This window comes from Pelobates fuscus, chromosome 2 (genome assembly GCF_036172605.1).
Source record: "Pelobates fuscus isolate aPelFus1 chromosome 2, aPelFus1.pri, whole genome shotgun sequence".
NCBI classification, from domain to species: Eukaryota; Metazoa; Chordata; class Amphibia; order Anura; family Pelobatidae; genus Pelobates; species Pelobates fuscus.
Window position 1 is genome coordinate 109,619,087 of NC_086318.1, and position 144,179 is coordinate 109,763,265.

The window sequence follows — 144,179 nt, forward strand, 5'->3', positions numbered from 1 at the left end:
CAGTAAGTCAGTTTGTCTAATAAAGATTTTTAAATTAATCTATTGGGTGTCAGCGATGTAATGCTTCTGATATGGGATGAATAAATAAAGCTGTTGTTTCTAGATTATACTATCATTTAGCAGGCAAGCACTAATAAGACATTTAAAATGTCCTTCCTTTTTTTCTTTTTAACATTCTAATTTTACACTCAAGATTAACAGTTGACAATAGAACATTATAATTATGTTGTTATTTTGTTCACAAAAAGAAGAATTTACTAAGTGCTCTTGGCTTAAAATCTTACGTGTTGTGCATATCAAGAGAAATTGGTAGGGCTTTATGTGACTTCCCTCTTTTCAAACATATACTTATTAGAAGAAAATAGCCACATGTATTGTTTTAGATATATTGAAGGATTTGAATTATTTGCAAAAAAAGAAAAATGCCCAAAGATTAAAAAACGGAATGGCAATATTTTAAGGCTATTAGCTTAAAGGAACACATTAAACTCCATAACTACTATAGTGCACTGGTACCCCCTCCAATGTAAGTAATCAATCTGTTTCCTAACTGTTTGACTACTTAACTGGGGTCTGCTGAGGGTCCTGCTCCTGTATAGCTGAAAGCTCTCTTCACCGAGGTATGCCTAGTGGATCAGGGCCTGATTGTGTGAATGTGTGTTTCTGGCTGAGTGTGATTGTATATGGGGTATGGCTGTGTATTAGTGCAGAGTGATGGTCCTACTTGCAGGGCCAGATTAAGAGCCCAGTGGGCCTGGTGCTGACAGTTATGATGGGGCCTAATTACAGAATCTTATCGACCAAAATCTCTAAAACAGTCATACATCCCAAGCGTCATGTATCGATGGAGATGGTGCTGGAGGGAAACTCAAAGGATGCAGCTATAAGAAAACACATACACTATGCTAATCTCTCTCTAATTTATGCTTTCATCTTTCAAGTAAATCCATACCCCCTAACAGCAGTGTCCAGTGAAGCAGGAAGTCAATGGGCGGGGTAAAAGGGTGAACCACTGACGCGAATCATGTGACCAGAACTGCCAAAAGGGGCGAACATGCCCAAAAAGGGGGCATGTCTGTCCAAAGAATTAGAAGGCCAGCCTGGCATCAGTGTCCCTATGTATCACAGTGTCCGTGTCCCCATGTCGCCCAGTCCTCTAGTCTCCCAGTGTCTGTGTCCCCATTTCTCCCAGTGTCCCCATGTCTCAGTGTGTCCAGTGACACTCAGACATGGGGACACAGTGAGACATGGGGACACTGAGAGACCCAGGGACACTGAGACACTTGGCGACACTGGGAGACATGGGGGCCTTGATACACTTGGGGACACTGGGAGAAATGGGGTCACAGACACTAGGGACACAGAGACATGGAAACACAGACACTGGGAGACATGGGGACACAGACATTTTTGGAAACTAAGACACTAGGGACACTGAGAGACATGGGAACACAGACACTAGGAGACTAGGGGACACTGGGAGACATGGGGGCATAGACACCAGGGATACTGTCTGGGAGGCATGGGGACACAGACACTTGGGGACACTGGGAGACATGGGGGCACTTATGGACATAGACTTGGGGACACTGGGAGATATGGGGACACTAGGGACACTGAGACACTAGGGATACTGGCTGGGAGACATAGGGACACTGAGAGACATGGGAAACACTGAGACACTGGCTGGGAGACATGTGGACACTTGGAGACATGGGGACACAGACATTTGGGGACACTTGGAGACATGGGGACACTGAGAGACATGGAGACACAGACACTGGGAGACTAGGTGACACAGGGAGCCAGGGGGAAACACTGAAACACTAGGGACACTGGCTGGGAGACATGGGGACACTGGGAGACATCGGGACACTGTGTCCCTAGTGTCTCCGTGTCCCAATGTGTCTCCCTATGTTTTCCAGCATCCCCATGTGTCTCAGCGTCCCCATGTCTCACAGTGTCCCCTAGTATCTCAGTGTCCCCACGTGTCCCCTAGTGTCTCAGTGTCCCCATGTGTCCCCTAATGTCTCAGTGTCCCAACGTCTTCCTGCTGCCTTTCCCCCATGCCTCACATACCTGAGCTGTAGTCTGTCTCTGCAGGCTGGGAGCTGCTGTCTGGACTTTCTGTGCTGTGTAGCTGCTCCCTCGTGGATCAGTGAGTAGAGAGAGGCAGGGAGGGATATGCTGTAACTTCCTATCCCTGCCTCTCACCATACACAGTGACCCCTACTGGTCGGTGCTGGTATTGCAGAGTAATCTCTGTTTATACTGAGAAAAATATTTGCATTTGTATTGCTGGTATTACTGCAATACCGTCATGGCCAGGCAGCCTCAAATACCGGCTGTGCCTTAAAATACCAGTAAGGTGGCAAACCTAAGAGTAGTGTGTAAAAAAAAAACAAAAAAACAATGGGCCTATTTCATGGGCCTGGAGCTGCAGCTCCATCAGCCCCTATGTTAATCCGGCCCTGCCTACTTGGGGTCACTTCCCTAAGCATGGAAATCCCCTGTCCTAGTGCTAACATGGAAAACAGAGACTTCAATCACACTCGCGACCTCAGAGACCCTTGTAATTCTGCCACTAGTAGAGAGCACAGTGAGGACAGCTCAAAACAAACTCTTACGGGCAGGGCCTAAGTTGTGCAAAGTTTAAAAAAATGACTTAATCAATGAGATGCAAAAGACAAGCTGGGCTGAGGTTTTCAAAAGACCATAAAGATTGGACTATAGAAATTCTCTAATGAGTCCTATTTGCAGCTTTGTCCAACACCTGGTCGTGTAATAGTTAGACAGTGTGACGGAGCTCCCTGTACCCCGGCTGGCTACTTCCGCCAAGGGTCCACTTCCTAGCTGTGGCTGAATAGGAGAATTAGCTCTCAGTCCTTACAAAGACTTTCCCCGTTGCATCCTCCACGAGCTGTGACAAGCTGGCGCAGGGATTAACCCTTCCCCCCCCCCCCCCCCAGTAACTGGACAAGACCGAGTTCAGCTTTTATGCACAGACCACCGCAAGGGATTTCCACTCTTTCAATACACTTTCCTTTGTCCCAGGCAGGAGAGGGGGATGGGTTACAGATAACCATCTCCCGCTCTGGGAGATACCAACAGGACACAGTTACATACATTAAAACATATTACACACGGGGGGGGAACGTAGGGGCTCTGCGCACCGGGAAGGGAAGGGGTCACACATGTAAAACATATATCCCTGGATAGCCTCGGTTCCCTGCAAGTAGCGGGGCTATCGTAAGCACAGAGCCTGAGAAACCATCCTACAAAGTTTGGGCTCGGGGCTCTGAGCATCCCCGAAAATAGTTCCACAGCGTTGCTTGGTTTAGTCTGGTGAATTCAAACTTTGTGTGTAAACCAAGCAACAGCCAATTAGCTGAAAGGCGCAAATTGGATTCAATTAGCACTCAAGGATAGAGGGGTTTCACCGCCCAATCGGGAGAAAGAGCGCAAAACCTGTTTGCACCAATCAGCGCTCGGGGTGGAGAGGAGTATTGCCACCCAATCAGGAAAAGGGCGCAAAACACAATTTGAATGGGGGCTCCTTCTCTGATTGGTCGCCTGCGCCCTGCAGCGACCAATCAGCGCTCACTCGTGCTGACCCATCAGGAGAATGGCGCGAACCCAGTTTAAATCTGAGTTCCTTCTCCTGATTGGTCGACAAGTACTTCCAGGCGGCCAGCGGGGCTCTGCGGCTGTGAAGCCGATTCACAGCTCCTTGGGCAGCTACGAGCCTGGCCTCGCAGCTCCCGGGAGGGGAAAGCAGTGATTATAGCTCTGTTAGGAGCAGGTAGGGTGATCCGAATCGCCAGTACCCCAACAGTGTCCCCACCAACCCCCGGTGCGAGGACCCCACAAGGGAAGCGTCTCCTTTTGAGATACAGTGGTCCGTCACAGACAGAGACCTAAAGAAGCATACAAGCCCATAGGGTTTTACACCCACTTTGAAATTTGGTGGAGGATCGGTGATGATTTGGAGGTTCTTCAGCATGGCTGGAATTAAGCAACTGTATCTTTGTGAAAGATGTATGAATCAAGCCACATACAAGGCTATCTTGGAAGAAAACGTGCTTCCTTCTGCTCTGACAATGTTCCTTAACTCTAAGGATTGTTTTTTTCCAGATGGACAATGCTTCATGCCACAAAGTCAGGTAAATCAATATGTGGACGGGGGGCACAAGATCAATATCCTGTCATGACCAGCTCAATCTCCAGCCATGAACCAAATTGAAAATCTCAGGAATGGGATGAAGAGGAAGAAGGATGGTCACAATCCATGAAACAAAGCAAAGCTGCTCGAATTGTTGCGTCAGGAGTGGCAATAAGTCAGCCAACAACAATTTGAAAGACTGGTGGAGAGCAAACCAATACGTATGAAGGCAGTGACTGAAATTCATGGTTATTCCACCAAATATTGATTCCTTTGTTAAAACATTATCATTGTGTTTTCTTTGCATTATTTGAACACTGCATCTACTTTGTTATTTTGGCAAGCTGTCATTTACTGCAAATAAATACTCAAATTAACAATATTTTTATTTGTAATTTGCGGGAAATGTTGTCAGTAGTTTATAGAATAAAACAAACATGTTAATTTTGCTCAAACTTATACAATATATACTTATAAACAGTAAAACCAGAGAAACCGATCGCTGTGCAGTGGCCTCTTATTTATATATATATTATATATACTTGCCACAATTATAAACGCAACACTTTTTTCCCCCCATTTTTTCCCCCCCATTTTTTATGAGCTGAACTCAAATATCTAAGACTTTTTCTCTGTACACAAAAGGCCTATTTCTCTCAAGTTTTGTTCACAAATCTGTCTAAATCTGTGTTAGTGAGAACTTCTACTTTGCCGAGATAATCCATCCACCTCACAGGTGTGGCATATCAAGATGCTGATTAGATAGCATGATTATTGCACAGGTGTGCCTTAGGCTGGCCACAATGAAATGCCACTCTAAAATAGTTTCACTGTACAGAGGGCAGATGGCAGAGAGCGTGTATGGCATCGTGTGGGTGAGCGGTTTGCTGATGTCAACATTGCGGATCAAGTGGCCCATGGTGGCGGTGGGGTTATGGTATGGGCAGGCATATGTTATGGACAATGAACACAGGTGCCTTTTGAATGCACAGAGATACTGTGACGAGATCCTGAGGCCCATTGTTGTGCCATTCATCTATGACCATCACCTCATGTTGCAGCATGATAATGCACATGTTGCAAGGATCTGTACACAATTCTTGGAAGCTGAAAACATAATCCATCAACCTCACAGGTATGGCATATCAAGATGCTGAATAGACAGCATGATTATTGCAAAGATGTGCAGTTTTACTGTATTGGGAGATCTGGGGGGGTCAGAAAAAAACAGTCAGTATCTAATGTGACAACCATTTGCCTCAAGCAGTGCAACACATCTCCTTTGCATAGAGTTGATCAGGTTGTTGATTGAGGCCTGTGGAATGTTGGTCCACTCCTCTTCAATGGCTGTGCGAAGTTGCTGGATATTGGCAGGACCTGGAACACGCTGTCGTATACTTCGATTAAGAGCATCCCAAACATGCTTAATGGGTGACATGTCCGGTGAATATCCTGGCCATGCAAGAACTGGGATGTTTTCAGCTTCCAAGAATTGTGTACAGATCCTTGCAACATGTGCATTATCATGCTGCAACATGTGGTGATGGTCGTAGATGAATGGCACAACAATGGGCCTCAGGATCTCGTCACAGTATCTCTGTGCATTCAAAAGGCACCTGTGTTCATTGTCCATAACATATGCCTGCCCATACCATAACCCCACCGTCACCATGGGCCACTGGATCCACAACGTTGACATCAGTAAACCGCTCACCCACACGATGCCATACACGCTTTCTGCCATCTGCCCTCTGTACAGTGAAACTATTTTAGAGTGGCATTTCATTGTGGCCAGCCTAAGGCACACCTGTACAATAATCATGCTATCTAATCAGCATATGTATATGCCACACCTGTGAGGTGGATGGATTATCTCGGCAAATGAGAAGTTCTCACTAACACAGATTTAGACAGATTTGTGAACAATATTTGAGAGAAATAGGCCTTTTGTGTATATAAGTCTTAGATCTTTGAGTTCAGCATTTATAAGTGTTTAATTTTGTTCAGTGTGTTCTTTTACTAACAGGTGGATCAGGATCTCTCATTACATCCTAAACTAGTTGTCAGTGGGTTCCAAGAGTTATTCCTCATTACCCATAGGAATTAGAAGACCGGTAGATATTTTGCCAGTTTGAGTGAGTAAAAGCTAATGGCAAGTAGGATTGTCTTGTGACCCATGAGCTTGGTCTAAAGAGAGAAGACAAGTTTATCATCCTGAACAAAGAAGCAGAGGTCCAAGCATTCGAACTCAGGGAGTCACTGTTAAAGGAGATCCACATTGTATTAGGTAGGTTATTCAACACAATCTTTAAAAAACATATCCTCATCACCTGCCCACACCATAAAGATGTCATATATCAAAAAAGAAAAGAATGGGGTGGCCACCCTCTCTGCCAAAAGCAGGTGGGTGTCCACCCCACCAAAAGATATCTCTTAAATATAAAATCGGTATAATGGTATAAACCTTTATTAAGCCAAGTACATATATACGAAAACTGAAACCTCACAAACGTGAAAAAATAGTGTAACCAAATTGATATGTCCCTTTAAAAATTGGGTAGACTGGGTCCAAATTGCCACATAATTACCAGGAGTATAACTATGTAAGAAAAAAAGATAACACTTTTATATGTAGAATACTCCAAAAAAAGGGGTCATATAACTAGTGTGTGGCCATAGTTATACGGCTATATATATGGCGATCACTCTATTAACAGGGTGTAGAGGCTAAAGTATAGAGTGTATAAACACCCACAGCAGAGTATGGTATTACTCCCATCCAGAATGTAGTACATGCAAACAAGGGTCTGCGTAAAAACTCAACAGATAGACCCTATGCTTGATATTGTGTCCAAAATAACAAAGCGAATAACTTTAAATGAACTTGTACACTTCTGGATACAAACGTTGCAAATCAATCTATATTATTATTTATTCAAGTATAGTTTTTATCCAGTTGATGGTTTGTTTTTTTCATGATTTTTTTTCAGTTCAAGCCGTCTTAGACATGTCTGTGCTATTTATTTGTTAGGCAAATGAATGGAGCATAACTGTGAGTGCTTTTTTACTGTCATTTGAATTTTCTTCATGAGGGAGATGCTTGGAGTTTATGGAGTGAAATGTTTATTCATGTCAGTCCTTTGGCAAAGCGTGTACATCATTATCACAGCAATCCGATCCTTTACCAGCTGTTTCCATTCACTGGGCATTGCCCACAGCTAATTTTCACCTGAGGCTTAATTCAGCACATTTCTGAGAGAATGTCATTCAAATTAGATAATGAATAGTATCAACACATGTTCCAACGTTCCCCCTCTAGTTAAATATATTTAAATATATGTTTTCAAATCTGAGCATCTAGTAGAATATTTAAAATTGTCCTAATTAATATTGTGAAATAACATTTAGTGTATAATGTTAGATTTGCTATATAGTGCCTGTGTCCAGGTCACAGCTTCTATAAAGATGATCATTAACCGTAAACTGTAAACGAGACAGGTTAGTTTTGTAAATAATAAATCAACTGACAAATGACAAATTAATGGAAATATTCTTTGGCAATCGTTAAAATATGTGGTGGTGGTTTTACCAATGAAAGTCCATTATCATTAATCATGGACATTAATTATGATGTGTTGATTCATTTTTGTGCTAAAAAGAGATCATATGGGCAAAATCAGTAGAAGGAAGTCTGACAAACAATTTTGTATCAAAGCACTGAAAGATATAATTGAAAGTAAGAATAAATGACAATTTCATCAACTTTAAAGCAGCACTGTCATGCCGAACTTACCTTTCCTCAATCTCTTCCTCTTCTCCCCCTCTCTCAGGATCTGTTCTCCGTTTCTTCCTGTCTTCTTTAGTTTTCTTTAACTATTTGCCTTATGGAGGATTCCTCCGCTTGACCAGCTCTGACCAGCGGAGGAGCAAAGTGTGCTTCATTTCCGCTGGTCAGAGCAATTTTCCCATAATTCTCACCTTTCCTCTGTGTTCCCGCGAGGCTTCCTGTCATTTTAGACTAAACTGGCGAATTGCGTTCTAACTGAATGAGAACAGTATGTTCGTTTGTTTTAGAACGCAATTCGGCACTTTGTTTGGATCGCAATTTCATTCAAATGAATGAAACTCCGATCCTATTCGTGCTGTGGCTGCATCTTGCAGCCGCTCAGTAGATAACTCCCTAATTCCCACGGTATCAGGGAGCTATCTACTAAAAGGCTGAAAGACCTAAATTGGTCTTTCAGCCAAATTTACTAATACTAAGTAAAGATTACTTAGTATTAGTAAATAATATGCCCCTACTCGCTATACCGCGAGTAGGGGCATGTCTAGTAAACAGTGAGCAGTCTGTGGCTGCTCACTGTAAAAAAACTAAACAAAAAACTATTGGCCCCCACCCCTAAACGACGGGTGGGGGCCCTAAAGTAAAATAAGGGGGAGACCTATGGTCCCCCCCCGGCCCCCACTCCTGAGCGGTGGTGGTGGCCATAAATTACAATGGGGGGGACCTACTGTCCTCCCCCTCTCCGGCCCCCAACCCTGGGTGGCGGGTGGGGGCCATAACGTTAATGAAGGGGGGGGACCTGCTGTCCTCCCCACCGGCCCACACCCCTGGATGGCGTGTAGGGGCCATTATGATAATGAGGGGGGGACCTACTCTCCTTCCCCCCCGGCCCCCACCCCTAGGCGGCGGGTGGGGGCCATAAAGATAATGAGGGGGGGGACCTACTGTCCTACCCCTCTCCGGCCCCAACCCCTGGGCGGCGGGTGGGGGCCATAATGATAATGAGGGGGGACACCTTCTGTCCACCCCACCCCACCCACCCCCGGCCCCCACCCACTGCCCAGGGGTGGGGGCCGGAGAGGGGGAGGACACCCTAAGTCAAATAACCCCCCCCATCAAAGGTGACTAGGGGTCCCCAAGCCCCTAGTCACCCACCCTCCCACCCAAATAAAAAAGCCCCTACCTACCCCCCTCACCCTAACAAATAGTGAGGGGAGAATAAAATTACTACCCTGTAAAGTAAAATTAAACTTACCATTCAACGTCTTCTTTTTTCTAAAATGAATGAAACTCCGATCCTATTCCTGCTGTGGCTGCATCTTGCAGCCGCTCAGTAGATAACTCCCTAATTCCCACGGTATCAGGGAGCTATCTACTAAAAGGCTGAAAGACCTAAATTGGTCTTTCAGCCAAATTTACTAATACTAAGTAAAGATTACTTAGTATTAGTAAATAATATGCCCCTACTTGCTATACTGCGAGTAGGGGCATGTCCCCAAGCCCCTAGTCACCCACCCCCCCACCCAAATAAAAAAGCCCCAACCTACCCCCCTCACCCTAAAAAATAGTGAGGGGGGAATAAAATTACTACCCTGTAAAGTAAAATTAAACTTACCATTCGACGTCTTCTTTTTTCTAAAATCTTCATTTTTCAGCCCCAAAAAAGGCCAAACAAAAATCCATTATACCCGTCGAACTTAAAATAAAATAAAAAACCCAAGCGCAAAAAAAAAAAACCAGACGAAAAAGAAAAAACCAGAGCGCAAAAAAAATAATCCATCTTCACCCATGGAGGGCTCCGCGCAGACTGAGCTCCACAGGGCGGGGGAAGGCTTATAAAGCCTTGCCCCGCCCTGCAATTAGGCTAAGAACACTCTGATTGGTGGGTTTAAGCCAATCAGAGTGCTCTTTGTCATTTTACACAGCTTGGGAAAATTCCAAAGATTTTGCCCACGCTGTGTAAAATGACACAGAGCACTGTGATTGGATGGCTTGAAATCCATCCAATCACAGTGCTCTGTGTCATTTTACACAATGTGGGAAAGTTCTTTGGAATTTTCCCACGCTGTGTAAAATGACACAGAGCACTGTGATTGGATGGCTTGAAATCCATCCAATCACAGTGCTCTGTGTCATTTTACACAGCATGGGAAAGTTCTTTGGAATTTTCCCACGCTGTTTAAAATGACACAGAGCACTGTGATTGGCTTAAACCCACCAATCAGAGTGTTCTTAGCCTAATTTTTTTTTGCGCTCTGTTTTTTTCTTTTTCGGCTGTTTTTTTTTTGCGCTCGGGTTTTTTTATTTTATTTTAAGTTCGACGGGTATAATGGATTTTTATTTGGCCTTTTTTGGGGCTGAAAAATTAAGATTTTAGAAAAAAGAAGACGTTGAATGGTAAGTTTAATTTTACTTTACAGGGTAGTAATTTTAATCCCCCCTCACTATTTTTTAGGGTGAGGGGGGTAGGTAGGGGCTTTTTTATTTGGGTGGGGGGGTGGGTGACTAGGGGCTTGGGGACCCCTAGTCACCTCTGATGGAGGGGGGGGTTATTTGACTTAGGGCCCCCACCCGCCGCCCAGGGGTGGGGGCCAGGGGGGGAGTAGGTGTGTCCCCCCATTATCATTATGGCCCCTCGGAGAGGGGGAGGACAGTAGGCCCCCCCCTCATTATCTCTATGGCCCCCACCCGCCGCCCAGGGGTGGGGGCCGGGGGAGAGGACCGTTAGTCCCCCCTTCATTATCATTATGGCCCCCAACCGCCGCCCTGGGGTTGGGGCCGGTGGGGGAGGACAGTAGGTCCCCCCCCTCATTATTATTATGGCCCCCACCCGCCGCACAGGGGTGGGGGCCGGGGGGGAGAGTAGGTGTGTCACCCCCTCATTATCATTATGGCCCCCACCCGCCGCCCAGGGGTGGTGGCCGGGGAGGGGGAAGGAGAGTAGGTCCCCCCACCTCATTATCATTATGGCCGCCACCCAGGGGTGGGGGCGGGGGGGAGGACAGTAGGTCCCCCCTTATTATCATTATGGCCTCCACCCACCGCTCAAGGGTGGGGGCCGGGGGGGGGGGAGGATAGTAGGGTTGTTTTTTTACAGTGAGCAGCCACAGGCTGCTCACTGTTTAGTAGACATGCCCCTACTCGCGGTATAGCGAGTAGGGGCATTCGGGAGATTTTAATCTCCCTTGTGCTATTATGGGGGTCATATTGACCCCCATAGAGTGAGGGGGGACCTGGGGGGCTTATGAAGTGGTGGGGAGCACTGCTCCCTGCCGCTTCTATAGTTACATATTACAAGCCGGTAGCTCCCTCCTTGTAATAAACTAAACGAACAGACGAACACTGATACACAGTGTTTGTTTGTTTGTCTGATTTTTCTATTCATTCATTCGTCTGTCTGATGAATGAATGAATAGATGAAATTCCCGTTCGCATGTCCAGGTGTTTCACTGGGCATGTGCGGGAATGTCAGTGCTATCTAGTGTGGGCAGATGACGTGTCCCACAGGGACTTCACCTACCCACACAAAGATGGCGGCGCCCTGGGCTTAGGGGCATTTGGGGTGACTAGGGGGTCAATTGGATGTAGTGGAGGCGGGAGGGGGGTTAAAAAAATGGGATTCGGCATGACAGTGCCGCTTTAACTCGATATAGATTCGTATGTATTGATTTATTTTTAAATTAAAAAAATATATATATAATCTATCGATCTGTCTATCTATCTGTCTGTCCATCCGAATTGTAATGAGTAGATTGAAGGTTGTTTGGTTTATTCCCCATATGTGAATTTACAAAATTCAAAGAAATGTAAGGGTTGCGCCAAACATTATGACTACTTAGTGCTTTGAAGTGATCATTATGTCTGTATGCGCAGCGTTTCTCTTCGAAACACTGCACACGTGGAGGTTAACCCCTCTGCTGCTGGAGTTGTAACTCCACCTCCGACAGCGTCATTAGGTGTCATAAGCCAGCCTAAAACAAAAGTTCCAGGCTGGCTAATATCTATTCTTTACAAAATTGGCGACTGATGGCAGCACGTACAGCATGCTTGTGCTATACAGCCAATGGCGACACAGTTCCTCCTCAGAACTGACCATATCCTCCCTGACTTCCCTTCAGCAAATGGGAGTGATCTTAGTGGAGGAAGATCGGGCATGAAGAAAGTAAGGGGAGTTTTATAAACTTTTTTTAAGGGGGAGGGGCAAAAAGGCTAGGAATTATTACTCAAGCCAAAACCAGTGTTCTGTTAACGGAGTTTGAAAAAATATTTCAGTTTGGCTATATTGGTCTAAAATTTGACATTTTCTGTTCAATATCAAATTCTAGTTTAGTGAGTAACCACCTTGTCAACTGGAAAGGTCATTTACGAAGATAAAATAAGTTGTATGAGTTTGATATAGTTGCTTTATAACCGTTCAAGTGACAGTAATGTAACTATTCAAGTGCTCAAATAAAATGCATCTTTTAATTGACTGGTTTTAATTATCTTATACTTTTTCATTCAGTAGCAACCTAATTTCATTTTTAATTTTTCACCTGTTTTTTGTTTCACTTATCAAACAGGTAATTTTTCTTTAAATATTGACACTCCATTTTTCACGACTTGCCTTTTGAGATCAGTGTAGAAATGAAGAAAAAAAGGATTTGATTACTCATATTATAGTATTCTCTTACTATAGTGAATCAGAACAACGTATGGACAATCTAAATGCAAAATCCCAGTGGTTATGCAATCTGTTTCCCCTTAACCCACACTAACAAATTATAAAACAAAAGAATATATATACACCTTGCGTTCTACTGAACCATCACCCATATGCCACAATGTAAATATGTACTTGTATATATTTTATTTTAATAATCACTTTTTTAGAATAGATAATTTCTTCTTCCTTTTTTATTATTGTATATTGCTCTCTGTTTAACCTTTTTATTCCCTTTTCTATTACTTCCTTTTTGCTTCAAAATACTAAGTTTATTATGGACAATTGGATCTATTGTACATATGAACACTGTATTGAATAGCGGTGGAACGCACTGTTGTGTTCCAAATAGGAGGACTTCCTGCACCTCTGGGACAAGAGGAAATGACACAGTAGAACGTAAGGTGCGTTCCAACACAGAGAGATTAAACCGGAAGTTCGTCCACCGGTGGAACGCAATACCGGAATTAAACGGACATTATTTACGGCACTAATACAGAACACCGGGAAGTGGCAATTAAGCACCATTTAAAAAAAATAAAAAGATTTAGAGATCACTGCACAGCAACTGAAGAAGCCTCCTAGAGAGGCGAAACGCGTTTTGCTAAGGACTACACAGACTTATCATATTCGCTGAGGATCTATTACTTATCTTGCGTAGCTCATGAACCAACCTTCTTTGTACCTATTGTATACAACATTTCAAGACCAAATGTAAGATACTCCACCATTTTTATATATTCTTTTGTTTTATTGTGAATGAGACAATACTTTGATAGTGCATGAGACAAACTACTTTTCTCAGAGCAAACATAATTTTCAAGCAGACAATAAGAAAATCATAAAGAAATATGTAATAGGAATCAGAAATTGAAAGATGGTCTCTTTTGATTTCAAGAGAAATCAGCACTTTTAAAACTGACCTAAGTTGCCCACACGTGGCTTTCGATCAAACAGGTAGGAAGGTGCTGTCCATTGGTGCAGTGCGGCAATTGTCATGCATGTGATATAGAACCCCAGTGCTTTAGAAGAAGCTTTGGTTTGGCCCTGGAGATCATCACTAATGAGGATCCCCTGAGGGGCAAAGCAGAGATGAAGTGAGGAGACCCTCTTGGAGCTGGATTCATGCGGAAAAGAGGCCCAAAATCTAAACAGAACATTTTAACACTATAAATAAATGTTTTTACTTCTACCAGTAGAGTGTTACTTTAAAGGCTAGTAAATATTTTTTTATGTTGAATTCACCCAACCATGAAAATGCTTATGATAACTGTGAATGAATCACACGTTTCAAGGGAATCTGTATATTTGTTTCTGCGATACCTGGAACCGTGACTTCAATACATCTGGGTTACTTATTCCTTGAGAGAGCTGTTAACTGTAGTGAATTCAAGGATAAATTGTTGCCACAGCACGGGAGATATTAAACTGTTATTTTATTGTTTTATAATAGGGTAAGGCGAAGCAGTACTGCCATGACTACATTCCCAAATATCACAAATGCTAGCATGCACATGGTTTATAGATATATTGTCATGTGATATATTTTCCCATTGTGTTGTCACTGTGTTTTACTGAACGGATGGCTCTACAGCATACGGCGTGGCAAATATAAAGAAAATTTAATATTCACCCATATTCACTTTTTATGCTTCCCTTTTGACATTTTAGGGCTAATTTGCAATAAGGTGTCATGATCCATCTGCACATCTTAATATGCATTATATATTGGAATAGCAGCATTTAATATGTTCATGTGAACCTCAGATTATAAATTTTATATACCCTAAAATAGACATATGCATTAATAATACAAGATGTGCTTTATATTTAACTGATCTGGACATGATCAAATTATGTATGGAAACCTGTTGATTAAACATGTTATTTAAATTTGTAGTTGTAATTGTCATTTATGTATTACAAAACAGAAGGCTAATGAGATGAAGGACATGAGGCTCACATTAATACATTTGATATCCTTCGCTACCAACTCTGGGACCTTCAACCAATACACTCTTATCCTAGTTTAGGGGTAGGCAACATTCAGACTACATCTCCCCTGATGCTTTTGTACAATTATGGTGGTAAGAGCATTATGGGAATGTAGTCCACAACATCTGGATTGCTGAAGGTTGCCTAACCCCTGTGCGAGGTGTATATAGAAGCATGAGATCTGCAGCACTCCTATTAGTGTGTGTACAACTGTAAGCTTATACTGATGCATAAATCATTTTCACACAAAATTGAGATCTCTGCATACACCAACACACCAGTACTAGTGTTCTATTCATTCTCATAAATGAGATTAGGGTTATACTGTTTGTACTGTGAGTGTACAAGTAGTGTGTCTTATGCATGAGCAATTCATCTCAACTGGGGAGGTACTGCATGTTTTTTTCCCATTGTAACTATATATAGTTTGTGTCTTTATCCCACTGACAACCTAAATGAGCTATACCCCTCTTAATAATAGGAAAGAATATCTCAAAGACCTAAAATGCGTTGGTGCATAATGCACCAAAATGGCAGTCTGCTCTTCTGTGCACCATTATAAATAAAGGAGTGTTCACGAACAATGGGCTGCTACACTTCCCCAATTTAAATTAGTCTCTGTAAAGCACATTACATTGTAACAACCAATTACAGTATTTACATGTGGGATATTATGTAATATGCTGTTTGTGTAGGAATGTGCATCAAAAACCAATACAAATTGGCAGAGATTTTTGGTATCTGCATTAAAAGTTTGTAAAAATGTTACGTTTGAAATAGCCGTGACTGTCCACTATTGAAAGTGTGTACTTTTCATGGGGTGGGATACTAAAATACTTGGTGTTGTTTTGGAGGTCTTTAAGATCCTCAAATTGAAAGCAACTATACAAATTTGTGTACCTTCATGGGACAGTTTGAATTGATAAACTGCTAAAAAAATGACAACGAGACAAAGCCCATCGTACAAATGTCAAGGTTTAAAAACCTGTTGGTGCATAATTGACCACATTATTTATCTAAGATCTAACAAACTTTGCACAGGGAAATACATATGAATATGAATACATGTTTGTGTCTATTATTGAAGTAGATATTAGGCTTATGAAGTGCATTGTAACAATTTAGTGTTATGATTGAAAACATTACAATTTTAGGAAAAATTGCCATCATTAATAACAGTCCCACTAAATATCCTAGTTAATATATTTCTATCAAGGCTTAGATTTTGGTAATCTCTGCCAAATGTACAGGTCAAACATAACAAGTGTTATTTTTCTTCTTTTAAACTCTTATGTGATCTTAATATCAAAATATAATTTTTGGCACATAAATAGAAACATAGACTGTGACGGCAGATAAGAACCATTCGGCCCATCTAGTCTGCCCAATTTTCTAAATACTTTCATTAGTCCCTGGCCTTATCTTATAGTTTTGGATATGCCTATCCTACGCATGCTTAAAAGATGAAAATCCTAGATATGAAACCCTCCCATCAAGCTTGGAAAATTGGTTTACATGTCCAGTGAACATATTGAAGAGATAATATTCTCTATAAAGGTATCGCACCAACCAAGGGATTTAGAGAGTTCCCCCAAGGTAATTGACTTCATTATATATATATATATATATATATATATATATATATATATATATATATATATATATATATATATATATAATATATATACACACACACACACCACACTTGTTTCAATTCTACGCAGCCCTGGTCTAGCTGATTACTATCCTAAGTCCTCGTTCTACCAAATTATGAAAATAGCAGTAAAGTATAAATATATAGTCCAAAGACAGGGACACTATGGGACTTATCTAAAGGAAGCAAATGCAATTTATACCATTATCAAAATTACATTTAGCATTAACTATTCAGAACGCTACATTTCAATATACATGATGTATTTTTATTTTGTACCATGAAATGAACTGTGACATAAGAAACTGAAACATTTAAGAATTGCTAATTTGTCATTTTATTTAATATAAGCCAGGTATGGTACAAGAACAGATATGGAAAATACACCAAGCTCAAAAAACGTTGGCAACCTCTTTCTCTATTCTATGTAATTGACAATTGCCTTGTACAACTGTAAAGTTAGAGGATGGTCTTTTGTAGGTAAGATGAATGTAAAGTTACTAAGACAAAGCAGCACTAGAATAAATTAACTGGTTTACTTTTTGCTTTTGTTCCCATCAGTATGCACTACGGAGCAAGCACCACATCTGGAAATGATGCAAATCTTATTAGACACTACCTAGATGGAGCAGGTTATCTAATTCCGAAGTTCTATTAGGAGAGTAAATATCTTCTGTCTTTAGATAAATATAATGTGCGCTTTTTAGTCAATTAACAAGTCATCGAGCACAGAATGCACAGCTGCTGTTCTTGAGCAAATATCATCATATGAGCAGAATTTTCTATCATTTAATACTAAACAAACACACAGGTTGCAAGAATACACACAGTATACTTGCTACCTTGTTTTTCTTATTCTTTAACATGTTTATACACTTTTATAAATGGACAATAGTCTTGTGGACCGTTATCATTCGTGGATAGATTTTCCTTTTGGTTAGAACAAATCTACTCATCATAACATTATATGAAGGATTGTTAGGAAGCATGTTCAGCTTTAAACTCAGGTCAATTCAGATTAGATATACCTGAGCTAAGACACTTCTTTTGAACTATTCCCTTGATGTGTAATATCAGCTTGCTTGAGTCATGGAACCGTAGTTCGATAGCAGCCGGAGTGCAGTAGGTTTCCACTCCTGATCTTGTTAAACGAAAACTACACAAAATGATTCAAATGTGTAATTTCTTTTTTTCTTTGTATGAGTCACAATTGTAGATTGTTACGTTCATACTAACTGGCATGTGGATTTATTTTATAATAAAAATAATGAATTTAATATCCTAAATAGATATGAAGGATTATCAGGTCAAGTGTTTGAAGAAGCTTATAATTAACTCAAACAGAAAAAAACAGAAACAAAGATCTAATACACTACTGGCAAAAAGCCTTAAAAATAAAAAGACATTGAAATATGTGTGTAGCAATGCAAATCAGGGATAAAGCTTAATTAAATTCAAAGAAAATGCCTTCATTATAATTGATTATCTATTCTTTAGCTATCTTCTTCCCCTTCCCGCTTCCGGTAAGCTCTGTTTAACAACTGTATCTCTTCTTGATAGCTGTCTCTCTCCACATGTTGTTTCTTGCTGTTCTGTCTGTGAGCCTCAACTGTGTCTGGGATTGAAATGTTAATGTCAGTGTCAGGATTGTTTGTTGGAATGAAGAGGGAATATGAAGCAGTTTCTCCCAGATCACATGAAACAAATCGATTCTCCTTGCGCGAGTAGCGTAGAGATGGAGACCTGGCTTGAGTCGAAGATTGGCTTATATTGCTGATTATTGACACTGTGTCCATAGCCTCTTCGTTGTCACAAATTTCTAGAACTTCTAAATGGATCTTCACATTGGTGTCTGGAAATTGAGTGGGAGAATCTTCCTTGCTTGGCTCATGTCCAACACTCTTTGATCGATATACCTCTATCTTTTTAGATGTTGGTGTAATTCTTTGACCCTCACTGCTTACCTCATATGTAGATAAAGAAAGGGTTTTTCCAGTAGGTGCATGAAGAGATACTGTCCCTTGAAAAGCACAGAGTGGTATAGCTAATGCTCCTCCAGAACGCTGAAAGAGAAAATGGTCTTTGTAATTAATATTAAAACAAATGTTGGTGCTATATACAATTAATAATGCAATACATATTGTTTTAGATACTATTTGTGTAAAATTTAAACAGATTTTTTTTTTAAATCCACATACTTATTAAATTATAATATTTGAGGTCAAATTATACCTTTTTTAATTAGCTTTTTACATTTTGAAAGGAAGTCAATTTCGCTATAAGGTTAAAGCAGATCTGTCACTTTTGGGGGTCTTTGCATATATCGCAAAGACCCACGTAACTGAAAGATCCAATGTGGTTTGGGTGGCTGCAGAGTGCAGGGTAGGTGAGTTTTACTTCCTGAGGCTGTTCCTCATGGCCGCCACCATCTTTGTCTTATTGCCTTCTTCGGCTTCTGGCATTTAAGTCATCAAGAGCCACGTCATTGCTGTACTATGGCTCATGTGCGAGAGTACAACACTGGGGTCTATGGAGGATTATGTGAGATTGCAGGATTCTACAAAGACAAAAACTGAGTTCCACAGCTGCGATTTATGATGGCCGCTGGGAAAGGCAAAAATTGATGGAGGAGTTCATCCTTATGTCAACTTTTGCAAACCCTAGGCTTCATCTAGATACAAAGTAGTCTCTACTTTCTCTTATGATATATTTGGATTGCACTGGAATTTCAGTATTTCATAAAGAATGTCTCTATGAAATACTGAAAAGTAACAGATCTGCTTTGAAAAAAAAGGAGAAAAAATAAATAAATAGCACACAAAATTCTAGGAATTTGGGAAACGTTTCATATTGTAATTATATATCAAATGAAATATGTCAAAATACATGGAAATAATTGTCTAATGCTAAAATCCTTAACATCGCTAAAAAAAAAATATTTGAAGGACATTGTGTATAATTATCTATCTATCTATCTATCTATCTATCTATCTATCTATCTTTCTATCTACAGTATCTCACAAAAGTGAGTACACCCCTCACATTTTTGTAAATATTTTATTATATTTTTGCATGAGACAACACTGAAGAAATTACACTCTGCTACAATGTAAAGTAGTAAGTGCGGGGACGTATTAGCCGCGAGGCAAACAAGGCATTTGCCTTGGGCAGCACTTTCCAGTGGGAGGCAAAAAAAGCTGCCCCCAAATGCCCAGGCAAATGTCTTGTTAGCCTGGCGGCTAACTGACAATTCAGGCGGGCAGGCGGCAAACTAAAAATCCATGCAGGCGGCACTGGCGAGGGAGCACTAATTAGTGTGCTCTCTCTCGCGCGCGCCACAGAGTGATGCCAGGAGCAGGAATGTGACGTCATATTCTGGCTCCGGCATCACTCTGTGACGTGCGAGGGAGCTGAACAGGAGAATCAGTGCTCCCTCGCCACAGTCATTGGCCGGTCGCCCAGCAGCCCAACAGCCCCACTGGACCCCAAGGAAAGGGAGAACACCGCCCAACCCATAGCATTCCCAAAGGTAAGGAGGCTGGGGGGATTGAATTTAAAAAAAAAAATGTGAGTGTTAATGTGTGTGTGTGTCTGTTAGTGAGTGTGTGTGTGTCTGTTAGTGAGTGTGTGTGTGTGTGTCTGTTAGTGACTGAGTGTCTGTCTGTCTGTCTGTTAGTGTGTGTGTCTGTTAGTGAGAGTGTATGCGTGTCTGTTAGTGCATGTATGTGTCTGTTAGTGAGTGTGTATGTCTGTTAGCTAGTGTATGCGTGTCTGTCAGTGAATGTGTGTGTGTGTGTGTGTGTATATTTAGAAGGCGGGAGGGGGGGAAGGAGAGTTTTTATCTTTGTCTCATCGGACCACATGACATGGTACCAGTAATCCAAGTCTTTAACCCCTTAAGGACACATGACATGTGTGACATGTCATGATTCCCTTTTATTCCAGAAGTTTGGTCCTTAAGGGGTTAAACTGCTTGTCTTCTGCAAACTGTGTTCTTTCTTGTGCATTCTCTTCAGAAGAGGATTCCTTCTGGGATGACAGCCATGCAGACCAATTCTAATGCAGTGTGCGGCGTATGGTCTGAGCACTAACAGGCTGACCCCCCACCCATTCAATCTCTTCAACAATGCTGGCAGCACTCATTCATCTATTTCTCAAAGACAACCTCTGGATATGACGCTGAGCATGTGCACTTGACTTCTTTGGTCAACCATGGCAAGACCTGTTCTGAGTGGAACCTGTCCTGTGAAACCGCTGTATGGTCTTGTCCAACGTGCTGCAGCTCAGTTTCAGGGTCTTGGCAATCTTCTTATAGCCTAGGCTCTCTTTATGTAGAGCAACATTTCTTTTTTTTCAGACCCTCAGAGAGTTCTTTGCCACGAGGCGCCATGTTAAACTTCAAGTGACCAGCATGAGATAGAGTGTGAGAGCGATAACACCAAATTTAACATACCTGCTCCCCATTCACACCTGAGACCTTGTAACACTAACGAGTCACATGACACCGGAGAGGAAAAATGGCTAATTGGGCCCAATTTGGACATTTCCACTTAGGGGTGTACTCACTTTTGTTGCCAACGGTTTAGACATTCATGTCTGTGTGTTGAGTTATTTTGAGGGGACAGCAAATTTACACTGCTATACAGGCTGTACACGTACTACTTTACATTGTAGCAGAGTGTTATTTCTTCAGTGTTGTCACATGAAAATATATAAAATATTTACAAAAATGTGAGGGGTGTACTCATTTTTGTGAGATACTGTATCCATCTACAAGGATTAAGATCAAACCGGGTGCAGTATGTTCCTCTCTTCACTCTCAGTATGGGGAAGGTGAATGGCCAGATATCTTCCCGGCCTATGCCGCAGTCAAACTGCTAGACCCAAGGCCAACTTATGGTTAATCTGCTTATGACCAAATTGAACCAGCTTAGACCTTTGGTTGGAAAAATATTTATTACTTTTTCTATATATGTTACACTTTATTGTTAATATCATATACAAAACAGATGTGAATACGCGTTCAATATCAAACGAAAGCTAGCAGCAATTAAGAGGTTTCCTCACCCTTGTGAAATATATAGTACAAGCAAAATATAGGAGGTGATCAGTGCTTAAAATCGATATACATACAGTACAGATGTAGTTTCTAGTATATAAATCTATGGATATAAAACAAGAGACAAATAATGGTGCAGTACAATTGGTGGTATTAGAGGGAGTATATATGGGCAAATTGCACACTCACACTTTATAGAGCTGTCTCAGCCCTAATAAGGAGGCCTGGATGGAATAATCCCCATCTACGGGTATAAGTGGATGGTCTTTTGAACTTGATATCAGAGTTGTGAAGACATCTTATGGAAAAAAACACCTAGAAAATTCCAATGGTATGGAATATACAGACAAATGATATAGATGGAGGACAATATCCTAAGAGTGTGAGGTGGAACAATCCCCACCTAAGGATATATGAAGGAACTAGAAGATGATGAGGGCTGTATGAAGGATGTACTCCACAGATAGGTATATAAAAATATTACTTTATTATAAAAATGCTGGAAACAACAGCTATGTAAATAAAATTTAGTAGAAATATAAAAACAAACTGTGGGTAAGATAAGTCATCACTATATTTTGCTTATTGTTAATATTATAGCAGGAATGTCGTCAATGGGGGAGGGGAGGGGTCTATAGCCTCAAATGTTGGGATCTGCAGCCCAAAATCATTTTGCCCTGAGAGGCTGCACTGCTTTCCATTCTCCCTATCTCTAGATTTCTCATTTGGGAAGTGTAAACAGAGGTGGGAGATGCCCACCCATTCTTATTCCAAAATAATTAGGATAATTCATTTTGGATAGAGTATACATGCAAGCTCACTTGCTGCCTATTCCCTTCCATGTTATTTGGGACCATCGTATCTCAAAACTGTGGCTTTATTTGTATCATTGCTATTTATTGTTGAATTAAGAAATATCTTGTCAAAGCCTTAAGATTGTTTTATATTTAACTATTATTGCATAATTGTATACTTACATTATTGAAAAATATATTTTTTCTCATTTACACATGTTTTCTTTCCTTCATTCATCTCATGTATGTGTACATTTTTATCATCGCACACATGTACAAACGCACACACACACACACACACACACACACACACACACACACACACACACACACACACACACACACACACACACACACACACACACACACACACACACACCTTAAGTTTTCACATTTAAATATTTCCAAAATAAACAACTGTCCCAAGAACCACCACTATATGAGGAAGCAGCCATACATAGACGCCATGAGACCAGCACATAACATGTGCTGGCTTCTCTAATTCACCAGGGGTGAACACAACTCAACTATTCCATACTCTTAACCATGTGCTGGTAAATGAATCAGTAACTACCAAGAGAGCCCAGAGACTGACCTACAAATCCTTCCTTCATCCATGCCTAGGGAATGATACTTATTATAATGTTCTTATCCTGAAAAGAATGAGACAGTGAACTCATAATCTCTTGTTTGATTCACCTCCATCTGTTCTACCTGTGTACTGACTCTAATATTACCAAAATACCTACCATGCCCTTTGGACATGCAAGGCTTGGACGTACCAATTCAACGTCCCTTCAACAGCAGGTCTAAAATTTGTACTGCCTAAATTTGAAGTTGGAAAATAGAAAGTGTGGAATAAAATGAGAATGTACTAGTTTGTGAAAAATAAATGACATTTGATAAATTGAATAGTCTATTAGCTAAAATTCATTAATGCATTGCATGCTATAAGGCATCAGGCAATAATCAAATGAGTAAATAGTTTTTTTTACTGCTATAACATACTATGCTTCTATTTCCTTATTCTTTAGTAACGATCACAAGACACTTAGTGACATTAATTCTCCCTGGCTTCCAACTGTATGCGGTTAAATCACCATGAAAGACACGCATAAATATTATACCCGGGCACACCACATTTACTTCACATAAATTTATTTCACTAAAGAGTAAGCAGAAAAAAAATCATGTCCCATTAACTTTAATACAGTGCATGATGTTTGCTTCTCGATGAGAATCAGTTATGTTGAAATGTCAGCTTATTTTAGTATAACACATGTTTCAATGACTCAATGTAAGTGATTGTTTAAGGATTCAGAACTTTATGAACTTGGCCTTCAATTATTGCTTTCTTTTTTTCTGTTACCTTGATTGCGTTTAGCCATGTGTTTGTGTTTGTGATAAATGTGTTGTGTAGGTTTGAGAGATGAAAACATAAATTAATATACTGCACAAAATAGTATCTAATGTAACAAAACAAAAACAAATCAAGAGTAAACATTCACTAAAACATTACATTTGTCCTTGGAACAACAGGAGAAAAAATATATTAGAAGCACTTAGGAATAAGGACATGCTAACTATAACTTAACCCATTAAATACCAATATCATCATATGACTGCCTACCATGTCTCTTTAGCTCTTAATGGGCTCAAGTCAACTATGTGGCTGTCTTCCAAAAGGTCACTAGAACGTTTCTAGGTTCCTTTAACCAAGTTTTACTTGGTTAAATGGTGTTGGAGGTCCTCACGCTTTATATGAGGATGTCTAGCATCTTCCATGTTCCCCATAAGAAGGAATTGATTTAATGCTCTCCTATGGGGGATGCTTTCAGGCACATGCAGTAAATGCCGAGCATTAGGTCCCACCATCACTGTGACATTGTGGGAGGAGTAGTCCTAGCCAGTGCCAAGAAATGCTCCGCGTTAAAAAGAGGTAACATAAGAGAGGGTTTTTAATCCTTTAATCGCCAATGAGTGGGGGGGACACCACTAAAACTAGGGATAGTTTTCTATACCATTCAGAATAGAGGTTTGTAATTCTAACACTATAGTGTTCCTTTAATAAAAAAAAAATGTAACTACAGAAAAATGTTACAATGAGTTAAAAAATAAAACATATTACAGCACCGCTCTTCCATTCCAGCCCTTGCACTGTTACTGAGCAGCTTTTTCAAAATACAAAGTATTTTCAAGGTTATTTTTCTTCTATAGTCATTGTAAAACATGGCTTTCAATCAATGACAGTTTATGTATTTTCATTGAAACGGGTGTACTTTACACCCCCTCCCCCACACTGTAGCTTAGAATAAAACATTAGTGCAGAGGAAAGAAGGTGAGATCATACGGTAATTCATCTCTTACATTAATTGATTTGCTCTTAGAAACGATAATGTGTAGCATGGGCTCAGTTTTTCCATGAAACGTACATGATTGGCACATGCTCTCTGTTATAAAAACCCACAGGGGTTTCGTCAGTACAATATCATTTTTGGGGACTCTGCAAGAACACTGCAAATTTTAGGAGAATACTGCTGAAATGTATTTTATTTCCAATTTGTTGTTTTGGGTCTAAAATATGCAATTCCCTTGTCTATACAGTTCTTGGAATTTGTGTAAAAACCCTACAGTCTAATTACAAGAATATTATTATTCATAATCTCATTCATGTTAATTAAAGCCAGCCAGTACATACTGGTGGTATTTACTTCAGAGAAAGCTCAATGCATTGTACATCTATTTAAAGGTTAATAGTAAGGTTTCAGGGGAAATATATATAATACATTAGGGAATGTTCATCATGAATCCTAATTATTACGTTTTTCATGTTATTCACAGGTTTAGTGAAGAAATGAGTACAATAAGCATTTGCAAACACAAAATAAAGCACCGCGTGAGGCTTGCCTTGACGTGGCAGGTGAGCTTATATTCAAATGGCCATTGGAATGAAACTAGAGAGCCTCCATTTTGTTTAAATATACATAGGGATTTTGTCCAGAGCGCAGGTAACTTTCTCTTTGTTTTTACAATAAACATCTGCAGTCTATCATCTTATGAATACTAGGTTATATGTTAATAGTGATGAAATGTTTTAAAACAAAGGCACATAGCATTTTATTAGAAGCAAAAAAAAAAAACATTGGCAAAAAGTAATAGTGAAACTTATACAGAGTGGGCTCTGTTGCGAATAATTTTTAGGGATGCCCTGTAGAGTATTGGTGGACAAAAGGTAGTTTCTCAACTGTCATACAACTCCCATGATGCTTTGCTGACAAGGGATTTACCATTTGACCATCCTTGTAGGGCTCCGTTTGTGAGCAGTCTGTGTGTTTTACCGTAAGCATGTCTTTGTATGGAGTAGGTCAACGCAGTTCGTGTTTGTTGTCAGTTTATGTGTTTAAATGCAATGGTGCATTTGTATATAGCTTTGATGCTTGAATGTATGGCTGTGTTTGTGTGTGTTGTTGCCATTTGCAGTGGTTTATTTGTATTGTATGTAGTGTAGATGTTTAAATATAGATGTGTGTGTTTTGTGTAGTGTTGCTTTTTAGAATGCTGGGGTGTGTTTGTGTGTAGTGTTGGTGTTTGAATGCTCAAATTTATGCCCACATACATACAAACTGCCGCACACACAGATAATACTGCCACACAAACACAAATACACAAACAAACTCACCCACATACATTGACACTCAAACACACACATATTGACACATCCACTGCCGCAAAAATATAGATACACATACATACTGAGACACAGAGATATACACATACAAATACGCATTGAGACAAAGAAAAAGTTATCATTTCAATATTTTTATATTCTCATGGCTCTTGCTGAAAGCTGGGAGGAAGTTACCTGAATTTCCTTACTCCCAGTACTGCTGATTTCACAGGGGCCCATTACAACAGAAAAAATATGAACCGATGCTCAGAGTCGCATATCACGAATGGGGAGACATATGTAAAATTATTTAATTTTTAGGAGCAATGCTCCATAGAACATTTGTTTGTGTAAACAAGTTTTGGTGGTAAGTGGCACCTGTCCACTATGAACCAATGGGGGCTTAACATTTACAGTCATCCATCTCCGTGGGGGAAAACTGTGCCATAAAAACTTTGTTTTTATATGGGAGGAAAATTACTCTAATGTGAACTATCTGAAACTGCCAAAGCACTTAGTTTAAACTAGAAAAAGGTCACTTGTAGCTTCTCCAATCGGTGGCTTGTTCACCATAATGGGAGTTGTTTTTTTATCAGTACCTAAAGCAGGTTGGTTATTAATGCTCTTGAATATGCTAAATAAAGGTCACAGTTACATGAATTCCGTTTAAGTGACATAAAACAACCTCACTGACATTTTTCTGGAAACTGATGCTGCATTTGATTACCTGATAACTTAGTTCTCTTGGAAACTGTATGTTTATTCATCATACAACTAGTTTATTTTCATAAAAATAATGTCAAACGAGTAAAAAAAAAATCTACAAATCTTATCAACTATAAAAATGCTTTAATAATTGTCCATACAATGCATGAAAAAAAGGAGTAATTTTCTTGATTATTCCATTTTGTCCGAATCATGCATGTCTGAAACCCTTTCATTTTTCAAATAAATTATATCATATGGTAAAGATTTCACTTTTAGGATATTGCTGTAAACTGTGTGTAGCACTGTCATTATATCACCATGGTCGCTCTCATTTATTCTCAATCAATATGACAGCCTGTCTGGAATAGCTTTTGGCTATTATGTGTCTTAGAAACTAGGACACAATTTTCACTTGAAGACCATATTTATCAGTGCATTAACTTTTAACAAGCTCAGAGATTCCCTATATCAAAAGTTAAAATGCAGTGGAACATATCTCAGCTTATTTTCCCATGGACATAATAGACAAGGTTCATTGAGTTGTCTTCTATTCATTTATTCTTCCTGATGTTTATGTAGCGTGGGATTCTTTAATGTCTAAAATATCAAAAAAGTAAAATGAGTCAAAGGTTTGGGTTTAATTGAATATTATGGTTAAAAATGCTAATTCATATATTAAATTACAGTAACATCTAGATAGAAGGCTATTTTCTATTTTCACCTCTGGGAGAAGCAACATTAGATCCATTCGTTAGGGATCAAATATGGCAAGGTAACGAAACGGTGATTATAAATCTGAAGCATTGAAGTAAGAATGGAATTGGAGTGGAACTCTCTGCATTTACTAATGTGAACTCCGTTCCACCTCAAGAAGGAACAAAAACCTAGACTGTGAGACTGTGGATCACACGATACGCAATAAAAATTAATTTGCTGTTCTTTTCAGAATATACTTGCTCAAGTATTCTACTGTATTTTTTTGGGTTGCTATTACCATAGTGTGAAGTTAAAGGACCACTATAGGCACCCAGACCACTTCATCTTAATGAAGTGGTCTGGGTGCCAGGTCCAGCTAGGGTTAACCCATTTTTTTTATAAACATAGCAGTTTCAGAGAAACTGCTATGTTTAATAATGGGTTAATCCAGCCCTCAAATCCTCTAGTGGCTGTCTCACTGACAGCCGCTAGAGGCACTTGCGTGATTCTCACTGTGAAAATCACAGTGAGAGCACGCAAGCGTCCATAGGAAAGCATTGATAATGCTTTCCTATGAGACCGGCTGAATGCGCACGCAGCTCTTGCCGCGCGTGCCATTCAGCCGAATGGGAGGAGAGGAGGAGGATCGGAGGAGGAGAGCTTCCTGCCCGGCGCTGGAGAAAGGTAAGTTTTAACCCCTTTCCTCTCAGAGCCCGGCGGGAGGGGGTCCCTGAGGGTGGGGGCACCCTCAGGGCACTATAGTGCCAGGAAAACGAGTATGTTTTCCTGGCACTATAGTGGTCCTTTAAATATTTTTCCCAACTTAAATTATTTGATAATATGATATGATGTTTTTTTATGAGTCTAGTTTTTTTGTAGTCAAATTATTTGGATGTGGAATGTTTGTTTAACATTTTGACCCAATCCGTAATAATGGGATGGTATTCTGAGAGTATCACTGATTGAAGACCTGCTCTAGTACCAATGTTTGATCATTCGTATAGAGTTGCAAATATTGTTTGTTTGTATCGCATTAATTTGAATGTTGTATTGCTGGAGACTAGTCCTTATGATGAATGGTGTTGGTGTTCTATGGTGAAAGGGCAGGCCTAAATCTTAAAATGATACCGCACTCTATATAAATACTGCTGTAAAGCTCATTCTTGCAAAAATAGATTTATTAAATATCTAAAGATAATAGAATATCAAAAAAGTATAATTGATGGCAAAATATATCTACAATCTTACCATGACACCTAAACAATGATAAATATATACAGAAAGCCCCCAATATAAACCGAAATTGGTAAAGTGCACAGAGGCACTAAATGATAGAGAGCCCTCTATCTGCTATATACACTGTACACAAAAATTCATCAATAATATAGAAAAAGTATATGTGGGAAATAGCAAAATGTCCAAAAAGTGAAAAAGAAAAAAATGAAAAAGATGAAAAAGTATTTACAGTCCAAATATGTGTACACTGATGATTGCATGTAGCTATTGCTCCAAATGCTTAATGGTTAGACCTCACCACGGTTAGAAGCCAGAGGATTCCCTGTATCATCTGTTAGTTGTATCTGTGTCTGAGGGATTATCTCCGGTCTGTGCCAGGATAGAGGAACATCCAGTGAGTCCTCCTTTGTCCAGTGCGTCCTCCTAGCTCCTTCTTTGTTTGCTGGTTATTGTAGAGGGTCTCTTTATCATCGGTGGGGTGCTGTAACGGGCTGCGCGCTCGGAATCCAACGATCCCTTCAATGACAAGCAAACAAAGAAGGAGCTAGGAGGTTGCACTGGACAAAGGAGGACTCACTGGATGTTCCTCTATCCTGGCACAGACCGGAGATAATCCCTCAGACACAGATACAACTAACAGATGATACAGGGAATCCTCTGGCTTCTAACCGTGGTGAGATCTAACCATTAAGCATTTGGAGCAATAGCTACATGCAATCATCAGTGTACACATATTTGGACTGTAAATACTTTTTTCATCTTTTTCATTTTTTTCTTTTTCACTTTTTGGACATTTTGCTATTTCCCACATATACTTTTTCTATATTATTGATGAATTTTTGTGTACAGTGTATATAGCAGATAGAGGGCTCTCTATCATTTAGTGCCTCTGTGCACTTTACCAATTTCGGTTTATATTGGGGGCTTTCTGTATATATTTATCATTGTTTAGGTGTCATGGTAAGATTGTAGATATATTTTGCCATCAATTATACTTTTTTGATATTCTATTATCTTTAGATATTTAATAAATCTATTTTTGCAAGAAAGAGCTTTACAGCAGTATTTATATAGAGTGCGGTATCATTTTGTTGTTGTATATATTATTGGGAGGTACCAGGAGTGGGTTACCCAGATATCCAGCACCTATTAGATGGAAGAGTGCCTGTACACTTCTCTTTATTGTAGGCCTAAATCTTAGCTTGGGACCAGTCTAGCCTGTTCCCATTACAATATTTTTTTAATTCACTAGATACAGGAATTTTGCGATCAAGCTGAGATCTAGGCTTGGTGGAATGTATCAAGTAATATGAGATATTTAAGCTTATCTAGTATATCAAGTTCATTAAGACTCTCGTGCATAAGTTATGTTGAGCTTCTACGTAATAGTATGAATAGGAATATTAATTCTAATATGAATAAGTTTATATTTGTGTATACCTGTTGAGTAAGAAGCTTAATTATTATAAAAAAAAAAAATTTTTTTGAGATATGGATGTCTAAAATGGTTTAATAGCAGTAAACTAATGGATAAAAAAACACTGCAACTAGGAAAATTAGATTGTTATAAGTTACTAGATACATGAAGTATGGGATCAAGCTGAGATGATTCGAGCCTAGTGGATTCTATCAAGCAATATGAGATATTTAAGTTTATCTAGTATTCCAAGTTTATTAACATTTTCGAGGAATAAGTTATTTTGATTTTGCTTTTGGGTAATAGTATGAACAGAAATACTAATTTCAATATAAATAAGTTTATATACTTATTCTGAGGCAGCAACATAAATAATACAGGTATGATCAAAAATAGTATTATTAGAGTGTTGCTGTAAGCTACAGATTGTCTGTTAATTAAATTTGCTTAGGAGTGGCAATTACTAAAAAAATTGTTAATTAATAATGTTATTTAACTTAAACAAAAGGAAATCAAATAAGGTACCGGTATATATCAACATTAATTAATAAATTATAGGTAATAAAGAATAATTCGATTTACAGGTTCAGAGTGTGCTAGATATAACAGTTTTACAAGATCATTTATTCTATACCCAAAGGATATCATAAGGTTACATTAATGCATAAGCTTTAAAATTAAAAGTCCTAAAGAATGATTTTGGTTGGGGTAATGTGTACTATATTACTTTATGTATTATATTATCTACCGTATTATTTTCGGAATGTTAAGGGGAAGCATGTCAGAGTAACAGTTATTATCTATAGAACTATAAATTAGATAACCGAGTATAAATTTCCCCAACCTCAAAAGTTGTTTAATTTGTTTATACTTGTTAAGTATGAAGCTTAATTAATATAAAAAAAGAAAAAAAAAGGGAAATACATTTTTTTTCGTCTCTCTTTTTCCTTGTCATGTTACTTTTAATGTGGGAGGTGTAAATTTACTTAGCCCAGGACTGCCTATCGCTAAATCGGATCCGTTCATATTACCCCTAACGAAGAAGTGCCAGTTGTAGGCACATATTAGTGAAGTTGACCTATATGGGTCGTTTTTCTTTTTCCAATTTTCGATTTTTTTTTTTTTTTTTTACTGATATTTAGGTTAACACAGTCAACAAGCTAAATTGAATATAGTAAGAAAATAAGCAAAATGAAATTTTATTCGCATAATGTTAGAGGTTTAAATATACCTCATAAGCGCTATAACTTATCTAAAGAACTTCGCAGTTCACAAGCAGACATAATATGTCTTCAAGAGACGCATTTTAAACATGGCTCTAATCCTATAATAGGTTTGAAAAATGTTCCTCATCAATATCATGCTACATCTCCAGCTAAAAGTAGAGGAGTCTCAATATTGGTGAGCCAAGCAGTAGCTTTTGATCAAATAACTGTACAGTTGGACTCGCAAGGTAGATTTATTATTCTTATTTGTGCATTAAATAACATTACTTACACAATAGTTAACTGCTACTTTCCAAATAAAACTCAGTCCAGCTATATGTTAACCCTTCTAGAAAAAATAGAGAAGGTTCGAACAGGTATCCTGATTGTATGCGGGGATTTTAATCATATATTAGAACCTAATGCAGATTCAACAGCTCTGCATACACACAAAAGGAAAAAAATCCCTGCAAAAACAATGCACTTCCCTTAATAAAACACTAGCTTCTTATGGCCTATATGACATATGGAGAACGATTCACCCAGAAGATCGAGAATATACACATCCTTCACAAGTGCATAATACATACTCACGTATAGATGGATATCTTATGCTCAGTACACATTTGGATTTGGTCAGTACCTGTGAGATTGGTACTTCAACAGAATCTGACCATAACCCAGTTATACTCACTCTCTTAGATTCATATCAACATAAAGATAAAAGCCCGTGGAGATTGAACGAACAGTTGCTCAATAATCTTACATTTAAGGATAAATTTCGCAATGAAATACAGCAATATTTTGAGAGTAATGATAATGAAGACACAAACCCGGCGGCTCTTTGGCTGGCACATAAATCTGTAATTCTGGGTACACTGCTGAGCAGAGCATCTTATATAAAGAAAACAAACCATACATCATTAATTAATTTATTGAGGAAACTGCAAGATCTTCATAGAGTCAATCAAGTAAATCCCACTCAAGCTTTACAAGAGCAAATAAGGACTGTTCAACAAGACATTAAATCAATTCAACTTAAGAAAGCTACTATAGCATTGAAAAAACTTAGAGCGACATCTTATTCATTGGGAAACAAGACTACAACAGTGTTAGCGCAAATAATACGGAATAAACAGGCCCAGACAAGAATCCCATTTATTAATACACATTTGGGTCATAAAGTTATGCAACCCATACAAATATGTAATGTCTTTGCTCACTATTACAACACCTTGTATAATTTAAAAAATCAGAATACTCAGTTAACCCCTACTCCCATATCTATTCGTTCATATTTGTCTAAGATTGTATTTCCAAAAATATCTGTAAATCAGTCAAAAAAGCTCTGCGTACCTATCACTATAGAAGAAGTTTTTCAACAAATAGATAAGATGCCGAAAGAGAAAGCACCAGGGCCTGATGGCTTTACTAATGTTTATTATAATATCTTTAAAAAAAGAATTAGCCCCAGCTTTTACTAGTTTTTTTTTAACAGTGCTCGTACCATAGGTACCTTTCTGTCTGAGTTCCTGTTTGCCCATGTCATTACTATCCCTAAACCTGGGAAACCCTTAACGTCTTGTCAAAACTTTAGACCTATATCTTTATTAAACACAGATGCAAAACTTTATGCTAAGATTTTAGCAGATCGACTTAAAAATATTATAACAACATTAATACATACGGATCAAGTGGGATTTGTGACGGGCAGACAGGGACAAGACAACACTAGGAAGGTGTTAAACCTATATAAGATATTACAAAATACTAAACAGGAAAGCATTATGATCTCTTGATGCCGAAAAGGCGTTTGACAGAATAAACTTTTTTTTTTACATGAAACATTATTGGCCTGTGGATTTCCACCTTCTTTTATTTTAGCAATTGAAGCTTTATATAGCACACCAACAGCAAAAGTGCTCTATTTAGGATTTAGGTCACAGCCTTTTAGCATTACTAATGGGACTCGGCAGGGGTGCCCATTGTCACCCCTTGTTTATGTGTTGGCCCTAGAACCTCTAGCCATATCTATTCGGAATAATGAAAACATTCATGGGGTATTAGTCGGTAACACAGATTATAAACTCAGCTTATTTGCTGATGACATTCTTCTCACAATTACTCAACCATTCATAACGCTTCCATCATTACATAAAGAATTGCAGTCCTATAGTCAACAGTCATATTATAAGTTAAACATAACAAAAACTCAAGCAATGTGTCTCAATACAACAAAATTTATAGAAGAAAGACTGAAGGAAAGTTATCTTTATGACTGGAGAGAAGATGACCTAATATTTTTAGGTATTAGAATAACTAAAAAAGAAAGATATTTTTTCAGTTAATTATACGAAGCTATTGAAGGAAATTGATAACCAATTAAAATCATGGAAGAACCTGTTTTTATCTTGGGTAGGGAAAATAGCAGCACTCAAAATGTCAATTCTACCTAAGATATTATATCTCTTTAGATCCCTGCATACGATACTCCCACAAAAATATATAACGTATTCAAGCGGCTATGGTTCGCTTTAGTTGTGGCAGTAAACCCGTGAATCCCCAAAGCATTATTTATGAGAAGTGTGAAAAATGGTGGTATGGGGATACCAAATATAAAGGCATACTATCATTCTGCTATACGGTACTTATGAACGTTATTAGTGCCCATTCAACCAGCTATACTCCTCAATGGGTGGCAATAGAAAATATGTATTGTGGACCACAAGATCTCGCAACATTATTATGGAAACCTCAGGAATTAAGACAATTAAAGGGAAACTCCAGTGCCAGGAAAACGATTTTCTTAGGACCTGGTCTGTACGTGATGATAAAGTTAAAGCATGGCAAGAACTATGATCTAGAAGACAGCCTTTTAGCATCTCCAATGTATGCCAAGTTTTTGTGATCAGTTATGATCAGAAGGGGACCCATGGAACCTTCCAAAAGATGTCGTCATTCTTTCAGAGCTAGTATAATGGCCAACAATTCTCTGTTACCAATATCATAGTTACGCTCCGCTGGTGACAAATTTCTAGAAAAGAACCCATAAGGATGCAAAGGGGTATCCTGACTCTCCCTCTGAGAAAGAACAGCCCCTACCCTTGTCTCAGAGGCATCTACCTCTAGTATGAAGGGTTTGCTAGTGTCAGAATGTACCAAAATGGCAGCATAAGCTCAAAAGCTCCTCTAGCTTCTTTAGACCATATAGTACAGTTAACCCCCTTACATGTCATATTGATCAATCTCCTATAGTAATTTTCAAACCCAATAAACCTTTGAATGGCTTTTAACCCATGAGATAATGGCCAGTGTAGAACGGCTTCTAGTTTATGAGGGTCCATCTGAAAACCAGAGGCCGAAATATTACATTCCAAGAACTGTACCTCCATCTGATCAAATATGCATTTCTCAAGATTGAAATATAGCCCATTTTTAAGCAAAGTTTGCTATACTTGGTTCACATGCCTATGATGAGTCTGGAGATCGGGGGAATAAATGAGAATATCATCCAGAAATACTAATACAAAAGTATAAATGTAGTCTATGAGAACATCATTAATGAAATCCTGAAATACGACCGGAGCATTGCATAAGCCGAAGGGCATGACAAGATACTCATAGTGACCACTTCTCGTGTCAAATGCAGTTCTCCATTCATGACCCTCCTTAATCCTTACCAAATTGTAAGCACTCCTAAGGTCGGGTTTGGTAAACACCCTAGCGCCCTGGAGTCTGTCAAACAATTCTGAGATAAGAGGTATGGGATAAGCATTTTTGATGGTGATCTTGTTCAATGCCCTATAATCAATACATCGCTGTAACTCTCCATCTTTCTTGGATACAAAAAAGAACCCCACACCTGCAGGTGAAGAAGATTTACGTATGTGACCTTTTTGTAGTGACTCTTTAATGTAATCCTCCATAATCCTACTTTCCTGTGGTGATAAGGCATACACTGCTTCCTTAGGGGGCATACTGCCGGGTAACAAATCTGTGTAGCAATCATAAGATCTGTGAGGAGGTAGAGTATCAGTGTGACTTTTACTAAACACTTCTTTAACCTTCCAGTACTGCACAGGAATTTCGGTAAATCTTTTAGTTATGGGTAACATGCATCTCTCACTACATTCTTTACCCCATTCCAGTATTTCCCTCTTAGCCCAGTCAATATGAGGATTATGCTTAACAGGCCATCGGAATCCTAGTATAATGGGACAAAAAAGGGAAGCAATTATCTGAAATGTAATGATTTCTTTATGTAACGCTCCTATAGTAACAGTGATAGGCATAGTTTTGTGGGTAATTAGAGGTTGAGAGAGAGGTCTCCAATCAATGGCCTCAACAGCCAAGGGTGATGATCTCTCTTTGATGGGTAGGAGGTGTTTACTGACAAATTGCATGTCGAGAAAGTTTCCTGCAACACCTGAATCCATCAGGGCTTTACATGAAAAACTTTTCTTGTTGCATAGAGCAGTAATAGTGAGGAGAAATCTACTTTGGGTAGTGTCGCGATTACTAAGTGACCAAACACACAGAACTATATAAACACAAACAATGTATACCGGACCTTAGAATGGCTGGACTTAGAGAAAAGAGAATGGCGTAAAAGAGAATGGTCAAAATAACAAGCCAATGTCAGGGATACAGAATGAGACAATACGAATAAACTAGCCAAGGGTCAGGATACCAGAAGTAGGGAAAGTCAATAACAATACCCAAGTTAAAAACTAGAAAAATATACCAAGAACGTGCTCTCTGACAACCAACAAGTAGAAACCACAACAGGGCACTGAGAAAATGCCTTACAGGGTTTAAATATGCCTCTCAGTGCTGTGATTGGTTATTACATGGCCTTTGACCCCAAAACATGCGTGTGCGTCGATATCGTGATGTCACACCCGTGACGGCGACATCATCGCAGCAGCCAGCGGCCCTTAGCACGCCGCACCAGCCGGGACCTGTCTTCATAGAGGATCGGGCAGCACTCTACAGCGATCCAGGTAAGTTATTTTTTCCCTTTTCGGCGTGACTGCCCTGCTCATGTGCGGCCGCGCCGATCAGGGATTTACTTGTATTAGAAATATCGGCACAGCCTCGTCGATCATAGCCCCTTGTGCCATGACAGGTAGTACCAGGGTACATACCCATCACACCTAAGACCGGTCCCCTTATGGTTCTTAGGTGCGCAAGTTTTCTGGACGTATGGGACAAGCATTTCTCATATGTCCTTTCTTGCCACATTATAAGCAAAGGCTCTCTTTTCTCCTAAACAGTCTTTCTGCCTCTGACAGTCTCATAACCCCTAACTGCATAGATCCAGTTTCAGACTGCACAGGAGGGCCAGAAACAACAGGACTAGAGAAGCGAGGCGCCAATGACATATTCATACGTCTGGTTATATTTCTAGTTATCTCCCTGTTCCCAAGTCGATTACCTATATGCATCACATAAGTGATGTATTCATTTAATCTCCCTGTTAGTTCCTTGGCTGCAGTCTCATTAAGGATAGCTTTGGGTAATCCCCCTGAGAATGCAGTGATTAATCCGTTATTGGTCCAGTCTACCTCAGAAGATAGGGTGTGGAATTCTAGGGCATACTATGAGACAGACCTGTTCCCTTACGTGATACACATTAGGACAGTGGACGCGTTGCTCTCCCTTCCCAATGGTTCAAACGTTAATTTGAATTCTGCAAGGAATTCCTGGTAATTATGGGGAACAGTTTTATCACTTACCCATAATGGATTGGCAAATGCTAAGGCTTTACCTTATAGTTGGTTCATTAAGTACCCAATTCTTGCTCTATCCGTGGGGAAAGACCCAGGTGAGGCTTCAAAATAGGAACTCAATTTGATTAAGGAATCCCTGACATTCATGAAAATTACCTTGAAAAAATAATAAATCAGTTTTTATAAGAAAAGTCAGGAAAGTCCAAATGTGTTATATTTTTATGTCACACGAAACATATGTATGTTTATGATACAAGGCGGGCCAAATTCACCAGAAAAAAAAATAATATACATACTTAGAAATAAGTACCAAGAAAATGATTTCATTTTTCTACACTCACACTGTCAGGAATCCAGGAATCTGAACACACAGACAGAATCACAAACAAGAATACTTGTAATACCGGTCCTTAGAATGGCCGGGTTATACAAATAAGCAGTGAGAATACAGACCGAGGTTCAAAGATTACAGAGGTAAGGAATAACGATGAAACAAGCCGAGGTCAATGGATTAGAGAGAGCAGGATAAATGAGAGACAAGAGTCAGTCAAGGTACCAAAAAACTATACAGAAGGAACACTCTATTGGGCTAACAAGAAACCACAAACGGAAAACAAGGAATGGCAGAGGTAAGTATAAATAGGCATCACTTACTTCTTATTGGTCAAATTCTGCTTGGAATTGACCACTATTCGTGGAAGGTACTTGACCTTCCTAACCTGACCTCTGACGTCATTTTCATGCGCCGAATTCTGTCCACCGAATTCCACGTTAGGTTCGGCAAACGCCGATTTCGGTAGTTTATTCGGGCGCATACTTATACACATCAGACAGAATGCCGGAGGGGATCGCGGCACCCGGAGCTCCGGCGGGAGGTAAGTGGGCAGGATGCCTGACACACACCATGCCATCGTCTTCTACACTGCAAGATAAGGACCCTCTGTGTTCAGTACCTCCCTGGAAATCTTAAGGAAGGGAGGACATGACTGCTGGCAGGGATAAGGGGTTGGGTCATAAGGGGATACATTGTGGCACATGGGGGACATTAAGATGGGGAAAAAGGGGAGGGTACTCACCAGTTCCCAGGCAGAGGTGTAGTGTTGCTAGCTTCCCCTGGGACTGTATAAAAAAAAAAAAAAAAAAAAGGATTCTATTATTAATTTTCCTTCAATTGCTTCCATTACCTACCTTTCCCTCATCTGGCATCAGTAGAATGGCTTCAGCTGTGTCCAAGGATGATGTGGTAGCCTTATTGCAGGCGTACCTCGAGTCTCAAGGATCCGGAGCGTTGGAGGAGGTGATAGCCGGGGTGGACACCCGCCCGGCGCCTGCTGCAGCTTCAGGGACTTCGCTGGTTTTGTCGGATGGCGGTAGGAGGGCCAGGCGTTCCAAGCCTCCTACACGGCTGTCCCCCAGTCCGGTGTCCAGACGACGAGGTCGGCAGTGGGGTGAGCGGATCGGCACCGCCAGGACTTCCCCGGCGAGAGTAGGAGGGAGCCGGAGGTCGGTGGATCCCTGCATCGATGGACAAGATGGCGGCGTGGCGGGAAGATCTCGGAGTCCGCCGTCTCTTCCGGTCTCAACGGCGGGAAGAGAGAGGACGCCGGAAGTGAGGGTAAGCGTCGACGCCCTTGAGCACGTCGTACGTCAGGGCGCCTGACGTCATCAACTGTCGCACCCAGAAGTGACGCACACATGCGGCGCCCCGCACCTGGAAGTGACGCGCAACGTCGGCGCCCTGTCCAGGAGGAGAGGAGACAACCGTAACTCCCAGGCATCCGGAAGCAACCCCCATCACCCTGAGGCAGCCGGTTTCGGAAATGTCCACCTGGAGCACAGCTCAGGTCCTGCTGCAGATGTCCACAGGAGGTCTTGGTCGGATTCTGCTTCAGAAGAAGAGGAGGTTTCGGTGCCAGCAGCTCCCCAGTGGTCCGGTGAGTTGTTACATTGCGCTGGCGTGCCGGGGACTGGGGCCCAAGATCAGTCTAGTGAGTTGTTGCGCCTGCTTAGGACCCTAGTTGCCAGTTTCCCTTCACAGCTTACTGGGCAAAGTGTAGTCGCAGGGCAGGATAATAGACTCCCAGTGCAAGCTGAGGTACAGGTACAGGGATGTTCACAGGACCCTAGGGGTCAGCCTGCCGCAGGGGCTTTTTGTGCGGGTTCGGTGGGATGCAATCTTGCACCGTTAGGTTTACATGTCCCTATGGACATACAAGAGAAAATATGGATCCTGACAAGGATTCCGTGGACAGACCGCGCCGGGGGGATGTTCCCAAGGCAGAAAAAGGTAAGCAGATACCCAGAACCTTTGGCAATTGGTTGCAAGGGTTTAATATATTTTCAAGTATCCTAGTGTGCCGTTTCCCAGATAAGGCTCCTCTGTTCGGGTACTTAGACCTAATTTGGGGAGCCTATAAAATCTATGGGGGGCAATGTTGGTATCGCTATGACCAGCAATTCCGACAAAAGATGGCGGTGTGCCCAGGTATGGATTTTGGTGTTCAGGATGGCAGTCTCTGGCTGTTAATTATGACTCCCAGTAGACCATTCCCCTTTCCCGGGCCTCCGGCTCCTCTGCAGGGCAAAAGAAAGGTGTGTGGTGGCTCTTTAACGAGAGCCACTGCCGCTGGTACAGCTCCTGTAGGTTTCGCCATGAATGTGCACACTGCGGGGGAGCTCACCCAGCTGTGCGCTGCTTCAGAAAGGGGAAGCCAGTGTCCGGGAAGGGTCCCTCTCGAGTCGACATACCTAGGGGAGAGGACGCCGGTGGACGCCCTAAGGATGCGCCCTTGGCTCGCCCGGTATCATAGGGGTCGCGATGCGCAGACATTGTTCGACGGTTTTCAGGTAGGTTTCTGGATCCCCTTTGTTCCCTCTTCCTTGCCTCAGTTTACGCTCGGTTAAGGGCAAGGAAGAGATTTTGCAAGAAAAATTGCAGGTTGAGGTGAAGGCGGGACGCATGGCTTGCCCTATTTATTGCGCCACCTTTTTCTAACTTACGTGTCTCCCCTCTGGGCTTGGTTCCCAAAAAGGAACCAGGTTCCTTTCGTCTGATCCAGCACCTGTCCTATCCGTCGGGTGAGTCGGTAAATGATGCCATTTGTAAGGACATTTGTCCCGTGCGATATGCATCATTTGATAGGGCTTTGGAGTTGGTTCGTCGGGCCGGTCAAGGTGCTTTTTTGGTGAAATCCGACATAGCATCAGCTTTCCGTCTTTTGCCTGTTCACCCCTCCTGTTTTCACCTATTAGGCTGTTCTTTCCGGGGGGCTTTTTACTACGACATGTGTTTACCCATGGGCTGTTTTATTTCTTGTTTTTATTTTGAAAAGTTTTCATGTTTTCTGGAATGGGTAACGAGACAGGAGGCGGGTTTGGAATCGGCTACTCATTACTTGGATGACTTCCTATTCGTTGGCCCACCGGGTTCGGGTGAGTGTGAGCGGCTTTTACAAACGTTTAGGGCAGTCATGGGATATTTCGGGGTCCCCGTCGCGGAGGCTAAGATGGTGGGCCCTGTTCAGGTTCTGTTGTTTTAGGGATAGAGATCGACTCTGTTGGTATGGTTTTCCGGCTGCCGAAAGAAAAGTTGTCGGTCCTCTTGCGACTGATTGACCTTGTTCGCGGGGCGAGGAAGGTTCAGTTGCGACAAATGTAGGTGCTTCTGGGGCACTTGGCCTTTGCGTGCCGAGTCTCTCATGGGACGGGCGTTCTGCAGGCGCCTTTCTCTGTCCACGGTAGGGGTTCGGGAGCCCTTTAATTTTATCCGAGTCACGGGGCGTCTGCACGCGGACCTTCAGGTGTGGAGCTCCTTTCTGGAACGCTACAATGGTTGCTCCTGCTGGTTGCTGGAAGCTGCGTCTAACTCAGAGTTGAACCTCTTCACAGACGCGTCCAGCTCCGTGGGGTTTATGGCATACTTTCAGGGCAAATGGTGCGCGGAGGCATGGCCAGCACAATGGCTGGGTTTGGATGTGATGCGCAATCTGAAGTTTTTTGTGCTGTTTCCCATCGTGGTCTCCTTGGAGCTCTAGGGGGAGGCGCTAGGCAACAGGACAGTGGTTTTTCACACGGACAACATGAGTGTCGTCCATGTGATAAACCGTTCCACCGCCAGTTCCCCTCCGATTCTTCCGCTGCTGCGCCGGTTGGTCATTCTTTCCTTAAAATTTTATGTTTGGATTAAAGTATGTCATGTCCCGGGTGTTCATAACGTAGTAGCTGACTCTCTTTCTCGGTTTCAGTGGGAGTCGGCGCCAGCTGCGGAGGCAGTGGGTATCAGATGTCCGGTTTCCTTATGGGAGATCGATTTGGAGGATTGAGAAGCTTGGTGTCGGACTCCTTAGCTGACTCGTCCTGGAAGGCATATCAAGCCGTCTGGCGGACATGGCTGTCCTCGTTCTCGCAGGGCCTGGTGCTGGGGTCGGAGTCCGGGCGATTGGAGGCAACTCTGAGAATGTTGGAGACGATGTTTGCGCAGGGTAAGTCCTGTTCTGCGGCCGAGAAGTCATTGACTGCCCTATCTTTTCTGTGTCGGTCTATGGGTTGGCAAGACGTTTCTCGGTGGTTTGATATACAGTTATCCAGGGTTGGAGACTTAGGAGGGCCCCAGACCGCCGCCGCCCGGTGTCAGCCGACTTGCTGGGACGGATCCAGGCGGCTTTGGGGGGCAGTTTGTTTCTCAGACTACGAAGCCTCATTATTTCAGGTTTCATTTGCATTTTGTTTTTTTTGGAGCTTTTAGGGTGGGCGAGTTGGTTGCACACAACCGTAGGGCGGTCGGGCCGCTGTTTTTGACAGATATCCGGTGGTCCGAGGACTATATAGAAGTTTTCATCAGGCGTTCCAAGACAGACCAGGTAGGTAGGGGTTCATGGGTACGTATCGGCGCCACGGGTGGCAGGTTTTGTCCAATCCGTCTTTTCTTGGATTATTTGCAGATTAGGCCGGTGTGGTGTCTCTCCTTTCTGGTTCATAGGGATGGGTCCCCCCTCACACGCTATCAGTTCTCAGCCAGGTTCTGTGCTGCCTTGGCTGCATGCGGGGTGAATCCTCGCCAGTACTCGGCTCATTCTTTTCGGATAGGGGCGGCCACCCAGGCTAGTTTGTGGGGTCTCTCGGACGCAGCGATTCACACCGCTACAGGTCCTATGTCAGACCTCATTTACTATAACGCATTTTCTCCGTAGTTCCTCGGCCCCGCTGCATTTGGATACTGGGACATTCATACGTGTATTGGGCAGCGCGGCGAGCTGAGGAGCGTCCCTATGGGAGAAATTTGGGTTTTCCCTACGAGATAGCCAGGGTAAGGTGGAGGGGTATTAGGGGTATGTTATGGCAGCAGCTGTATTCCGAATGCGTATCCCTTCGTAGGTACGTGTCGGGGCCAGTGACTCTAGTTATTCATGCAGGGGGAAATGACCTAGGGCGCAGCAGGTCAGTAGACCTCCTGCATGCGATTAGGCACGATCTGGCTCGGTGTATGGCTCTTTTCCCCGAGTTGACCCTTATTTGGTCGGACATAGTGTCCAGGCCGTGTTGGCGTTCGCTGCCTCACGCAAAGGGCGTGGAGCGTAGTAGGCGCAAGCTAAATGTGGCCATTGAAAAATTTGTCCGCCGGATCGGTGGTTTTGTCATTAGGCACAGAGAGCTGGAAGGGGACAATTCCAACTTGATGCGTAAGGATGGGGTACACCTCTCCCTCATAGGGTTGGATATCCTAAATGCGGGTCTACAATCTGGTATTGAGGAGGCGCTGGCTGCGGGGGGCGCGGTCCCTCCCAGGGGAGTAGGTAGGGAGGAACCGTGGTGGCGGTAGTCCTGGCCAGCGAAGAGGTTTGGAAGAAAGTGCCCAAGTGGCTTGGGGAGTTGCAGCCTGCTGAGAGCTGATGGCGGGGGCAGGCTGCTCCGGACTCGTGGGTCATTTGATAGAGCTGTCTGTTGGTAATCCCCCAACAGCTGACAGGTTGTGGACGCTGGTGATAATCTATGATAATTCTGTTAATAAAGCTGTGGCCGTTGCCCTTACCCATACAAAAGGTGTTGTGTATTTATTGGGCAACGGGTGGTGGGGGATTTGGTCCGGGTCAGCAGTCAAGTACCTCCCTGGAAATCTTAAGGAAGGGAGGACATGACTGCTGGCAGGGATAAGGGGTTGGGTCATAAGGGGATACATTGTGGCACATGGGGGACATTAAGATGGGGAAAAAGGGGAGGGTACTCACCAGTTCCCGGGCAGAGGTGTAGTGTTGCTAGCTTCCCGCCCGCCCACCCACCCACCCAAACAAGTGTTTATGATGGTGTTGCTGTTGGTTGTGTGCTGTTTTCTTTGTTTTGTCACAGCTCGCGGTAGTCCTAGCCAGCGAAGAGGTTTGGAAGAAAGTGCCCAAGCGGCTTGGTGAGTCGCAGCCTGCTGAGAGCTGATGGCGGGGGCAGGCTGCTCCGGACTCGTGGGTCATTTGATAGAGCTGTCTGTTGGTAATCCCCCAACAGCTGACAGGTTGTGGACGCTGGTGATAATCTATGATAATTCTGTTAATAAAGCTGTGGCCGTTGCCCTTACCCATACAAAAGGTATTGTGTATTTATTGGGCAACGGGTGGTGGGGGTTTTGGTCCGGGGTCAGCAGTCATGTACCAGCATGTTATTTTTTATCTACTGTTTGCGAAATGTCAACTTGTCTGTATATTTGTTAGGATTAAATGACAAAGCTGTGACTAGAGCTGTGTTTAAACATTTTTTTAAATCAGCCATATTAGCCTAAATTTTTCAATTCAGTTTTAAATCCCCTACCATTCATTTCTTTGTAGATAAACTCCATTAAGTAAAAACAAGTACACTCACAAGGCATCTCCCAGCATGACAATCAGATGGTGTGGGCTGCTGAGGCCAATAAAATTTTCACTCGATCAACTAAAAAGTCAGACAACGATAAGAAAATGCACTCCAGACAAAATTACAAGCTAACAGTATTTCTTGTTGACCCTCTACAGTGACAGATTTATTTACATGATTTCATCTGGCAATTCTGCTTGTTGAAATTATCATCTTGTTGACACTTTCAGTGCCACAGGTTAGAGACATTAAATGGTAAAGCATATTACTGTATGCCTAAAATATGAGGCCCCAGCAAGAGCATCGCATGGCTACAACAAATGTAGCAGTTCTTTCACAAGACTTTTTCGAGCCTAAATTATTATTTGGCTATGATGCATTTAACTAGCCTTAAGGTAGACAAAAGTCTCTGCAAACTAATGCGGTTCTTACAACTTTGTACTTTGCCAAGGCTTTCAAGAATCCTTGAAATCTGACCTTATTTCTGTCTACTCCTTTATTATTAATAGGCTCTCTTCCACTGCATTTTCATTAATAACACTTAGATTTTTGCAGAGTTCTTGCAACCTGATTTTTCTCCCGGTTTCCAGCTTTTAAGCAAGCTGTTCTCGTGAGAGGCTCATCTCTCTTAAAAGTAGGTTCTAACCTTGAATGTATGGTTTAGCGTAACATTTTTATTAAAAGTGTGGATCTAGAATAGACAATTAAATGCTAAAACTAATTTTTTTTACAGTTTATTAATTTGGGAATGGAAGAGATTAAGAGCCAAGTCAGAAATACCAAATTCTACATGACACATTAACATTTCATTCAGTATCTTTACACATCAAAAATAAAATGAATTACATGAATTACATGATTGTGAAAGCTTGCAGTTTACAGAGACATTGCCAAGCACTGTCATACACTCAGATGCACACCAACACACAAACTTAAACGCACAAATAAACACAATGTCACACAAGCATTGTCAAACCAGGAAGCCACCTTCCTGTTTCCAAACATTTTGAGTGCAGGAGGGTGGCTTCCATGGAGTCCACATCTTTAATGAAAAATAAAAAAAAAAGAATAGTCAATAACAGCAGGTGAATGAAAAATAATATATCTATTGTACATTAGCATATGTGCCCTCCGAAATAAAGTGGGTATCTTACAAAAGTGTAAAGCGAGTAAACATTTTGTCAATATTAAGAAAGAAAAAAAAAAACAACAACTTCTAAATGGATGTCTTACATAGAAATGGCCACTAAATATGGATCACATGACATTGGTAAAACCCTGAATTGTACTTGGCCAATCAAAGAAGAGATAGCCAAAACATTTGCCATAGTTATTATACTTATTAAACCTATACTATATTTATTAAACCTGCTACATTTTTGTAAATAATGTGTCACTATTGAGTACACAGACATTGTGTGGTTCTATTAGCTTAATCACTGTATAGCTATAGGGTGTAAATATCTCAGTGTGCTAATGTCTGGGGAAGGGATATTGAGCCTCTAGCTGCAAAACCCTAACCCATAGTAAAGCAATACTCAAGGTCTACCATCCTATAGTCCAACTACCTTTTTTTCTTTCCATTATTTTAACTTCACCATTCACTTTCAGAACCTCAATTTTGTAAATATCCGAATGACCTCAACCATCAAATGGTGGTGTACAGCACCTTTGGTTATAGCTCTATCCCCAAATACCCACTCATTTTGAGTCCTCAATTTAGTATTTTTGAATAAGTTTTCCAAATGACTGAATATTTTTGCATTCATTTAAAAAAAAATAACTTCAGCATCAATAAAAAAATATATCATAAAAAATATCATAAAAATGTCAATATTTAAAAAATACCTACATATTTCAAAATTAAAATATTTTTTATAAGATTAAATCATTGTAAAGGTTTATCCAATAATATTAAATAATTTGGAAAGCGTACCCAACAGTATGAAATCGAGACCTAAATGAAAGTTTGAAAGTTTTTCTAGCAGTAATGAATCATTTGGAAAGCTTTCCAAATTATTTAATATTTTTGGATCAACTTTTCAAATATTTTTTTCAACATATTAAAACATAATAAAATATATATTAAAAAAAGTCAATATATCAAAAAAGATCTAAATATGATGAAATTGAAATACTTTTCATTTTATTAAATAATTTTGAAAAAGGAATCCAAAAATATTAAATCATTAGGGAAGCGTAACCAACAATATAACATTTGAGGCCTTTGTTAGCTTTAGGGTTGTCAAAGTATCATGGGAAGTTTAGTACTACTATAGACTGTAAGCTTGAGCAGGGTCCTCTTCAACCTATCGTTCCTGTAAGTTTTCTTGTAATTGTCCTATTTATAGTTACATCCCCCCTCTCATAATATTGTAAAGCGCTATGGAATCTGTTGGCGCTATATAAATGGCGATATAATGGCGATATAATAATAAGCAGTACTGATGCAATGGTAAGCCATATAGACTGGCTCTATATTAGCATGCAAGAAGCATTTTAGTATATATGTTCTCCCAAAGGACTAGATACAGAATCATTAAGAGGCCAAGAATTTAATTTGGATATATTATTGATTTCCACGTGCAGTATTATGCCCTCATTATTCAACAGAATGCATATGTGCAAACTAATCAAATAAAGTGCTTACAGTATAAGCTAGTAAACTCCACTCATAATTCCTTACATGATAATAAATGACTTGGAAAACATTACTATATCCCCATTGAGCTCCATTTACTTGAGAAACTGGTAATTGTATTTCTTAAGACTCACTTAGCAACAAAGTGCGTACAAAGCATTATAACTTAATTTTGAAAAGTGACATCTCACCTAGACAAAGAATTAACTCGGTTTTCTACATTTTAAATTTTATGCACCTGTGAATCATACATTTCAGGTGGGTTTGTTCCGCAGTAACTCTCTAAAACCGCTGTTTTCCTTTCATACAGCAGAGAGCAAAAAGCAACACATCTGCTCCGTTCGGCTGCTGTCAAGTAGCAATTTTTTTTATGCAGCCTTTCGCATGCAACTCCCTGTGCACTACTTATGTGCATTTTAAAGTATCACTTACTTTCTTTTCTTCTAGTAGTGCCATTTTTATAAGACTATTTCTTCGTAGTACTTTCCTGTTGCACAATGTGAAATACTCTTTTTCTTATAGAAATAATTCGCAGTACCCAAAAGAAAACAGATGGGAAATGCTACCTAGTATAGACAGTAGAACAGAAAGTAACCTTATAATGCTGTACTAGTAAAATACATGGTCAGTGAAAAATTAAAATAAAAAATAAAAAACGATTTTTCTTAGAATGAGATGCTGTTATCTGTTGTTTATTGCCTGGAAACCTGATGCTTAGTGACATGATACATTGCAGGTGTTTCACTGATTCTGGTTGTTACTGATTAAGTGTTCTTGCATAGCAAGACCACTTACTGTTATCTCACATATATATTTAAGTGTTCTTGCATAGCAAGACCACTTACTGTTATCTCACATATATATTATTATTATTATAGCCAAATTTACCACCCTAACTCCTCCCACAGTTTTTACACTACATAGACAGTAATATACTGAAACGTGCGGATTGTTCCCCATTGGTGTGCTATTACTTTGTGGAACGTTTCACCAAACAGTTCTCGAAATATCGTTGTTCTTGTGGCGAAATTGGTCCCATAGGAATGAATGTTTAAAACTAGAGTGGGAGCTGGCAAAAGCTGAAAAATCAGAACATGATTTCTAAACTGCCACCACTCCCTCATTTTCAAGCCCACCTACACAAATCTTATATCAAAACGTTCAGTTATCCCTCCTGCCACTAAAAATATCCATGGCTAATCCATAGTCCTGATAGTTTTCACAATATGACCATTTGTTTGCAACTCACACCGTCCATTGACATTCATTGAAACTCCACTCTAGCCAGCTCAAACTTGAAGGGCAATTTCTAAACTGCGACTGTGCCTTTATTTTTAATACTTTAGAGACATACTGCATCAAAAATGTAGGTTTGGGTCTTGTGATTCTCACAATATAAAGCTCTTCACTGTAGGATGTATAGTTTTTAAAATACGACCGTTTGAAGATGGCAACCGCCAAAATACTCTGACCTGTGCCAGGCTGGAGCAGCAAGTGATGTCATAGACAGGGCCTTTTGTACATCTGGTAATTTTTTATAAATGTAAGTTTTAATGTAACTGTAAGCACTTTGGGCAACAATGTTGCAATTAAATGTGCTATATAAATAAATAATAACAGTTACTCCGCCCACTCCAGTTGTAGACTACTGATGGAGGCAAGAACACTTCACACAATTTCCCCAGAAATTGTAGTTTTTCTAGTATTAAGTGTCCTTGCATAGCAAGACCACTTAATGTTATCTCACATATATATTATTATAGCCAAATTTGCCACCCTAACTCCTCCCACAGTTTTTACACTACATAGACAAAAATATACCAAAACGTGCAGATTGTTCCCGATCGGATTGCTATTACTTTGTGGAACGTTTCGTCGAATGGTTCTCGGAATATCGTCGTTCTTGTGGTGAAATTTGTACCATAGGAATGAATGGCAAAGCTAGAGTGGGAGCTGGCAAAAGCTGAAAAATCAGGACATGATTTCTAAACTGCCACCACTCCCTCATTTTCAGGCCCACCTACACAAATCTTAAATCAAAACGTTCAGCTATCCCTGCTGCCACTAAACATGTCCACGGCTAAGCCATAATCCTGATAGTTTTCACAATATGACCATTTGTTTGCAACTCACGCAGTCCATTGACATTCATTGAAACTCCACTCTGCAAAGCTCACATTTGAAGGGCAATTTCTAAACTGCGACTGTGCCTTCATTGTTAATATCTCAGAGACATACTATACATCAACATGTAGGTCTGGGTCTTGTGATTCTCACAATATAAAGCTCTTCACTGTAGGATTTATAGTTTTTAAAATACGACCGTTTGAAGATGGCAACCGCAAAACTACTCTGACCTGTGCCAGGCTGCAGCAGCAAGTGATGTCATAGACAGGGCCTTTTGCACCTGCTAATGTTTTTATAACTGTATGTTTTAATGTAACTGTGAAGCACTTTGGGCAACAACGTTGCAATTAAATGTGCTATATAAATGATAACAGTTACTCCGCCCACTCCAGTTGTAGACTACTGGTGGAGGCAAGAACACTTCACACAATTTCCCCAGAAATTGTAGCTTTACTAGTTGATTATGTCATTCATTAATTGACCAGATGATCATGTAGTGCCCTTTCTTAAAAACTAGTTACCCTTTTCACTTTGGACTTGAGAAAGACCTATTGTCAGGATAAAACCCTAATAAATCAGTAGTGCCTTCTCATCTATTAATGGGTGCTGGATATGTTTAATTGCATTCGGCACCCATTCGGATTCTCTATGTGAGGACCACACAGACATGACTCCGAGGTGTGTGGGGCTCCCAAACAAGGCAGCATTTACGTTTAAGTGGTTAGTCCAATCAAAAACCGTGTTTTAATAAAACATTGCTTTTGGATGGAGTAACTCTCTGGCATGCCATGGTTGGTGGATGTGTTTGGAAGCTGTGTAAAATGTAGTGTATGTGTGGCTAGGGTCTGCAGTGTGTGTATTTGCGCTCATGTCTAAGGGCTGTAGAGATTATGTGTGTACTATAGAATGTGTGTGTCAGTAGTGTGTCGGTGTCTAGGGCCTCTAGTGTGTATGTGTTTGTATCTAGGAACTGCAGTTTGTGAGTGTATTAAAAGCTGTAGTGTGCATGTTTGCGTATAGGGGATGTGTGTGTAGAGGTGTAGTGTCCGCATATAGTGTTGCATTGTGTGTATAGGGGGTGGCATAGGGGCTTTTTTAATTGAATAATTATTATTCATTTAATAAATATAAAATATAAAATAATTCTCCACATCCTACTCTTTACCTTGCATTGAGGGTGGGACATTTAATACCCATCATGGTCCAGTTTGCTGGGTAATGCCCTGTAACTTTGTAGCCTATGAGTAACATGTCTCGCATGCTTTCCTGCTTACAGTGTTAAAGTGTTGCCATGGTAGCCTTCAGCAATACTCGGGTTGGCTGAAGCTTAGGAGGCAGCTACTCATGGTCTTCACTCTTGGTCACGGTCTTCCCCTCAGGTAATAAGAACAAGTGGGAAAAACTAAGTGGAAGGGCTCCACATCCAGTGACACACCGGGCAAGCTGGAAAGCCCCCTACCGGTTTCAAGCAAGACAGTCCTTCATCTTCTTAGCTATATACATATTTATTTATAGGTTTTCATTGAATGTCAATATGGCCATGGTGAAAACATTTGCTGATCATTGCCATAATAGTTTATATATATTCTGGATCAAAGGCAATATTTTATACATGCTTGAAGGAGACAATTTTCTAGGATGTATAAGAAAACTGTATGTCCACAATTTCTGTAAATGTTTGTTATCAATGTAAATGTTTGTTATCTTTCGATAAAATGCAGTATATTATCAACTGCCACATATGTTTCATTTTATAGAGAATTCTATCTTTTGGAGTAGAGCTCCGCTGTATCTTATCTTTCTATTATTATTTATCAAGTCATCTCACATCAGTCTTTCCTACAAGGTTATTTCATTGATCTGACAATCATTAGCTGGCTCTGATAACACTAAATTACTTTTATATTGTTGAGGATGCTTTGTTTTATTGATTTTCAAGAGTCTGACGTGCAATGTAATAAAAAAAGATTGTTTTTAAATCGACCCTTACTAGAGCTGGTGAACATGGGTTTAGTAAAAGGGGGATGGTACTCCAGGTAATTTTGCTGGGTAGATGCAAGGGGCAGATGCGGTAGATCATCCCAGTTATATTGCTCTTGATTTAAGACAATGGATTTAGTATGCTGTACTATTTAAGCAAGATAACAAGAAACATTTTTAAAAGAGTTAGGTGCCTTTTTCACATCGTTTTTTTTTAATGTAGTAATAAAACTACAAACTTTTTGTTTGATAATTTATTTATCTTTTAGGATAAATTAATTGTGTTTGTTGTGACCTTTGATTTTGAAAAAAATACATATTTCTGTGTGCTCAAAGATTTTGTGCAGCTTACTTAAACACACTCATTCTTTTCAAAACTACTAAACACATCTAATAAACATAAAATACACCTATTACACATACTACATACACATATGCATGCATTATAATACATGTAGAATTTTGCTTGCCCAAAACCAGGTGGTTTGAGGTAGGGAGCGTCTGTAATTCATGTAAAAGGGTTACCTCCCAGATTTTATGAGGGTTCTTTGCCCATGCTGGCACTATATGACAACATAATGCAAAACATGAGAAAGAAATGGTGAGTCTGTAACCTTTGTGATAATGAAAATGTTTAATGTAAAATATATCAAAACCCTCATTTGTTTCCAGTAGGATTTGTTACTTATTTTATCAACCTCCGAAAGATGAAATGCCTATCCTGGAAATTAAACCAAAAGTTCCATAGTATTGCATAGTTGACTAATTGAACGCACTAAGCAAACACAACATCCGAAGAGTGTTATTTTATTCCCAGTGTGTTAAGGGATTATTACTAAAGTAACACTTCAAGCACCATAACCACTACAATATGCAGCAGGGCTTAGCTCAGATGAGCCATTGAGACCCAGGTAAATTGTTTCCAAACCAGTTTTACTAATTATCCTAGGAGGGCACCAGTACACTCTTGGCACCATAATCACAACAGCATGGTGCTTAGTGTCTTCATTTAAGTAATTTTCCTACAAATTTAAGAAGAAATAATAATTCTTTTAAAAATGTATTTTCAAAGAAAAATTATAATGAAATATAGTATGTTTGTGTTCTGGGACCTTAATTTTGTTAAAAACATAAATTTCTCACTTGATCTAGATTCTTATATAAATTTAAAAAGAGGCCATCATTGACCTGATATGAATAGGTCCATATCAGCAGTGTATCTAGATAGTATCAATGCACACTGTATTTTAGAATAGCTGTTATCTGCACTATTATTGATTCTCAGCAAGCCAACTCATACCTCTTGACTGAGAGAATGAGGCAATATAATGCATGGCACAGCAGCTTTGAAATAGACATGTGCATTAGTTTTCGTACGAATACGATTTTGTCTGAAAATTCTGTTTTTTTCGTATTCGTTTACTAAAACGTAAACAAAAGCCCTACAAACTAAATATAAACGAAACGAAAGAGCAAATGCCGAATGCATTACCTTTACATTTCGTTTCGTTAGTTTAATAGACTCCGTGCTGCAGGGGAATTAATCCCCAGAGCACAGAGAAATAACAGTAAGCATGCGCAGCGCTACCAGCTCCCTCCTTGTAATAAATATTAATTCCACCCCCCCCCGCATTTAAACCTATGGGGGTCACTATAGGAGCATGTTGCCTAAACAAACTTAAAAGTACAAGTGACTGGGTAGTTATTGCAATAAGGGGGGGGGACCTGGCACAGGAACACAAATACCTAAAATGGGTGGGACATAGTGTGGGGGCTATTACTATAAATGGGGGACTATTAGCGGCAGGTGAGACATAGTGTGGGGGCTATTACTATAAATGGGGGACTATTAGTGGCAGGTGAGGACCTTACTTAAATAATGGGGGGGACCTAATGAGCGGTGGGTGGGGACCCTAATAAATTAAAGGGGGGGATCAGATGTCCCCTTGGTCCCCACCCATGAGTAGCAGGTGGGGATCCTAATTAAATAAATAATGGGGAAGACCTAATGTCCCCCCTGGACCCCACCCATGAGCGGCGGGTGGGTACCATAAATAAATAAATAATGGGGGGTACCTAATGTCCCCCCTTGGTCTCCACCCATGAGCGGCGGGTGGGGACCCTAAATAAATAAATAATGGGGGGGACCTAATACCACTGGCTGCTCGCTGTCATTTAAAACTGGATATAAATGTATCTTGTATAGAAGTGTAAAGAGTACGGTAAGAGTACGTATAAAAAGTAGCTATTTAGATCTAAATAGCTACTTTTTCATATTGCAACAGTGTTATGGTTTTTACTATAAGTTTTGGTTACACATACTCTTACCATTGCTCTCTAACACTTCTATATAAGATACTGATTTCAGATAACCAGTTTTAAATAACAGCGAGCAGCCACTGGCATGCCCCTACTATATGGGGGGGCCTAGCACAGGTAGGGGCATACGGCAAGATTTAATCTGTGCCAGGTCCCCCTTATTGCTCTAGTGGCAATAGCTGCCCAGTCACTACTACTAGTAGTTTTAAATTTGTTTAGGCAACATGTGTCATGTGGGAGAAACATAGAATGTGACGGCAGATAAGAACCATTCGGCCCATCTAGTCTGCCCAATATTTCAAAATACTTTTAATTAGTCCCTGGCCTTATCTTAAATCTAGGATAGCCTTATGCCTATCCCACGCATGCTTAAACTCCCTCACTGTGTTAACCTCTACCACTTCAGCTGGAAGGCTATTCCATGAATCCACTACCCTCTCAGTAAAGTAATACTTCCTGATATTATTTTTAAACCTTTGCCCCTCTAATTTAGGTCTAAGTCCTCTTGTTGTGGTAGTTTTTCTTCTTTTCAATATGGTGTCCTCCTTTACTGTGTTGATTCCCTTTATGTATTTAAATGTTCCTATCATATCCCCCTGTCTCGTCTTTCCTCCAAGCTATACATGTTAAGTTCCTTTAACCTTTCCTGGTAAGTTTTATCATGCAATCCATGAACCAGTTTAGTAGCCCTTCTCTGAACTCTCTCTAAAGTATCAATATCTTTCTGGAGATACCGTCTCCAGTACTGCGTACAATACTCCAAGTGAGGTCTAACCAATGTTCTGTACAATGGCATGAGCACTTCCCTCTTTCTACTGCTAATAACTCTGCCTATACAACCAAGCATTCTGCTGGCATTTCCAGCTGCTCTATTACATTGTCTGCCTACCTTTAAGTCATCTAAAATAATTACTCCTAAATCCCTTTCATCAGATGTTGAGGTTAGTAGGGTATCAAATATCCTATACTCTGCCCTTGCGTTTTTACGTCCAAGGTGCATTATCTGGCACTTATCCACATTAAATGTCAGTTGCCACAGCGCTGACCATTTTTCTAATTTTTCAAAATAATTTACCATTTGACTTATCCCTCCTGAAACATCAACCCTGTTGCAAATTTTAGTATCATCAGCAAAAACACATACCTTACCATCAAGACCTTCTGCAATATCACTAATATAGGCATGTGGGATGTGGCATGTAGACATGTGGGAGGATTTAACCTCCCTTTTATCAATATGGGGGTCATAGTGACCTCCATAGGTTTTAATGCGGGCGGTGGGTAGGAATAGATATTTATTACAAGGAGGGAGCGATTTTAGTTAGAAAACTAATGGTTGTGGACGAAATTTGGGATTGACAAATTAAATTTTTATTTATTATGAAATAATTCGTTCAAAACGAAAATTTCACTGGTGCACATGTCTACTTTGGAATGGACCAATACTCTGTTTAATTATATTTGCCATTTTTGTAGAATGAACAGTGAGTTTGGTTTTATATATTTTAGGAATAAAAATGTGCTTGTAACTTTATGCCCTGGTGGCTTCTTCTTGTCATCTGGATGTCCGTTTATTATTCATTTAGTTATAACTTTATCCACTTGTTATCTTCCATATGAAATTGATTCTTTCAATGTCCAGGGACATTAAAATATTAATCAGAAAGCGTTTAGGCCCAGAATTGAACTCTAAGTGTCACTCTTTAAATTTTCATGTTGTTTGAAAAATAAAAAGTGTCTGCTTCAAACCTAGTTTCCTTTCCACGTTCAAATTAATTCCCCTTGGTATAGTTCTCCCTTCTCCATAGAAACACAGGAGATTGGATTAACTAGATCTGTTCTTCAACAAAGAATTGTCCTATTAATTATTACTAGTATTTGGGTTTTACGTATATTTTATCACGACAGCTTGTATATTCATATATGTTTCCAGCTGGAGATCTTAATATTATTTGTATTCCTTACATTACAGAAAGATAGAGTAGAATAGACTAGATAGATAGATAGATAGATACTTAAAGCGGCACTGTCATGCCGAACTTACCTTTCCTTAACCTCTCCCTCTCTCAGGATCTGTTCTTCTTTTCTTCCTGTCTTCTTTAGTTTTCTTTAAAATCATAAGACAAAGTAGGGACTCTTGCCTTATGGAGGTTTCCTCCGCTTTACCAGCTTTACCAGCTTTGACCAGTGGAGGAGCAAAGTGTGCTTCATTTCCGCTGGTCAGAGCAATTTTCCCATAATTCTTACCTTTCCTTTGTGATCTCGCGATGCTTCCTGTCATTTTAGCCGAAACTACCGAATTGCATTCTAACTGAATGAGAACAGTATGTTAGTTTGTTTTAGAACGCAATTTGTTCGTGTCGGAATTTCATTCGAATGAATAAAACTCCGATTCAATTTGTGCAGCCGCTTAGTAGATAACTCCCTAATTCCCACAGTATCAGGGAGCCATCTACTAAAAGGCTGAAATACCTAAATACTCGTTTTCCTGGCACTATAGTGCCCTGAGGGTGCCCCCACCCTCAGGGACCCCCTCCCGCCGGGCTCTGGAGAGAGGAAAGGGGTTAAAACTTACCTTTCTCCAGCGCTGGGTGGGGAGCTCTTCTCCTCCGATCCTCCTCCTCTCCTCCCATTCGTCTGAATGCGCACGCGCGGCAAGAGCTGCGCGCGCATTCAGCCAGTCTCATAGGAAAGCATTATTAATGCTTTCCTATGGACGCTTGCATGCTCTCACTGTTATTTTCACAGTGAGAATCACGCAAGCGCCTCTAGCGGCTGTCAGTGAGACAGCCACTAGAGGATTTGAGGGCTGGATTAACCCATTTATAAACAGCAGCTTCTCTGAAACTGCTATGTTAATAAAAAAATGGGTTAACCCTAGCTGGACCTGGCACCCAGACCACTTCATTAAGCTGAAGTGGTCTGGGTGCCTAGAGTGGTCCTTTAAGGTGCACTGTTTCTGTGCCCTTAACCCTGCATGAGAATATCCAACATCTTCAAATCCCCAATATGAAAGTGCTGTATCAATGCTTTTTAGGGGGGGAAGGCATATTAGGGTACCCCCTGCACTGACATAGTAGAAGGTAGAGAAGGATTTAGTTTCTATCGACCCCAGCCCTGGGAAAGGTGAGTGAAAAAAGGTTTTTTTACTTTTAACTTGCAAGGGAATAGGTGGGGGGCTGTGATGATGGGGGCAGAGGCAGTGGTGTATCCTGGTTTTGTGCTGCCCTAGGCAGGACAAAACTCAGGCGCCCCTCCTCCCCCCGCGCCACCCCCACCCAACCTTTCCCCCTGCCCCGCATTCTAAATACACACACATTCACTGACAGATACGCATACACTAGCTAACAGAAACACACACATACTAACAGACTCACTCACACTCAGTAACAGACAAACACACTCACTAGCAGACACACACACTCACTAACATACACACACACTCACAGGCAAACACACACTTACAGACACACACACACTAACAGACACAAACACTAACAGACACACACACACTAACAGACACAAACACTAACAGACACACACACTAACAGACACACACACTAACAGACACACACACTAACAGACACAAACACTAACAGACACACACACTGACACACACACACTAACAGACACACACACACACACACACACACACACTAACAGACACAGACACATACTCACCCACATTAACACATTTTTTTAAATTTATTTTTAACACTTTTTTTTTATTTATTTTTAACACATTTTGTTTTATTTATAACACATTTTTTTAAATTTATTTTTAACAAATTTTTTTATTTATTTTTAACACATTTTTTTTTACATTTATTTTTAACACTTTTTTTTTAATTTAACACCCCCCCCCCCCCGCCTCCTTACCTTTGGGAATGCTGGGGAGGGGGGGGGGTCTCTTCCTCCCTGGTGGTCCAGTGGCCCAGTGGCTGCTGGGCGATCGGGCCGCACTGCCTGGCGGGGGAGCACTTCCCCTGAGCTGTCTGCTCAGCTCCCTCGCGCGCCTCAGAGTGAGGCTGGGAGCCGGAATATGACGTCATATTCCGGCTCCGCCTCCCAGCCTCACTCTGCGGCTGGCGAGGGAGCTGAGCAGACAGCTCAGGGGAAGTGCTCCCTCGCCAGCCGGCTGCCCGCCCGCCCGCCAGGCAGTGCCGCCCGATCGCCCAGCAGCCCATCCGGCATGTCTGTTAGCCGCATGTCTGTTTTGCCGCCCCCTGGAAAATGCCGCCCAAGGCAAATGCCTTGTTTGCCTCGCGGCTAATATGCCCCTGGGCAGGGGGACACTTTAGTGTTAGGAATACAGCTTTGTATTCCTAATACTAAAGTGTTCCTTTAAGTTTTTCAGCAATTTAAGCTACAGTAGCTCTTTTGTGTGATCAGATCGGACGGGTAAGTCATCAACGAGCCTTGGACACCCATGGCCCTAACACTGGTTCACTGCTTGTCCTTCCTTGCACCTCTTTTGGTGATAAAAGGAACGGAGCATTTTAGTTATGACGAAAGGTTAAAAAATTTTAATCTCTTCAGTTTGGAAAAACGGCGCCTTAGAGGGGATATGATAACATTATACAAATATATTCGGGGCCAGTACAAACCATTATCTGGAAATCTATTCATAAACAGGGCTATACATAGGACACGAGGTCACACATTTAGGCTTGAAGAAAGGAGATTTCATCTAAGGCAAAGAAAATGTTTTTTTTACAGTAAGAGCAATAAGGATATGGAATTCATTGCTGGAAGAGGTGGTTTTGTCAGAGTCTATACAGATGTTTAAGTTGCAATTGGATAAATACTTGCAAAAACATAACATACAGGGATACAATTTCTAATTAGTGGGGTAATAGCTGCTTGATCCAAGGAAACATCTGACTACTATTTTAGGGTCAAGAAGGAATTTTTTCCTAGTTTGTTGCAAAATTGGAAGTTCTTCAGACTGGGTTTTTTGCCTTTTTTTGGATCAACAGCAAAAGCATATGTGAGGAAGGCTGAACTTGATGGACGCAAGTCTCTTTTCAGCTATGTAACTATGTACTAACCACTGCATACTGGGCACACCCCACAAGACTTGCCATTTTGGTCATATAGTCATCACTATTTTGCCGTCGTAAAAGCCACTTAGATCTCTTCACTTGCCCATTTTTCCTGCTTCCAACACATAAAATTCAAGAACTGACTGATCATTTGCTGCTTAATATATCCCACCCCTTTCAGGTGCCATTGTAATGATATAATCAATGTTATTCAATTCACCTTTCAGTGATTTTAATGTAGTGGCTGATCAGTTTATTTTAAATGGAATGTTTCACATACTTATTGTGCCTAATTGCTTTGTTCATAAAGTGTGTGAATATCAACATTTATATTTTTAACTATATAAAACATTGCAATTAGATCGCCTTATTTCTATAGTGAAGAAATGGTTAATTTAATTAAATAATTATACGGAATATGTTGGTGCTATATAAATAATAAATTAATAATAACTGCTGCTGACTTGTTTTTGTTCCGCAGTGTCACATTCCCAATTCTTATGATAAAAAACAAAAACAAAAAAACCTCTCTATAAAGAGACTCCAGCCTTCGATTCAGGTAACACACAGATACTTTATGAATTACTTTAGGATCATTTTGCTTATTTGAAGGACTTGATTTGCAGATATTAATCCCATACATTGCTTATTGCTGTTTATTGTGCTGCTTCTTTCGTCTGAAGCCATAAAACCAAAAATAAATGTCAATTTAACTTCTATTGCTACCATAAACTTTGTTTCATAAATGGAGAACTCGAGAATTGGCAAATACCTTATGATGCAATGGCTGGACAAAAAACAAGCTCATGTGACCTCTATAAACTATGATGCAAATGTCTTGCCTTCCTCTATTATACATATTAATGGCAAGCAGAAGATGATCCCACTTCCCCATTCCCTGTGGAACTTGGTAGACATTAAGTTGTCTTTGTTCTTTGCACTGGGAAGTATTTCTAATATCTTGGACTGAATTCACAATTAATGTCTTGGTGACTTTGCTTTTCGGATTGAATCCTGGTATGTGGACTTTGAGTCTCTGGATACTTGTTTTTTTTTTTTATAATTTCAGCCATCTAAAACCTACATGAACACTGCATGTATCCATTTATAAAGAACATTTTGCCTTGCAAGGTTAAAACCAAATGCAAAAGGGGTACATGTGGGGAAGGAGGTAATATTAAAAAGAAGACACGGGAGAATAGTGAGGGTAAAAAGTAGGAAAAAGGAAAAAAGTGAGGAAGAAGGCAAAAGAATGGACATGGAGACGGATACAAATGGGAGAAGGGTGGAATATTGTCAAATATTATTGCCCCTTCACACTTTTGACCCTGGAGCCCTCTGCTCACCTCATTCTCCCTCCTCCCAACCCCCCCTTCCCCCCCCCATTTGCATAAAGACAGAGAGAAATGGTTTATACTGGTCCAAACTGTTAACCTCTCTCTTTGTGTGTGACATATATGTCTATGTCCGTTTTGTAGATCAACTGAAATATGCAAAATAAGTAATAATCACTACACAGAGATATGCTCAGCCATAGACACCAATTTTAATTGTACTGGTGCTTGTTTTTTTAAAAATAAGATATGCTCCTGTAAAATGTAGATGTAATTTATACATTTACCGAAATCGCATGCCTTATTATAAAGCACACATTTAGTTATATGTGTGCCAGATATATGTTAGGAGAGGCCACGAGTGAATGTATTATTTAGTACAAGTGTCATAAACAGAAAACAGGGCCCAAAAGGCCCACCGTTTATTGACCTGAGCATAGGGTGACATTAAATGGTAGTAAATGTAACTCTAGCAGAGAGATACAGTGATAGATTGCTGAAGGCATAAAATGTTTATGGGCAGGAAGTGGTGATAGCTGCCATGCTTACTGAATAAATATATGTCAGCTATCACTATAGCGACTGTCTACCTGTCTGTTATCATATCTATATGCAGGGCAAGGATTGATTGCAGCTTGTTGCTGAAGGGCCTAACACAATGCTTATAACTGTTTGTTCATTGATTGTGGCAAATAACATAAATACAATGAACCACATGATTTCCAGACATGGGAACTAAAACTGTGAGAGCCAAAGAGAAACTAAAACCCTTTTCTTATTTAGTTAAGCATTAGTTTGGATTTCCATGTAAGGTTTTTGGTATCATGCCTGCCATTCGTATCAGGGCACATTATCACTTTTAGATTGTTAGCTGATAGGCAATCTTGCATAACATAAAAGTGCAATAATGTTAAATTTAAAGGACCACTCCACACCCCAAAAGCACTTAACTTGCTAGTTCAACACCAGTTTATAAAAGTGCTGATTTCTGTGAGAAATCAGCACTTTTATAAATTAAAGGGACACTGTAGGCACCCAGACCACTTTTGCACTTAGTGCTGCCCTGTAAAACATTGCAGTTCCAGAGAACTGCAATGTTTACATTGCAGCTCTAAGTCTGCCCTCTGTGGCTTTGTGTCAGGATCGGGACAGGGATCCAACACGCAGAGTACAAACAGTAGCCAGATACGTATACCGGACCTTAGAATGGCCGGACTAACGTAAGTAGTACAGTATAGAATGGTCAAAGACAAGCCGAGGTCGAGGGTAACAGAAGACAGGTAAGCGAGAGATAAGCCGAATCAAGGGTAACAGAGATAAGCAGAGTAAGGTAAACAAGCCGGGTCAAAACCAAAAGGGATAATAGAATACACAAGCACTGAGTGACTAGAACAAGCTAGAACCACGACAGGGCAATGAGCTAATGAAAGAAGCTCTGTTAAATACCCTGTTCAGAGCAGTAACCACGCCTCTGAGGCGTCCTGATTGGTCCTGCAGCAATTGAGTGACAGGTCGTTCCGGAGGAGTGTCCTGATGACAACTTCCTGCCTAGATGCTGTAAAAGGCAGTCACTCCCTCGCGGCCGGCCTTGCATGACCGGATAGACCGTGGGGAAGGGAGCCATCAGGCCGTCTGGATGGAGGAACAGCTAAGTCTCTACCTCTTTCGGAGGTAGGGACCACAGGTACCCTGACAGTACCCCCCCTCTCAGATACGCCCACCGGGCGGAATACACCAGGGCGAGAAGGGAATCGAGAGTGAAACGCCCTGCGGAGACGGGGAGCATGCACCTCCTCCTGAGGTACCCAACTTCTCTCCTCAGGACCATAACCCTTCCAATCGACCAGATATTGCAGTTTCCCCTGGGAGATTCGGGAATCAACGATGGAATTGACCTCATACTCCTCCTGACCCTCCACCTGAACTGAGCGGGGAGGGGCGATCGTGGAGGAGAACCTGTTACATATTAATGGTTTTAGCAAGGAAACATGAAATGAATTAGGAATGCGTAAGGCATTAGGCAACGCTAAACGATACGCAACTGGGTTAATTTGAGACAGTACCCTGTAAGGTCCAATATATCGAGGAGCAAACTTCATGGACGGCACTTTTAACCGAATGTTTCTAGTACTTAACCATACTCTATCGCCTGGAACAAACACCGGTGCTGCCCTTCTACGTTTGTCAGCGTGTTTTTTAACCAGCGTAGAATTGTGCAGAAGGATTTGTCGAGTTTGATCCCACAACTTTCTTAAATTGGCAACATGAACATCCACCGACGGTATCCCTTGAGAAGAAGACTCCGAAGGAAGGATGGAAGGATGAAAGCCATAATTCAAGAAAAAAGGGCTAGAATGCGTAGAATCACAAATGAGATTGTTATGTGCAAACTCCGCCCAAGGAATCAAACCGACCCAATCGTCCTGGTGTTCTGAAACGAAACAACGTAAATATTGTTCAACTTTTTGGTTAGTGCGTTCAGCAGCTCCATTGGACTGAGGATGATAGGCAGAGGAGAAATTCAATTTGATGCCTAGTTGGGAGCAGAATGATCTCCAAAAACGGGAAACAAATTGGGAGCCTCTGTCAGAGACAATTTGGGAAGGTATCCCATGCAAACGGAAAATCTCCCTGGCGAATATCTCCGCTAATTCGGGCGAAGATGGGAGTTTAGGTAAGGGAATGAAGTGAGCCATTTTAGTAAATCTGTCTACCACAGTGAGGATGACAGTCTGCTTTTTAGAGATAGGCAAATCAACAATGAAGTCCATTGCCAGGCAGGACCAAGGCTTTTCAGGAACATCTAAAGGGTGCAGAAATCCGCATGGAAGCTAATGGGGTAGCTTGGTCTTGGTACAAACTTCACATGCCCCGATGAATTCTTTAATATCCTTGCGTAAGTCAGGCCACCAAAAATCTTTAGAGACCAGCGCATAAGTCTTGCGGATGCCAGGATGCCCAGCCACCTTGCTGTTATGGAGACAGCGTAGCACCTCCAGTTGGAGAGCGGCAGGAACGAAGTGTCGATCCCCAGGAGTCTGTTTGGGTGCCAAATGCTGAAACTTCATGATCTCAGAAAGCAATGGAGAGTGAATCCTGAGATTCGTGTTCGCGATGATATTCCCCTTAGGAACTATGGAGGACAGAAGTGGTTCAGTTATAGTGGATGGTTCATATTGACGAGACAAAGCATCGGCTTTAGAGTTCTTAGAACCAGGTCTATACGTAAGTACATAATTAAAGTGAGTGAGGAACAAGGCCCAGCGAGCCTGCCTGGCGGACAAGCGCTTAGCCTCCCCAATATAAGACAAGTTCTTATGATCCGTTAGAATAGTAACAGGGTGTAGTGTCCCTTCCAGTAAATGTCTCCACTCCTTTAAAGCCTTAATGACCGCTAACAGTTCCCTCTCCCCGATGTCATATCTGCTCTCAGGCCCAGAAAATTTTTTAGAGAAGAAACCACAAGGGTGTAATGGTTTATCCACCCCTAACCTTTGAGACAGAACAGCCCCAACTCCTGTCTCAGAAGCATCGACCTCGAGCAAGAAAGGCAGAGTCGTATCAGGATGAACTAGAATGGGAGCTGAGGCAAAAAGTTCCTTGAGAGTCTTAAAAGCACCAAGAGCTTCCTCAGACCAGAACTTAGTATCAGCCCCTTGTTTGGTCATATTGGTAATAGGCGCAATGATAGAGGAGTAACCCTTAATGAAGCGCCTATAGTAGTTGGAAAAACCAATAAACCTTTGGATAGCCTTGAGTCCTTTGGGCAAAGGCCAGTCTAAAATAGATTGGAGTTTACCAGGATCCATTTTAAAACCTTCCCCAGAAATCACGTACCCAAGAAAGTCTACCTGAGACTGATCAAAACTGCACTTCTCCAATTTGCAGTATAGACCATGTTGCAGAAGTTTGTGTAACACCTTTCTGACCTGTCTATGGTGAGTCTCAATCTCCTTAGAGTGTATTAGTATGTCGTCCAGGTAAACAATAACACAATCATGCTGAAACTCCCTAAGTACCTCATTAATCAAATCTTGAAATACTGCAGGAGCATTGCATAGTCCAAATGGCATAACAGTGTATTCGTAATGGCCATACCGGGTATTGAATGCCGTCATCCACTCGTGACCTTGCTGGATTCTCACCAAATTGTAAGCCCCTCTGAGATCTAACTTGGTGAAGATTTTGGAGCCCTTAAGACGATCAAATAACTCGGTAATCAGTGGGATGGGATAGGCATTTCTGACAGTTATTTTATTCAAGCCTCGGTAATCGATACAAGGTCTCAGCGTGCCATCCTTCTTCTTAATGAAAAAGAACCGCGCCCCGGCCGGAGAAGAAGACCTCCTGATGAATCCCTTTTCTAAATTCTCCTGAATATACTCCTCTAGAACCGAGTTTTCCTGAACAGACAAAGGATATACATGGCCCCTCGGAGGCATAGTCCCGGGTAGAAGCTTAATTTTACAGTCAAATGACCTGTGTGGCGGCAACGAATCGGCATTCTTCTTGTCAAACACTGCCCTTAAGTCTAGGTAAAGGTCTGGTATTTGTTTTTCTGTGGACTGAGTAGGATTCTCCTGTATGTTAATATTAGCTAATGGAGAAACCTTGCACAAACACCGATCCTGGCAGCCCTGGCCACACGAGAGTATCTCCCCTTACTCCCAATCGATAATAGGGTTATGTTCTTTCAACCATGGGTACCCCAGAACTATGGGAACGGAAGGAGACGAAATGAGCAGAAGAGATAAATTCTCCACGTGTAGGATACCAACATTTAAATCAATGGGTATGGTCTCACGAAAGATAACAGGGTCTAGTAGTGGTCTACCATCTATGGCCTCAACGGCCAAGGGTGTCTCCCTTAGCTGGGATGGGAAATTGTTTTTACTAGCAAAGGCTTGGTCGATAAAATTCTCAGCAGCACCGGAATCTATCAAAGCCATAGCCCTTACTACTTCCCTCCCGCAAGTTAAGGAAACTGGTAGCAGAAGCCTGTGATCTTTATAATTAGGAGTAGAGGACAAAATAGAAACACCCAAGGCCTGTCCTCTAGAGAGACTTAGGTGCGAGCGTTTCCCGGGCGGTTAGAACAGTTCGAGAGTAAATGACCCTTAGCTCCACAATACATACACAAACCCTCTCTTCTCCTGTACTGTCTTTCCTCCTCAGAGAGGCGGGTATACCCTATCTGCATAGGTTCAGGAAGCAAAGATACCGTGGAGTCAGGACTTGGAAAAGCGGGGGCTAACCTAAAAGAAGGTCTCCGATTCCTCTCTCGAGTGTTCTGTCTCTCTCTTAAACGTTCATCTATACGAGAGATGAACGAAATTAAATCCTATAAATTCTCAGGGAGTTCTCTGGTAGCAACCTCATCAAGGATTACTTCAGATAAGCCATTCAAAAATACATCCATATACGCCTGCTCATTCCACTTGACTTCTGACGCCAGAGACCTGAACTCTAGTGCATAATCCACCAGTGTTCGGTTCTCCTGTTTCAGACGCAACAGTAATCTGGCTGCATTAACCTTTCTACCTGGAGGGTCAAATGTTCTTCTAAAAGCAGCTACAAAGGCGTTATAGTTATAAACTAATGGGTTATCGTTCTCCCATAATGGGTTGGCCCATCTCAGAGCTTTCTCAATAAGTAGGGTGATAATAAATCCTACCTTTGCCCTATCTGTAGGATAAGAGCGAGGTTGCAATTCAAAGTGGATACTAATTTGGTTTAAGAAACCACGACACTTCTCAGGAGCCCCACCATAGCGTACTGGGGGGGTAATGCGAGAAGAAGCACCCACTGTGGCTACCTCTAGACCTGAACCGACAGGAGAAACAGGGGTATTACGTATCTCCTCTGGTGGGTTATTGGCACGAGATAATAGAGCCTGTAGTGCAAGCGCCATCTGATCCATTCTGTGATCCATGGCTTCAAACCTAGGATCAGGAGAAGCCAGCTGACTGTTTGTACTTGCAGGATCCATTGGCCCTGTCGTAATGTCAGGATCGGGACAGGGATCCAACACGCAGAGTACAAACAGTAGCCAGATACGTATACCGGACCTTAGAATGGCCGGACTAACGTAAGTAGTACAGTATAGAATGGTCAAAGAAAAGCCGAGGTCGAGGGTAACAGAAGACTGGTAAGCGAGAGATAAGCCGAATCAAGGGTAACAGAGATAAGCAGAGTAAGGTAAACAAGCCGGGTCAAAACCAAAAGGGATAATAGAATACACAAGCACTGAGTGACTAGAACAAGCTAGAACCACGACAGGGCAATGAGCTAATGAAAGAAGCTCTGTTAAATACCCTGTTCAGAGCAGTAACCACGCCTCTGAGGCGTCCTGATTGGTCCTGCAGCAATTGAGTGACAGGTCGTTCCGGAGGAGTGTCCTGATGACAACTTCCTGCCTAGATGCTGTAAAAGGCAGTCACTCCCTCGCGGCCGGCCTTGCATGACCGGATAGACCGTGGGGAAGGGAGCCATCAGGCCGTCTGGATGGAGGAACAGCTAAGTCTCTACCTCTTTCGGAGGTAGAGACCACAGGTACCCTGACACTGTGTACCAGACAGCCACGAGAGGGCTTCCGGATTCCAAACAGACTTTTGGTCTGTTATCTGATGCTGGATGTCCTCACGGACCTCCAGCATCAGATTTTCCCTATAGGATAGCATTGAGTAATGCTTTCCTATGGGGAGGTCTAATGCGCGCGGGACCATTGATGTGCATGCGCATTAGTCTCCCCTGCCGGCTGACGAGAAGCGTGGGCGGAGACTGACCCTGCGCCGAGGGTTTTAACCCCTTCAGCCCCGCAGGAGGGGGGCGGGGTGCCAGGGAGGGGCACACTCCAGGAGCCTATAGTGCCAGGAAAACGGGTTTGTTTTCCTGGCACTGAAGGATCTCTTTAACCATCTGAATGTGTCTGTGAATATTTCCTTATGTCTCTTGGTGAATATATTTGTGTCAGTATGTTTGTCTGTGTATGTATGTGTCAGTATGTCTGTCTGTGTATATGTCTCTGTATGTATGTGAAAGGTGTGATTGCCTGCCAGGGAGTGGGGGAGGAGGAAGGGAGGAGGGTGGGTCCAGGAGGCCCAAGAAAATGCTTTGCCCAGGGTCCTAGTGATATTATAGACGGCCTTGCCTTTAATTAGGAAACTCCCCCCTGACTGTCAAACAGCCAGGGATTCCTTCCTACTTCCGTTATCTCCCCTGAGCTTTTTTTTTTACTATTTTGCAGTGGAGGGCTCCTTTACGTCCATCATCTCTGCTTTCTACACCTCTTATACAAATATGTCTAATTATATAGCTATCTGTCTGAACTCTAACTGTGATGAATAGTTACATAGTTACATAGCTGAAAAGAGATTTGCGTCCATCAAGTTCAGCCTTCCTCACATTTGTTTTTTGCTGTTGATCCAAAAGACGTAAAAAAAAAAAAAAAAAACAGTTTGAAGCACTTGCAACAAACTATGGCAGTCAGATGGCAGTCAGATTAGTCCTTGGATCAAGCAGCTATTACCCTACATTGTAAAATTATATCCTTGAAGTATGCATCTAGTTGCTGTTTGAACATCTGTATGGACTCTGATAAAACCACTTCTTCAGGCAGAGAATTCCACATCCTTACTGTTCTTACAGTAAAAAAAGTTGGATTTTCTTTAATGCTCCCTTGATTTGAGAGCTATACACGCACTGTTAAATCTTTTAAATACAATTATGTTAAAGTTATCACTGTGATCTTCTGCCTATTTCCAGTTATAACATACTGTACACATAACTCTAGACCCCTTTGGTAAAAACTTAGGATCTAACAAATGAGGCTTCTTTTGCATTGAGCTCTAATAATTATCTTTTTCATTTGTGTGCTCAGAGCGTCCTAATTAATGTCAACATATCTTATATTTTATGTGCCCACTGTCCCTTAATACTAATTACTTGTCACTTCTGGCAATTTCATAGACATTCATTTAATATTTTATGATCAGTTATGCCTAGTAGCACAACAAATAGTCAGGATAATTATACTAGCTATATTAATTTTTTTAATTTTTTGCATAGAAGTTTCTGTTTAATAGATCTCTAATTCTCACTGATTGAACAAAGATGAACGTTCACTTTTAACCACAAGTCAACACAAATGGATTTTTAACTTGAGTGAACAATGCTGCAGAGGTTAGTAAAAAACACTTCACCCCACTGGGCATTGTGACAGATCGCCTGGCAACCCGACCGGGTGCCTCTGTCAATCGCTGCTTCCTAGTACTTGCGAGCACCATAAGCACTGTACTGGAACACCATAACCACCGTAGACCCGATGAACCCCCGTAGCTTGGTTGGGGTCTCACCATCCTCCACCCCCCCTGGACTCAAGCTTCCAGTGGGTAGACCTCTCCTAGTCCAGAGAGCGTAGCAGGAACAGCTCTTATAAGAGCTATTGATTATACTCAGGGGAATATTGCGATATAGCAATCACCAGAGTGAATGTAGTTCTCCAATCCCCCAAACATGAGCCAAGACCTCATGAAGGGGTAAACGAATCTCTCTTTCATGGGAGCCAAACTTGGCCTTATATGACAATCCCCATGCAAGGGGTACGCCCACAGGGACCTTGTGGGGAACTGATTTGCAACTTCACAGACCATATCAGGGTCTTACCTGAGTTGGGAGTCTGTAGCGCAGATATGTTGCTCACCCTTGCAGATAGATAAAATAGAAAGGTGAACAGCGCTAAAGATCAGAAAATGTACATACGTTTAGTAGAAATACTGGCCAGCGGAGTAACTTAAAAAAAGAGAAACAAAAATACAAATAATGGTACAGTATGTATGAACGATATAATTCCACAAGAACAAAGGTGTTATATTCACACTCACACTTTGAGGAGCTATATCAGCTCGGTGTTAAGAGCCTGGACGGAATAATCCCCGTCTATGGATTTCTTGAGGTTCAAGACCGTTGGTGAATTTATAGGTGTAAGTATTCGTTATATGAAAAACAAGAGTAAAATACGCCACATGGTATAGTACGTAAATAAAAATATTGTAGTAAAAGTAGATGATCCTACTTACATATACTAGAGCAACGACCTGCTCTAGTTTGGAGAATTTTAGGTGGAATAATCCCCACCTCGGGATATAGTGGACCCAGGTATAGCAGCAAAGCAGTATTAGATAGGAAGGAGGACAAGAGAAATTACTGGATAATTTAAAAAATATATATACTTTAATACAATAAGTAAAAAGTGAATAATAAACTATAAAACCAGTCCTGTATAAAAGTCCAAAATTCTTCCTCACTTGACGCGTTTCGCCGAAGCTTTCTCAAAAGCCACAGGCCAAGGTGGTCAGGTAAGAATTCACCCGGCCTGTGGGTCTGTGCACGGGGGCTGTGCAGGATGAAGTACCAATACGCAGTACAGGCAAGGACTGAACCAGCAGGATTGTCGAGGGATAGCGGAGGTCAAAGGATGCCAGAGGACAGGAACAACGAGGAGTAGCCAAAGTCAAGGGATGCCAGAGGTCATAGTAAACGTAGTCAGAATCCGGGGTCAATAATAATAAGCAGATGAAACAACAGGAACACTGGTACGAAACACAAAACAGGATCACAGGATCAAAGACTTGACACTGAGCACAGGGCGAGGCTGGGTTTAAATACCCTGCTGATGACTGATCAGGGTCAGGTGAAACACAGCCAAGTCAAGGTGCAGCCCCCAGTGTAGAAGCCATGCCAGGATGAACAGGACCAGAATCAGTAGTCGCTGTAGGCTCAGAGGCAGAAAGCAAGACCAGGACTGAGAAGTTCCCTGGTTCAAGTCCCCTGTTGGGAACTCCAGGAGCGACCACGTCTGGCCATCTGTCTATCTGGTGAGAACCGTGACAGACCAATAACAATAAGGTTATAAGGCCAACACTCCCACACACAGCACACAATCCCTCCCCTCTGCCTGGCAGATAACTATACTAATTATGTTACTGTAATCAATTGCAGAAGCCAAACACAGAGAGATGGAGGAAGGTCTTCAGGAAGTAAAAAAAAGTTCTTTATTCACATCGATCGGGTCTCAGATGAACTCCTGTTCCAAAAATGTCTGAGAGACCCAGCACATGGGGACAGAGCTTTTTGTTACAGTAACTCCTCCCATCCATAGCTTCCACTCACACATACCCTTAGACCAATCCGTGAACAGGATATTCCGGATCACCTTATCTGGGCAGACCACATGGCTTGTTAAAGACAAAGGAATGTGCTTTCCACTTCCGCACATGCTCAGTACACTGATGACTCATCCAACTGTTTGTAACCAGATACTAATTAGCATATGACATGTGGAGATTTCAGCCTACTAAATTTTGACCATGCTGGAATCCCATCACAATTCTAATCCAATTATCTCCAAGCACAGAAAAAACATACTTTTTAAATACATCCCAAAAGTACATAAAACCCCACAAATGTTACATTCTCTGATAGCCCTGATCTGGGTGACCAACATATCCAAAAATCACCTAGATTAGTTCAGAGGTTCAGGAATTTTCTGAAAGTCTTATTTTTGACCGACCGTGCACATGGTCCTATGCCCAAAACAGTTCCAAGGAATCAGGGTTAACGGTCGGTCTCTCTGTCTGGAGTACAAAAGTACATAACTCACATGAACAGAGCCTTTTCAAAGTATTTTAGCCAGGTCTATTGCAGGGGCTAGAGAGGGTAAGAGACTGGCCAGCAGGCTCCTCCAAGAACCAGTGACGAGGTTCAGTTTGTCACAGGCATCTACACAGAAATGGCATACAGATGCATGTGCACTTAGGCATTCCTTCAGCAGTGCCATACGTGTGCAGAACACACTGCATGAGTTTAATTTGCATGTCGTGCTAGCTAACAGGACATATAACTAAATTAAAAAAGCAATAGCACAACCAACAGCTAACTTTCATTTTAGGCATTCAGTTGTGCAACATTCTAACTAGTGAGAATTTTGCTTTTAATTAACAATATAGGATCATGAACACAAATGCATTCCTGACCCCACAGTGTTAAATTGCCATCTAGCCCCCCATGCCCCCCCCCCATACTCTCTAAATATAGTAAAATCTTACTTTTATTTTAGTCTGTTTGTGCTGGTTCTGCCCTTGATCTGCCTGCTTGTCTAACATCACCAGAAGTGGTGATCAGAGCCAATCACAATGTTTTCTTATAGGAAAGCATTGGATTGGCGGAGCTTGTCAAGGAGGCAGATCAGGGGCAGAGCCAGCACAAGCCAAACACAGCCCTGGCCACAGCCCTGACCAATCAGCATCTCCCGATAGAAAGGCATTAAATGAATGCATCCCTATGAGGAAAGTTCAGTGTCTCCATGCAGAGGGTGGAAACACTGAATGCCAGTGTTGCACACTGTGCAGCACTGCCCCAGGAAGCACCTCTAGTAGCCATCTGAAGAGTGGCCAGTGGAGTTATCACTAGGCTTTAATGTAAACACTGCCTTTTCTCTAAAAAATCTGTGTTTACTGCAAAAACCCAGCAGGGACTGATTATACTCACCAGAGCAAATACAATAAGCCGTAGTTGTTCTGGTGACTATGATGTCCCTTTAGCCCCTTAAGGACACATGACATGTGTGACATGTCATGATTCCCTTTTATTCCAGAAGTTTGGTCCTTAAGGGGTTAAGTTGCTTTTTGCAACCATTTTGTATGTATTCTATATTCCTAACATTGGTTTTTTTTTTTTTTTACAATTTTCTTTATGGTTGAGATAATACAATACAGTAGGTCTATTTATTGAAATATGTATTTTATCTGTCAGTCTAGTTGTTTAGTATTACTTCCTCTAATTCACTTTGTTATCACTGGATTAATATTTTCCATGTAATTTTTTTGTGGCTTTTGTGTTCGTCATAAATATTTGCACGTCATTTTAATAACGGAAAAGAAAATAGACAATGGCATAAGCTATATGGCTTCCAAACAACAGGTCATTGTTTAAACTGTTGATGCTGCAGTGTTACTATGCAAACAAATTAAAGCAGTGAAGTTGAAGCTTTTTTTTTAAATAGTGTGTTTTTTTTGGACACATACTTTAATACAATACACGTCATGTACTTATGGGGCAAGATTCTCTAGCAATATTTACTCTGCATTAATAAACGCTCCAAGTAAAAATGTTACTGAACAGTCAGATTATACATTACAATTAAAGGAACACTGTGTTATGCATACAAAGCTGTATTACTAGCACTATATTGTCCCTCTGCCCCTGTAGCATTCATAAAAAAAGTTAAAAACCCTTTGCGTCACTTACCTGATTCCAGCACTGATGTCCCTTGGCACTGGGTTAGCGCACCTCATCCACCGAGGTCAACCAATGGAAGGAACCTAATACACATACTTGGCAAGGCCTTCTCCATAGGAAAGTATTGAATCATTGCTTTCATATGGAGTTTTGCATCATGCTGGATTTCCTCATGCAAGGTGTGAGGATGTCCAGCATTGATTCATGGATTCAAACTCTGTGAATCTGCAAGAAGCGCCTCCAGTGACTGTCTGGTAGAGAGCTACTATAGGCAGTGTTAGAACTGCAATCTATACATTGCAGTTTCTCTATAACTGCAATGTTTTGCATTGCAGAGCTAAGGGGGACAGGGACACCTAGACCACTTCACTGAAATGACATGGCCTAGGTGCCTATAATGTCCCTTTAACCCCTTAAGGACACATGACATGTGTGACATGTCATGATTCCCTTTTATTCCAGTAGTTTAGTCCTTAAGGGGTTAAACAATATTATTTGTAATACATAATCAGTTTACCTAGAAGGGACATTGGTCAATAAGTCTTTGTACATCTTCCCTGGCAGTGTTGTAGCTAATACTCATTGGTAATATGCATTGTAAAACCAAACTTGTCTGTGTGGAATGGCACTCAAAAAGCAAGCCATGGGTGCTGGTACCCAGGAGTATTTAGCAAACTCCCAAAAGTGAATGCAACCACCAAACAAAACAAAAAAGTCAGATGTCACAAAATATAGAAACAAAAATATAAATACGCAAATTAGTTTATAATTGGTTATTAAAAAAATATACATCACTCTGAATGTTAGATCATTCTGCAAAATAGTCAATCCAATCTCAAAATAATTTTTACACCTTGACTCACTCTGCAAATGTAAATATTGTTGTCTTGTTAAGCTGTGAAAAAAATGATGCATTGAAAAAAACAAACAATTAAAACAAATATTAAAAAAAAATCATCAAAATCTTAAAATCACATGTCGTTTAAGGCAGGTTACCAATTTTGGCCCCCTCTTCATTCTTTACAAACAGATCGTTAATGGGACCAAGCAAATGTATGGTTCCGTCCGTGGCCCCTGTTGAACCACTGTGCCCCAGGTGAATGCCTAGAATTATTCTTTACTTAATCCTGCTCTGATAAACAAGTCTTAACATGGTTTCAGTAATGAGTGTGAATTATTTTTTTTTTAACTCAGCAAATGTGCTGATGTATGCAGCAGGGGGGTATTGGGTTTATGAACAATATGTAGATTAGCAGTGTTTAAAGTGTATTTTTGGGGGAGATTAGATCTAGTACTGTATGGGCCATTTTGCAGAATGATCTCAGTCCAAAAATTGTGACCAATACAAAATAATCCTCTAAACGAGGAGGTGTGTTAGTTAATTAGCATTTAAAAGAATTACCTGTAAATAAAAGCAGCTCAAAAAACACTTATGTGGGGATACCCCCTCCCCACACTTTAAAGTAAAATGTGAAAAAGTGTAATATAGTTTTTTTTTAGCTCTATATAAACAATATATATATTTGTGAGTGTATGAGAAAATGTGTTTGTGTGTCTGTCTGTCAGTGTGTATGTGTCCATTAGTGAATGTGTATGTCTGTCAGTGAATGTGTGTGTGTCAGTGAAAATCTGTGTGTTTGGAGGAAAGACGAGACAGGGGGGATATGATAGAAACATATAAATATATAAAGGGAATCAACACAGTAAATAAGGAGAGTATATTTAAAAGAATAAAAACTACCACAACAAGAGGGCACAGTCTTAAATTAGCGGGGCAAAGGTTTATAAATAATATCAGGAAGTATTACTTTACTGAGAGGGTAGTGGATGCATGGAATAGCCTTCCAGCTGATATGGTAGAGGTTAACACAGTTAATGTATGTGTGCACTTGTCAGTGTGCGTGCATCCTTCAGTGTGTGTGTGTGTGTGTGTATGTGTGTGTGCATGTGTGTGTCTGTGAATGTCTGTCTGCCAGTGTGTATCTTTCAGTGAATGTGTGTGTCTGTCTGTGAGTGTGTGTTTGTCAGTGAATGCATGTGTGTCTGTAAGTGAGTGTATGTATCTGCCAGTGCGTGTGTGTCGGTCAGTGAGTGTGTGTCTGTCAGTGTGTGTGTCTATCAGAGTGTGTCAGATCAGTGAGAATGTGTGTCTGTGAGTGTGTGTCAAATATGAGTGTATGTCAGTGAGTGTATGTTAGTGAGTGTATGTCAGTATATGTGCATCTGATAGTGTGTGCCTGTCAGTGTGTGTCTGTCTGTGAAAGTGTGTGTTGGTTAAATAGTGTGTGTGCCAATGACTGTGTAGCTGTCAGTCTGTGAGAGTATGTCAGTGCATGTATCAGTGAGAGTGTGTGTCTGTCAGTCAAAGTGCGTGTTGGTCTTAAACATAAAGAGGTGCAGCCTTGACAGGAAGGGGTAGGGCAAATTTAGATTAGGGATGTGCTCAAGTTTAGGTATGCCCAATGCAGCACAAAACTAAACTAAACTAAAATGCAGCACAAAACTAAAATACACCACATTGAAGCATTAGAATCTATTTCAGTAAAATCAGCTGTTACTCTGTAGGAAAAAAAGATAAAGACTATATAAATATAAACTTTCCTAATTTATAAACAATTGTTTAGGAATTATCTGGTAAACACATACCTGGTGGCAAATGAAGGGTTAAGTAACCCTTTTTTCACTTACCTGATTAGAGTGCTGAAGTCCCTTGGTGCTTGGTTGGGCTCCTAATGTGCATGTTCGGTGAGCAACGCACATGTATTACACCTTCCCCATAGGAATGCATTGACTTAATACTTTACTATGGGGTTTTAGAAGACGCTGGACATCCTCATGCAAAGTATGAGTACGTCTAGTGCCATTTCACAGAGTCAAACTTGGTGGATGTTTAGGAAGCGCCTCTAGTGCTTGTCTTGAAGACTGCTACTTTCTCCACCAGTGCAATGTTTGCAGCTGCAAGTTTAAGGGGACAGTGCACCAAGACCACTTCTATGAGATGAGTGGTCACAGTGCCAATAGTGTATATTTAATGTGCAGAAATGAACTCTTGCACTAATATAAACAGTCATTGACTGCAAGAAACTCTTTAATAGTTTACTATTTGATACTCTCAAGGGTAATAACCCACCTATGGATTATAGTGTTGAGCAACCAAATTATCATTCTAAAAAAAAACCACACTATTTTAACCCATATAGTATAGAACAACTGGTTGGCTTTTTTTGTTTTGTTTGTTTTGTTGCTCTTTAGGGGAGGGTTAGTTGATCAGCATTGCATATGACAGGTTGCCTCGCAAATAAACAGGCAAATGTGAGTTTAGTATGACATCTGCAGTAAATCCTGAATTAGAATACTCCCCTACTAATTAAGTCTATCAAAGATAAAAGGAACACGAGTTGTACATTCGTGGTCAACCAAATTGCTATTCATCAGAATTTTTGGGCAATTGGACTAATTTTATTACAATCGCTGTAGGACCAAATCATGAAACAAACTAAAAGAACAATGGACGAGCATGTTCGTTTTGATTCATGCTTAATCTGTGGCACCAAAAAAGATAGGATACTCCTTTTTCCCCTCTATTTCCCTCTATTTCCCTTTTTTGGTTACCACTACTCACTTGATTGCTTATTTGATCTGTGAACCAAATGGTGGAAAAATGAGCTGCAAACCATATACATACAAATATTTATATTTTGCAGTAAATTGATGAGCCAGTATTCATCCCCTTCAATATGCAATATGTTTTTCCTGATTTTTTTTTTGCATGGACAAAATTCATCCCAACCGAAACGCCATATAATTGGAAACTTGGTCAACCCAAACTAAGAATTGTTTTTTGGACGAATCGATTTAGGGTCAGTTATGCATTTCAGCTCAATAGCTGTTTGAAAAACTAACCTTAATGCTGGACTACATACTATTCATGAAATATAATGAATGTTTCCTCAAATTGCACAGTTGGTGGAGATGCCGCAAGCATTGCAAACAATTAATACCTTCCATAAAATTTAATATCATGTGATATTACATTTTTTTCTTATAGATATATAAGTAGAAGGTAGTAGACATGTAATACGTTTGACGATACAAAACACATAAAACAGGTAGCGCTGAATACTGTGTGTATTAAGTCAAATAAAACAGTTCTTTGGAAGATTCTGACTTGGAATAGTTTAGACTTCAGTTGGTGACGGTATACCTATATCTGATATATCTATTGGACTTAATATACGCAGTATTCAGCGCAACCTGTTTTTTGTGTGTTGTATAGTTTTGCTTTTTGCCAGTAAGGTGTTGGGGGTATTCCTTACATTCAGTGTTTACAATTTATTTCACTGTTTATGCTAATTGATTTCTTAGCGCTTGTCCTATCTTTCACATTTGTTGTAATACGTTTGTGTTTTATCTCATTTATGTGATCGCTTTACCAGCTAAGCAACTTCTGTGATGACCTTCATCCTATTAAATCACAAAACTCAAACCAAACTGCTGATCTCTAAATTTTCCGTCTTTCGTTATTCATTCATGAACTATATGAAGTAGATGATGATGGTGTCATTCTAAAAGTGGCATCACAGAACACTTGACCTATATTTGTGTACCTAAGAACTGTCATAATTAAAAGGAACAAAGTTATCTTTCTCTCTGATATGTTCATTAAAGGGCATTCTAAGCACCATACGCACTAGCCTGCTGCAGTAGTTATGGTGCCAACATGCCTCTGGCAATATTTCCCAGTGCTGTAGCAAACAGCTTTTAAGAAGTTTGACAAAAACTAGTGGTTGCCCTGGTATATTGTTTGTGCAGGAGTAGTACTTCCACATTCACAATGTTAATGTTGTCCACACTTCTATGGTAATCATTGGCCAAGCATGTCAGGTGATTAAATATGGATAGAATTGATGCTGCTAATGTGGATGTTTAACGTTGGCAATAGCTATATGCTAGTTTGAGGAGGCGCCAAGGGAATGCTGGTACCATACACCCTACTGCAGGCTGAAGTAGTTATGCTGTTAGAGATCACCATTTAGATATTAAATAATACCTTGTGTGTGACTTGTCGAGGAGTTCGTTCGGACTTACTCCTACACCACTCCCAATCTGTGAGCTCTGGCTTCCGACCTTCTTCATGGGACAATCTTCTCTCCTGCCCTTCATAAAATGTTGACTTATCAAAGTGTCTGACATCTTCCTTTTTTAATGCCCCAATTTTTTCAGAAAGTAGACGTCCAATATCTTTGTCTTTACTCTGGTCACCTCTTATCTCTGTGTTAAGCAGTTTGAGCTTACTCACATCTGTAAGCATCGCACTGTCCTGGAAACTTATGGTGCTAAAATCTAATAGGGCTGAATTAAGGATTCTTTCGCCTCGAATTTCATTGGTGTTTTCACAGTCATAATTAATCAAGTTATGGTATGATATAGAGTTTTCTTGGGTAGCATGGTTTTCCTGTGATATTTTATAAATCCCATAACCTTTGTTAAATGACAGATTGAAGTCAAATCTTCTTCTTTTAGCTAGACAAAAAGAAAACTAAAGTGTTATTGCTGAATGTGACACAAATGACATATACAATGCAGTACATTGCAAAATTGACTTGGAGTCTGAATCACAGATAAACCAAAGAAAACATACAATACAATGCAATAAGTAACTCATGTTCATTAAATGAAACAAAGGAAATAGAAGAAAAGTCCACCCTATTCAAGAAAACCGAATTACATAATAACAAATATATTTAAACAACAAAAACATTTATATAAAACAAGAGCTCAATATGATTGCATTGTTATATGAATACACATACACAGGGTGGAAAAGACCACAAGGGAGGGTTGAAGAGATAACAAAGAGGGGCTTCGAAGAGACCAGAAAAGAAGGCAGGGTGGAAGAGTCACAGAGGGACTGTGGAGAAAAAGAGACAAAGAGTGGAGTTGGAGGGGGAGAAAAGGACACACAGAGGGGCTGAGGAATGAGAAAAATAGACACACAGAAGAGGCTGGGAGAGAAAGACACACAGATGGACTGGAGGGGAAGAAAGAGACACCAAGATGGGCTGGTCAGGGAGGGGGGCATACAGAGGGACTGGGTAAGGAGAGAAAGATACATACAGAGAGGCTGGGGGGAGAAATATACACTGTGTGCAGAATTATTAGGCAAATGAGTATTTTGACCACATCATCCTCTTTATGCATGTTGTCTTACTCCAAGCTGTATAGGCTCGAAAGCCTACTACCAATTAAGCATATTAGGTGATGTGCATCTCCGTAATGAGAAGGGGTGTGGTCTAATGACATCAACACCCTATATCAGGTGTGCATAATTATTAGGCAACTTCCTTTCCTTTGGCAAAATGGGTCAAAAGAAGGACTTGAAAGGCTCAGAAAAGTCAAAAATAGTGAGATATCTTGCAGAGGGATGCAGCACTCTTAAAATTGCAAAGCTTCTGAAGCGTGATCATTGAACAATCAAGCGTTTCATTCAAAATAGTCAACAGGGTCGCAAGAAGCGTGTGGAGAAACCAAGGCGCAAAATAACTGCCCATGAACTGAGAAAAGTCAAGCGTGCAGCTGCCAAGATGCCACTTGCCACCAGTTTGGCCATATTTCAGAGCTGCAACATCACTGGAGTGCCCGAAAGCACAAGGTGTGCAATACTCAGAGACATGGCTGAAAAGAAAGGCTGAAAGACGACCACCACTGAACAAGACACACAAGCTGAAACGTCAAGACTGGGCCAAGAAATATCTCAAGACTGATTTTTCTAAGGTTTTATGGACTGATGAAATGAGAGTGAGTCTTGATGGGCCAGATGGATGGATTGGTAAAGGGCAGAGAGCTCCAGTCCGACTCAGACGCCAGCAAGGTGGAGGTGGAGTACTGGTTTGGGCTGGTATCATCAAAGATGAGCTTGTGGGGCCTTTTCGGGTTGAGGATGGAGTCAAGCTCAACTCCCAGTTTCTGGAAGACACCTTCTTCAAGCAGTGGTACAGGAAGAAGTCTGCATCCTTCAAGAAAAACATGATTTTCATGCAGGACAATGCTCCATCACACGCGTCCAAGTACTCCACAGCGTGGCTGGCAAGAAAGGGTATAAAAGAAGAAAATCTAATGACATGGCCTCCTTGTTCACCTGATCTGAACCCCATTGAGAACCTGTGGTCCATCATCAAATGTGAGATTTACAAGGAGGGAAAACAGTACACCTCTCTGAACAGTGTCTGGGAGGCTGTGGTTGCTGATGCACGCAAAGTTGATGGTTAACAGATCAAAACACTGACAGAATCCATGGATGGCAGGCTTTTGAGTGTCCTTGCAAAGAAAGGTGGCTATATTGGTCACTGATTTTTTTTTGTTATGTTTTTGAATGTCAGAAATGTATATTTGTGAATGTTGAGATGTTATATTGGTTTCACTGGTAAAAATAAATAATTGAAATGGGTATATATTTGTTTTTTGTTAAGTTGCCTAATAATTATGCACAGTAATAGTCACCTGCACACACAGATATCCCCCTAAAATAGCTATAACTAAAAACAAACTAAAAACTACTTCCAAAAATATTCAGCTTTGATATTAATGAGTTTTTGGGGTTCATTGAGAACATGGTTGTTGTTCAATAATAAAATTAATCCTCAAAAATACAACTTGCCTAATAATTCTGCACTCCCTGTATACACAGAGGGTCTGTGGGGGGATAGAGTCTAGGTGCTGGGAAACAAGAGAAGGAGGTCTGGGGGAAAGAGACAAACATGGGGGCTGGAGGGAGAAAGAGACACAGAAGGTCTGGCAAGGGGAAAAATAGATTTAAAGAGTGGCTAGGTGGCAGAGACACAGTTCAGATGGAAAAGATATACAGAGGGACTGAGGAAGGGGAGAAAGACATAAAGGGGCTGGGGAGAAAGATGCACACAGATGCTGGGGAAAGGGAGAAAGTCACAAAGGGGCTGATGGCAGAAAGAGCCCCACACAAAGGAGCTGGGAGGAGTCAGAGACACAAAGGGGATGGGGGAAGTATGAGACCCACAACGGGGCTGGAAGGAAGTAAGCAACACTCAATGGGATGAGGGAATAGGAGACACACAACAAGGGTGTAAGACACACAAACATGGGGGATACGATACACCAAAGGGGTATGACATTCAAAAGAGGGGATAGAAAATACAAAAGGGGTAAGAAATTTAAAAGGGTGGTTAAGAGACCCAAAGGTGAAGATGCATGTTTTTTATTTATTTTTTTATGGCGGGGCGGCAAAATTCATCTTTGCCTGTGTAGCAAAAATCCTTGCTCCTGCCTAATTACAGGGACTGGGGACTCTTATTTGGCTTTATAGAGCAGTGCTATAGAACTGGAAAAAGCAGTTTTGAATCCTCATCAAACCACCTTACAAGTAAGTGTCCTTCGGCAAGACACCTAATGGTATATATGAATTTCAAATCATAATAGTTGGTAAGCTCATTTGAGCAGGGCCCACCTAATATCCTCTTTTCATAATTGTAAAGCGATGCAGAATATGTGGGCGCTAATAATAAAGGTTGATAAATATATATCTCCACCACAATTCTGAAAGAAAATTTGTTTGGTTGATGGCTAGTGACATATACCCACGTTGTAACTGTCACACCCCCTTTTTTGCTTATGCTGTGTATTCCTTAGGTACCAAACAGATTGTGGTGAGGCCAAACATGATACAACTCCCCACAGTGCAAATGCAAAATAATACTGTTATTTATCTCCTGCATATATTAAGTTGGTCTTTGAGAGGTGCTACTTGTGCATAGAAACTAAAGAAATCCTGTTTCCACCATTTTCCCAGAGTTCCCAGTTTGACATGCAAATGAGCACAGACTGCCATCATGCTTCAGACTTCACAGTGCATTTAGATACCCTTAGCAATAGAGAGTGTTTTAAACACAGCTTTTTTTTTTTTTTTTTTTTTTAAAGCAACAAAAAAAAAAGCCAACAAAGCATGAACTATGATACAAAAGTATCAGTGACCAGAAGCCAGCCACGCAACAGGTCTATGTGTATGTGGAATGTGTACATTTTGTAGATTGCTGCAAAGTCCTTGAGAGTTTTACTTGTCAGTGTTATTTACAGAGAACACATGACATTACATAATTCCACTGTGCAGGGGAAATGGAGCAAGTAATAAGGTGATTGTGCTAGTAAAATCACCAATAAGCAAAGTTTTGGAGTTTTTTTGTAATTATATTTCTAATTGGTTAAGAAAGATACAACAAATGTATTTAAGGTGCCAACATTAGCACACAGGAATAAACAAATACCGAAGCGAGTGAAAGTAGGAGGAGTTTATCAAGACAATAAAAAAAGAAAGATGAAAAGCACCACAGTGTGGAAATCAGTGAATAAAAAAATAAAATGGAATTTTTAATTTCATAAAATTTAATAAAGATGAACTGCAAAACAGGATGAAAAATGATCAGCACAATCTACTGGGAATTTTTACAATTTTATTATAAAGAATCGTAAAAAAAAGGAAAATCGAGAATACGGAGGCCCTTTATGTTAGTTCAAAGAACTATCTATGATTGATGAAGGAAAGAGAAAAAATATACGCCAACCTCTGTGTTCTGTTAGGAGAAAAGTTGTTGAATTTTGAATTCTCTTTCTAATGGAAATTATATTAATATTAAATGATATACATATTTTCATTGTTAAACTCATTGTCATATTCTAATACTGTAATTAATAAAATAAAATAAATATTTAAATGAATAATAAGTTAATATGTCTTAGGTCTCTATATCTGGAGAACAATCTTGCAAGCATTTGCCATATGTATCCTAGAGTAATCCCTCATAATTTAAGCCATCCTAGTCGTTTTGCCAAGAAAAATGGATGGTCTTCAGCAGTTCAAGAACTAAAAAGACAGATATAGGTAAAACAAATATCTTGTGTTTATCATAGGAATTTCAATGTGTGTTAATAGAACTGCTATGAGTAAGTAGAAGTGCGAACTGAATTAGATGATATTGCATCCACATTCACACCTGGTTAGTTCCATTGTCTCTTTTATCACTCCTTGTATCTGGATTATCACCTTCTGATTTCATATGTCGAGGAGATTGGCAGTGGGTCCCAACCCAGACCTCAAGACATGCAGCGGTCCAGTTTGTGTCAGTACCCCCATTAGAACTTGGGAAATACCATAATTTAGGACTGTTGGTATGTCTAAGAAATGGAACTAGTGACTTAGATATCCTTCTTGATGGATATTGTCTACTTTGCAACCTCTTAACTTATGGGGTTTTCCCTAAATTCAATGCTACAGACAAGATATGACCGTAACAAATATGATCTTCTCTACAGTTGCTCCAGATAATCTCATGAACTCAACCCAGGACCTTAACAATGGGGAATTTGGCACATCGTACCAATATTAACTCAGAGCTAGATGCCACGTGACGTTTGCGGAAAGTGCAATATATTTGTTGATAATTAACCTAAAATGTATTAGTGTAAAAATGTAAGAATATGTGATAATTGCCGTAGGAATGTCAGAACTTTAACGGAAACATAATTGTTTTCAGCTTCTATTCAATTAAATATGGTTTGGAACCACTTTACTGAATATATGGAATAGAATTGAGCTCTTTATCTATTACATATGAGTCATACATCATGCCGTGTGCATGTAAAAGTGCTCTTATAAGGATCGTCAAATCAGAATAAATGAGACAACGTGAAATAATTAGAAATTGCGTAATCTCTCAGGGGGAAGTTGAGTGAAGAGGAATGGTGGAAAAGTCTAAATAAAGCAATTATATTTCACAATTAGCAGCAGCCTCTTTCCTTTATGATCCCATTAGTCTGGTCACCAAAATATTTAATGCATTTGACAGTCGTGGAAATATGTTTGTACATAATTACGTAGTAGATTTTTTTGTTTCACTCATTGTTTGCAAAATATGATTAACAAAACCAGTAATCATTTACATGGCTTTGGCGGACATTGTTTGATGGATGCTGGAGGGATGAGATTAGCAGAATATCCTGAGAGCTAGCATAGCTGCTATGACTTGACCAGCATATTAGTTAGATGAGTAGATGTAGATAAAGAAGGAAATAAAGAAGGATTAAGTGGAGAAAATATAAGGATGCGAACATTTGCATTCCTTTTACCAGTTGTACTAAGGGCTGGTGGATGGCTAGATGTGACTAAGCATTTATAATGTATAGACCTATTATGTCTGTTTAGGTAATTGAAGGGGCTGACTTTAAATATGGATTCTTAGCATACAAAATGACTGTATCAGGTTCAAATTATCTAATAAATTGACAACAGGGTAAGAAAGTAGAAACAAAGGATTATTTCATTAAACAGTAAATCGCAGATAAATAACAACCTTATTGTAACATAAAAAACACATTTAGTTAGTTAGACAATGTTCACCAAAACATACTGTTATCTAAGAAATGTATTTTATATAGCATCATATGCTCAAATACTTTGCCACCCTGCCCATGAACAGTGGCAAAGAAACTAATCTCTTAAGCACTGAGAATCCTGTTTATGAGTGCTTTCCTATAATACCAACATAAAGTCAACAAGTGAATAATTCACTATCAGTTCTTAACCATATCAAACTACTTTGAAGTTTGAAGGACAACAGAGAGCATTTGAAGCCTCATTAGTGGGTCTGTGAATCCCAAAGACCTCCCTTCCCCCCAATTAGTCAGCTGGTGGTAAGCTAAGTAATATGTAAAAAGTCTTACTGTTTCAAAATAATTGTCAAAAATCGGAAACGAGTCTGGTAAGGCAAACCAGTTTAGGTATCTATTTTATATGGAAATTGCATAACTCTTGAATGCATGTAATACCGGTAAAGTCCAAATATTAAAAACATGATATTGCATATACAGAATCCAATTTTATACTCTTTAATAGTCTAGTATAAAAAAAACAAACCAAAACAAACAACCAAACAAACAAAAAAAGAGGTACAATTGTTGGCAAGATCATCAAGTTTTTTTAGGAGCCTGCTAAAGTAGAGTTTTTTAGGTTAAATATCATAGTTCTCTTTAAAAAAAAAATGTATATACCATTGTGTATCTTTTGTGTAAATGTGTTTTATGTTTGTTGCTAGACATTCTTGACAATATAGTTTCTGTTATGAACAGTATATTGTTTAAACAAGACTAAAGATATTTTCGTGGCTACAAAGGGTTTTGTAGCTACGAAAAAAAAAAAAAAAACGTATAAAAATGTCTTAGAATCTCTGTTGCACATAATCGTCCTTGGGTATATTGTGAAGTTCTAGAATGGTTTGCTTCCTTTTCGTGCTTTTGGGTTAAGTCTATCACAATAACTATGCAATTGTGACTCATAATGTGATATATTTTCAATTATATGAATAACTAAATGCAACTACAGAGTTCAGTGTTGTAAATATATTCAGCAGGAGCAGTGTTGAGATTAGCAGAATATCCTGAGAGCTAGCATAGCTGTTATGACTTGACCAGCATATTTAGATTTTAACTCCTGTGCAACTCGAAATGAGGTAGAAATGCTTTAAATGACAAATACCTAGAGAACTGTTCTTAGTGATAGCTTAAATTGCATATCATCATTTTTTCAACAACTAGGTCCACAATTCCCTTACCCCTCAAATAAAGGATGATTTTGCATGATTAATCTGTGCAATGTTATAGTAAAAAGTATAAAGGTAACATTTCAGGAAAAGTTATAAAAACTCCAAATGCTTTAATGCAAGGGTAATTGAAAGGTAGATCTCCCCCTATGGCAGAACCATACCTCCCATGATGCTTTGCCAGTATGATCACTGATTCTTTGCCAGTATTAAGGAGTTGCAATTCTGCGACTACTGTGGATACACCTTTTAGCCATCTCTGATTTAATATAAATAGAGCAGTTATTTCAGAAACTGTGTTTGCGTGTCTGAGTCTAAATAGCCATTTTTTCAAAAGATGTAACAAATATTCTTATTACTTCTACTAGTCAATATGCACATTGAGAATAGGAAGGAAGGGCTGTATAATAGTAAAAAAAAAAAAAACAGTCTTACTTTGGTGTTCTTCTGATGACATTATGTATGCATTCCTCTTGCAGTTAATTATACAGCCACATGGCAGATGGCTCCAGCGCTCAGACAGAACAAACAACGGAGAAATGGTAGCAGCCAGCAAAGTCAGGAGAAAACTTAATGTCTCGAAAGAAAGGCTCTGAAAGCCAAGAATGTGATGGATAACCATTTGTATCTGTAAGGCAGAAATTTTGCATATTTAACCATCCAAGCAATTATTATTTATTATCATGATTATTATTAACATAAATGGTTCATCATTTTGTATCGCATTTTACGACACAGCTTGTTGTTCTGATTGAAAAAAAAAAATAGACAATACTGACAAGGTTATTTACTAAAGTGAGAATTCAAAATCAATTTCAAATTTAGGGTTAAATAGCCAAACTATGTTAAATAAACTAAGGTAACTATGATTTCAGTTCCGCTACTCTGACCTTACATTTGAAATCCACTTGCAATTCTCACTTTAGTGAATAACCCCTGTCAGAGTCAAGTTTTATTGCATTTAGCTTATACAACTACATAAACAGAAACCAAAAGTATCATTATTGACAGGTAGCCAGGTGTTGCAAGTTTAACGTTCTCCTGACCATTGATCAATCACATACATTATTAACAGTATCTTGTGGGCAATGGCAAAATAGAAGAATTATAATATAAGATTTATAATACCTAATAGTTCTTCTCCCATGTGTTTATAGGGAGATCATTAATTCACAAAACTCTCAGCCAATCAGAAAAGTATTAGATATGAATGGCGCAGATAGAAAAGGTAAACCTGGAGAGATAACTAAACCCGCACACTCACAAGACTTACTTAAATATGCATTTGAATAAACAAAATTATATTCTGATAGGGCATGATGTCTTGTGTGTAATGTAGTTTGTATTGTCTATAGTTTTTGTCCTTCCATCCTCCCTTAGTTGTTTCATGTAACATTTGTGAAACGGATTCCTTTCTATTGTAAATGTGTTTAAGACCCCCCTCTTGTTTTGTTTGCGCAGCGTACAGTTCTACAAAAAATGTTTGAACTCGAGAAAAGCAAATAGTAATAATAACTGTATGTCTACAAAAAGTGTGAAGCTCTGAGCTAGACTGATGTAAGTATTACAATTAGATTCAAATGTACAGTCATTATAATACAGTTATGGATAACCAACAAGTCATTATTATTATTATTATAGAATTGTTACTTCTAAAAATCTCTCTTTGGAAACGAACATGGACACTTTTATTCTGATTTCTGATCTCCATTTATAAAGTTATCCATAATGTCCTTCTGCAATCCAATTTGCAATCTGGATCCTGGAGGTGTTACACTGAGACTGCTGCTGCTGTTGCTATTGTTTAATTAACTCTTTCCTTCAATATGTTCATTATGTGCCACTGTTTAGTCAAAGAAAGGATAATTTTCCATATCTAATGAAAAATATGTTATTGGTGTATATCAGTTTATGTTCAACATGATGAGAGGGGTGGGGCAATTGAACCATATCACATTCTCTTATTGATCCAAGCATTACATGAGTTATAACTCATTCCAATAATTTGATTAACCCTTAAGGACCAAACTTCTGGAATTAAAGGGAATCATGACATGTCACACATGTCATGTGTTCTTAAGGGGTTAAACAAATAGCTAGATGGGTGATGTACTAAGGTAGGACGTGATTGGCTAAATTAAAAACCTTTCTTTTTAGAAATCGGAACACATATGTAAGATTTTAAAACAATATGATAGGACCTAGAAATACTTTTCTTACTACAACTTATCTCACCCAAAGCACAGATGCATGTGACCTGCTGTTGTAGGACAACAAGCTCTATCATTACATAATTTGGTGGGGATGCTCGGAATTGTAGTCAAGTTACAGCTGCAGAGCCACATGTTTGGAGTCTCTGTCTTAAGATATCTCTAAGCTGCTGCATGCGAGATAGGGATAATCAGCACATTGCTAATGCTGCTCACGTCCCTGGTTCTCAGTGGGTTAAGTGTACATCAGCCATATACTTTAGATTTATTAAGCACACACAGCAAGTATTAAGGAGGGAAAATACATCTTTACCATGATTGGAAGCCAAAGAATGACTTTAGTTAAAGCAAGAATCAATGAATAACGCTTCTGTGCAAAGCGTATGGTGATGCTCCTGCTTCCACTGTTTGTGCAGTTCTGATCATCCACACTTCCTTCAGCCTGGCTCCTTCTAAACACTGCCTCGGAGCTCACACATTTCTCACTGACATTCTTCAAGGATTTGGACACAGTATTATCGGGAGACATAGATGAAGCATTGCTGTCCAGAGGTGTACTTGGAGTCAGATAGCCCTTAGCAATATCTCTATAATTCACGTAAGGTAGTTGATTTTGGCTGTCTGAGCACAGCAACTGGTGGGTTAGTGGGACAGAGAGGACTGTTAGTATACAGAAGCACAGACAATACAAAGCAAACAAAAACAAAATGTATGAACTCCTGTAGTCCAAAAGACATCCCCAAGATGTAGCAGCGAATGTGCCCCAGCCAAATAAAGGCAGAGAACTAATTAACAGACTAAGGACCCATATAGTTAGGATTGCCCAGGATATTTTCAGTGGCACTTCGGTAGTTTCCCAATGTCTGGATTTGTTAGCTGTGCAGAAGTTGTAGAAGATAATGGTCGATGCCTTTAAATTGCTTGAGAGTCCATGAAATAGGTAGAGAAAAGCTGCGGTACTGCACATGGGCTGGGAAAGGGACTGGCTCGTCCATTGCTTAAGCAAGAAGATTGACACAGGTGCCACGCTCACTAAGTCATCCACTGATAAGGAAGTCACCAGCACAGAGAGAGTGGACTTGCTCTTCATCTTCATTAAGGACACCATTGAAAAGATGCTACCTACTAAGACAGTCAGTACCAAACTCAGTGTCAGCCAAAAGAGAAGTGCATTGAACGCATAAGGTGGTTTTGGGACGTCCACTGTGTCATGATCTGAATTAAACCTAGTTCCATTTAAATACAGAATTGTTGGTGACACAGACATCATTTACGTCTAGAAAGCTCTTCCTAGTACTTCATAGCATTAGTTGAATATAAAGTAAAGAAGCCATTTGTTCCACTTTGACTTGTCATTGTTGTGATACAAATCCACTGACTGCAAACTTTTCCGCTCGGTGTCTTTAAAGCTTCTGCTTTCTCGCTCAAGGAAACATCCCCAGTGACTTGAACTACATCCCAAACACTGAAAGGATGCAATCAAATGACAAGACCATCTTCATGTATCACTTCATGTTTTAAAAAAAATAAAATGAATACAGGTTGTCTTTGCAAATTTACAATCCACCTTTTAAAGCTAAAGCTGTGCGTCCAGAAAAAATACTTAGAGCTTTTGAAGAATGCATTGTCCTGTCCTGACTAGGATCGGAGTTGCGATATGTGCTGAGATACATTCAAAGCATGCTTGCTGTGTGTGAACTGGTGTCGAATGAGATGCTCTTTGATTCAGGCTGTGTTGTCGAGAGCTGCAGTAGGGTGGAGCCTGATTCAAGCAATAGACAGAGGGGAAAAAAAAAAGAATGGTCACACACACAACACTGTAATGATAGGCAGGTCTTCCCGGGCAGGAAAAAAGACTTAAGCAATAATTCTTTGAAATGTATATCTAACCAGACCAGAGTGTAGCTCAATTTCTATTTGACTTGTCCTAGTACGATATAAATGAATCTTGCAATGCAAAGCAAACTTAAATAACCGTAATATTCATTTTAGTTTTCTTATTAATTGAAAGCTCAGCAGGATATATATTATGCAAAAAGAAATATGATACGTATAATATTATATTTTTGCTTGTAATAATCTATTTATTAGAATTAACATTATTTGATGCTCTGCAGCATGAGAAGCATTAAGAGCTGTATTCATGAAGCAGTGCATCATGGCTATCTATGATTATCTATGGTACATAATAATTCTGTTTATAATACAACATTTTTTTCTTCTCTTAATTATCTCAGAGCCAAAAATGTTACTCTTTAATTTTTCATTTTTCTCTCATTCACATCACCGCACGATGGTATGGCACTTGAATCCTTTATGCCCCTTACCCCCCCCCCCCCCCCCCCCACCTCATGCTCTCTTATCATATTAAACCCGGTGAGGTCTACCCAATAGTATGTTAGCCTCCTAAATTTACTTTTTTGGATGTAAGGCCCCTCACGCATGGGCGAGTTAGAGCCTCTGCTACGAGACTTTCCATATTATTTTTCCTATTACAAAACTAGAAAAACTCACTTTTATCTTTTCTCTCATAATGCTATTAAGTACCATTATGTATGCAACCTATGGCTAAAACCATTTATTTGATATGTTTAATGTTATGCTTCTTGACAGTGAACTATGAAAAAATAAAGAATATTAAAAAAAAACATACAATTTAACATCAGCATCACATTTAAACTTATTTATTTATTCTAAACTGTGAAAGCTAAATTATTAAAAAACTAAAACCAAAACCCCTCCTGTGTTAAGTTATAGAAACATAACGTACATGCAGTAAATCTAAACTTTGCAGGTGAACTGATCCTGAAAGCCATTATACTATTAACCTTTAATGTTTATCTTATACCATACAACAAACATGTTTGCAAAGTAATATAGTACAAAAACAGGGTGCAAGATTTGCTAATTGGAAAAGGAAAAGAAAATCTTAAAAAACAGGCACTGAAAACTTGGATTTAAGGGACACTATAGTCACCTGAACAACTTTAGCTTAATGAAGCAGTTTTGGTGTATAGAACATGCCTCTGCAGCCTCACTGCTCAATCCTCTGCCATTTAGGAGTTAAATCCCTTTGTTTATGAACCCTAGTCACACCTCCCTGCATGTGACTTGCACAGCCTTCCATAAACACTTCCTGTAAAGAAGGCTTTCTTTATTGCAAGTAGGCATGTGCATGGCGAAAAAATTCGGTTCGGTTCGGCATTACGAAATTCGGGACTCCGGTACTTCGGAACTTCGGCACTTCGGCACTTCGACACCTCGGAACTTCGGCAACTTCGGAACTTCGGACCTTTGACACTTCGGACCTTTGGAACTTCGGCACTTCAACACCTCGGAACTTCGGCAACTTCGGCAACTTCGGAACTTCGGACCTTCGGAACTTCGGCACTTTGAATCCTCGGAATTTCGGGGACTTCGGCGACTTCGGAACTCCGCAGACTTTGGAGACTTCGGCATTTTGGCAACTTCGGAGACTTCGGAGACTTCCGCGAATTCGGAACTTCGGGAAAATAGGCATTTATGTGTCTGTGTTTTTGTTTTTGTTTTTTTACACTGCTAGTGGACCACAGCAGCACCCAGACCACTTAATCTTAACCCCTTAATGACCAAACGTCTTAAATAAAAGGGAATCATGACCCCTTCAGGACACATGACATGTGTGACATGTCATGAATCCCTTTAATTCCAGAAGTTTGGTCCTTAAGGGGTTAAATAAGGGGTTTGGGTTTAGTTAATAATTGCTCATACTTAGTAGTGTAGTGTTAGTGTAATATATATTATACAGTTTACAAAATGGATGATATTTTGATTTTCACTGCACAGATAGTGCAGCCAATCAGGGAGCACTACCAGCATGCAACATTCTGCATACTATATAAACCCACCCCTGTAACACCATCTTTGTGGAGAGTTTAGGAGCAGAGAGTTTAGGAGCAAAGAGTGAGCATAGAGTGAGCAAGGAGAGTGAGCAAAGACACACAGTCTCTCACACAAAGTCTCTTACACACACGCAACTTATAGACACACACACTAACTCTTACACAGACACACACACACACACACTGGCTCTAACACACACATACACACTAACTCTTACACACACACACACACACACACTAATTCTTACACACACAGACACACACTCTTACACAGACACACACTGGCTCTAACACACACATACACACACATTAACTCTTACACAGACACACACACCCTGGCTCTAACACACACACACACTAACTCTTACACACACACACTAACTCTTACATACACACACTGGCTCTAGCACACACACACACACACACACACTAACTTTTACACACACACTAACTCTTACATACACACACTGGCTCTAACACACGCACTAACTCTTACATACACACACTGGCTCTAACACACACACACACACTAACTCTTACACACACACTAACTCTTACATACACACACTGGCTCTAACACACACACACACACTGGCTCTAACACACACACTAACTCTTACACACACACTAACTCTTACATACACACACTGGCTCTAACACACACACACACTAACTCTTACACACACTAACTCTTACATACACACACTGGCTCTAACACACACACACTAACTCTTACATACACACACTGGCTCTAACACACACACACACACACACACTAACTCTTACACACACACTAACTCTTACATACACACACTGGCTCTAACACACACACACACTAACTCTTACACACACTAACTCTTACATACACACACTGGCTCTAACACACACACACTAACTCTTACATACACACACTGGCTCTAACACACACACACACTAACTCTTACACACACACTAACTCTTACATACACACACTGGCTCTAACACACACATACACTAACTCTTACATACACACACTGGCTCTAACACACACACACACACACACACACACTAACTCTTACATACACACACTGGCTCTAACACACACACACTAACTCTTACATACACACACTGGCTCTAACACACACACACACACACTAACTCTTACATACACACACTGGCTCTAACACACACACACACACACACACACACACACACACACACACACACACACACACACACACACACACACACACACACACACTAACTCTTACACACACACTAACTCTTACATACACACACTGGCTCTAACACACACACACACACACACACTAACTCTTACACACACACTAACTCTTACATACACACACTGGCTCTAACACACACACACACACACACACACACATACTAACTCTTACATACACACACTGGCTCTAACACACACACTAACTCTTACATACACACACTGGCTCTAACACACACACACACACACACACACATACTAACTCTTACATACACACACTGGCTCTAACACACACACTAACTCTTACATACACACACTGGCTCTAACACACACACACTAACTCTTACATACACACACTGGCTCTAACACACACACACACTAACTCTTACATACACACACTGGCTCTAACACACACACACACACACACACACTAACTTTTACATACACACACTGGCTCTAACACACACACACTAACTCTTACATACACACTGGCTCTAACACACACACACACTAACTCTTTCATACACACACTGGCTCTAACACACACACACTAACTCTTACACACACACTTACTGTTTCTTATAGTTGCAAAACAGAGGTCCCGCTGCATCGTTGAAGCTTTCCTCCTCTCTCCACAGCAGTTGGCCGCCGGGATATGATGTCACATATCCCAGTGGCCTGTAGCTCAGGACGAGATTCGCCGCGGTTTCTCCTCGGTGCTCCGCCCCCCTCCCTCAGTGGCTGCACGTTCCCCATACAGCTGGATAGATTGCTGCAGAAATTGAGTTCTCCATGCTCCTGCCGGTCACTTGGACATTTTTGTGCCCCTCGGGTCCGTGCGCCCTAAGGCGGCCACTTGTGCCGCCTTATGGTAGCGCCGGCCCTGGTTGTGGCTGGCAAGGAGTCCCCCAGGGAGAGTGGTGGTAGTGGGGTGGTTGTGGCTGGCAAGGAGTCCCCCATGGAGAGTGGTGGTAGTGGGGTAGTTGTGGCTGGCACTGGCAGGGAGTCCCTCAGGGAGAGTGGTGGTAGTGGGGTAGTTGTAGGGGATTTGCCCAGGGAGGGTGGTGGGAGAAAACGTAGGCGTTCTAGGGGCAGGGAGGGTGGTGCCAGGGAAGCTAGTCATTCTAGGGCCAGGAAGGGTGGTGCGAGAGAAGCTAGGCGTCCTAGGGGCAGGGAGGGTGGTGCGAGGGAAGGTAAGCGTTCTAGGGGCAGGGAGGGTGGTGCAAGGGAAGGTAGGTGTTCTAGGGGTAGGGAGGGTGGTGCGATGGAAGGTAGGCGTACAAGGGGCAGGGAGGGGGGTGGAGTTGGGGAGGGTTTGCCCAGGCAGGGTGGTGGGAGGGAAGGTAGGCGTTCTAGAGGCGGGGAAGGGGCTCCCAGGGAGGAGGGTAGAAGGAAGGTTGTTGGGGAGGATTTGCCCGGGAGCCCCCTCATCTGTAGCAGTAAAGACTCCTCAACTGAGGAGGCACCTCTTGGAGGAATATCACGGGGCCCCCCTTTCAGCTATAATGAAACTGTGCGCTGGTGGCTGCCGTCATCCAGGAAAAAGACATACTCTTTTCTGCCAGATCATCGGGGAAGAAGGCTGCCTGGGCCAGGATAAGGGACGCTGTAAACTCTGTTGGAGAGGAGTGCAGGTCCATCAACTGTGTGAGGCACAGGTAACTAATATCACAAAATTATTCTTTATATAGTCAGTCACCAATAAAAAATGTAGTTGAATTTGCAGGGGAATTATAAAAACTATGCCAATGTTTCTTTTCTGGATGAAGAGCTGAATAGAAATATTATTGCAAATTCCCCATTATTCTTTTTTAGTCATTAGACTCTCTTAAAGGACCACTATAGTGCCAGGAAAACATACTCGTTCTCCTGGCACTATGGGGTCTCTAGGTCCCCCCCACCCTCAGGATCCCCCTCCTGCCGGGCTGTAAGGGGAGGAAGGGGTTAAAACGTACCTCTTTCTCCAGCGCTGGGCTCCCTCAGTGCTGGAGACTCTCCTCCTCCTTTCCTCATCATCGTCTGAATGCGCATGCGCGGCATGAGCCCCGCGGGCATTCAGCCAGTCCACAGGAAAGCATTCTCAATGCTTTCCTATGGACGCTGGAGTCTTCTCACTGTGAAAATCACAGTGAGAAGCGCCTCTAGTGGTTGTCAATGAGACAGCCACTAGAGGCTGGATTAACCCATAGGTAAACATAGCAGTTTCTCTGAAACTGCTATGTTTACAACAGAAAGGGTTAATCCTGGATGGACCTGGCACCCAGACCACTTCATTAAGCTGAAGTGGTATGGGTGCCTATAGTGGTCCTTTAAATATAAAAAAAAAACAAAAAAACATATAGGCACACAATATTACTTGTTCCAAAAAAATATTTATTAACTTAGCACATTAACAGCAGACAATAATAAATGCAAATATTGTAATATGTTATTTATTTGTATATACATATGCTATATTAGTATACGTATTGGTTAATTAATAGTTTAATAGTTAAATGACATAAAATAATAACTTCTTATCATGTAGCTAGCAATTACAATCTAATAAGCAAATGACAGTTTACATGTGGTGTTTAAAATCTTATACTGGTGCAACCTTAGTCCAAGCTGCCTCATTCCCTGTAAGTTGTAGCCGGTGTGTGGTGAGTCACTCTGGATAGTGTCAGTCAAAGCCTGGATGCAGTTGATTGGAATTGTTCAATATCTGCTGTGAGATCACTTACTGTTATGAATCTCTTAGAGCTGTGGGAATCCAGAAGAAGTGCTCATTTGAGCTAACCAGTTGTATTGACCAAAGCCTCTTTCCTTCTGATTCACTTGGTAACTTCAAGTATGACCTAAACAACTTAAAGTTCCTTTAAGGATGTGAATGACTTTGATTGGCTGTCTAGTCTGTCAAATCAACCTTGTCCACCAAAGCCTAGGAAAGCACCCCTACAGAAGCTAGAGGTGATACTGAACCGCTTCTGGGACACACTCATGAAGCGGCAACAAGCAGCCTGAACCATGACACCTGCACCACCGACGCTGGGTAAGCGGACCCGCGGACGGTGGGGAGTGGAGGAAATGCCCTCGGGCACAACGTCGCCTCAACTACTTATCCACATGCAATCTAGCACACCCGGGCTGCAGGCCGAAGGGCAGAAAGCCCCAATGCACCAGCCACACTGGCTGAGGAACAAGATACGCAAGCGACAGGAAAAGACTAGCTCCTCCGTCATTCCCGCACGTGGAGGAAACCCGGACCCTAGCGGTAACCGAGTTAGTGGCAAGAAAGTGCAGGCCTCCAAGCCAGCCTGGGGCGGGAGGGACACCTCCACAGACACCCGCACAGTGGCGAGAAGCAGAAACCCAGCGCCGGACGTACACTACTTTTGCAAGGAAGGTATCAGGTGAAAGAGACTCTGACAGGGGGCCAGTGAACTCGCTACAAAGGGACACTGAAGAAACGCCATCCCCCCCAATATAGCACCGACCAGCATAAGCTATGCTCTTATAATATTTTTGGTTTATAATATTTTTGTTTTTTTCTCAGCATTAGACTTACCTACTGTTCTCTCTACATATTGTGGGGCTCAAGGTACATTAAGCATAGTGGCCCAATATATCAGTATTACCTTGCAAGTCTCCATATGCCACTTTATCACACTGCTATTGTCTTAAGCCTCAGTCCATAACGTGTAAAAAGCTTGTCAATTTTATTATTTTCTATTAGTCGTAACACAAGACCTGCAAATCACATTATAAGCATAAGTATACTTATTCATGTTACTCGAAGTTATATGCATACCTAACCTAGCATGTCATAGTATTCTAAATACAAAAATGTGCAAGATATCTCCAAGCCATGTTTCTGTTACATCAAATGAAAATAGATCTTGTGGAAGCTATTGTGGCTGTGCAAGCACTGTTGTAATTCTTATGCACAAAAAAAATAAAAAATAAATATCCCAAAATGGCATATACAAAATTACTATTGGAATATTGATGCGCAAAATTATTTTTATTTTAATTATTGGATACCTTAAAAACTTATGTGCACTTTTCATCCATCTTTAACAGACTTCCGTATCCCACAAGGGACACCCTCTGAAAGGCGACCTGGGCCCATTTCTTCTCCACGTAAGTAGAAACTGCGTCTAAACATGACATGCCATTATTACCTATGCATTACACACAATGATGAGTCCTAACCATATAAAACACTCGTTCATAATCCGAATCTATCTTCACACACACACACACACACAAACTCTCAATCAGCTCTAACACTAGTTATCAGACAATTATACATTCTCAGGTAGTACTAAGATCACAGTACAATTATAAATGCGTTAATGTTGTGCTTGTATATACAGAAAATATCATACAAGTGCATACATAGATATTATATAGCAGAGTTACTGTTATCTTTTTAACCAGATACAGTTTTTATCTCCTAAAATGACCACTGTAGGCACCCAGCTCAATGAAGTGGTCTGGGTGCAGGTCCCCCTAGTCCTAACCCTGCAGCTGAAAACATGTTTCAGAGAAACTGCTATGTTTACACTGCAGGCTTAATCCAGCCACTAGAGGCCACTTCCGCGATTTACATGTAGTAAAAAATAAAATAGTGATCGCACTTTTCTGGCGGCACATGCGCTTTCGGCTCCACTCGAAAGCTGACGTCGATGGAGAGGTCACCAGTGCGAGGGAGCCCGGCGCTGCATTAGGTAAGAAAATAAATAGTTAATTTATAAACGGTGACTAGGGCTCTACAAATTTGTATTCCTAACGCTATATTGGTCCTTTAACTGGTAGCACAATTAGCAATGATTAGCATTGCTATAAATCCGCCTTAGATAGAAGTTTCAATATTTCCTAGAGTAACACTATTCTTTTTACATTAAACAAAATACACTATAGATTATTAAAAAGATAGTAGTGACACAGCCACATGTAGTAATGTCTACAAAATGTCCACAAATCAATTTGTTTGCATATTAATAACATTGCCTATCTTGTCTATTTCAGGTCCAATGCAGTCTGTTGGGAGAGGCAAAGAGGGCAGCTCGCTTCAGTTACCTGTCCTCCCGTCACATGAGGACAGTGTGATTGAGGCGGCACTGTCCTCAGAATCTACTGCCTGCTCCCTGGAGGAGGAAATGGGCCCATTCTGTCTTTGAGACTGCCCACAGTGTGACTGCACAAGAGCCACCAAGCACACTGCCACCTGTCCAGCCACTGCCACCTCTCCAGTCAGAGTCATCACCTGGCCCAGGAGGATCCATGCGGCGAATGGAGGAGCTGATGGAGGATATGGTTCGGGCCATAAGGAGGCAGACCCGGGCTATAAGGAGGCAGACCCGGGCCATCATGAGTCTAAGCTTGTCGACCGAAATGGACCGTGTGGTGTCCCGGGTCAGCATAGAGCAGCGCCAGGCGATGGAGCACATGAGAGTTTCCATTATTGATGAAATCATGCGCCGTGTTTCTCCATCGTCTGGATCATCTGAGTCCGAACCGATAATCTCCACCCCGCCAGGACCATCCCAGATGATTCCGCCAGGGACCAGAGAAGGCAGCCACCGGCGGAGACAAGGGCCTCGTGACCGGAGGTCCCAGTAAATTAAACTAAAAGTGCCCATGCACTCCCCCTTTTTGTTTGTTTTTATTTTCTTTTAGAGTCCTATAGTGCTCTATATCCTTTGCAACCAAATAGTCATAGGTCCCATAAAACATCTGCTTTTCCAGAACCATTTGTGCTACAGATTTACATATTGCTGTGCAAGGTCATGTTGTTGTGACATAGTGATGCAAGAAATGTTATTTGAAACTTTTCATGCAAGAACATTTTAAGCTGAAAACCAGTTGTTAGGACAAAGTGTAATTTGGCACACATATTCACGCCAATTGCATGAAGGTATAATTTAAAATCTAAATCTTTGAATGTCCTTTACAATATCCAATATCATTCTATGCGTGTGCTGCATCCATGCTTTTAGGCTTGTTATCCTCTCTACTGGTTAGTAGTACTAGTGATGTGGGATTATCTAAAAATCTTTATTGTACGTGTATTCAATTATTGCACTAACTCCATTTTAACTTTATACTGTGACAATCCTCCATTTTGTCCTCCTAACCTGACTTCTTCAATCCTCCATTTTGTCCTCATAACCTAACTTGTTCATTTTAAAACTACCTTACATGACAGAATTTCCCAGCACATCTAATACAATAGACAAAGACTGTATTTTCTATAAAGACATGATTAACACAGGAATTGCTGACTTTTCCTTAGATTTGCAACATAGTATAATTTGAAGGCCATGAGAACACAGTAGTAATGAAATGTTCTATTCATAAGAGACCTTGCACCTGGCCACGAGGCCTGAGATCACCGACCGTGTAAAATGACGCTCAAAGACCCCTTGTCCCCCACCCGTGTCCAGAACAATCCCACCTATTGGTGGGTGGACACGGGACTAACCACTTAGTTTTTGAGCCAATTAATAATATTGATAGGTGGACACTAATCCCGACACTTAACAATTAATCCAATTAATGATGTTTATTTGTTGATATTCTAATAATCAATGATAACGTAAAATGTCTCTTAAAAGGACCTGCGCGTCCGCTTTTTAATCACTTGCCAATAAATTTTCTCGAAGTTATTTTAACCTGAACCTTGTGTGTCAGACTTAATTACTTCAGCGTATATACGCAATTTAATTTTATTGATTTGGACAGGAACAGATAGACATTTAAACATTTTGGTTTACTGCTAAAAAGTACCATAACAACTTGGCGCCCAACGTGGGGCATCGGGCTATGTCCGGCCGGTGAGCCGTCCTAAGGAAGACAAGGGTGGACGGAGGAATCCAGGGGGAAGGAAAGGAGATTGATCACCTCCAGGTACACGGTAGAGACTTCTGCAGAGCCACCGGTATGTTCCGGCCCCTTTGATTGACCCGTCCACGTGTCTGTGACTGCTTCCCGGGAGGACATCAAAGACAGGTAATATCTTGCCCGTTGCCTCGTTACTCACTTGTTTACCTGCATTTTAGTCTATCTGTTGCCTGGGTGTGTTTGAATAGTTTGCCTGTTTCCCCATTTTGAGATAAAGGGGGGGTGGACCTGCAGGGGATTTGCCTGGGGTTCTGTCTTGCTTGTTTTCCCCTTTTTGGGATAAAGGGGGGTGGACCTGAGGGGACTTGCCTGGGTCTTCAGTATATTTGTCTATCTGTTTGTATTTTGCCCCTTTTGGGATAAAGGGGGGTGGACCTGAGGGGATTTGCCTGGGTCTTCTGTTGCCTGTTTTACTCCTTTTAGGAACCACGGTGCTGTGGTTGTAGGGAAAAAGGGGGGTTGACCTGTGGATGTGTTCCTGGGGGTCATCTTTTCCTGTTTAACTCTTTTAGGAGCCTCGTGGCTGGGGCTGTAGGGAAAAAGAGGTGTGTTGGATCTGTGGAGATTGTGTAGACTCATAGTTTCCTGGGGATCCTTCTTGTGTCACTTTGATAGCCTAGCTAGCTTCTCTGTGCACGTTACTCTGCTTGCAGAGTGGTGGTACCCTCCAGCTTTGAGCGCTGAGCTGGAGCCATTCCAATTTTTTATTTGTGGTGGATGAATTCGGGCAGGCATTGCTGTTTTCATCGCCACGGAGTAGTGAGACTTATAAAGTGGGTTTTTATAGGGGCACTACAAGGGTGAGGGTAGCGCAGACACTATTAGTGGGCTGCTGTGTTGAGGGAGGCTGGCGGAACTCGGACCGGTGTCAGTTGTTTTCCGCGGCTGCAGGTAGTGGAGACACTACGGGGTTGAGGGAGGTGACTTTGGAGTAAGCACACGAGTAAAGGAAAGGAATTACTGTTGATTTCATTTGAACTGTGATGCATGCACTGTATTTCAACTGTATTGTTGTCTTGTTTGTTTAATGAGGAGTCTCATGTACTCTTGTGTCTGTCTCTAAGGATTTTTCCTTGCCTTTCATCTTTTCTACACTTTCTATATTATTATACTATCCACTCCCATTCCTCTTAAAAGAGAAGTGATTGGTCACACACTTCTCACCTCGCTCCAATCCGCGTCTACCACCCCGGGTAGGCGGATTCAGTGACTGGTCTACGTTTTGGGAAGACGCACCTGAGAAAGTCCCACGATTCTCGGGTGGCAGTCGAGCATTGTAGACGTTCCTGTTCAATTTTCCTTCTCTCTCTCTATATCTAGGACGCTGGTATAGGGGTAAAGGGACTATGGGACAGGATTTAGATAAGCCCAGCAAGGGCTGGTTAGCATGTGATTTAGTAGAGAACAGAGAGGGTGAAGAAATGGTTAAAGGTGTTGAGAAGATTGCAAAAGTATGTAAAATTGCTGTGCCTTCATGTGGAAGATTGCAACCAGAAAGTTGGCGAAAGTTACTGGCAGAAATGAAAGGCAAGCTTACAGACAATGGTTTATTAAAGACTGCTGAAGCATGGTACAGAGTAGCGAAGGCTATTCAGTTAGAAGGTTGGGTTGAGGAAGAGATAAATCACAAAGGTGTAAAATTGTTTGTGTATCATAAGAATTGTGTTGCTGGGGTTTATCCTCAGCCGGCGCCCCAAAATGGCGCCCAGGGGATGTCTATCCCCAAGGTTCAGTCAGCAATAGGTGATAGCCAGCTGACTATGTTCCCCACTCCCGATCCTCCCGAATCCCATCCCATCACCTCCCCTGTCTGCCCGGTCCTGAATTCTGACGGATCTTTCTTTACCCCTTCCCCTTCCCTAACAGTCCCATCATCCTCAGCCATCCCCACGCTCCCTTCCATGCCTAATCCTAACATCTCATCTGCCATTTCCTCCCTGCAATCCCTCTCCATGGCTAATCCCCTCCCGTCAGCACCCGCCCAACTAACTACCCCTCCTCTTTCTGCATCCATCCCTACCAATCCCGTCCTGTCTCCTCCCATAACCAGCTCCGCCCCAGTCCAATATCCTACCTCCTTAAATGTACCCACCCACCCTACTCTCCTGCCCTCCCCTGCCTGGCCCTACCCCTTCCCATATCCCATGGCCCTGCCCTACCCCGGTTACCCTCCCTTTCCCCAAGCCACTCCCCAGGTTCCGGTCATGCCCAGTCCGGCTCAGTCTACCCCGGAAGTGCCCATATCAAACATGGCCGCCACTTCTTCCCTTAATCCTAATGCAACTCCTTTCCCCGCCTCCAATATGGCGGCCCCCAGTTCAGCCCTGATGCCGGTAATCCCCGGTGATTACCTGTCCCCAGGTTATGACTCGCTGGCCACCCCTGCATCGGGGGCTCATTCCCAACCCCCGATCCTTTCACCTCACGCAGGCCCTGCACCGCGTAAAAGAGCCAATATCATAGAGTTCGATGATGAGGAGGAGGACAGGGTGTCCCATGTCTCATCGGAGGTTGCTGCGGGAGCCTCAGCTCATCGTTCTATCGATGACCCCTTTGGCCACAAGGGTCGGGGAGAACGGGCCCCTCCTAAATATGTTGCTTTCAACCCCACTCAAGCTAGTGCTTTAATGAAATCACTCCCTGACCCAGAAAAGCAGCCTATGCCCTTCTACCGAGGGATAGTTCAAATTCAAAAGACTTATTCCGCCGCATGGCGTGATCTACTGAGCATTTGTGCTATTAAAGCAGGGGATGCATATTGGCCGAGCATGGCCCGACACCTCAGTACAGATCTGCTCAGCAGTGACGTTGATTACCCCTCTGGAGTAACTTTTTGCACCCAATTAAGAGAATGGGCTAAGGACAAACTTGCAGATCAGGCTGCTGGCCTTACTGATGTTATTCAAGATAAAGGAGAATCAGTGGAAAGGTTTCATGCAAGACTGTATCAAATGTTTACAGATTTGGGGTTTGATCTTACTGACAAGATTCATTCACAAATGTTGTCTGGTGCGTTTGTCCAAGGTGTTAAAGACTCTATACGCAAGGGAATTATTGCTGCCCGCCCAGAATATAAGGTTGTTCCTCTGGATACCCTGCTCTTAGTTGCCAGAGGGTTAGAATCTGCTCAGACCCCAAGAAGACCCACCTCAGCTCCTTTCATGGTCTCCCGCTCTGCCCCTGTTCCCAAGGGCGTCCGACCGGAGGATGGCCATTGCTTTAATTGTAAGGCCAAGGGGCATTTTAAAAGTGATTGCCCAGAACCCAAGAGAGAGCCAAGAAAGCCATCCAGGCCTGCCCCGGCCCCCAAGGCCGAGAAAGAGGTTCCGATAATTGAGGAACCCGATGATTAGGAAATTGGCAAGCCTGTGTCTGTAACCCCTGTAATGGCAGTGTCTACAGGGGATAAGGGGGGGCCACTTGCCACAGTGACTTTGCCCATTGAAGGCCACCCTACCACATTTCTAGTTGACACAGGTGCAGCCCGTAGTGTTCTGCGAGAACAAGACCTGCCAGACCCATCCTTTCTGTCAAATATTGATGTCTCTTGTGTTGGAGTAGATGGCCAGCCAAGACATAGCCCTTTAACAACTCCATTACGAGTTGGCTCTAGCCTGCTTGCTCGCTTTGTGGTATCCTCCACATGCCCAATTAACCTGTTAGGTGCTGATGTTCTCTCACGCCTGCAAGCATCCATCACCTTCACCCCGGATGGGCAGGTAGAAATGTCCACACCTCTATCTGAATCAGACACCTCAGCCTTGTGCTCCTTACCTCTAATGCTGCATTTAGAAAAGCCCTGTGAGAAAGCAGCAGAATTAAGGTCCAATTTCCCAGAGGCATTAAAAACACAGGTGCCCACCAAGTTATGGTCCTCAGGCCCAGAGGACATAGGTCACCTAAATGTTCCCCCTGTGGTGGTAAAGCTTATTCCAGGAGCTAAATTACCAAGAAAACCGCAATACCCATTAAAACCAGCACAGGCTGCTGCCATTTCTACCCACATCAAGGCACTCTTGGAGAAGGGTGCCCTGGTGAAATGTAAATCTGAATGCAACACCCCATTATTCCCTGTGAAAAAGAAAACTCCAAAAGGTGAGCCAGAGAAGTACAGGATGGTTCAGGATATCCGTGCTGTCAATGAAGCTACCGTCCTGGACACCCCTCTTGTACCAAATCCCCATACTCTGCTCTCTGGAGTCCCACCATCTGCCAAATTTTTCACAGTCATTGACCTAGCAAATGCCTTTTTCAGTGTCCCACTGGACCCATCCTGCCAATACCTGTTTGCCTTCACCCATGAGATGCAACAGTATACCTGGACTGTCATGCCCCAAGGGGCACAAAATTCACCAAGTCAATTTGCAAAGGCCATGGCCACCATCCTTGACCCATGGCAAGCTGAGCACCCAGAAGTTGTTCTACTCCAGTATGTGGATGATTTGCTGCTCTGTGGAGATGATATACCCACTACTGAAAAGTGCTCAATTAGTCTGCTTTGTTATTTGGCAGAACAAGGATGCAAAGCTTCGCTCATCAAGCTACAGTTCTGCCAACCCTCAGTAATTTTCCTTGGACATTGCCTATCTCAAGGTACCAGACATCTTACTCGGGACCGGGTAAGAGCTGTACTGGATATTCCAACTCCAAGGACTTCAAAATCTCTCCATGCCTTCCTAGGCCTCATTTCCTACTGCAGAGCATGGATCCCAGAAGCCTCCCTGCTCATGCAGCCTCTCTATGACGCACTTAAGTCTGACCCTTTCTGTTTGCCTAATGAAGCTCTGGACAATTTCAATGCTCTCAAACGTGCCATTGCTTCTGCTCCTGCCTTGGGCCTACCTGACTACTCAAAACCTTTCAAATTATTTGTCTCTGAAAGACAAGGCCACGCAACAGGAGTTCTCACCCAAACTAATGACTTAAGAGGCCGCCAGAGGCCTATTGGATATTTCTCATGTCAACTGGACATTGTGGCCAGAGGGACTCCTTCCTGTCTCAGGGCTGTTTTTGCTGCAAGAGAGCTCATAGAAAGAACCTCAGACCTGGTCCTTGGCCACCCTCTGGTTGTTTTGGCCCCTCATGACATTTCTGCCATCATCAACCAAGTCCAGCTCAAGCACGTGTCTCCAGCCAGACACCTACGCCTCCAGTGCCATCTTCTTCTACCTGACAACATTTCCATCCAAAGATGTCAAGTTCTTAACCCATCCACTCTTCTTCCACTCCCTGAGGGGGGTATCTATTATGGATTTATCACAGATGAAACCTACATTTACCTGCTTTGTGGATGTATCAAGAAAGTCATGCATCCACATTTGACATTTTATGAAGATGAGAAGCCTCTCTGTGAAGGCCCAGATTACGCCTTCTGTACCATGTGGTACAAACCAGACATTACTCCCGAACCTTGCTATGAAGATGAGCTTTACCACTGGACTGATGTGAAGCTCACTGCTCAAGATTTCTATTGTGACTCTGAAGGCAATAGCATGGTCTTGGTCCAACTACCTCAACAACTTAACTACCTCTACCGCCATTGGGATACTGCTATCCCACATATTCCTGTTACCAAATTGAAGACAAGGTCATGGAATGATCTTGGGCCCATGGCAAAGCTATGGGCCACCATGGATGAAGAACAGCTACAGGAAAATGGTATTGTCAAATACCCAACAACTGACCTTCTGGAAGCATGGCCACGCCACTTCCTAGAAAAAGAATTTCAAGATCTGGTCATAGTGAATGATTATGACCCCGAAACACCTCATGACTGTTTTGAACAGATGAAAATGGAGACAGTGCACCTACCAACTGTGCATGAGAATCCATTACTAGATCCAGATTTTACCCTGTTTGTGGACGGCTCAAGATATGCTGATGAGGAAGGAAGATATCATACAGGATATGCCGTAACCACAACAGACGAAGTTATCAAATCATCATCCTTACTGCCAGCAATGTCTGCGCAAGAAGCCGAATTACAGGCTCTGACTTCAGCATGCAAAATTTCCGAAGGAAAACGTGCCAACATCTATACAGATTCAAGATATGCTCTGGGCGTGGCACATGACTTTGGCCTAATTTGGAAGACAAGAGGATTTCTTACCACCGCCGGTACACCAGTCAAGCATAGTACTGCAATCAAGGAGCTAATGGATGCCCTCCTACTCCCTAAAGAAGTGGCCGTTTTGAAGGTTAAGGCCCATGGGAAATTGGATACAGATGAAGCAAAGGGCAACCATTTGGCTGATCAGGCTGCTAAGCTAGCAGCCAGGTATCTGCAGGAAGTGGATGAAGAAGTGTCCGGACAAGAAGAAGAAGAAGAAGAAGTCCCTATTTTTGCTCTGCAAACTCTTCCTACTGATTTGCGAATTTTGCGAGAACAGCAAGCTGCAGTCACTCCTGAAGAAATCCAAAAATGGAAAAAGAAAGGAGCCGTCCAAAAGGACGGAGTATATTACAACAACTTCAAATTTTGTCTTCCAAAAAATTTATATCCAGCAGTTGTCCAATGGGCACATGGGCCTGCACACCTGTCAAAAGAATTGATGGCCGCCCTCATACAGAAGTATTATGAAGCACCCGGAATCACAACATTGATCAGCAGCTTCTGTAAGGCCTGTGTCATTTGTGCAAAATGCAATCCAGGAAGACCAATCAAGGTGCCTGCAAAACACCTGGCAAAGCCCATGTACCCCTTCCAGCGAATTCAAATTGATCACATCCAAATGCCCAAGAGTGGGCCCCATGAATATGCACTAGTCATAGTGGACATGTTCTCAGGATGGCCAGAGGCCTACCCAGTGGCCAATATCACTGCAAAAACAACCGCAAGACGCCTACTTACAGAGATAGTATGTAGGTTCGGACTCCCAGAAGTCATTGAAAGTGATCAAGGCCCAGCCTTTACAGCAACAGTGACTAAAGAAATTTGGACTGCTCTAGGGGTGACCCTAGCCTTCCACACCCCTTACCACCCACAAAGTAGTGGTAAAGTAGAGCGCATGAATGGCACTCTAAAAGCCAGAATGTTAAAAATGTCACAAGAAACGAAAATGCCCTGGCCAGAAAGCCTGTCAATAGCTTTATTTAGTGTTAGGCACACACCTAGAGGGAAGCATTCACTGTCCCCATATGAGATTCTATTTGGGACAGCACCCAGACTAGGTTGTTATTATCCGCAGCAGTTACAGCTCCAATCAGATGTTTTAGTAGATTATGTAACTGAACTTGCAAGTGCCTTAAACAAAATACATGCCCAAGTTTTCTCTTCAATTCCAGATCCCGAATTGGATACAGGTACCCACAACCTGCTTCCCAGAGATTGGGTTCTGGTCAAGAAGTTTGTGCGGAAAAATACCCTGGAACCAAGATTTGACGGTCCATTCCAAATTCTCCTGATTACCGCAACCTCCGTCAAACTGGCCGGTAGGCCAAATTGGATCCACGCTTCCCACTGCAAGAAATCTCCAGCCCCCGAGAAAGCAGATACCGCACAAGCATGTACCTCTGGTACACCTTCTCCTTAATTAGCCTCCTGAAGGCCCAACAAGTAGCCATCACCAAAGATATTAGTGGGTATACCTTCTGGTATAATTCATCATGCACCCATGTGGCTACTTACACCTTTGACTATTGTGATATTGTAGAATGCCCGTTCCCCACATCACAAATCCAGAGTATTTACAGAGATATCCCTCATTCAAAAGACCCATATGTTTGTGTAGTTGACAAGCAATGGGGGCACAATTGTAACCATTGGGGGGCGGCGGGATGGAATGCCGGGCCTGCCTGGGGTTACAAACCAAAAAGTGCCTTATCTAAAGTAGATGATCAAGGTAGATCCCTTCTCCAGAGAATGACTTTGAGAAAGCCTGGGGGAGGTACACCAATGAAATTAATCCTTAACATTGAGCATCCAAGCCCAACGGATGCAGACCAGTATGTGATGGGAATGTATTGGAAAAAGGGGTCCTACCGTAAATTAGGGCATTTCTTCCTAAAAGATATGTGCAACTCTTCTGAGTGGCAAGGGGCCACCCATATGGTCCCTAACCCATTAAAACCTCATATCCAGACCTTTCAAGACATGATGGCCATTGCTAACCCCACCTTCGAAGATACCATGGCCGCTGAAACAGGTTTTAATGATGTAAATTTATGGTTAGAATGGGTGAAATATAATGCTAATAAGCATAATAAGACTGCATGCTATGTGTGTGGTGGTGCCCGGCCTCACCTGGGTACTGTACCTCTAATCCTGCCAGTAGATATAGAGGAATGTGTTTTAAGCCTTTTTGCCTATCACTATGATTTTAACAGGTCCATATGTATTGCATGGACAAAGGAGTATCCTCTCCTAACCAAGGATGTCAAACCCCCAGATGGTATTACCGTGTATAAAGGTAATTACACTTGCTATGCTAATTATGATGGAATTGGTAAATTCTTGGGTAACTTCTCTAAGGGGTATTGTGCTACCTACAGGAGTGTCTCTATGAACTTGTTGCAGTTTCACACCAGGTCATTAGGGGACATCTACTGGTTGTGTGGGGATTTACAGCTAAGATCCAGAATGGACAAGGAGTGGTGGGGGGAGTGTACTTTGGCCAAAGCTATTATGCCTATACATATCATCTCTGATACACACCTCGTCACCCATGAGTCCAGGCACACTAAGGTTAAGCGTGAAGCCCCAGTAAAAGGAAGTTTTGATCCTCATGTTTATATTGATGCCATTGGGGTGCCTAGGGGGGTGCCCAATGAATTTAAAGCAAGAGATGAAGTTGCTGGAGGATTTGAATCACTTTTTGCCATAGTTACCACAAACAAGAATTTAAATTGGATAAATTACATTTATTATAATCAACAGCGTTTTGTTAATTATACCAGAGACGCCCTCCAGGGATTGGCCGAACAATTGCAGGCCACATCCCAAATGGCTTTTCAGAATAGAATGGCCCTAGATATGATCTTAGCCGAAAAAGGAGGGGTTTGTAAAATTTTGCCCGACACCTTGACATGTTGTACCTATATCCCAGAAAACACAGGCCCTAATGGTAAAGTTACATTAGCCATAGAGAAATTAAATGACCTGTCTATAGAGTTGAAAAGGAATTCTGGGATACAAGATCCCTGGGAAAGATGGTTTGGTTGGATGACAGGATGGCAAAAGGCTTTAATGCATATTGGTATGGCTATACTAATTTTTCTTTTTATCTTTGCTCTTCTCTTTTGTTGTATCCTCCCATGTCTGAGAAAATCCCTCATGAAGACTGTTGACCAAGCGGCACCCACTTTCACCCATCTCGAAGTTGATGACCAAGATTTCCAAGACATCAACTCACCCTGTCTGCCGCTGCAAACAATCCCTTTTGTTGATAAAGTGCAGGAATTCTAGGAAGGGACTAGCTTAGGGACAGCATCTGTCAGTGAATGGTAAAGGCCCCGTGTGGAGAAGTGGTGGGTTAGCCGCCATGGGACACCCATGGGTGTGAAGTGTTCGAGAGCCATACTGACGGATGAGTCAGCCTATCAGGGTCAGATCTAGGGACAGTCTTGCACTTTGCATTAACACCTAGCTAGCGGCCACGGGGTTTCTGTGCCTTTGGGTTAACACGTCTTCCTGGTACTAACTTAATAAAGTTTTATCTCTTAGAATCTAACATTTCATAGGGGGGACTGATGTGGGATTATCTAAAAATCCTTATTGTACGTGTATTCAATTATTGCACTAACTCCATTTTAACTTTATACTGTGACAATCCTCCATTTTGTCCTCCTAACCTGACTTCTTCAATCCTCCATTTTGTCCTCATAACCTAACTTGTTCATTTTAAAACTACCTTACATGACAGAATTTCCCAGCACATCTAATACAATAGACAAAGACTGTATTTTCTATAAAGACATGATTAACACAGGAATTGCTGACTTTTCCTTAGATTTGCAACATAGTATAATTTGAAGGCCATGAGAACACAGTAGTAATGAAATGTTCTATTCATAAGAGACCTTGCACCTGGCCACGAGGCCTGAGATCACCGACCGTGTAAAATGACGCTCAAAGACCCCTTGTCCCCCACCCGTGTCCAGAACAATCCCACCTCTTGGTGGGTGGACACGGGACTAACCACTTAGTTTTTGAGCCAATTAATAATATTGATAGGTGGACACTAATCCCGACACTTAACAATTAATCCAATTAATGATGTTTATTTGTTGATATTCTAATAATCAATGATGACGTAAAATGTCTCTTAAAAGGACCTGCGCGTCCGCTTTTTAATCACTTGCCAATAAATTTTCTCGAAGTTATTTTAACCTGAACCTTGTGTGTCAGACTTAATTACTTCAGCGTATATACGCAATTTAATTTTATTGATTTGGACAGGAACAGATAGACATTTAAACATTTTGGTTTACTGCTAAAAAGTACCATAACACTAGTTAGTCATGTGCTTTGTCAGCCACTTTGTAATTGGTGTCACAAATGTTTAAAATAACTATTTTACTAGTACTAACCACAAAATCAAACATGCATGGTATTTATCCTGGCACTATGTGTCATGAGGTATGTTGGCCTTATTGAATTACACAACCTAATTTTCAAAATTGTACAAGTTTATCTGCTGTCACATTCTATGTTTCTATAAATGCATAGCCTTAGTTTAATTTTTTCCTAAGAGATGTATTGTTCATTAACGAAGCACTCTGAGCAACGTTTTCATTCCTAAAGTGCACTTAACAAAATATATATTTATTTATTATAAAGATAACGGCTCTTGTGTATATGTAAAATAAACATATATTGAAAGGGAACAGCTTTTCAATGCACATGTAAATTTTTTAGATTGTGAATTAGATTTTTCGATGTGTGTGCATATACAAACATTTTTGATTGTATATGATATATATTTTATTTCCTTCTCAACATTTAGGTGGCTTTCCCCCATGTAAACTCACCTTATTTCCAGCTCTCCATGGGTCCGACGGTGCTGCCCTGCCCCCTTGGTGACATAAAAACTGACAATGTTTAGCCAAATTCATGGGAAAGCTTTGGATTGGCTAAAATCGGCATGGCCAAACGCCCCGTTTTGGCCAATCAGCACCTCCTCATAGAGATGCATTCAATCAATGCACCTCTATGAGAAAAATTCAGCGTTCCCATGCAGAGCGTGGAGATGCTGAATGGCACTTCTGCCTACTGTGCAGCACTGAGCTCGGAAGCACCTCCAGTGGCCATCTGACAAGTGACCACTTGGAGGTGTCCCTAGGGGCAATGTAAACACTGCCTTTTCTCTGAAAAGGCAGTGTCTGCATGAAAATGCCTGAAGAGAGCTATTATACTCACCATAACAACTACATTAAGCTGTAGTTGTTCTGGTGACTATAGTGTCTTTTTAAGTATTAAAGTAGAGATTGTAGCCGTATTAGTCCAGTGATGTAGATGTAAAAAAGATAAAATTTGTATCTTGTAACACCTTTTTTATTGGACTAACAGATTTTTATTAATGAAAAGCTTTCGGGAGAACCTCCCTTTCTCAAGTCTGAAGCATTTCTGACGACACATAGAATTCAAAGTTGAGTTGTGATACAGGGGTTAAAGCGACATGGTGCAGATAAGACACAGGTGTGTTAGAAAATAGGCACCAGATGGTTGTCAATCAATATCTTGTGTGAAGATCAGAGTGAGGTGGGAGGGGGGGGGGGGAGAGAGAGAAAAGAAGGGGGGACATGGAGGGATAGGGGGTAGAGGCCTGTCTGTGGCCCATCTACACACGCTTATGATCAAAAAAGGTTATTTACCTTGGAAGTCTTCATGTATGATTCTGAACGAATCCCCTGATGCACCAAAATATGTTGGCAACAGCAGTCAATGACAATGCCAGCGACCTTTTGAGGAGAGTATAGCACGGCCACACAAGTGTGATCTAAAGGTTCAGTTAGTTACGGACCAGGTCTCATTGTAGGCTTGCTCAGCAAGACAAAGATGCTGTGTGACAAGTGAGCAGCCAGGCCTTAAATCCATATCTTGTGTCACCTGTTGGAGATATGAATTGTTGTAAATATACATATGGGAGGAGTGCTGAGGATTGTCATGTCAGTTTATAGTGTGAATGTGAAGTACACTTGCCTCTCCAACTTTATAGCGATTGGAAGCAGTTCAGTGAAAGCTTAATTTGTGTGTGAGCAGTGCACTAAACCCAGGGCAGGTTGTGCACAAGTAAAAGCAAGAAGCAGTGCAGCATGGATATTGGACATAAAAGTATAGAAGTTGTGGCTGCTGTGTGCATGCATAACTTATTTAGTGTTAGAATTGTGTTATACCTTATCCACAGCAATGGTGAATTGCACAGGTGTGTTTGGGATCAAACGTACTGGGTGTGTTACTGCATGCGAGTAGTCAGAGGCGGCTCTCTAATTAGGCGGTTTAGGCGGCCGCCTAAGGCCTCGCGCTGGCTGGGGCCTCGCGGCCGCCTAAACCGCCTGTGGGCAGAGTGTGTCAGGTCCTCGGTCAGTGACCGAGGACCTGACACCAGGAGGGGGCCCGGCGGCTTGCCCGGTATGCCGCCGGGTGCGAGGCCCCTCCTGGCTGCCCGGCCAGCCACCGCAGACACTGGTCTGCAGCTCCGCAGTGAGCAGAGCTGCAGACCATGTGTCTCGCGAGAACCGGCCAATCAGAGCGTTGCCGCGGGTTACCACGGCAACGCTCTGATTCACTCGCGAGATTACATGGTCTGCAGCTCAGCGGAGCTGCAGACCGGAAGCAGTGGCCACCGGACCACCAGGGAGCCCACTGGACCACCAGGGAAATTAAGGTAGGTTCAGCCTCAACCTTCCCCCAGCCTCACTACCCCCACACCACCCTCAGCCTCAGCCCCACTACCCCCCACACAACCCTCAGCCTCACCCCCCACCTCCCTCAGCCTCACTACCCCCCACACCCCCCTCAGCCTCACCCCCCACCACCCTCAGCCCCACTACCCCCACACCACCTTCAGCCTCACCCCCCTCAGCCCCACTACCCCCACACCACCCTCAGCCTCACCCCCACCTCCCTCAGCCTCACTACCCCCCACAGCCTCACTACGCCCCCCACTACCCTCAGCCTCAATACCCCTCACACCACCCTCAGCCTCACTACCCCTCACACCACCCTCAGCCTCACTACCCCCACACCACCCTCAGCCTCACTACCCCAACCACCCTCAGCCTCACTACCCCAACCACCCTCAGCCTCACTACCCCCCACACCACCCTCAGCCTCACCCCCCACCTCCCTCAGCCTCACTACCCCCCACACCCCCCTCAGCCTCACCCCCCACCACCCTCAGCCCCACTACCCCCCACACCACCCTCAGCCTCACCCCCCACCACCCTCAGCCCCACTACCCCCACACCACCCTCAGCCTCACCCCCACCTCCCTCAGCCTCACTACCCCCCACAGCCTCACTACGCCCCCCACAACACCCTCAGCCTCACTACCCCCCACAACACCCTCAGCCTCACTACCCCCCACAACACCCTCAGCCTCACTACCCCCCACACCACCCTCAGCATCACCACCCCCCACACCACCCTCAGCATCACCACCCCCCACACCACCCTCAGCATCACCACCCCCCACACCACCCTCAGCATCACCACCCCCCACACCACCCTCAGCATCACCACCCTCAGCCTCACCATCCCCCAACCACCCTCAGCCTCACCACCCTCAGTCTCAATACCCCCACCACCCTCAGCCTCACTACCCCCCACCACCCTCAGCCTCACTACCCCCCCACCACCCTCAGCCCCACTACCCCCCCACCACCCTCAGCCCCACTACCCCCCCACCACCCTCAGCCCCACTACCCCCCCCACCACCCTCAGCCCCACACCACCCTCAGCATCACCCCCACCACTCTCAGCACCACCCCCAGCATCACCCCCACCACCCTCAGCATCACCCTCAACATCACCCCCACCACCCTCAGCCTCACCACCCTCCTCAGCCTCACCCCCACCACCCTCATCCTCACCACCACCCCCACCACCCCACCCCACCACCCTCAGCCTCACCACCACCCCCAGCATCACCCTCAACATCACCCCCCACCACCCTCAACATCACCCCCACCACCCTCAACATCACCCCCACCACCCTCAGCCTCACCACCCTCAGCCTCACCCTCACCACCACCCCACCACCCTCAGCCTCACCACCCTCAGCCTCACCATACCCCACCACCCTCAGCCTCACCACCCTCAGCCTCAATACCCCCCCACCACCCTCAGCCTCAATACCCCCCACCACCCTCAGCCTCACTACCCCCCACCACCCTCACTACCCCCCCACCACCCTCAGCCTCACTACCCCCCACACCACCCTCAGCATCACCACCCCCCACACCACCCTCAGCCTCACCACCCTCAGCATCACCACCCCCCACCCTTAGCCTCACCCCACCACCACCCTCAACATCACCCCCACCACCCTCAACATCACCCCCACCACCCTCTGCCTCACCACCACCCTCAGCCTCACCGCCCCCCCACCCTCAACATCACCCCCACCCCCTCAGCCTCACCACCCCCCTCAGCCTCACCACCCCACCACCCTCAGCATCACCCCCACCACTCTCAGCACCACCCCCAGCATCACCCCCACCACCCTCAGCACCACCCCCAGCATCACCCCCACCACCCTCAGCCTCACCACCACCCCCAGCATCACCCCCACCACCCTCAGCCTCACCACCCTCATCCTCACCACCACCCCCACCACCCTCAGCCTCACCACCCCACCACCCTCAGCCTCACCACCCCACCACCCTCAGCCTCACCACCCCACCACCCTCTGCCTCACCATCCCCCACCACCCTCAGCCTCACCACCCCCACCACCCTCAGCATCTACCCCCTCAGCATCTACCCCCCTCAGCATCTACCCCCCCTCAGCATCTACCCCCCCTCACCATCTACCCCCTCACCATCTACCCCCTCACCATCTACCCCCTCACCATCTACCCCCTCACCATCTACCCCCCCTCACCATCTACCCCCCCTCACCATCTACCCCCCTCACCATCTACCCCCCCTCACCATCTACCCCCCCTCACCATCTACCCCCCCTCACCATCTACCCCCCCTCACCATCTACCCCCCCTCACCATCAACTCCCCCTCCTTCTCACATTACCCCCCCTTCTCACATTACCATCACCCCTCTCACATTACCATCACCCCTCTCACATTACCATCACCCCTCTCACATTACCATCACCCCTCTCACATCACCCCCCACACCATCACCTCCCTGTCACCCTCACCCGCCTCTCCTTCTCACCATCACCCCCCCATACACACAACACACTTCAAGCAGCTACCCCATACACATAGGGTCTCAGACAAAAACATACATTCACACACAAGGATACTCTGTCAGACACTCTCAGGCACATACACTGACACTTTTTTGTTAGTGGGGCCTCATGTTTGAGTTTCGCCTAAGGCCTCATAAAGTCTAGAGCCGCCTCTGCGAGTAGTGATTAAGAGTGCAGGTGATGGAATGTCATTGCCTGACGTGTTGACATACCATTACTTACCAACCAACTATCGGTTAGGGAATCATCCTGTCTCTCGTTTAGGTCACAAAGCAGAGTCATATCCAAGTCGGAAAAAAGTCCACGGCAATGGCTCTTATGGCACCTCCGTGAGTTGTCCATCTTCAGAAGCCAAATCTCATATTTCAAGCGAGTACGGAGCTGTTCAATCCAGAACACATCGACGATGAGTTGGCAAACTATTATACAACCCAGCACACTATTTCTTTAGATCAATTCAACAAATTAAGAGCAATGATATATGCAATTTTGTTCAGAACTCAGAAGAAGAAAAACTAATTTTGTATTATAAAGTAGTGGGTGTGGTATGAATTGGATACTGCCTCTCTGAATGCTTTTTATTTTTAAACAACTAGCTAGTAGGATACACAAAAAAAACTAAATAAATCAATAAATTAAGGTAAACAAACAACAGACACCCGTTCCACAAAAAAAAAACTTGAAGCCCAAAACCCAAAGCGCATTTCAGCGCTAACATGGTGCCTTCCTCAGGAGAAAACAAGTGACTGAATCCTAGAAGGATTTAAATATGAGCCCGTGTGTAGATAGAACAATACTTGGACCAATCATAGTAGTCGTTGGGTGCATAATAAATTAGCCACGTGTAGTGTGGCCAACCAATAAGGAGTACGTCATAAAGTGGGGTTGAGTGAACGATTAAACAAAAGAGAAAACACTGTCAAGGAAGGTATATCCCAACACGCAAACCTGAGACACAGATATCTACTAAGGAAAGATAGTAAACGTATTACCGGTCCTTAACGGCCGGGCTTAACGTAGAAGTATAGAATAATGACAAAAGAGAGAAAAACAGACAGAGGGTATAGAAGTAGTTTAATCTGTGTCAAAGCTAAGAGTGGGGTAACCCAACTTGGGCAGATTGAATTTTAGGAAAGCCGTTTGCTCCATGAGCCGCGGTGCCAGTTGGGACCGCTGAGGGCAAAGTATGTTTCCCGTAACAGAAAACACACGTTCACTCTGGACAGTGGTTGGGGGACAAGAAAGGAGCTCCTGGGCTAACAGAGAGAGAGCAGGCCACACATCCCTGTTCTCATCCCAAAAGCTCAAAAGATCTGTAGTAGGGGTCATAGGTGGTTCACCAAGGAAAGCCTTCACCATCTCTTCAGCACTACTTCCTTTTCTTGAGGGAACCGTAGTGGGTTCCACAAAAGTATCCAGGGCTTCAGCCCAAAACGCAGCTGCTCCAGTGGACTGAGCAGTGCTGCTTACACTGGTAGATAATGGTGCTACACTATCAGGCTCCTCCAGCTCTTCTTCCTCAAACAACCTTATCCTCTTTCTTTGCACATCACGCACCCTGTCAATCAATTTATCCCTCCAAGCGGTCAGGGAATTCATGTGGAGTGCCATCTTGCCCTTTATTCATGGGTCACACATGCACGCAAGCATCAACTCTTGGCAGGACTTCATGCGCTCATTGAACCAACGTGTAGTTGCTCCTCGAGCCTCCTAACAAGTGCAGCAACATCACCAAGTAGTTGGCCACCAGGTACCACTTCCTTTTTAGAAATTAAGCGACTCAGCTTATTTGAGAGGTGGGTGAACAAGGGAATTACTTGACCAAGGCTCGCATTTTCTTGGCTTAAATTCTCCGTAACATCCCTGAATGGCCTAAGGACTGCCACTAGCTGCCCAATCATTAACCAATCCTCCCTGACTAAGGGGCTATCGATCCCGATGTAATGCTCATAGGACATGGCATTGATTGCTTTCTGCTGCTCCAGGATGCGCTCCAGCATCTCCAAAGTGGAGTTCCACCTAGTCCCTACATCTTGCTTGAGACGATGCTGGTCAATGCCTGCCATCTTTTGCTCATTTCTCAGGAGCTGGCTATCCTTCACGCTATGGTGGAAGTGGCCAGCAATCTTTCTGCATTTCTCAAGCAGGGTTGCCAACCATCCACTACTTTCATTTTCAATAGCAGCCTTCACTACTAAATGAAGGATATGAGCTGAGCAACGCACGGCTACAAAGCTACCATCACGGAGAGCCTTCACCATGTTTGCTGCTCCGTCAGTCACCACAAAACCCATCTGTGTGTTTGCCTGGTGTCCTACCCACTGCACCACCATCTTTTTAGTGCCTGCAAAATATTTGCTGAGGTATGTTGTTCGTCCATCATCTCAGCATGGAGGAGGAAGGAGCTGTGCTTGCTCTCTGTGCATGACGTGGTGACATCTCCTGACACCTTGGGCTGCCACCAATGTCCTGTCAAGGACAGGAAAGCATGCTGTCCACTAGGAGCACTCCACAAATCAGTTGTGTAGTGCACTGACTGGCCACCAGCCTTTGCCAGATGCTCCTTCAACACCGCAACACAGGAACGGTAGAGTGAGGGCACTATGTTCCTGCTAAAAGTTGTGCGCGATGGAATTACATATTGCGGTGAAACAGCCGCCATAAGATGCCTGAAGGGCTCCCCTTCTACCATGTTAAAAGGGGCACCTCCAATGACTATCAGCTCAGCAATGAGCCGAGTAATTTTCCTGGACTGCTGCCAGGACATCCCCCTAGAGTGAAACCCACGAAAACTTTCTAGGGTAGGCTGTGCAGCATGAATTGGATGACTGGTGGCACTATGCCCTGCAGCAGAAGTTCGATGATCCCCCTTCCTCTTGACATGGCTAGTGGTGGTGGCACTACTACTTCTCCTAGTACTGCTAGATGGAGGAGCCACACTGCTTTCTTGCCTTAGCAAGATGGCCTTGTGGTGTGTACGAAGATGTTGGTTCATCCCAGAGTTAGTAAGGTAACCCAACACCTTCCCACGGCCAACTTTCCTGCCACACAGTTTACATTTTGCCAGACAGCCGTCTCCAATTGTTGAAAAATGTTCCCACACTGTGGAACGACGAGTGCCACTACTAGTTATGGGTGGGGAAGACTGTGCAATTTCACAATCAACTGGAGAGGCAGTTGGCACTGCTGGAGTTGGGGGAGCAGATATCAGTAGGGGAGATTGAGTGGCAAGTGGTGGACTATCTTCAAAAGAGAGATCCTCAGGCTCATCATCATAGTCTAGTTGCTCATTTCCTAGACTAGAGCCTTGGTCCATTTATCTGCTGCTGAGAAACAAAGATATGTCACCAGCAGCTGAAATTGGGGCAAACTGATCAATTCCCTCTTCTCTCTGGCTACTGGGAACTACAATATCTTCTTGTTTTATGTCATCAATTATTGGTGCTGCTGCTATGAGAGATGGTGGCAGTAGCAGGGGTAGTAGTGGTGGTGGCATGAGTAGCACTAGCATGTGTTTCCTCCTCTAACTCCAATATCACCCTCTTAGGCTGCCTAAATGGATGAGCAGCGGTAACAGGCTGTGTTGAAACTGCCCAGCTGCTGTAAAACATAGCAGTGGAGCTGGCAGTAGTGGAGGTAGAGGTACTACTGTCACTACTAACAATGCTGGTGGTTGTGAGAGGAGTAAACAGCTGTCTACGAGATTTGGATGGTGGCTGCTTTGTGGACCTAGGGGACCTCTCAACCCTGCCACTGGAAGGCATCTGCTGCTGCTTTTTGGTGCCAAATGGCTGAACATTGAGACCTGCAGTTTCCCTCTCTGCCCTCTTCAGTTTCATAGGTGGGCTAACTGGGCTTGAACTCTTTCTAGTGCTACTGCTGGCTTTCAGGAATTGGAAGCACTAGCAGCTCCTGCTGTTTCATTTGCCTCTGCTTCAGGTGAGTTGAAGAGGAAGCAAGTGTACCACTACCTGTACTGGTGGAGGAGCTAGTAGTGGTACTACCAGCAGCGATATGGCGGCTACCAGTTTCCTCAGTCACTTTGCTTGAGGGGAGAATGTGAGGACTTGGAGGACGTGGACGGTCACTTATGATTTATTTTCTGTTATGAATTTTTTATTTAAATTAAATCACAGAAAAAAAAATACAAAATGTATCACTGTAGCAAAGTCACAATGCAACAAAGAGACACCCTGGCAATCAATCAGGCTACCTGCCAACAGCTAAAAAACACAAAATGAATTACTTCAGTAAAATCACAGTGTAGTAGAGAGACACTGACTCTGGCAATCAGGCTGGCTTGCAAAGACACAAACTTTCTTAAAAACAAACAAAAGAGAAACAGAATACAGACAGATTGCAGAAAAAAAAGCAAATCTCACTCTCTCTCCCCCTTATCTCTCTATCTCTCTCCCTGGAACACACATAAACGCAATGTGGCTCCGTAAGTCTGCAAGAAGTAAAGTAAATGGAATGCTGTTTACCTTTCTCAGTCTCTTTGTGCTATCACAACTAGCCGCCGTCTGGTCACATGAATGCAAGCCAACACCTGACAGCCTGATTTATTGCTATTCCACCTTAATGACTCTGTATGCTTTCATTGGCCAAGTGTCAGTGACAAAATCACCATTAATTGGCTGTCCTCTAACATCAAACAAAAAATGTGCTAATTTCATTGGACATGGAATAGTGAAAACGGATTGGGCAAGCAAGAATTACATTGCACAAAAGGAATTAGTTTATTGGTTAAGATTCCTGTCATCATTCACATAATTTTCCCTCCCTCTCTCGGCACTTCGGAACTTCGGAACTTCGGCACTTCGGAACTTCGGCACTTCGACACTTCGGAACTTCGACACTTCAGAACTTCGGCACTTCGACAACTTCGGAACTTCGGATCTTCGGGATATCAGCACTTCAGAACTTCAAAACTTCGGCCACTTCGGAACCTCGACACTTCGGACATTCGTAAGCATCCGAATGTCCGAATTGCCGAAATTCGTCCGAATATATATTCGGACCGAAACGAATTGCACATGTCTAATTGCAAGTTCTGTTTAATTAAGATTTTCTTATCCCCTGCTATGTTAATAGCTTGCTAGACCCTGCAAGAGCCTCCGGCATGTGATTAAAGTTCAATTTAGAGATTGAGATACACTTATTTAAGGTAAATTACATTTGTTTGAAAGTGAAACCAGTTTTTTTCATGCAGGCTCTGTCAATCATAGCCAGGGGAGGTGTGACAGAAACCAAGTGACTTAACTCCTAAATGACAGTGAATTGAGCAGTGAAATTGCAGGGGAATGATCTATACACTAAAACTGCTTTATTTAGCCAAAGTAATTTAGGTGACTATAGTGTTCCTTTAACTAATAATGTGTTAATGCGCTGTATACCTAATGCATTAAACATATATAAAAAAATCATTTTAAATGTGAAGATATTTCAGAGGCACACCTACTTTTTTACTTCTGCATTTTAGCAGTTCATACTGTAGATGTCGCATTTACTTGCAGATTACATCATGTGTATATTATATGTGTAGCCAATGTGAACATTTTTCAAATATTTAACTCAAGTTGGCAGTCATTTCCATATTTATTACATGTCAATAATAGTTTGCCTTCAATAAACTATGGTAATAAAGATGGCATTTCACTATAACATGTCACTTATATTCATATTTATCTTCATCATCAGTGATACAATCTGAGTAATTTGCTATTACAGCTGTTTCAAGTTTTATTTTTTACCATTTGTAAATTTTATTTAAAATCCAATTTAATTTTTTTTTTTTTTTATATATGATGCAATTAATTGTGTGTTTGTATCCATCAAATGTGTTCCACTGTAGTTTTCAGGGTGTCCACAGCAAAATTAGTCTTGATAGCTGATCTTAATTCCACTCAACATGATATGATGTGATGTCAGCTTTGGTACCACAGGAAAACATTTTAAACATTGAGCATGGAGCAAATACAAGAATGACCCAGTGGTATAGAAGCTCAGCCCTTTTATATTAGTAATGGCCATGATATTTATTTACACCCCATATATATTTGATGGCTCTCTCATTTACAATTACAACTCTTTACTAAGCAACATGCTTTCTCACTTACAATTACTACACCTTACTAAACAACCTGTCCTCTCGCTTACAATTACTACCCTTTAGTAAACAACATGTCCTCTCACTTGCAATTACTACCCTTTACAAAACAACATGTTCTCTCGCTTACAATTACTACCCTTTACTAAACAACATGTTCCCTCCTTTAATATTACTACCCTCTAGTAAACATGCTCTCTCACTTACAATTACTACCCTTTACTAAACAACATGCTCTCTCGCTTACAATTACTACCCTTTACTAAACAACATGCTCTCTCACTTACAATTACTACCCTTTACTAAACAACATGCTCTCTCACTTACAATTACTACCCTTTACTAAACAACATGCTCTCTCGCTTACAATTACTACCCTTTACTAAACAACATGCTCTCTCACTTACAATTACTACCCTTTACTAAACAACATGCTCTCTCGCTTACAATTACTACCCTTTACTAAACAACATGCTCTCTCACTTACAATTACTACCCTTTACTAAACAACATGCTCTCTCGCTTACAATTACTACCCTTTACTAAACAACATGCTCTCTCACTTACAATTACTACCCTTTACTAAACAACATGCTCTCTCGCTTACAATTACTACCCTTTACTAAACAACATGCTCTCTCACTTACAATTACTACCCTTTACTAAACAACATGCTCTCTCACTTACAATTACTACCCTTTACTAAACAACATGCTCTCTCGCTTACAATTACTACCCTTTACTAAACAACATGTTCTCTTACTTACAATTCCTACCCTTTACTAAACAACATGCTCTCTCGCTTACAATTACTACCCTTTACTAAACAACATGTTCTCTCGCTTACAATTACTACCCTTTAGTAAACAACATGTCCTCTCACTTGCAATTACTACCCTTTACAAAACAACATGTTCTCTCGCTTACAATTACTACCCTTTACTAAACAACATGTTCCCTCCTTTAATATTACTACCCTCTAGTAAACATGTTCTCTCACTTACAATTACTACCCTTTACTAAACAACATGCTCTCTCACTTACAATTACTACCCTTTACTAAACAACATGCTCTCCCGCTTACAATTACTACCCTTTACTAAACAACATGCTCTCTCGCTTACAATTACTACCCTTTACTAAACAACATGTTCTCTCGCTTACAATTACTACCCTTTAGTAAACATGTTCTCTCACTTACAATTACTACCCTTTACTAAACAACATGCTCTCTCGCTTACAATTACTACCCTTTACTAAACAACATGGTCTCTCGCTTACAATTACTACCCTTTACTAAACAACATGCTCTCCCGCTTACAATTACTACTCTTTACTACACAACATGTTCTATGTCACCATCGCTAATGTTGATGTAGCCTGAAATGCATAAGATTTCTGAAATGTTGTATTTTGAGGGTCATATTTGTCTAGGAACACCTAACATGATTCTGTAGAAAAATAATAATGAGGAAGAACCACTCAGAAATATTTCTCCTGCATTTAGCACTTGATGTATATGGCCCTATGTGCGATATGATTTTGCGTTGTTTTTCTTTTTTTTGTGTGTCCTATTGTGTAATGGTTAATGTACAATTACTTCAATATTTATTTTAAGAAAGATCTTAAAAATGTTATATTTTGCAGATAGATAGATAGATAAATAGACCTGTTTATTGAATAATTATGTTCAACCTGAGATGAATCCTGGTTCCTCACAGGAGGATCTGTCATAGTGACTGATAATTCTTTATCTTTATATTTATTACATAATCTCATCATAACATTTCTACAATATCTCTGTTATTGTAGGTCCATCAGCATCTTTATCATTCCTACCATAAAGAATCCTGAACTTGTATTCTTCTTTCCTGAGGTCTCAACAGATGATTTTATGATTTCTGTATTGTCATGTTAATGAACAGATCACAAGATAAATGTGTGTTACCCCTTTATAGATATGTATATGAATAATGTAATCATATGCCACTTTTGGATTTGTGTATCACCACTATCACTTTATTTTACCACTCCCACAATATTACAATTTATCTGGTAATGTTCTGCACACACATTGAAAACCTCTATATTGTTTATCTCATTTTCATACAATGTAACTAAGTTAGCCTGACATGAGTTGTACGTCACAGCAGGGCCGTCTTTAACGCGGGGCAAACGGGGCAGCTGCCCCGGGCCCTGTCCCTGCTGGGGGGCCCAAGACAGCTGCTCCGTTTGCCCCGGCCCACAAACTATGGGGGCCCATCGGGTGACCCATGCACTTAGGGCCACCCGGTAGGCCTGTGTCAGCAGGGGCCCGGTCGGGCGCTGTGGCGCTTTAACAGCGCGACCGGGCCATTGCTTTTCGGCAGCCGACTGGGAGGAAGTGACGTCGCGCGTCACTTCCTCCCACAGAAACCGGAACCGCGCGGGAGGAAGGAGGACCAGCTGCTCAGAAGGGGGCCAGGCCGGGAGAGAGCGAGAGCCCCCCAGCCAGCCCACTGGACCCCAGGGAATCCACCCTCCAGGAAAAGGTAAGAAACTGGAGGGTGGTTATCAAATTTTGCATAAATGTCTGAGTGTGTGTGTGTGTCAGTATATATGTATGTCTATCTGTGTGTATGTGTGTTTCAGTATGTCTGTCTGTGTGTATGTGTGCCAGAATGTCTGTCAGTGTGTCAGTATGTCTGTGTGTGCATGAGTCTGTCAGTGTCCCTGTGGTTCTGTATGTCTGTGTGTTTCAGTATGGCTGTCTGTGAGTGTCAAAATGTCTGTATGTGTGTATGTCTGTCAGTGTCTGTGTGTATGTGTGTTTCAGTCTGTCTGTCTGTCTGTGTGTATGTGTACCAGAATGTCTGTCAGTGTGTCAGTATGTCTGTGTGTGTGTGAGTCTGTCAGTGTCTGTGTGGTTCTGTATCTCTGTGTGTTTCAGTATGGCTGTCTGTGAGTGTCAAAATGTCTGTATGTGTGTGTGTCTGTGTGTATGTGTGTTTCAGTATGTCTGTCTGTCTGTGTGTATGTGTACCAGAATGTCTGTCAGTGTGTCAGTATGTCTGTGTGTGTGTGTGTGTGTGAGTCTGTCAGTGTCTGTGTGGTTCAGTATGTATGTGTGTTTCAGTATGGCTGTCTGTGTGTGTCAAAATGTCTGTATATGTGTATGTCTGTCAGTGTATGTGTGTTTCAGTATGTCCATCTGTCTGTGTGTATATGTGCCAGTATGTCTGTCAGTGTATCTGTATGTCTGTGTGGTTCAGTATGTCTTTGTGTATGTGTGTTTCAGTATGGCTGTCTGTGTCAGTACGTCTGTCAGAATGTGTCTCTGTATGTTGTCCATTTGCTTTTGTGTGTGTATCTGTATATGTCAGTGTTTGTATCTGTATATCTGCATGTGTGTCTGAATGTGTGTCAGTGTGTGTGTACCTTTTGTATCTGCATGTATGTCAGTGTTTGTATCTGTGTGTGTGTCTATGTGTGTGTCAGTGTCTGTGTGTATCTGTATGTTCTTGTGTGTATCTATATGCGGTCAGTGTGTATCTGCATGTGTGTCAGGTAGTGTATTTGTGTGTATCTATATGTAGTCAGGGGGGCCGAAGTAAATGCTTGCCCAGGGTCCAATCAAAATTAAAGACGGCCCTGCGTCACAGTATCATGTTGACTCCTGAATTTTGTTGTGTGAAACACATTTCTCATTCCCTCAATCTTGAGATTCTAGCTGACTTAGGTTGACAGGAGTTTAATACAATATACTATGTAACAGCTTTAATCTGATCCATAACAATGAATAGTACTTTATAAAATTCATGTTTTTCCAACATATTTTTTGAAGGCTCTATTAGGTTCACAGAAAGCGGTCATGTGAACGATGGGGTCTTTCCATGAATCCTAGAGCCATTGAGTGAATCTCTGGTACAAAGTGTGGGTTTGAAGGTAGTGGGAAAAGCAGCCCCAGGTAGGAGGAAAGATCAAATCTTTCCCTGCAGGAGAACAACTCTGCTAAAGTAGTCCCAATATAGGGATGACAGAGAAAAGCTGGGCTCACGTGCCTCTTTAGTATTAGAGCAGCAGGAAATGCTAGCAGAATGCTTGGTTGTATTAGCAGTAGAAAGAGGGAAGTGCTCATGCCATTGTACAGAACACTGGTGAGACCTCACTTGGAGTATTGTACGCAATACTGGAGACCGTATCTCCAGAAGGATATTGATACCTTAGAGAGAGTTCAGAGAAGGGCTACTAAACTGGTTCATGGATTGCAGGATAAAATTTACCAGGAAAGGTTAAAGGATCTTAACATGTATAGCTTGGAGGAAAGACGAGACAGGGGGGATATGATAAAAACATTTAAATACATAAAGGGAATCAACACAGTAAAGGAGGAGACTATATTTAAAAGAAGAAAAACGACCACAACAAGAGGACATCGTCTTACATTAGAGGGATAAAGGTTTAAAAATAATATCAGGAAGTATTACTTTACTGAGAGGGCAGTGGATGCATGGAATAGCCTTCCAGCTGAAGTGGTAGAGGTTAACACAGTAAAGGAGTTTAAGCATGCGTGGAATAGGCATAAGGTTATCCTAACTATAAGATAAGGCCAGAGACTAATGAAAGTATTTAGAAAATTGGGCAGACTAGATGGGCCGAATGGTTCTTATCTGCCGTCACATTCTATGTTTCTATGTTTTAAATCCATACAACAATAGGGTTCCCTGCGATTCTGCCATCTCTAAGTCAATCCAGTGTGTCACCACCTCTTTCGCCTGCACATCCACTATACATAAGAGATGAGTGGCAAAACAGTAGTTTTCAAATGAGGAGAACGAACCACACCAAGAAGTTTGTGCAGACACAGCACCTTCATTTTTACACCCAAACCATGACACAGAGTTTGCCCCACATCAGATTTGATTCTCTGAAGAAGGAGCAGAACGTTTCTAGGGTACAGTTGAGTAGAGACAATATGAATCCATACACCTAAATATTTCATAACCTCAGGGCACCATTTAAACAGGAACTGAGTCTTTGGTCTATTCGCCTATAAAGAAGAAAGCATGACCAGTTAGGAATGGAAGCAACAGTAACATCTTTGGGAGGATCCTTAAGGGTCTGTGGCAGCAGTACTCTGTGAGCACTCTCCTGCTGGATGTCAGTAGGGCAGTCTTCCTCTAAAATTAGGTTGAAAAGATCTAACAACATAGATGTCAGCTCTTCTTGGGCAGTGGCCTCAATATGGTCTCTAATGTGCACACTGCTGCACCTCTTTTGATTACCGAAGGTCTTCCACACAGAGCCTCACATACAGTGAAGCAGAACTCTGTCTTTCTACTGCCAACTCCATGGTCCTATGGCTCTGCTCAGTCTGCACTGCTTGTGTCTCCACTGCTGACACTCTACTCTCCATTCTTGCAATATTGGAGCGTAGCACAGCAAGCTCTGTGCGCATGGTCGCCTTAATCTCTGTGGGGAATGTGACTAAATCCACTTTGAGGATCAATGGGGAGGTGGCTCACATACCTCCTGATGTATTGTTTTTCTCGGCTTCGGATCCCCATATCCGATCATGTCTCCTAGCAGGCATAAGATAAGGCCAGGGAGGCAAGCGCAATACCGGGCCCTGACCACATGCAGCGGAGATCTCTGGGAATGGAGAGAAATTGATCCATCTGGCCAGTACTCTCTCTGCGTGAGGATGAAAACTTTTTTCCACGGCCCATGCAGTTTAGCCAGTTAGGTTATACAGTGTGTGGGATACGGAGTACGGAGCCTCCTGATCACACGTCTATCTTGGTGGACCTTCATGCCTTTGGTTCTTCCTGTGGCATTCATTTATCTCTTTCACCTAGATGGTAAGCATGTTTGAACAGAGTCTTTTCACCTCTATGTCTGTCCACATTATTTGTGGTTTTAACTTACTTGTTGTTAAATAACATATAAATCTACCCATTAATATACATTGTATAAATATAAAGAACCGTGGAAACTGTCAGAGCTATATAAATGTTAAAAATAATTATAACAAAAAAAAGAATGTCAATAAAATTTGAGTTTGAAAACTTCCAAAGAGATTATATTTGGTAAATAAACCACAAAGAGCAGTGGGAGTATTGAGTCTTTATAGAAAACTCCAGGTATTCAACACTTTGAATGCAATGTAATCTGTCTGACACATACATGGTTAACATTAAGCGTTAGTACATCCAAGTATGCATGTCATTTACAGCACTAAAAGCACTCAATAATGCTTTTATTCTCCACTCACACTTTTAACATAATGTCATGGCTTTATAATGCAAATTCATACAATGCCTCTTTGTATCGAAACAGGAACATCTGCACCAGTATGACTCACGGATCTCTGCTAATCAGTAAACTCAATAAAACTTATCTTTCTTACACAAATAGTAACTGCTACTGGGATTTCAATATACACAAGGATCTGTAGACATTTATTATTAATTATAAGGTCTATAAGACACTACGAAGAATCGCCACTCCAATGGTCATTCATAGTATTCTGAGAACAGAAAATTACTTGGATTCTGTGAGGACAACATCACAGATGAGATTAGCACTGAGTCACTGGTCTAGCTGTCAAGAAGCACAGAGAGTGGTTACACATCACGAACATATTCTCAAAAAATATTGTTTGGTGTCTGGTGTTTGGTGGGGAAAGTATTTTGGTAAAAAAAATATTTATCATATATAATAAGTGTGTTTAACAGACTAAACTGTAGGTGGTGCTGTAGCAAGCTGAAAGCTTTACTTTATAAAGGAAGTACAGTTTATTCATGACTTCCTTTTCTCTCTGATTGTAATATTTTTTTTTTTTTTACAATTAATGTCTAGGGTCGCCCTTAGGCCTCCACATGCCCTGTGCAGAAGGCCACCCCCACCATTCATGTAATACTCAGAGTAACCTGTAGGCTGTCTGAATATCATGAGACTTGCAGTTCACAAATATATTTTAATACAAAGAACTAGGTTTTTTTTTATATGCAATTTCCATGATGCCTAACCCCGGCACTGCGATATTATTAAATATAGGGCACAGTATGAAAACCCTGAACTTTCTAAATACCGTGACAGGTGCTTAAAACCAGAAAAACAATGTATCAACACCTTATATTTATGCATGCATCTGCATGTGTGTCAATGTTTGTTTCTGTATGTCTGTATATAGATACATACCTGGGGCAGAGAAGGAGTAGGGTGAGCCTAGAGCAGATAAAAAGGGGAGATGGGGCAGAGTCTGAAAAATGTATACATCTGAAATAACAGCAACTACATTAATTACAAGCATTTTGCGAATATGACTAGTACAATTTATGGAAATGGGTTGCCAAGGACTACACAAGATAAAAAAAAAGTTGTAAACCACTGGTTTAAAATAAAATAGGGTACATGGTTGAACATGCCCTAAACTGATTTAGCCTGTCTACATACATATCCAGAATGGAAGATTAATGGCAAAATTAATAGTATCCTAATATATACTGTGCTCTGGAAAGTTATTGAGAAATTTCACCAATTTTCACTTACATAATTGAATTCAAAAGATATATAGAAATTTATGTATTAAAAAAAATATACATTTTAAAGTGACAGTGGCTCTATGTTGGGGCATTTCTTCAAGAAACTAAATGAAAATTTAAATTAATTATTCAACTCCCACATAATTATATGGTAGTCACCTTTGTCAGTAGTAACAGCTTTAAGGCTTTGCAGGCACGTTTACACCAGTTTTTCCCGATCTCTGAAATTTTCTAAGTAGATTCACAAAATTGCTCGCAGATTTCTTAATATTATCCATAAGCAACGTACCTAATTTTTTTTTACTTTGTTGCAAAAATGGTTCCATGCTAATTTTTCAGAGGCTGTTAGTAGCCACAATGGCAAATTACAACGTGTTATATCTAATAATATACAGTATAACTCAGATAATCCTTCCAAGTTTGAACATATCAATGAAAAATTCTGTTTATTTATTTATTATTGCCATTTATATAGCGCCAACAGATTCCGTAGCGCTTTACAATATTATGAGAGGGGGATTTAACTATAAATAGGACAATTACAAATAAACTTACAGGAACAGTAGGTTGAAGAGGACCCTGCTCAAACGAGCTTACATTCTATAGGAGGTGGGGTGTAAAACACATTAGGACAGGAATTTACAATCAAATAAGGTGGGCTGCCCTTTAGGAGAGGGCAAGAGACAGGTATGTGAGGTAAGGGTTAGTCTTGGAGGCCAGAAGCTTTCCTAAAGAGATGGGTTTTAAGGCACTTCTTAAAAGATGCAAGACTAGGGGAGAGTCTGATGGCGGTAGGCAGGCTATTCCATAGGAAAGGAGCCGCCCGCGAGAAGTCCTGCAAGCGTGAGTTGGCCGTACGAGTGCTGACAACGGACAGGAGGTGGTCACGGGCAGAACGGAGAGACCGAGAAGGGACATACCTATGGATCTGTGAGGAGATATAAGAGGGGCTAGAGTTGTTCAGTGCTTTATAGGTGTGAGTTAGTACCTTGAATTGACTCCTATAGCATACAGGAAGCCAATGTAAGGACTGGCAGAGGGGTGAGGTGTGAGAGAAACGACTAGAGAGGAAAATCAATCTAGCAGCAGCATTCATTACGGACTGTAAGGGTGCAGTACAAAGATAAAGGATACCCAAATAGGGTCCTACGTAGAGCATACGCTAGAGCCATTAAGACTGATCGAGATACACTCCTTACTGATGAGAGTGCACAATCAGTAGACAACAAAAACCAAAAAATGATCAGATGTATTGCCACATACGATGCTGGGTGGAACTACATGATGGGTACACTCAAGTGTTATTGGCCTATACTTAAATCTGACCCACATTTGAAACATGTAATCACTTCTTTCCCCTCCGTGACTACCAGGAGGGGAAACAACTTTCGTGACACCCTGGTACAGAGTCATTTGGTACCAAGGAAAAGGAGCCTTAATTACTATTTACCAAAGGGTTCATACAAATGTGGGCACTGTACCGCATATGAATTCATGGAAAGACATTCCAAGGAATTCACAGATAGCCACAATATCGACACCTTCCCAGTTCGATCGTTCTTTAACTGCAGAACTGAAGGGGTAATCTATTTACTCACCTGTTCGTGCGGTTTAAAATATGTGGGGAAAACGTTCAGACCCCTCAAACTGAGGATCAGAGAACATGTGAATTCCGTTAGGCGTCCCATGGAAACCCCAATATCACGCCATTTAAAACATTTTCACTCAAATTCCTCTAAAAAAATTGAGATTTATGGGTATTGAACATATCCCACAGACCCAAAGGAAGGGCGACTGGGATTTGAAATTAAGGCAACGAGAGTCTTACTGGATTTACAGATTGAAGACTCTCTCGCCAGCTGGTCTCAATGAGGGTTTTTCATTTACCGCATTTTTATGACTATTCTCTTTTTAGATGTTATATATAGTTATCCCCACTGAATCCTTGTATATAATTAGTAGGCACAATTGTATATAGTTATTTATTTAAATTACTGCAGGGATTATTTCTCCCATCCTGTCACCTTAAGTACCAAGATCTTAGTGAGGCAGGACAGACAGACAGACCCTCGGTCCATATTTCAAATATTAATAACAAAAGTTATTATCTCCTGAATATGGACTAATGACTCTAGTCTGACCGGTCCATTAGCCTCACTTCATGATTTGGCATTTTACCTCTTTTTTCTTTGAAACATCATAGATTTTACATATGTCACATTCTTAATAAAGCCAGCATATTATAGACCCATTAGGACTTAATACTCTTTGGACACCATCAGAATAGTATTACACCCATATAGAGGAGACTTTGAACAGAGCATCCATGCTGCTCTTGAAAATAGGGGAGACCGTAAGGGATTGACCTTCTGGTTACTAAGGTAACGAGATCATGACAAATCCCTCTCCCCCTTCTTTTCTCATCATGCAGAACTCCTCTACGCAGGCGCCGTCCTATTCAGTGGGTCGGCTATTAAGATTGACGGTATCGTCACTTAGTGACGTATTCATACCACCTCCATTTCAGCTGACGGTTTCCCCACGTGGGCTTCACTCCACCTATTAACACGCCCCCTGGTCACATGGTCCAGGAAGGACACCAGTCAGGGTATAATGATATTTCCTGAACCAATCAGCGAACGGGAAAGTGACAAAGCCTACACACGTGTGCCACACAGCTGATACCTATGAATGTTACAACGTGTATAAAAAGGAACAAGGTTACACTGCTGTACATTACTCCTGACGACGGCGTGTTAGCACGCCGAAACGCGCGTCGAGTTTTATTTTATTTAATTTCGTTTGCACAATTAGGTAGCACGTTATGGATTGGATTTGATTTATTTGATTTAATTTTTTGCTACTTAGACAGGCAGGGAGCAGGGTAATAGGTAGGCACTTGTGATAGTCACAGTGCCGAGGTACTCAGCCGTAGGATCCTCTCTTAGCGAGCGGACCCCTAGGGGATTAGGTTTTGGAGGGAGGTGCTCATATAACTCTGGTTTAGAGGGTCCTCTTCTCAGTTCTCCCCTATTTACCTACTGGTCTCTCTACCTAGTTCTACCCCCTTACAATCTTTGTATGTTACCTAACTTTTAGGCTCAAACATATTTTTCTGTTAAGGGATTATCAGGGTCTATGTGTATCCAGTCACATTTACCCTTTCTACCCTGGTCTCCTTTTTCCTGTCTATTTTATCGTCTATACCATTAGGATTATTAAAGTTAGGGATTTCTGATCAACTTTTCCACTAGGGACCTTTGGTTCCATACTTTTCTATTGTTCCTGTTCCTGTTTCTGCTCTCTGGATTTAGGAGAGGTCCACCTACTGGAAGCTGGTCCCTGGTCTTGGGCCCAGAGTAGGAGGAAGACGGCGAGACCCCAACCAAGCTTCGGCGGTTTGTGGGGTCTGCGGTGGTTATGGTGTCTAAGAGCCCTCGGGAAGCACCAGGAGCATCCGTCAACGGAAGGTACCCAGTCGGGGTGCCAGGCGATCCGTTACACTGATATACATCTTATCGTGCTCACTTCTGGAGGTTCATTTGCTTTAGAAAATTATTTTTATGGTACCTAAAGTTAGTAAGTTTGCAAACATGTTTACAAAGTGTTCATTTGGATCAATTTTTCCTTTAGTATATTGTTAACACATAGAGTGCCTCCTTTGACATTTTTACATTTCCATATTGTGCAGTGCCATACTATTGAATTAAAATGACATTTTATGCACCAAAACTAAAATCCTAATATAGGTATAATGCATAGACCCTCTACTTTTTCCCAGGGAATAAAAAAACAAATAAATAAAAATGGGTTATAGGTAAAATGTATGGTGATTTTCAATTTGAATTTTTCTTCAGAATCCACTGAATTAGCAGAGTGTAGAAAACAGACCCCCATCCCGTTTAAACACAGTAATTGGTAAACAAACAATGAGGTGTATTACAGCAGTGGGAGAAGAAGCAAATTACACCAAGACACATAGGTGTTGCTAGGGGTATTGACCCAGGCTAAAGTCTTAAGTAGGGTCCTGAAGAGTCCCCGTCTGATTTTGGCACCCTACTTTTGATAGTCCCAATTCCCTGCAGCATTAAGATAGGTATAACACCTCTAATTACATTTTTAGGAAACGGATGTGTATAATAATAATGCACCGTATTTGGTATTAAAGTGGCACTGTGTTTTTCCTTTCCATTTTCCCTTTTTATGCCTCTTGCATCTTGATTATAGTTCTCCTTTGCCATTTACCTTTACTTATATTTAATATATTTTCTACCTTGTTCTGGATCTCTGTATGGCGCCACCACTTTGTTCTCCTCTGTCCATGAGTTCTGCAGTTTGCCATCCTGTAGGATTCTGTTGACTGAAAGATTATGGGTAAAGTAGCTTAGCAACTGAGATAGAACTTTATTTAAACTCACCCCAATGCCAGAGATTGTTTCCTGTAACAAACAGGAGTCACTACTATATATTATGTGTGATTAAACAACTAGGGGAAATTTAAAAATAATAAAGCCAGGAGTATTAACAGGGACAAAACAAATGATTAATTTACAAAAAAAAACTCTTAAAGTACCTTTTTAATTATATAAACTAGCTTGGAGGTCTATAGGAGGACATAAAAATGTTCAAAGTATCAAGAAATTTGCATTTTAAGATCTTGTGCACTTACTATTTCGATTCTATTGCATATTTTTCATGTTAAAATATTTGCGTTGATTTCCTAGAACACAATGCAAAACATTTGCCATTGTGACAAAGTGTCTGGCTCTGTTCAGACTTAAATTCAAGGAAGGGAGGCCCGTATATACATATAAATTCTATTCAGAGCAATACTGGTTGCAAACCAACTACAGATTTCCATCAATTAAATTTTGGTTATGCTCATGAGCACAATATTATTATATTATGACCAATATTATGACCCTATTGACCTTTTTTATTTTATTTTTTTTATTTATATTTTATTGGTTTTGTTTACAAGGTATACAATACGTTATTAAACTAGGATTGATATTAACAAGATTAACAATTTACTTGTCATGGGTAATCGGGCACAAACAAGGAAAGACAATTAGTGTGCTATGAAACTGGAGTAAACATAGTATGAGGCGTTGCTGGTGGTATGGATCCGTCGATTTGAAATTAGAACGATGTGGATTTTCTACTAGTAATTTAAATTAACACTCGTACATGGTATTATGCGTATGGCTCTAATAGGAGTAACAGTCTCGTAAGTGTTTACGGCCTATTGGTGATCCTTCTCACTTGTAGTCCCCTGTCCCTCTCCTCTACCGCATGTACCTTCTTGCGGAGGTCACTGATTTCGACCTGGGTCTGCTGGAGATCTGCCTTCCATATCTTCCGCATGGCATTGAGCAGTCTCTTAATATCACCCTTTGTGGAAGGGGAAGAGTCTTCCTCTGACTCTGAGTCTGCGTATACTCCGCCCGGGTCAGGAGAGATATGGGACCTCCTCTCTTGATCGGAGTCGTCTGATATCTCCAGGCTGCAGCGAGGCTCGGGCGCCATCTTAGGTGATACTGGCCGCGTGGGTCTCTCAAAAAGAGCAATCGCCTCTCTTCAGAGTTTTTTCCCACTTTAGTGCCCCATAGTGTTCTCTGTGGGGGGGATTGTGATGCTGTGTGAAAAGATTAGTTTTTTTGACCCAAGTATGCCTATGCTTGTGAGGCCATTACGGAGCCCCACCAAGATGCGTCTGGTTAGTTGCTTGGTCGCCCCGCCCCCATCCCTATTGACCTTTTAAGAGCCAGTGGATACTCATTCTCCTACATGTAAAGTAAGTAGGCTTTGGGACATTTATTTATTACCCTCCACCCAACATCCCACAGGGTGAAAGAAGATATAGGGGATTAACTTTGGGCATACATGCCCCTCCTACCTACACACACGTGGTAGAGGAAGATATCCTAGGCCTCCTTGAATTTGTTGGGCTCAAAATGTTTAAAATTATTTATTTGTTTTGTTATTTGTCTCTCTCACAATTGACTCTCTCTGTGCTAAGGTCTCACAGACCAGAATCACACTCAGAAGTCAACCTGTATTAATGCAATATTCACCAAAAGACCCACTTTTTTTATTTGTGCATATATTTTTAACAGTATTTGTATTTTTGATAAATTTCGAAGGTAACAAACTAATTTTTTACGTACACTTTATTTCCATTTTATTAGTATATCACACTGTTGTTTCTTTCTCATTATAAATTTATATTCTGAATCTACTGTATAAACAATATGCACTTTACTCGTAGAAAACAATCTCTTTATTCCATTAAGCAGACAATCTTGCTCGGCCCAGCAGCAGGCTATGGACTTTCAAGATGTCAGATCAAATACGTATCTAGCACAATTGATTTTGTCACAAGAAAAATGGCCATTTAAGTTGTCAGATGTCTGAGAATTCATCTCCATTAAAAGGTAGTAGATTACTATAGAGGGCCATGGAAAATCACTATGAATCATGTATGGATGTGTATGTTTCATTCAGGTATATGCAAAAAAACGGATGAAAAATTAGTTTTACACTTTGGGCACTACTTACCATGGTTAAAATGATCTCTCTTACAATAAATGACCCTTGGCTAACTGTTGGTTTGAGTCACTACTTCTGCACTTAAGTGCAGTGGTGTATCCTGGTTTTGTGCTGCCCTAGGCAGGACAAAACTCAGCCCCCCCCGCGCGACACCCCCACCCAACCCTCCCCCCCCGTCCCGCCTTCTAAATACACACACACACACACAAATTCACTGACAGATACGCATACACTAGCTAACAGACACACACGCTCACTAGCAGACACACACACTCTCTGTCAGACACACACACTCTCTGTCAGACACACACACTCTGTCAGACACACACACTCTCTGATATATAATATATAATATAATATATAATATAATGTAATATATAATGTAATATATAATATAATATAATATATATAATATAATATATATATCTATAATATAATATCTATAATATAATATATATAATAATATATATAATATAATATAATATATAATATAATATGTATATAATATATATAATATAATATAATATATATAATATAATATGTATATAATATAATATATATAATATATATATAATATAATATATATATATATTTAATTTAACCTACCCCCCCAGCCTCCTTACCTTTGGGAATGCTGGGGGGGTTTCTTTACCTCCCTGGGGTCTAGTGGGGCTGCCGGTCGGGCTGCTGGGCTGGCTGCTGGGCTGGTTGCTGGGGTGGGCGGGCGGCTGGCGAGGGAGCTCTTCCTCTGAGCTGTCTGCTCAGCTCCCTCGCGCGCCGCAGAGTGAGGCTGGGAGCCGGAAGATGACGTCATATTCCGGCTCCCAGCCTCACTCTGCGGCGCGCGAGGGAGCTGAGCAGACAGCTCAGAGGAAGAGCTCCCTCGCCAGCCGCCCGACCGGCAGCCCTGTTAGCCGCAAGGCTAACAAGGCATTTGCCCTGGGCATTTGGGGGCGGCGTTTTTTGCCGCCCCCTGGAAAATGCCGCCCAAGGCAAATGCCTTGTTTGCCTCGCGGCTAATACGCCCCTGCTTAAGTGATATATGTAATTGGGGCACACCTGATGGTTTCTCTTTAAAAGGCAGTCTTTAATTGAAATTCAGAAATGGAGAAGTTTTGGCTCCTACATGAGCCTTTGTTGAAATCTAACACATAAGCGTTAAAATGTGTTAAATGCTGCCAAAAAAGGTGACTACAATGGCCCTGGTCTACTATGGGAGGCTTTGGAGGAGGACAGTGACTTTGGCAGCACGGAGGAGTCTCGGTATTGGGGCATCCGAGAATATCATATGGACGCACTGGAGCTCCCTAATACTACAGGCCTGGGACCAGATTTCACCCGTCTGGTCGCTATAGAATGGGAACTGGAGCAGCAATACAAGAACCTATGAAAAGCAGTTCAGCAGTAAGCATCACTGGGAGTGGAGATTGTGGGTCCCACTACCCAGCACCAGGCAGCGTTACGGGGAGTAGAGATTTTCAGTTCCTCATCCCAGCAGCAACAAGCATCCCTGGGAGTGAAGATAGTCAGTCTCACTACCCAGCACCAGGCAGCATCACAGGGAGAGGAGATTGTTGGTCCCTCATCCCAGCAGCAGCAAGCATCCCTGGGAGTGGAGATAGTCAGTCTCACTACCCAGTGATGTATTTAGTATCTGTGCATCTAGGCATGACAGAACTTGGGCACACCCTAATTTACATTTGCCCCACTCCTTCCTGTCAATGCCACACCTCTTCCTGTTAAATGACTAACACACACTTTGACTGACAGACACACACTGATTTGACACAAACAATCACTGACTTACACACAATCACCGACGTACACACACAATGACACAGACACACATACACTGACATTCACAGACACTCACATATTCACTGATGGACACTCACTCACAGACACACACACACACAATCACTCAGACACACAGGTGCCCTCACTGACACAATCACTCAGAAACAAACACATTCACTGACAGACACACACACTCACTCACTGACAGACAGCCACACAGTGACAGACATACACACAATCACTCAGATACACACTGACAGGCATACACACACTGACAGCCAGACACACACAATCACACAAACACTGACAGCCAGACACACACAATTACTCAGACACACACTGACAGTCAGACACACACTGACAGCCAGACACACACAATCACTCAGACACACACACTGACAGCCAGACACACACACTGACAGCCAGACACACAACCCCCCCCCAAACAATTAATAAAGATTACTTTTTCTATTTTAGTTTAAATCCACACAGCATTTTTTACCCGGGGTCCAGTCGGTCTTCTTGCAGGGAGGGAGGTAGGCATGCAGGCACTTGGGTGGCTAATTGTAATCCAGGCGCGCGGCACCGGCATGGAAGAACTGATTTGTGAGCTCTCTGCTCAGCTCCAGAGTGATGCCATATTCCGGCTCCCGGCATTACTGCGGGTCACTCCTGGATTTTTTGTAAGCCAAATGCCGCCAGGCTAACAAGGTATTTGCCTGGGCATTTTTGGAAAGTGCCGCCCAAGGCAAATGCCTTGTTTGCCTCGCAGTAAATATGTCCCTGTCACTAACCAGCATTAGGCAGCATCACAGGGAGAGGAGATTGTCTGTCCCACTACCCAGCACCAGGCAGCGTTACCGGGAGTCGAGACAGTCGGTCCGACTCCACAGCGGCAGCAGGATTTAAGGGGAAAAGAGACAACTGGTCTCTCTTCCCAGCGGCAGCCAGTGTTACAGGGAGAGTAGAAGGGTGCAAAAGAAGCAGAAAGTAGCATTAGCTCCCCATTCATTAAAAGTAAAAAAAAATTATGAACTGAGAACTAGCGATTGGCTTAGAGTGTCAGCTGACCACTCTAGCCAATCAGCGGCACCCATGCCTGACATCAATCTGCACTTCCTGACACTCTGTTTCAGAAGCCGAATACCACTGAGTGACCTGGTTATGGTGACCAGAATGTTCTTTTAATTTGCTAAGGAACACTATTGTCAGGAATACAAACATGTTGTGAAAACACTATTTATGTATCCTGCCTTATTTCCAGCAGCACACCGATCTCTCCGTCTCCTTGTCTAATGGGTGTTCTGTTTTTTTATTTCCAAATCTGGTCACACTGGCATTATGTGATAATGACTATGCCCTTCCCCTTCATGGCACTGTAAAAAAGGGGCCAAGTATGGATGTCATAACAATTATGCCCCCCTCACCCCGTAGAAAAATTCCTGCAGACGCCCATGTTTTTAACTCCTTGTGTCATCTCCTGGTAGACCATGACAGGTGCATGTGGCAATTCAACCTGGGATATGCACTTCCACCCACTGCTCCCCTCTTTCCTATTATGATAATGGCAAGAACCAGTATCTATTATCCTGACAGCCCCATATTGGCCTCACAGGCCACGGTTTCCCATTTTCTGAGCCTCTACAGGGAACCTTCAAGGGATCTCCTGAAAATCCCATCCCTTTTCCACCAAGCTCTTGTGCTTCATCCAAACCCAAGTTCCCTCAACCTGAACGCATGAATGATAGAAGGTAAAGACTGAAAAATAATTGTTTTTCCATCTGCGGTAATCAATATCCTTTTGCAGGCCAGGAAGCATTCCACTTCAGCTATGTATTACAGAGTATGGGATGCTTTCTCTTCCTAGGCAAGTAGAGATTCAGAATCCCTTTAATAAGAATGTTCTGGAATTCATACAATCTGGACTTGATAAAGGTTTGAGGTTGTAATATCCTGAAGGTCCATGACTCATCTCTGCTTAATACCCACCAATTGGCCTCTGCATGGAGAAATTTGGCTAAACCCATATCAGTTTCAAATATCAAATGCAGTTAAGTCTACTGCTCCCCTATGGGATTTGCCCTTGTTGTCGAAAGCTCTGAAAACATCTCCTTTTGAGCCTTTGAATTTCATTTCTCCCTGTTTTATCACCATCAAAACTGTTTTACTGATGGCCTTGGTATGTAGCAGGAGAATATCAGTATTTCAAGCATTGTCTTCCAAGGAGTCCCTTACTGTCTTCCATAAAGACAATGTTATCTTCAAAACTGTTCTTGAGCTTCATCCAAAGGTGACCTCTACATTTGATATGAACAAAGAAATTGTGCTTCCAGCTGTGTATACTTTTCGACCAGATAAAGAAATAAAGTTTTTAGCATTTGACTTGGTGAGATGTTTAACCATCTACACTGATTGTCTAACTTGTGTTCTCTTCACAGAATATTTCTGCCTAATGGGGCTAGGAAAGGTCTCTAAAGAAGCCAGTAGATGGATAGTTTTCAGCCATAATACAGGCTAGCCAGACCTTAGGAGTTTGTGCCTTTGATGGACCTAAAGCTCATTCTGCCAGGTCCCTTTCATTCTCTTGGGCTGCAGTAGCTAAATTTCTCTAGAACTGATATGAAGAGCAGCAACCTGGACCTCAACACATTCATTAGACACGACCAGTAGGATGTCAGAGCAGGGCAATTTGATAATTTTGGCAAAAGTGTTCTTTATATATCTAATTATTGTCGCTTTGTGTTGATATACTTACATTCAGTAATTTGGAGTCTATGTGTTTCTTATCTCTCCTTTTGGTTATTGTTTGGGTATTACCCATTCTTGTGCTGCCATGGAAAGGACTTACCATCATTTTCTCCTGGTCATAGAACATGGTCGCACAAAGATCCTGCCCAGGGACCTGGCTGGAAACAAGGCTGAGGTTGGGATGTGTAGGAGCAGGTATTTCCACCTTTTCTTTTAATTAATGAAAAAATGGGGCATTCCTCAAGTGGATTTAATGGCAACAATTGTTGTGCTGCCGTAGCCTATGATACGGAAAATAAAATTATGGTAAGTAGAAATACATATTGTGACAGACCCCTTTTGGAGTGACAGATACCATCTCGGAGAATTGCCGTTGTATTTGGATTATTGTGGATTTCGGGTACTTGTGGATCCGTACGGTACACACCGCCACGTGGAAAGAACAATGGGTCGCGGCCATTTTGACCGCATGAACTAATGACCGAACACTCCCGAACTTTCCACACGACGAATTTCAACCTTACCGGTAACGTACGCCCATACTGGTCGACAGATCCAAAGTACCGAAATAGAGACACCGGATCCAAGAGAGAGTTTTTGTTTATGTTATATGGTTCCTGAGTAAATGGTGCAAACGTGTATCTAGCGAACGGCCCAACCGATCTAGGGGATTTTCACGTATATTGTTCCCTTAGATCTCCGTTCCCTAATACACGTAGCACATTGCATTTTCGTTATATATTGTGTGTGTTATTAAACCTGTAATATTTGTGAAATATTCTGCCCGGTACAGTGGGAGTGACTCCCACTGTAAATGTATTATCTCCTCCGGATACGGGGAGGAGTTGTTGTACGGCATAAAAGCCCGAGTTGCAGAATAAACATTATTCCTACTTTGACCCTCAACACAGAGTCTCGTCTCGTGCTTGGAGGGGATGGCTATTACTTGGATTCGTAATTATTGGGAATCTGTTATGCTTTAGCTGACTTCATTCTTGGGGGAAAGGACACCTTCTCAGCGGCGTAAACCCCTACTACACCGGGGTGCCGCTACAATTGGTGGCAGCGGCGGGATCGTTCTTTCACCCCAGAGGGACAGCTACCGAGAGCAATCAGGATGGAGGCCTACTACGGAAGGTTGAAACGATCTAACCTAAAAGACTTGTTGGAGAGCCGTGGTCGTTCGGCTAGCAACAAAAAGAAAAGAGACATTTTGGCAGAATTGGTCGCATTGGACTTAGCTGAACAGAATGGCGAACTGGGTGTCGAACCAAACCCAGAACCGGAGATCGCATTGGTCCGAACCCCGGAAGACGAACGATTCGACCACGAGGTGAGGGTAAGGCTGGCTCACTACGGACCAAACCCCTCACCTAGGATCGTGACTCAAGTAATTGCGGCGGTCGATGCCAACCGGCGCCAGACTTCAACCAGCGCCAGTCCAATTGCTGGGACTTTTCAAACTCCCGAGGAAAAGAGGAAAGTACACTTTGCCGCTTTTAAAATTTTTGTAGAAACAGAGGGGGAGATTGACCAATACTTAGCGGATTTTGAGCGTCAATGTGCCTTACATAAAGTACCCTCCGAGGAGTGGGTTAAAATTTTGTCTGGCAAATTATCCGGACGAGCCAGTGATGCTTTCCGGGCGATCCCGGACCATGAGGTGGGAAATTATCGATTGGTGAAGGAAGCTCTATTGTCCCAATATGCGGTAACCCCCGAAGCATATCGGAGACGCTTCCGGGAATCCCGAAAGCAAACCGGTGACTCCTACACCGAATGGGCCTGCCGACTACAACGCACGGCTGGCCACTGGATGGATGGGTGCCAAGCTACCACCGCGGAGGAGGTATTACAATTGTTTTTGTTGGAGCATTTTTTTGAAAAGGTGGACAAGGAGCTCAGAGAGTGGATTCGGGGTAGGAGACCACTTACCCTACCCGAAGCCGCCCGGCTGGCCGACGAGTATGCAGACGCCCGCAAACCCGACCCCTCGGTCCAAAAGACAGCTCCCCGAGTAGAAAGCCGCCCCGTCGGCCCTACTCCAACCACCCCCGCTAATCAACCTAGCTACAACCCTCCCTCCCGCTTCGCCCAGTCCAGTGTCCCGGACCGCCGGCGGTGCCATAGGTGCCAACAGGTGGGCCACCTGAGAGACAAATGCCCACTAGATCCAGCTCGACAAGCTTCTTGGAGGAAGCCCGCTGAAGGGAACACCCGGCCCTTTACCTCAGGGGCCCATTGCATTGAAGCCCAGCCCCTGGGGGAAGAGCAATGGGAAATTTTGCACGAGGCCAACCCCCTATATGCGGCTGCCGTAGACAACCGTCAACATCACCGACAAACAGTCCGAGTAAATGGACAAGTTGTCAGTGGATTACGAGACACTGGGGCCACCCTAACATTGATCCAACACGACCTGGTCCCAGAAAAAGAACATACTGGCCAAACGGTGGCCGTTAGAGTGGCCGGGGGTGCGGTGCATCGTCTCCCCACGGCCCGAGTGCATTTGGATTGGGGGGTGGGAGCTGGCCAAGTGAATGTGGGCCTGATGAAAGGGCTACCAGCGGAAGTACTCTTGGGAAATGATTTAGCCCCGCTGTTGTCCGCTTTTGCCCCTCAAGGCCCTGCTGGAGCCTGCCCTGTCACCACCCGGGCTCAGGCTCGTGCTATTGGAATCGGCCCGCCGGTCGCGGAGACCCAGACGCTTCCATGTATGGACTGGGGGCTGTGCTGAGCCAAATCGGGGAAGATGGAAAAGAGCATCCGGTCGCATACCTCAGCCGAAAGTTGTTACCGAGGGAAGTGAGTTATGCGGCCGTAGAGAAAGAGTGCCTGGCCCTGGTATGGGCATTGAAAAAACTAACTCCTTATCTGTATGGACAAGAATTTTCCTTGGTAACCGACCACAATCCATTGGTATGGCTTAACCGGGTCGCAGGAGACAATGGGCGATTGCTAAGATGGAGCTTGGCCCTGCAAACGTACAATTTCACCATCAGCTATCGACCCGGTAAGCTAAATGGCAACGCCGATGGGCTGTCTCGACAACTTGACAATTCTCCGGACAAGTGAATTCCGGTCATCCCTAAGTTAATCCGAAAGGATCAAGCCAGGTCTGCCGGAGTGTACCACTAGGAGGGAGCCGTGTGACAGACCCCTTTTGGAGTGACAGATACCATCTCGGAGAATTGCCGTTGTATTTGGATTATTGTGGATTTCGGGTACTTGTGGATCCGTACGGTACACACCGCCACGTGGAAAGAACAATGGGTCGCGGCCATTTTGACCGCATGAACTAATGACCGAACACTCCCGAACTTTCCACACGACGAATTTCAACCTTACCGGTAACGTACGCCCATACTGGTCGACAGATCCAAAGTACCGAAATAGAGACACCGGATCCAAGAGAGAGTTTTTGTTTATGTTATATGGTTCCTGAGTAAATGGTGCAAACGTGTATCTAGCGAACGGCCCAACCGATCTAGGGGATTTTCACGTATATTGTTCCCTTAGATCTCCGTTCCCTAATACACGTAGCACATTGCATTTTCGTTATATATTGTGTGTGTTATTAAACCTGTAATATTTGTGAAATATTCTGCCCGGTACAGTGGGAGTGACTCCCACTGTAAATGTATTATCTCCTCCGGATACGGGGAGGAGTTGTTGTACGGCATAAAAGCCCGAGTTGCAGAATAAACATTATTCCTACTTTGACCCTAAACACAGAGTCTCGTCTCGTGCTTGGAGGGGATGGCTATTACTTGGATTCGTAATTATTGGGAATCTGTTATGCTTTAGCTGACTTCATTCTTGGGGGAAAGGACACCTTCTCAGCGGCGTAAACCCCTACTACACCGGGGTGCCGCTACACATATATTTATATTTCTCCTATATTCCCTATAAGCTATAAATAAGTTGAACTTGGATTTTTTTTTTTTAGTAACCTGTTTACTAACAAAGTATAAATGTTTTTATTTTCATGTCTTTTGGCAGTATGAAATGTATCCACAAAGCCCCACTCACCATTATTTATACACTAGGAATAGTTACCGACCTGTAGAGTAACTCGCTTCTTTGCCAGAATCCACTTGTCATTGATATATTACTTGCAAATTTAATGAAAATGAAAGCTCACCGCCTGAATCCAAATGGTAAAAGAAGTTTTAATGGGTCATATCATGCCTACAGTTAGAAAGTGAGAAGGAGTGAATGGACTTCACTGTTAGCATTTCATTAGCGGTCCTGGCAGTGATAAAGATTGCTAATGCAGTTTTTAATATTTGTATTTTAGAAATGTTTTAACTATATTTACGGTATGTGGGGATTATGCATAAATGCAGACTATGATTTCCATCTGGAAATTATGCAGCCATGTAATATGAACTAGAAAAGCTACAATTTCTGGGGAAATTGTGTGAAGTGTTCTTGCCTCCACCAGTAGTCTACAACTGGAGTGGGTGGAGTAACTGTTATCATTTATATAGCACATTTAATTGCAACGTTGTTGCACAGTTACATTAAAACATACATTTATAAAAACATTAGCAGGTGTACAAAACGCTTTGTCTATGACATCACTTGCTGCTGCAGCCTGGCACAGGTCAGAGTATTTTGGCGGTTGCCATCTTCAAACGGTCGTGTTTTAAAAACTATAAATCCTACAGCGAAGAGCTCTATATTGTGAGAATCACAAGACCAAGACCTACATTTTGATGCATAGTATGTCTCTGCAACAATGAAGGCACAGTCACAGTTTAGAAATTGCCCTTCAAATGTGAGATTTGCAGAGTGGAGTTTCAATGAATGTCAGTGGACAGCGTGAGTTGCAAACAAATGGTCATATTGCGAAAACTATCAGGAATATGGCTTAGCTGTGGACATTTTTAGTGGCAGCAGGGATAGCTGAACGTTTTGATATAAGATTTGTGTAGGTGGGCCTGAAAATGAGGGAGTGGTGGCAGTTTAGAAATCATGTCTGATTTTTCAGCTTTTGCCAGCTCCCACTCTATTTTTTCCATTCATTCCTATGGGACAAATTTCGCCACAAGAACGATGATATTCCGTGAACCATTCGGCCAAACGTTCCACAAAGTAATAGCAATCCGATCGGGAACAATCTGCACGTTTTGGTAATTTTTTTGTCTATGTAGTGTAAAAACTGTGGGAGGAGTTAGGGTGGCAAATTTGGCTATAATAATAATAATAATAATATATATGTGAGATAACATTAAGTAGTCTTGCTATGCAAGAACACTTAAAAATAGATACATTAATTGAAACATTGTAAATAGGACAATGGCGCCTCAGTCCCCTTTAAAGTAGGCACCTTGGGTTCTCCCAGCCAGGGCCGTCTTTAAGGAGGGGCAAAAGGGGCAGCTGCCCCAGGCCCTGTTACTCCTGGGGGCCTAAGGCAGCTGCCCCATGGGCCCCCTGCAGCACCTGAGGTAATCAGGAGACACGGCCCTTCAATACTGCTCTGGACCGGGCCCCTGTAATATGGGGCTGGCTGACTACATACTTACAACTAGCCCCCTTACACACTGCCCTGTGAGTCTCTTACTTCCCTGTGGCATGCTGGGAGGAAGTGAGGTTAGACCCAGTAAGAGCAGATCACTTCCTTCTCAGTGCCGCTGGGGAGGAGGTACACTTCACACAGAGGATGCAAGCATTGTGGGGGAGAGGGACTGGGGCAGCTGAATGCATACTCCTATCAGCCTGGGCCAGCAAGCTCCCACTGGACCCCAGGGAAGCCATCCTTCTCAACCCAAAAGGTAAAGAGACAGGAGGGTGGCTAAATCTTGTTTTTGTTTGTTTTGCTAATTTCTGATTTCACTTGTATTCATGAGACATTACAAACAC

At 42.0% G+C, this 144,179-nt stretch overlaps 1 protein-coding gene across 1 annotated transcript; it reads right to left on the minus strand.

The window, feature by feature from the left end:
* Positions 1-17,693: 17,693 nt before the first annotated feature.
* On the minus strand, positions 17,694-87,911 carry GPR149 (G protein-coupled receptor 149). The gene is made up of 4 exons (XM_063442569.1): positions 86,532-87,911; positions 84,444-84,636; positions 76,439-76,911; positions 17,694-18,360 (listed from the first exon to the last, which is right to left on the minus strand). Exons 1-4 carry the CDS (start codon positions 87,486-87,488, stop codon positions 17,791-17,793), a joined length of 2,193 nt encoding a protein of 730 aa, XP_063298639.1. The 5' UTR covers positions 87,489-87,911; the 3' UTR covers positions 17,694-17,790.
* Between the last annotated feature and the right edge of the window lie 56,268 nt (positions 87,912-144,179).

Bases quoted from the DNA above. Each gene is read 5' to 3' on its own strand.
- GPR149 (XM_063442569.1), bottom strand. From the start codon at position 87,488: ATGATGTCTGTGTCACCAACAATTCTGTATTTAAATGGAACTAGGTTT. The intron at 84,637-86,531 runs GTAAAGATGTAT...TCTGCCTTACAG, and splicing joins TTCTTTGGCTTCCAATCATG to ATACAAATGGTTATCCATCA. The intron at 76,912-84,443 runs GTAAGACTGTTT...CTTTTTGTCTAG, and splicing joins GTCATCAGAAGAACACCAAA to CTAAAAGAAGAAGATTTGAC.